At 40.4% G+C, this 141,648-nt stretch overlaps 2 protein-coding genes, 37 non-coding genes and 1 pseudogene across 41 annotated transcripts; 13 read left to right on the top strand and 27 right to left on the bottom strand.

Annotated features, from left to right (window-relative positions):
- Positions 1-26,978: 26,978 nt before the first annotated feature.
- On the bottom strand, positions 26,979-37,452 carry LOC134635547 (G2/M phase-specific E3 ubiquitin-protein ligase-like; annotated as a pseudogene).
- A 17,185-nt stretch (positions 37,453-54,637) lies between these two features.
- On the bottom strand, positions 54,638-54,710 carry trnav-aac (transfer RNA valine (anticodon AAC)). The gene has a single exon. It is a non-coding gene; the product is annotated as a tRNA-Val (tRNA).
- A 571-nt stretch (positions 54,711-55,281) lies between these two features.
- On the bottom strand, positions 55,282-55,353 carry trnad-guc (transfer RNA aspartic acid (anticodon GUC)). The gene has a single exon. It is a non-coding gene; the product is annotated as a tRNA-Asp (tRNA).
- Positions 55,354-55,503: 150 nt separating this feature from the next.
- trnaq-uug (transfer RNA glutamine (anticodon UUG)) lies at positions 55,504-55,575 on the top strand. Its single transcript has one exon. It is a non-coding gene; the product is annotated as a tRNA-Gln (tRNA).
- A 1,637-nt stretch (positions 55,576-57,212) lies between these two features.
- Positions 57,213-57,285, bottom strand: trnav-cac (transfer RNA valine (anticodon CAC)). Its single transcript has one exon. It is a non-coding gene; the product is annotated as a tRNA-Val (tRNA).
- A 1,234-nt stretch (positions 57,286-58,519) lies between these two features.
- Positions 58,520-58,591, bottom strand: trnad-guc (transfer RNA aspartic acid (anticodon GUC)). Its single transcript has one exon. It is a non-coding gene; the product is annotated as a tRNA-Asp (tRNA).
- Positions 58,592-58,741: 150 nt separating this feature from the next.
- On the top strand, positions 58,742-58,813 carry trnaq-uug (transfer RNA glutamine (anticodon UUG)). Its single transcript has one exon. It is a non-coding gene; the product is annotated as a tRNA-Gln (tRNA).
- Positions 58,814-59,287: 474 nt separating this feature from the next.
- Positions 59,288-59,360, bottom strand: trnav-cac (transfer RNA valine (anticodon CAC)). Its single transcript has one exon. It is a non-coding gene; the product is annotated as a tRNA-Val (tRNA).
- Positions 59,361-60,594: 1,234 nt separating this feature from the next.
- trnad-guc (transfer RNA aspartic acid (anticodon GUC)) lies at positions 60,595-60,666 on the bottom strand. The gene has a single exon. It is a non-coding gene; the product is annotated as a tRNA-Asp (tRNA).
- A 150-nt stretch (positions 60,667-60,816) lies between these two features.
- trnaq-uug (transfer RNA glutamine (anticodon UUG)) lies at positions 60,817-60,888 on the top strand. Its single transcript has one exon. It is a non-coding gene; the product is annotated as a tRNA-Gln (tRNA).
- Positions 60,889-61,362: 474 nt separating this feature from the next.
- Positions 61,363-61,435, bottom strand: trnav-cac (transfer RNA valine (anticodon CAC)). Its single transcript has one exon. It is a non-coding gene; the product is annotated as a tRNA-Val (tRNA).
- A 1,234-nt stretch (positions 61,436-62,669) lies between these two features.
- On the bottom strand, positions 62,670-62,741 carry trnad-guc (transfer RNA aspartic acid (anticodon GUC)). Its single transcript has one exon. It is a non-coding gene; the product is annotated as a tRNA-Asp (tRNA).
- A 150-nt stretch (positions 62,742-62,891) lies between these two features.
- trnaq-uug (transfer RNA glutamine (anticodon UUG)) lies at positions 62,892-62,963 on the top strand. The gene has a single exon. It is a non-coding gene; the product is annotated as a tRNA-Gln (tRNA).
- A 474-nt stretch (positions 62,964-63,437) lies between these two features.
- Positions 63,438-63,510, bottom strand: trnav-cac (transfer RNA valine (anticodon CAC)). Its single transcript has one exon. It is a non-coding gene; the product is annotated as a tRNA-Val (tRNA).
- Positions 63,511-64,744: 1,234 nt separating this feature from the next.
- On the bottom strand, positions 64,745-64,816 carry trnad-guc (transfer RNA aspartic acid (anticodon GUC)). The gene has a single exon. It is a non-coding gene; the product is annotated as a tRNA-Asp (tRNA).
- Positions 64,817-64,966: 150 nt separating this feature from the next.
- On the top strand, positions 64,967-65,038 carry trnaq-uug (transfer RNA glutamine (anticodon UUG)). Its single transcript has one exon. It is a non-coding gene; the product is annotated as a tRNA-Gln (tRNA).
- Positions 65,039-65,512: 474 nt separating this feature from the next.
- On the bottom strand, positions 65,513-65,585 carry trnav-cac (transfer RNA valine (anticodon CAC)). The gene has a single exon. It is a non-coding gene; the product is annotated as a tRNA-Val (tRNA).
- A 1,234-nt stretch (positions 65,586-66,819) lies between these two features.
- Positions 66,820-66,891, bottom strand: trnad-guc (transfer RNA aspartic acid (anticodon GUC)). The gene has a single exon. It is a non-coding gene; the product is annotated as a tRNA-Asp (tRNA).
- A 150-nt stretch (positions 66,892-67,041) lies between these two features.
- trnaq-uug (transfer RNA glutamine (anticodon UUG)) lies at positions 67,042-67,113 on the top strand. Its single transcript has one exon. It is a non-coding gene; the product is annotated as a tRNA-Gln (tRNA).
- Positions 67,114-67,587: 474 nt separating this feature from the next.
- On the bottom strand, positions 67,588-67,660 carry trnav-cac (transfer RNA valine (anticodon CAC)). The gene has a single exon. It is a non-coding gene; the product is annotated as a tRNA-Val (tRNA).
- Positions 67,661-68,894: 1,234 nt separating this feature from the next.
- Positions 68,895-68,966, bottom strand: trnad-guc (transfer RNA aspartic acid (anticodon GUC)). The gene has a single exon. It is a non-coding gene; the product is annotated as a tRNA-Asp (tRNA).
- A 150-nt stretch (positions 68,967-69,116) lies between these two features.
- trnaq-uug (transfer RNA glutamine (anticodon UUG)) lies at positions 69,117-69,188 on the top strand. Its single transcript has one exon. It is a non-coding gene; the product is annotated as a tRNA-Gln (tRNA).
- Positions 69,189-71,027: 1,839 nt separating this feature from the next.
- Positions 71,028-71,099, bottom strand: trnad-guc (transfer RNA aspartic acid (anticodon GUC)). Its single transcript has one exon. It is a non-coding gene; the product is annotated as a tRNA-Asp (tRNA).
- Positions 71,100-71,249: 150 nt separating this feature from the next.
- On the top strand, positions 71,250-71,321 carry trnaq-uug (transfer RNA glutamine (anticodon UUG)). The gene has a single exon. It is a non-coding gene; the product is annotated as a tRNA-Gln (tRNA).
- A 474-nt stretch (positions 71,322-71,795) lies between these two features.
- On the bottom strand, positions 71,796-71,868 carry trnav-cac (transfer RNA valine (anticodon CAC)). The gene has a single exon. It is a non-coding gene; the product is annotated as a tRNA-Val (tRNA).
- Positions 71,869-73,102: 1,234 nt separating this feature from the next.
- trnad-guc (transfer RNA aspartic acid (anticodon GUC)) lies at positions 73,103-73,174 on the bottom strand. Its single transcript has one exon. It is a non-coding gene; the product is annotated as a tRNA-Asp (tRNA).
- A 150-nt stretch (positions 73,175-73,324) lies between these two features.
- trnaq-uug (transfer RNA glutamine (anticodon UUG)) lies at positions 73,325-73,396 on the top strand. The gene has a single exon. It is a non-coding gene; the product is annotated as a tRNA-Gln (tRNA).
- A 474-nt stretch (positions 73,397-73,870) lies between these two features.
- trnav-cac (transfer RNA valine (anticodon CAC)) lies at positions 73,871-73,943 on the bottom strand. Its single transcript has one exon. It is a non-coding gene; the product is annotated as a tRNA-Val (tRNA).
- A 1,234-nt stretch (positions 73,944-75,177) lies between these two features.
- On the bottom strand, positions 75,178-75,249 carry trnad-guc (transfer RNA aspartic acid (anticodon GUC)). Its single transcript has one exon. It is a non-coding gene; the product is annotated as a tRNA-Asp (tRNA).
- A 150-nt stretch (positions 75,250-75,399) lies between these two features.
- On the top strand, positions 75,400-75,471 carry trnaq-uug (transfer RNA glutamine (anticodon UUG)). Its single transcript has one exon. It is a non-coding gene; the product is annotated as a tRNA-Gln (tRNA).
- Positions 75,472-75,945: 474 nt separating this feature from the next.
- trnav-cac (transfer RNA valine (anticodon CAC)) lies at positions 75,946-76,018 on the bottom strand. Its single transcript has one exon. It is a non-coding gene; the product is annotated as a tRNA-Val (tRNA).
- A 1,234-nt stretch (positions 76,019-77,252) lies between these two features.
- On the bottom strand, positions 77,253-77,324 carry trnad-guc (transfer RNA aspartic acid (anticodon GUC)). The gene has a single exon. It is a non-coding gene; the product is annotated as a tRNA-Asp (tRNA).
- A 150-nt stretch (positions 77,325-77,474) lies between these two features.
- On the top strand, positions 77,475-77,546 carry trnaq-uug (transfer RNA glutamine (anticodon UUG)). The gene has a single exon. It is a non-coding gene; the product is annotated as a tRNA-Gln (tRNA).
- A 474-nt stretch (positions 77,547-78,020) lies between these two features.
- On the bottom strand, positions 78,021-78,094 carry trnav-cac (transfer RNA valine (anticodon CAC)). The gene has a single exon. It is a non-coding gene; the product is annotated as a tRNA-Val (tRNA).
- A 1,227-nt stretch (positions 78,095-79,321) lies between these two features.
- On the bottom strand, positions 79,322-79,393 carry trnad-guc (transfer RNA aspartic acid (anticodon GUC)). Its single transcript has one exon. It is a non-coding gene; the product is annotated as a tRNA-Asp (tRNA).
- A 150-nt stretch (positions 79,394-79,543) lies between these two features.
- trnaq-uug (transfer RNA glutamine (anticodon UUG)) lies at positions 79,544-79,615 on the top strand. The gene has a single exon. It is a non-coding gene; the product is annotated as a tRNA-Gln (tRNA).
- Positions 79,616-80,089: 474 nt separating this feature from the next.
- On the bottom strand, positions 80,090-80,163 carry trnav-cac (transfer RNA valine (anticodon CAC)). Its single transcript has one exon. It is a non-coding gene; the product is annotated as a tRNA-Val (tRNA).
- A 1,227-nt stretch (positions 80,164-81,390) lies between these two features.
- trnad-guc (transfer RNA aspartic acid (anticodon GUC)) lies at positions 81,391-81,462 on the bottom strand. The gene has a single exon. It is a non-coding gene; the product is annotated as a tRNA-Asp (tRNA).
- Positions 81,463-99,744: 18,282 nt separating this feature from the next.
- On the top strand, positions 99,745-118,411 carry LOC134636604 (retinoic acid receptor beta-like). 3 transcript variants are annotated; one of them, XM_063486664.1, is made up of 8 exons: positions 99,745-100,376; positions 104,369-104,529; positions 105,050-105,191; positions 108,386-108,552; positions 113,621-113,797; positions 114,713-114,881; positions 114,994-115,152; positions 116,371-118,411. In XM_063486664.1, the coding sequence occupies exons 1-8, from the start codon at positions 100,166-100,168 to the stop codon at positions 116,541-116,543; spliced, it is 1,359 nt and encodes a 452-aa protein (XP_063342734.1). In that variant the 5' UTR covers positions 99,745-100,165; the 3' UTR covers positions 116,544-118,411. The 3 variants fall into 3 exon arrangements, with proteins under 3 accessions (XP_063342734.1, XP_063342733.1, XP_063342735.1); XM_063486663.1 differs by having other exon boundaries at positions 99,748-100,376; positions 114,677-114,881; XM_063486665.1 differs by lacking the exon at positions 99,745-100,376 and adding an exon at positions 101,487-101,568 and having other exon boundaries at positions 114,677-114,881.
- Positions 118,412-121,736: 3,325 nt separating this feature from the next.
- Positions 121,737-141,442, bottom strand: nek10 (NIMA-related kinase 10). The gene is made up of 34 exons (XM_063484923.1): positions 141,371-141,442; positions 141,104-141,234; positions 138,556-138,651; positions 138,386-138,470; positions 138,229-138,270; positions 138,047-138,125; positions 137,888-137,955; positions 136,313-136,392; positions 136,153-136,239; positions 135,721-135,945; positions 135,197-135,336; positions 134,140-134,201; positions 133,900-133,971; positions 133,750-133,814; positions 133,480-133,582; positions 133,209-133,337; positions 132,959-133,096; positions 132,824-132,869; positions 132,384-132,505; positions 129,166-129,268; positions 129,012-129,087; positions 128,421-128,550; positions 128,265-128,335; positions 127,669-127,876; positions 127,431-127,518; positions 127,277-127,351; positions 126,921-126,978; positions 126,713-126,750; positions 126,492-126,592; positions 126,176-126,286; positions 123,524-123,629; positions 123,349-123,392; positions 122,887-122,942; positions 121,737-122,015 (listed from the first exon to the last, which is right to left on the bottom strand). Exons 1-34 carry the CDS (start codon positions 141,440-141,442, stop codon positions 121,979-121,981), a joined length of 3,144 nt encoding a protein of 1,047 aa, XP_063340993.1. The 3' UTR covers positions 121,737-121,978.
- Positions 141,443-141,648: the final 206 nt, after the last annotated feature.

The following is a 141,648-nucleotide window of genomic DNA, read 5'->3' as shown; positions in this document are numbered from 1 at the left end:
TTCAGTGTAATTTAATTTAGCCAAAAGATGCTTTAGTGAAGATAATGCCTCTTTTGAAGCAGATGGGGGCCTGTAACACCCAACAATGGTTATCGAAAGAGTATTAGCAATATCTACATTCAAAGCCAAAAACTCCATTTGTTTGCATATCGATTGGGACAGAACAATCGAGGCATTAAATCTTGATTTGACATAAATAGCTACACCGCCTCCTTTTTTTGGCCTATCAGTACGATATACATTGTACCCATATATGTTAATGTCTTCATTAGTAATAGATTTAGTTAACCAAGTTTCAGAAATTATAACAACATCTGCATCTGTAGATTTAACCCAAATTTTGACCATGTCCATCTTCGGTAGTAGGCTGCGCACATTAAGATGAATATATTTGACACCAGACATTATTTTAAAATCAGAAGGAGTCTGGGAATATTGCAGTTCAGGGCCAGGATTTGGTTGCACATTTCCTGACAAAAATAGAAGCAAGACAATCAACAACCTCTGTTTCACCTTTGATTTGGGTTCAGAACTTTGATATGTTGAACCCGAGCTGAAGCCTCCATTAAATGGGCAAATGAAATAAGTATGCAAGACCAGAGTAGACTGAAGTTTAGGGAAGTCTCTGGGCAAAACAGGCATGAAACTAATGTCATGATCCAACTGAGTTGGTAACTGCTCTATTTTTTTCAACAGTATAGAGCATGTGCCTTTTTCAGAATTCTCTTGCAGATAAAGATCATTTTCAGAGGTTCCCCTGCTATGTGTCCATATGCAATTGCTTATCCGAGGGTCCAAAAAGGCCAAGAGGAATATAAAAATAGTAAATACTGCCATCATCCACAATTTTAGTACTTAACAAATTGAACAGTACAGACCTGTGGGTGAAGCAAACCAGTTAGCTCCAGGAAAATGGCACAGGGCCAGACCTAGGCGAATTAACTCCAGAAGGACAGCGCTTGGCCAGGCCTGAGCCGGTTAACTCCTGGAGGACAGTGCAGGGCCAGATCTTGGCCAGTTTGCTCCTGTGGGAAGATGCTGGACCGGGCCTAAGCCAATTAGCTCCTGAAGGACGGTGCAGGGCCAGGCCTAAGCCAGTTAACTCATGGGAGATGGTACAAGGCCGGACCTAAGCCAGTTAGCTCCACAAGGATAATGCGAGGCCAGTCCTAAGCCTGTTAGATCCACAAGGATGGCACAGGGCCAGGCCTAGGCCAATTGGCTCCTGGAGGATGGTGCAGGGCCAGACCTTAGCCAGTTAGCTCCTGGAAGATGGTGTAGAGCCGGGTCTAGGCCAGTTAACTCCAGGAGGACGGTACAGGGCCAGGCTAGGCCTGTTAGCTCCAGGAAGAGGCATCCATCAAATTCCAAAGCATCTACCAACCACACATTTTCCAACAATCCATGCAATATTAACTGTCAGGTTAAGAAATACGTTAAAAAATTGTTAAGAGAGGCCAATGCTTACTGCATCAAGGAGCACACCGGCCTTGCCCAAATAACCCAGAGAACAACACTGCAGTGATCAACACTCCAGCTGGGGGATACACGGGAAAGGCCTGGATAGGACTTTTTATGGTTTATACAAATTGGACCTGGGTGATAGGAGGACCGACCTTCTATTTCAGGTGGAACAAAATTTTCTGTTTGTTTTAATGGTGAGTAAATCTCAACATTATGTGTTGTAAGAATTATGTGAGTCTGTTGAGGAAGTGAATGAAGGCAGATGCATGCTCAGTGGGTTTTGGTCAGTGGTTGTTGATCAAGGTCATGAGAATTTGCATAGTTAAGATTAAGGAACTGACCTCCCAGCCCATTGTTCCTTCGCTGGGTTGGTTTCAGTCATTATGCAAATGTGCTGTTTATAAGATTGGGGAAACCTGCAGTCATCTGAGACTGAAGAATTCACTTGGATGAGTGACGAAACATTTCTCCCACAAAACGCTACGTCCAGATGAACAGAATCAACTTTTGGAGAATGAAGGCAGAGGAAAGTTGAAGAAGGAAGAATAGTAGACCGGGTTCAGGAGGAAGTTGGGATAGACTCTGGGTGACAGGGAAGAGTTACCAGATGACTGGGAAAATGCAGCTGTGGTGCTGAGGGAAACTGAAGTTGTTCTGTGTATCCTATAGACCAGAGTTATAGTTTTTGAAAGCAGACTCATGGTCTCAAAAAACATGTCTTTCAATCAGGCAAGTTTTCTTTCCCCAAACTAAGACATACTAAAATTAAAGATATTTTGTCCATGTTTTTATTTTATTTTAGCTAGTTTTCAAAGTTCAGAAAATCATTTCAGGTAGTTTTATTTTTCAAAACTCTAGGCTATATTTTTATTTTAATTAACAAAAACTTTTTTTAACTTTTAGTTTTTAGTGAATGCTGAGTTAACTATAATAGTCTTGGTCAAAGGAGTTTGCAAAGAAAAGCGTCTGGACTTCTTAAAGTTGCTTGAAGACGTTTCACCTCTCATCCGAGAAGCTTCTTCAGTTCTAAGGTCAAATGGCCGAGAGTCCCAGATTTAAACCCAGTGGGAGTATCCCCCCAAAGAGGGACAAAGGACCCCCTGGTGATCCTCTAATCACATGAGCCAAGGTGTGAAAGCGGGTGTGGGACCTAATCAGCCAGGGTTTCGGGTGTGCTCATTGTGAAACCTGGCCCCACCTTGTCGTGTGAATTCCTGAGGTCAGATGGCCCAGGATGTGAGTGGGCATTAAGGCGTCTGGGAAGGGGACCCAAAACTGGATTATAGATGGCAGACAGTTGGTGTCGTAAACCAACAAAATGTTTGTCATTTGTAAACTATTACAAATGACAAACAGCAATACAGCAAAAGACTTAAGAATATTTAACAGGAGCAAGTTTCATTTTTCCCTGGTTTTACTACCACACTGTTCACCAAACGGCAGCAAACCTTCACCGTCTTATCCAGAAGGGTCACCTCTTCACCCTCACATGGAAGAAGTAATCTGATTGGCATGGTGGTATGTTTGAAGCAGGTCCCTTGTGTAGCGCTGGAACCCAGTCATGATGTGTTTCATCCATTTCATAGGCTGGTTTGCCTGCAATAATGCCAAATAATTAGCAACTCTATAATTAGGTAGTTCTGCAAAATCACTCAGTAGGATGTTTGTTCTAATTTGCTATGACCTCAGAGTGCATCGAAAATAAAACTAATAGGCTATAAAGAGTGATTTGAACATATTTAGAACTTACCGGAATGAAAATGTCTGGAGCACACCAAAAGATATTTGGAGATGGAAGAGAACTGGATATCAGCTCGTCTCACAGGCTAGACGCCTTCGTTTGGTAACATCCGATACACGAGCTGCCTCATGTTGCTTCCAGGTTGGGAAAGAATGAAAAGACAAACCCTTTTTAAGCTTATTCTCTTGCCGATCGTGCGATCGAACATTGCAGCCGACCACACAGCAAGAACGAACCATGGCTGTTGTGTGTGCCTTCGCTCCTTTTTCGCTTGCGCTTTGTTTGGACCCGGAAAATGGCGCATCAGGCCAAAATCCTTTCCACGCCCACCCCCATGACATCACGCTCCAAAGCCCTATAGCTCCTCTGAGCTCCTTCTTGTTTGCAGTGGTGATGGACAGGCTGACAGATGAGATCGGGCAGGAGACAGGTGGAAAGGTGAACACACAAGAGGCAGGGTCAACCATCCAAAGCAATAGACAGTGAAGAGAGATGAAGAAGAGTGCAGGCAGGAAGGAGATGAGTGTCAGGGGTGATTTGTGTCAAAAGGATAACAAGAAGAGGCAAAACATGCTTAGATGTGACATTTATGACATGTTTGAAAGGTACCGAAAAAAAGTGCCAGGACGTGACCCGTTTTCAATATATTTACTGTAGCAATTGTGCCCCCACAGTAGAAAGAAAATAGGTCCTGCAGTTATGATTTCTTCATGTTACGGACCAGAAGAAATAAAGAACAATTTGATTACAGGATGAACTGTCACTATATCAGGCAACTATTAGTTGCTTTTTTTTAAACACCTCAACTAAAATGATGTTTTACTTCTATTACAATACTTAGTCTACATATTCATGGAACATTACAAAGATGTGCATATCGTTTGTTTCTAAACAGGCAGTGAGTATATTGTCGACAGTAATCAGAGGACTTGGAATGATGCCCAAATCAACTGTGAAAGCAAACATTCAACTCTGGTGCAAATCTATGACAACCAAACAAATGGTCATGTCAGAACCCTGCTGACACCTGAGGATAAACAAGTGTGGATCGGCCTCGCTATCTTTCCACTCTGGATTTTGTCAGAAACTAAAAAAAACAGCACATTTACAAACTGGGAAACAGCACAACCTGACAACCAGAACGGAAATGAAAATTGTGCTGCAATAGTGGTGAAAAATGGAACCTGGACCACTGAGCCATGCAGTGCACAATATCCTTTCTACTGCTCTGGAGGTATGAACAACATTTCCCTAGTTTAAATACTCAAGTCGGTTACCAGAGGTAACACACCCACAACTAATTTGTTACACATTTTACAAGACACGATGAACTTTTTTCTCTTAAAGACAGAAAAAAATTGCTGAAATGATCTGCTGAAAGTCGAGTCTCTTAGATTAGTTTAGCAGATTATTCTCTCATGTAGCATTTAAAGCATTTAAACAATATTAGAAGTTGTTCAAAAATATCACATAAGACTGCAAATAGCAGCTAATCACTAGAAATACTGAGAACTGAGGCACATTCGGTATTTTTGAAAGTTAATTAAATGATTACTAGTTAAATAAATCCAGTAATCCACAGCGTTAGCAAACACAAGTTTAAGGAAGTTTAAACATCACCTCGATATCTTTAACATCATATTTATACCTATTATTGATTATTGACCTATTCTCTTATTTATTACCCTTGGCTCATTTGGTGCTTTTTATTTAAAAGCTACTTCAATAAATCCTTATCTACTAACGAGCTAACAAAATTTAAACACCACTTTGATATCTTGAACATTATATTTGGAGGCATTTAATTCACTTTATCAACATTTAATTCTTGCAGAATTTGCAGAAACACTAACATAAAAACTTACAGATTTTTTAGGAAAAGAAAGTCCACCTGCTGCAACACCTACATAAGCTCTTAAAAACATGACATTTCAATGTTTTACATTTGTTCCAGAGCGTTTTTTGAGTTTTGGTTTGTATTTAAAACATTTTAATTAAAATAGCCGTGCTGTACATTTCCCCAAAACGTCCCCTAAACCAAGTATTTGTCAGATTTCATATGATTTATTCTGAAATGTTTTGTTGTTGTGTAGTTTACAAATCAAAGAAAACAGTGGTGCGCATGAATATCCGAATGGATGCAGATCTGGAAAATCCAGACAACAGTGCCACCCTGATGCAGCAGGTATTATTTGTGCATGTGTGTGTGTAGATGTTTTATGTTGAAAGCACATTTCAAAATGCAATACTGATTACAGTTCTGCATTTACTGCGAGGGAAATAACTATTGTAAGTGGACATAGACAAGAGAAAGTCTCAGGTTAATATTGATTATTACTGTCTAGGGCTGAAGCGATTCATCGAGTACTTCAACTAATTAGGTTATTAAAAATTGTCGGTGCAAATTCTTTGCTTCAATGCTTTAAGGCTAGTGGCGAGAATGGAATATGTCAGTAACATTATTCAGAACAGTATACTAGAATACTGTGAGTGTCACACACAGAAAAACTAAAGCCAAAAACTAATAAATATAACGCAACATGTAATGTTCTTATTCCTCTATGAATAAAACATCAAGAATTGTTCCTTTTTTCAAACTTGCCCGTAATGGAGCAGGCACTCTCCTTGGGGCATGCACCACAGGCACGGCATCATCCTTGAGCCGGATTTTGTAGGTGTAAGGCAATGTTCCATGTACTTTGAAGACTGAAGGAAATTTACTGATAATGTCTGAACTTCCTTCATGCCCTTGGTGTTCCATTCTTTTGCCTTGTTTGGCTACTTTCATGGCGTCAGTATTAATCTGATAGATCCTCTTTACTAGTCCTAAGTCCTCAGATGTTTTATCTCCTAAAAGTGACTCGTGTCCATCAGGCACAATGGTGAACAAAATGTTATGCTGTTTGCCTTTTGCTGTCACTTTAAGTCTGCATCCGCCTTTTGTTTGTATTGGCTGGTTATTGTAGGCCTTCAGCGGCGTGACTTTCTCTGTAATTCTTCTAGGCTTCTCAGTCAGTGCCTATAAATCCTTCTGGTTGATCAAGTTAGCTTTGGCCCCTGTGTCAATTTTAAATGTTACCAATGTCCCATTGACGAACAGTGGAGCAGTCCATTTATCATCTGTGACTGAACCAACACTTTGGCCAGTGTTAATTCTTGAAGACTGTGCACTGACATCTTCTTCGCATGACACCATCTTAATGAAAAATGTTTCACTTAGATCATCGCTGTCATCTGTGTCTTCCTGCACAGTGTGTATTTTTTTGTCCCTTCTTCTTGGAGAGACACATTTTTGCATAATGGTTTTGTCCTTTACATTTTGCACATTTTTTTCCGTATGCGGGACAGTGTTTTGGTCTGTGTTTCTCTCCACATCTCTTGCAAGTGAACATTTCATTGTCATATGTTTTGTTTTTGTTGTCGTTGTTTTGAATTTACTCTATGGCTTTCTTTTAATCGACACCACGTTCACTGCCTCATTTTCTTGTTGCGCTGCTCCTTGAACAGGCTCTCTAAAAGTCAGTACATGTTGTCGTGCTAGCTCACTGGCTTGACTTATCTTTATAGCACTTTCCAGTGTTAGTTCTGTTTCCCTCAACATACCTCAACAGTTTCTCTCGGAGCGTCTTCTCATTAGTTCCAAACACTATTTGATCTCTTATCATAGAGTCTCTGAGATCACCAAAATTACAGGACTGAGCTTTGATCTTGAGGTCTGTGAGAAAAGTATCAAATGACTCACCCTGATGCTGTAAGTGTGAGCGAAAGACGTATCTCTCGTACGTTTCATTTTTCTTTGACAGACAGTGCTCGTCAAATTTCTTCATGACTTCATCAAAGTTATCTTTGTCCTCGGGCTGAGCAAACACAAAAGTGTTGAAGACCTCTATTGCTTCTGTTCCGGCAATGGTGAGCAGCATGGCTATTTTTCTTTCATCTGCCCGTTGATCCACTCCGACAGCCGCAATATACAGTTGTTCAAAATATACTGGTGATGGCCAGTGGTACCGCTCGACCTCCTAGTAGATACACTTATAGTATCAATTTCAAAATCTCAGGTTGCCTTGTTCTCAAGTTATCACAAGATTTTTGGAAAACTTGGCCATGAGGTTGGGTTAATTGAGATTTGAACTTGTCTGAGAATAATCTTGTGTGTCCACCAGTCTTTTACAGCTGAGGGGTAAAAAGTACAGACTTTGAAATGTACTCAAAGCAAGAAAGTAAAAAGTAGCTCCTTAAAGGACAATTCTACCAGCTATTTTTACTCAAGGGTAATTGAACCTTGTCCTTGTACAGGCTGTGATCAGCTAACATGCTGCTTTTTGTGGTTTTGCTCAACTGAATTTAACAAGTAGATGTTTCACAAGCTGTGTTGGCCGATTTCCATTTCTTAGTCTAACAGTATACTAAATATTGTTTTTATACTAGACTGTATACAGTTTAACATAAAGGAGGAATTTAGTACATTGAACTAAGTGTAACCAGCTTAAATGCAAATTAATCTACTATACTTTAGCTAGCGCAACATATTTAAAACTACCAGACAAAAATATTACTTCCTTTATACTCAGTCCCCTTCTATTAGCTAGCTAGATGCTTAGTGACACAGGGATGTTAGTCAACTTCTCAGTTTTTTTACTGTAGTGTGTAGCATTACTGTTGTCTACCGTTTCATTAAAACCAGATCCACAGTGGACCTAACCAAGTTGTTTTTAACACCTAAACTTAACCAGTGAGTGAAACTAAAGGCAAATAAATAAATAAAAAAAATTAAAATAAAATGCAAAGAAAAATTGGGTATCAGACAAAATTACATATTTGGAGAATATACTGCAGTAATATAGGAACACAAATATTTAATTCCACTTATATTTTCCAGTTATGCTGAATTTGTTTTTTCACATAATATTGATATTTTTTCTGTATTTTCCAATGTTATTGTACATTCTAATGAAAACATAAATAAATCCTAAAATAAATTGGTTAAAAGTGATTAAACCTTCAGGCTTCATTTGTATTTTTCTTACTGTAAATTAATCTAATAAAACTTTATTCAGATTTTGGTCCATGGTGAAACAATGGCATCACACAATTGCTCCAGATTTGTCAGATTCAGTCCGAGTCCACTGCTGAAAGGTGCTCTATTAGGTGCTCTGGTAACTGTGTTCAACAAACAAGTTTGAGGGGATTTAGGTTTGTGACATGGCCTGTTAACCTACTGGAAGAAGTCACCAGAAGATGGGTACTTTGTTGTTATAAAGGCAAGAACGATAATCAGGTGTTTAAACGATGCTTACTTGGCACAGAGGGACCCAAGAAAATATCCCCACATCATTAGATCACCACCAGCATCATGAACTGCTGATACAAGGCACTTTAATGTTGTTTATGACAAATTATGAGCAAATCTAAATGTCGCAACGCAAATCTCATTATTAACTAGTCTCAGTAGACCAGGTAACATTTTTGACCAATTTTTGCGAGCCTGTGTGCCTCATTTGCCAGTTCTTAAATTACAAGAGCGGCACCCAGTGTAGTCATTTGCTGCTCAAACCCATCTGCTTCAACGTTCAACATGGTATGGACAAAAGTATTGGGCTACACCTCTCAGTCATTGAAGTCAATGTTCAGTCCCATTGCAGTAGGTGTATAAAATTATGCAACTAGCCATGCATTCCCCCTTTACCAAAATTTGTCAGAGAACGAGCCTTTCAAAAGCGCACACTCAATCTGAGTATGGTGCTGTATTAGAATGACATGATTGCAACAAGTCACTTCTTGAACGTTCTTTTCTCTAGGTATCCCACAATCACCTGTAAGTGGAATCACTGGAAAGTGGTGAGTGGCAGTAAGAAGTCAAACTGTGGCTGACAGTGGAGGAGCAGACGCATACAGAAGAGATTGTGCTGGAAAGTACAGGCAGGAGCTGCAGAGGCAGCACATTTTCATTGCTTACTAGTAACATCTACTTTTATTAGTAGCTGTTTATAAAGAGGTTAAATTAATATTGAGGTGAACTGAGTTTAGGTTATGGTGTGGTCCTCCACAGCAGCCTTCTCACATGGTCTCTTGATATACACTATATCTCACTGTTTGTTGCATGGTGAGCTTATTTTTATGGACTGTTGAAAGAATTAATTATAAATTTGTGATCCTCAGGTTAGAAGTGATTAAGTATTAGAAATCTGAAAAACGTTGATCCAAAAGGGACTAATAGGTTGAAAGAAAATATAAAGTCTATTGAATTATATCAGTTATTAAACTTGATTGGTTCTTTATAATAAATAATCAACACCAATAGGTCCAGTATAAAATGTGTTTGGGAACTGTTGTAGAGCCTACAAATGAGATGTAAATAAACAGGACACAAAGAACAAATCACAAGCCCACTTTATCGGCACAAACATACATTATTTACATTTAAAGTTTGTCGTGGAGCTCTTCTTGTGAAACATTGGCAAATGCAGAGGCAGAAGAACCACTTTGGATTATTTAGGGGGAAAAAACAAATGATGTTTTAGTTCACAAAAGTGCCATTTCTTCAAATTTAACAATAAACAAGATTTATATATCCCTTTATATATTCCTTCATGAATGACCTTTTTGACATATGTTAACATACTGGAATCCCCAGGATTTGTCTTATGATTTACTTGTGAAAATTAGGAAATGTTTATCGCCGGCAGTAATCTTCAACCATTCAGATGCCAACCTTAAAACATCATCCAACAAACTTGTGAGCATCATTTGCACAATGTGTTCAAATTCAAAAGTAGGTCTTCGGGCAAAGGTATCATTAAAGATGACGACTACATATTGAATCGGTACGAGTTTTAGGATACATGATTTTATCATTACTGAAAAAAGTTTGCTATGTTGGCAAAGACATCTCTTTTAACAGTCTTAATGACAATTATATAAACTCAGAAAATGTCTGAAAAAGTAAAAAACAAGAGGAGGGAGAAAAAACAGCATATTATTTAGAAGCTGGTTTGATTCTTAATGGCTCTGCAACAATTTTAGCTTTCATAAAAAGTCAATATACATCTGTTGCAACAAAATTAAACTAGGGCATGTAGTACATATTAATGAAAATAGTCATTTAAAAACACCATCTACTACTCTTTGTTGTGTGTTGTATTGCCAACTTTTAGTTTAGGTGTAGGTTAAAAAAAAATCACCTAAATTAATAATCATCATTACATGCTTATTGAAACTTCCAATACATACAGTTTCTAATAACCACAATGACCAGATAAAAACATGTGGCGGTGTTTATATTTAACATACCCAACCTAAAATGTTTCTGATGATTAAGCTGTGAGTATGGAAATTAATTCATTTTTTAGAAGGACAAGCTAAATTACTTTATTTTCAACTATAAAGTCAAACTGGATTTTAAACATTTAACAGGCCACTGATCTGGTTTATGAATGTCTTAAACTTGGCTTTGACTTCCACAAAAAAACTTATATCTGAATACAATTTTTTTTTAAAAGAAATACTATTAGATAGACTACTGTTATTTAATATTTATTTAAACAGAAATGTTGGTTAGTTAAATGTAAAAACAGCTTGCTTATGTTGCTAAAGAATGGATAGATTTGACATGAACAAATGATTAAAATTAAAATATATGCAGAGGTTAAGAATATATCTAAGAGTCACCTGCTTGTAAATTAATGTGCTGGGTTGATTTTGCCACCTAACAGTTCATATTGATTGAAAGTCTTGGTAATTTACATAAACTAAGTGCTAATAACAAGTTGTTAAAAACTAATTTTAGTAAATTCGGCACAATATTAGTTTTTACAGTGTGATACTGGAAAAAGCTAAACTAGAGAGGGTAGCAACACCTATAAATACAGGTATGGTAAAGTGCAAGTTCAAAAAGGTATTAATCAACTGACATGTATGATATGGCTGACATAAAAAAAGATTAATATGAAAATACACAACAGTAAAAATATAAAGATAATACTTCATTTGTCTCTATTGTACCAAGAAGATCTTTGACCTCTCAGGGTGAAAAAATGAGAACTCTTACAGGGGGTTGTGACTGACACCATAACACTACATTAGTCCAATATGTCTGTGTAGGTTCTCAATCATCTAGGTCATGGTATTCTAAGGAGCTTGAAAAGAAAAGTGACTGGACTTGACTTTCTTCAAGACCTTTCACCTTTCATCTCGGACGAGAAAAGCTTCTTCAGTTGAAAAAGTACCAAATTAGTGTTAATCACTTAATTTTTCAGTACTGTAGTTTTAATGTTGTGTTACTGATTATTTGTTTTGACAGTAAAATGACAGAAAATGGTTTAATTCCCAAATAATTTCTGCAAGCCATCAGCACCCCAGATGTATTCACTTTACAATAAAATCTTTCTATGGAGGCCAAACCCGTTCATAGATTATAATTTATTTAATATCGTGATTGGCTGTGTAAAATAATGTGGTTTTAGTTGCCAGTTATCACATATTTTTTAATTTCCATAATTTTTTTTTTAGGTTCTTGGAACTAATTTGGTTTTACAGTGCAGTCAGAGCAAACTGGAAACAAACGCACAGTGATGCAAAGGCCTAAAAGCGAGTTACTTGTTTTATTTGTGTTGACCTATTTCCTTCCTCTTTCCAGTAAAATCAGAAATGGGCTGTTTCCCGACACTGACTCTCCTCTTCTTTGGTAAGATCACAGATTTGCATAATGGAAATGTGTGATTTGGATTGTAAAGTTCACAAAGGAGCAACAATAGCACATTAAATTGCTGCAACAACAGCATGTCAAAAAAAATCTCATGTTTCATTTGGTAAGAACTTTGTATTTGTGTGAAAAAACAAAGTAGATGACCTTCACTTTTTGAAGTAATTCTGATTTTTTGTTTTTTTTACTGATTCACCGATCAAGAAATATACATTAAGACAGACTTAAAAGACTGATATTACAATACTGCATAACATTACTTATTAAAAGCTGAGCTGACAGGGAGTGCAGAGGTGAAACAATAACTTGATAATTAAACTCCTAGTCCAGGCATTTAAGAAATGACAAGGTCTAGGAGAGCTTTTTCTCCTAGACCTTTACCTCCTGTTTTTTTCTTTCAATTTTCAGTTCAATTCAGTTTTATATATATATATATATATATATATGTATATAGCGCCAAATAACAAGTTCGTCGATTTTGTTTTCCTCGGACCACACGTTGGCCAATAAGAGGCTGGGAAGCAGTGGTCAGCTAGCCTGAGCTTTTAGCCAAGCATGGAGCCTCCCCTCTTGCCTCACTTATGTCACTGTCTCCGAAGCGCTCTCCTGGGGTCAGCTGACTCACTAGGGCTCAGTGCTTCGGGGCCTTCCTGGGAGTGGTTTTGGTGGTGGTGGCTACCGGGGCGAACAATGACTTGAAGCTCCGGTGGAAGGGTAAAGTCCAAAAGAATGTGTGATGTCCAGTAGTGCCTGTCTCAGGTATGTTAACAGTGCACAACACTTATCCCGTGCAAAAAGAACAAAAAACACACAACAAGCAAAAGGAAGTCGGCATCTGAGAGTGGAGCAAGCAAACACGTCTGCCTTGAGGGGCGCCATGGTGTAATTAGTAGGTTTTAAAATAAAATATTATTGCCTTCACTAACTCTAATAAAATTATGTAAAATAAAACCTAAAAAAAATAAACACATATTTAGTTAACTTCTTTTTAAATATAATTTTGTCATTGCTTCTGTTGTTACAGGATGGGGTCAAAATCTTCCCCATGGTACTGAAAATGGTACTGAGTATTTTCCCAGGTATCAATATCAGGTTTGAAATCCTAGTATTGTAGTGTAGTATTTGTCTAGTATTTGACTGTGTCTAATATTTGCTACCACACACTCACTGAGGCGCTCCAACATCTTGCTGTGCGTGGTAAATGATCTGAGCTTTGTCAGAAAGTACACAGCATCACTGTTGGTCTTCCAGTCACGTATGTCACAGTGACTTATTGGATGTGTGTTACCACCCCTAGAGGACTTGTCTTATTATTTACATATGAAAATAAGGTCCAAGACTAACCATTTAAAAGGTGGTAAATTCATTGCCTGTATTCATATGTGGAGCATTCAGATCTCAAGCCTAAAACAATATTCAAAAAACTTGTAAGTAAACCTTTATATTTTCACCATTTGAGTGTTACAATACATTTAGATTTTGTTATTGTGTTTTTTAATCTTCTCTTTACATAGAAATTACAGATGGAAAGATATGCACTCATTCTATTGCATACATTACATGTTAATAAATGAACTGTGTTTGTTTTTATTTGCTGTACAGTCTCCTTGGGTGTTTTGAAAGGCGCTTTTAAATTAAATGTATTATTATTATTATTATTATTTGTCGCATTTTAATTTAATACTGGCTAAAAACAAACACAAAAAAAGAAAAAGAATGATAATTTGGTCAAACTCCTAAAAATACAAAGATAACCATTGTAAAGTGATTAAATCTGGGGTGCGGACTGGTTTGTAGACATTATTTGGGAATTCTAACTTCCAAATTTTCACTATTTTACTGTCATTTTATTGAAAAAACAACTCATCAGTACAATACAAACTTACACTGATCAGTGACAACAAAATTATATAGAGAAATCACATTGATTCAATGTGTAGTTAAACTATTCACCTGTTGGTCTTAAGTGATTTCAGGACCACCTAAGATCAAAGTGTCTTTTATTTGTGTTGACTTATTTCCTTCCTCTTTCCAGTGAAATCAGAAATGGGCTGCTTTCCAACACTGACTCTCCTCTTCTTTGGTAAGATCCCAAATTTGCATAATGGAAATGTTTGATTTGAATTGTAAAGTTGACAAATAGAGGCTTTAATAAGACATATTCAAGTACTATGAAATGTTTTATTTTATTAAAACCTTGAAGATGTACAAAGAGGTGAAACAATTATTTGATACTGAAACTCATTTTCCAGGCATTTTTGGAACCCCTAAAATGATCTCTACTCCTCAAAAAAAAATAAAAAAAAAAATAAATTAAAATAAAAATCTAAAGCTATAACTTTGACTTTGTGCATAACATGAGCTACTCCCATGCAGACACTGCCTCAACTCCTACTCCTACTAGTTTTCATGAACAAGAACTTAACTTAACTACCTACAGAGAAAAGCGGCTTGTTGGAGTGCTTTCAATTAAGCCAGTGTGGGGGAAACATTGTCTCTCTTTCTACTCTTTGTCACTCTTGCTTCAGCATTTTAGATCAGCTGAAAGTGATGAAGTGATATTGTGTAAATTCAAGAAAGCATTCCAATATATTTGTTTAATATGCACACTGAAGGACATATATTGGTGAAAAACAACTTCAATATTCCTCACAGTGTTAAAGTGTTGGCCATTGTTATTTGAACTGGAATTCATAAAAGAGACCAAAATCAAGTCTGCAGGAGCAGCAGGAGCAATGCTGAGTTACTAAATTATAAAATTGAATGTAAGCTTTCTGACTAAAAAGGAAAATATGCCATGGTTGAAATAAACCTGAATTATTGTTTCATCTTCAAGTAATCAAGTGGTTATGACCCCAGTAACAAAGTAAAATATGCTGTTGGGATATGTTTAAAGATAAAAGGGTTTTCTATCACAAAAACTAGAGGCAGATACTTAAATCCCAAATTCAATGGCAAATATTGAATTCAATATTGATCTAATAATATTTGGGCATTACTGCAACATTACTGGCCTCCTTTAGCAGTTTTTATATTCGTAGACTGGTACCCCTGTGTAGCCTGTCAATGTAGTTACAAAAATCACAATAAGGGCAATGTTTTTAATGTTTGTTTTAGCCTTTTCTTGTGTGTATTATGCAAATAATTAACTTAATACTATCTATTACCAATGTTAGGGTTTAGTCTCTGCTCCTGCTCAAAGTTCCCTCCTCGTAGGTACTACTATGTTGACAAAAAAATGAACTGGAACGATGCTCAGCAATACTGCAGAGAGAAGTACACTGACCTGGCCACCTTCGAAAGCATGGATGATATAAACATGCTAAATTCAACTTTTTCCTACGACTGGGCATGGATTGGAATGCAGGATGATCCCAAATCCTGGCAGAATACCCTAGGCAATGACACCAATTCCTGGAGATGGGCTGTAACTGGTGATACGAGCAAAACTGTTTACAACAACTGGTACTCTACCGAACCAGATAATTATCATGGAAATGAAACTTGTGTGATAATGGGTCTTGGAGGAAAGTGGTACGATAAAAACTGTGGCGAAAGCACAGGTTTTGTTTGCTACAATGGTAAGAAAATATTTTCATTCATGGGTTTCACCTACTGACCTGACTACTGACTTAACCTGCATTTTTCACTAGTAGATTTCACAGAAAACATCACTGAAGATTTGCTATATAAAATATCTTTCATCTCTTTCAGAAAACCCTTAGCTCAAAAAGTTTGAGTAGTGATTTGAAAACATTAAAATGATTATCCAAAATTTGTACTCTTTCATTTACAATGTTAACCAATTGATATCCATAATAAATTCAGCATCATCTATCATCTGCCATGATTACTTGAATGCTTAAACACTTTCTCTTTATATTTCCGTCCTCACTGGTTTATTTTCTATCTGCTGCAGTTACAGAGCAAAACAAGAAAAACTACATGTACATCTCTACTACAAAAACATGGACCTCTGCTCGAGAATACTGCATAAAACACAGCATGGACTTGGCAGTGATCGAAAACAGTGAAGAGAACGCTGAGGTCAATTCAGTAAAACCAAGCAGTGTTGCCATTTGGATCGGTCTGTACCGAGTGCCATGGACCTGGTCTGACAAGAGTCAGAGCTCCTTTAAAAACTGGCGAAGTTCCAGCCCAGACAACTATCAAGGTAACCAGCGTTGTGTGGTGGAGAATAGCCTCCACGTGTGGAATGACGACATATGTACGACAAATTACGTTTTCATTTGCCATCAAGGTAAATGTTCAATAACAAACACACAAAACAACAAACAAACAAACAACAAAACTTATCCTGACTAACAATAACTCCTTTTTCTCACTTTGTCAAAACTTGTTATTTTTTGGTTACATGTTTCCTGCTAAGTTGCAAAGTTGAGGACGACAGTGAAGATGAAGTTTGTGACTGATGTTGACTTAACTGACTCTGCAACTAATGCCCAGATACTAGAGCAGGTAAAATCCTTGTTTCTGGAAAAATGTAAAAATAAAGAAAACAAACAAAAATGCAATGGCTAAATACACTGACATATAGCTTCAAGAAAATGATGAAACCAGCTACTTATCTTTCTATTGTGACACAGCTCGTCGCCAAACTAACAAGTCAAGGATTGACTGATTTCAAACTGCAGTGGAAGATTCAACCCAAGAAACAAGAGAATGAGGAAAACTGAAACTTAGAGACACTTGGTGTGCTTTGGATTGTTGCTCAGTTTTATAACCCAAATGTGCTTAAGCTTCAGGACAGAAATTAATGGCCAGACATTCTCCTTTAGGATTTTCAATTTTTTTTTTTACAAAAAGTCATCCAGTTACCAAAGCAGGAAAGCAGCCCCAAAGGATTACACTATCACAACTATTTTCATTGATGTGATGTTCTTTTTATGCAAGGCACCCTGCTTCCCTGTTTGATCATTTCCATTAGCACAGACACAGAGATAAGGACATGTGTGGCCAAAGTGTGCTCATACCCTTACCAAAGATAAGAACAAAGTCAGAGTAGGTTAATAACATAGTATAACTGTATAACTGATATGATTTGATTATTATTTTGTGATTATTCTTGTTTGTAATTCTGCTTTTGCTTTGTGTCTGCCAAATTGCTTGAATACTTTTTGTGATTTTCTGATTGACTTTTGAACCCTTTGTGAAACAGTAAAACTAAAAATATGAGCATTATTCTTTATTAGTGCAAACAGCTCTTACACCCAAGATCCCCAACACCACAATAAAAAAAATAAAAAAATGAACCTCCATCATGTTTTAGAGATTGCTGTAGAAACTCACTGTTCTACTTCTATACTCACCTCCTCCGTATACTTCCCTTCCTTAAGAATGGCTTCTTGATACTGACAACCACCCTTCCCTGAAACCATTTCTTATGGCCCTATTGAGCAATGCTAAAAAATATATTTGATTATTTTCAAATTTATTTCCTGGATCATTATTTTTAATTTACTCTTGGATGAAACATCAGGGTGATATTCACAGGGGGGCCGACTTGAGCAGGTGAGATGGCTAAGGATGCAGTCTTTTGTTCACATATGGCCGTTGGTGAGTGTAATACTGAATCAGTTTACTTGAAATAAGAAAAAAATCTGCTAATAAATAAAAAGTTTTTAGAGTCACTTGCAGAGATAAACATGTCTATTGGCTACAAGACAAATATTTTCATGCAGAATAGCCACTGTATATACATCTATCACTTATGAAATTGAAACTTAGTTGAATAAATAAATAAACTATCCTTATTTAATCCAATAAACTTATTGTAGTGTGTTTGTGCTTTTATACGATTGAGGATTGTGACACTAAATGAGGACCCCAGCTGAGACAAGACAAGGATACATTAAATACATTTAAAATTACAATGAGATATTGTACGAATGTATACATATTTTATGTGTTTTTTTTTTTTTTAATTTGTTGTAGGTTTGGAAGAGAGCAGGGTGGGAGGTGAGGGCGGGGGAAAGGGTTCCTATTACTGCAGCATATTACTGGGAAAAGAAACCTTTGTATGCTGTTGCAAAAAGCAATAAAAATATTGTTTAAAAAAAACAAAACAAACAAACAAAAAAAATACAATGAGATTGAAAAGATTTTAAAATATACATGTTTCACTCCTTTGCTGGTAATTTAACCGAGGTATTTTAACTAAAACCATTACTAGGCTATACACATTTTGCAAATATAGTTAAATCTTATACATCCCTGCTAAAATTACTCATAATCATCTCACAGATGTAACATTATCTACAGCTACTTTCAGTACCATTGATATTCATTTAGACTCTTTTTCTCCAATTGATCTTTCTGAGTTAACTTCAGTATTTACTTCCTCCAAACCATCAATGTGTCCTCCTACAAGACTGCTCAGAGAAGTCCTGCCATAAATTAATGCTTCACTCTTAAATATGATCAACCTATCTCTAATAATTGGCTATGTAGGCCTTCAAGCTGGTTGTAGTTAAACCGTTACTTAAAAAGTCATCTCTAGACCCAGTGGTCTTAGCTTTTTATAATTAAAAGCCAATCTCTAACCTTCCTTTCCTCTCAAAAATCCTTGAAAGAGTAGTTTTTAAACAGCTGAATAATCTGCAGAGGAATGGCTTATTTGAAGAGTTTCAGTCAGGTTTCAGAGCTCATCACAGCACAGAAACAGCTTTAGTGAAGGTTACAAATGATCTTCTTATGGCCTCTGACAGTGGACTCATCTCTGTGCTTGTCCTGCTAGACCTCAGTGCAGCGTTCGATACTGTTGACCATAATATCCTATTAGAGCGATTAGAACATGCTGTAGGTATTACAGGTACTGTGCTGCAGTGGTTTGTATCATATCTATCTAATAGACTCCAATTTGTGCATGTAAATGGAGAGTCCTCTTCACGCACTAAGGTCAACTATGGAGTTCCACAGGGTTCAGTGCTAGGACCAGTTCTGTTTACATGATACATGCTTCCCTTAGGCAGTATCATCAGAAGGCATAGAATACATTCAGTGTTATGCAGATGACACCCAGCTCTATCTATCCATGAAGCCAGATAACACACACCAATTAGTTAAACTGCAGGAATGTCTTAAAGACATAAAGACCTGGATGACATCTTGATTTGCTGCCTTTAAATTCAGATGAAACTGAGGTTATATTACTCGGCCCTGAAAATCTTAGAAATATGGTATCTAACCAGATTCTTACTCTGGATAGCATTACCTTGGCCTCCAGTAACACTGTGAGGAACCTTGGAGTCGTTTTTGACCAGGTTATGTTAATCCAGTTAATCCAAAATGCTGCAGCAAGAGTCCTGACAGAGACTAGAAAGAGAGCAGATTTCTCCTGTTTTGGCTTCCCTTCATTGGCTCCCTGTTAAATCCAGAATTGAATTCAAAATCCTGCTCCTCACATACAAGGTCTTAAATAATCAGGGCCCATCTTATCTTAATGACCTTGTAGTACCATATCACCCCGTTAGAGCACTTCGCTCTCACACTGCAGGCTTACTTGTTGTTCCTAGAGTATTAAAAGTAGAATGGGAGGCAGAGCCTTCAGTTCTCAGGCTCCTCTTCTGTGGAACCAGCTTCCAGTTTGGATTCAGGAGACAGACACTATCTCTACTTTTAAGATTCAGCTTAAAATGATCCTTTTTGGTAAAGCATATAGTTAGGCCTGGATCAGGTGACCCTGAATCCTCCCTTAGTTATGGCAACGCCACCCTGGGAATTTCACCCAGAGAATACTGGAAGTAACACTAATCACCAAGAAGGCACTTAGGTTCGCTATACTCAGTACAGAGATTAGGTTCAATGATAAAACAGTTTGACAATTTATTAATAATTATTTAAAACAACATATAAAAGCACAATCATAAATATCAATGTACAAATATGCTAAAAAAAAAAAAAAAAGGTATTCAGAACCGAGGGGCAGGGATGCCACGCACAAACTCAAAAAAAAAAAGAAAAGAAAAAAAAAAGAAAACACACCAATCCACAAGTGCAGCACACTTTCACACTAATAAACTAAAAGAAGACAGGTGTGTAATACTCAAAAGCTCCCACCACCAAGACGCACCCAGTCTCCTCCACGTCAGCCCTCCGCATCTGAATAAAAGAAAAAAGAAAATTATAATATTTTACAACAAAACTAATATGCAGCGCTGGGGGATAACTATGAGGTGCAGTAAGGGACATTATTACTGAAACGCTCTCACACACACTACTGAAACGCTCTCACACACACTACTGAAACGCTCTCACACACACTACTGAAACACTCTCAAACACACTAGTGAAATTTTACCTCTCACACACACTACTGAAACGCTCTCACACACACTACTGAAACGCTCTCACACACACTACTGAAACGCTCTCACACACACTACTGAAACACTCTCACACACACTAGTGAAATTTTACCTCTCATTCACACTACTGAAACGCTCTCACACACACTACTGAAACGCTCTCACACACACTACTGAAACGCTCTCACACACACTACTGAAACGCTCTCACACACACTATTGAAACGCTCTCACACACACTACTGAAACGCTCTCACACACACTATTGAAACGCTCTCACACACACTACTGAAACGCTCTCACACACACTATTGAAACGCTCTCACACACACTACTGAAACGCTCTCACACACACTACTGAAACGCTCTCACACACACTACTGAAACGCTCTCACACACACTACTGAAACGCTCTCACACACACTATTGAAACGCTCTCACACACACTATTGAAACGCTCTCACACACACTACTGAAACGCTCTCACACACACTACTGAAACGCTCTCACACACACTATTGAAACGCTCTCACACACACTATTGAAACGCTCTCACACACACTACTGAAACGCTCTCACACACACTATTGAAACGCTCTCACACACACTACTGAAACGCTCTCACACACACTACTGAAATGCTCTCACACACACTACTGAAAACCAAGAAGATTTCAATTGAACAAGAAGGTATTTTAGCTGCACAGGAAGGTGAGGAAAAACAAATAACACATTAATGCACAGCTAACACCGCGGTGACGTCTACAACAGTCTGTTAGAGGTATAATTGAAAAATCTTTTACCTTCATCAGTGACTATCCAACATTGTTGTAGGATAGCAGCCTATTGAAACAAGTTGGGGCATCCTGGATATGCTAGCTGCCCGTATAATCTGGAAAGACTGTGTCTGACAGTACCTCATCTACAATGAAATTACATCGGATCCTTGTCATTTTTTACATACATTCTTTGTTGTTTGAGGTGAGAACCAATGAAGAAGATGTTGAAAGATTTTTTACTTGTGCTCTGCAATATATTGAGGCGCTCCAAAACGAAAATTCGGACAATATCAGACAAGAGCGGCTTTATAGAGAGCTAGATGATCATACACGAACTCTATCAGAATTTCTTGCTGCTGTATCTCGATATGATCCCAATAATAGGGTTGCCACCAACCTACTAGGATCCTTGTATAGATGCTTTTGCAGCTTGCTACATGAATATGATGCTAGACAGAGATCTGCTTATGTGACCCACAGATTGTTACCCCCAACCACCTTGAGTGGTCATCCAGGTCGGCCACGATACACTATATCTGCTGAACAGATTTCTCACTTTGTTTCCATTGGTATGACATGGCAGAGAATTGCATCATGCTTTGGAATAAGTCGAAGAACCCTGTGACAGACAAACTTTGGGAGTTGAGCCATTAAGCTATGTGGATATTTCAAATCAAGAACTGAATGGCCTTGTGACGGATATCCTACAGAACACTCCAAATGCAGGGGAAGTATACATTCTTGGAAGTCTGAGATCTCGTGGCTTAAGAGTTCAACGTTGGAGGGTCAGACAAAGTCTACAGGAAGTGGATCCTATTGGACGTGCATTTAGACGTCGTCATGCGATAAGGCGAAGGATCTATAGTGTTCAGGCCCCCCAACCACTTATGGTAAGTTCACTGGTTTGAAATAAATGGTCAGGCCTTGTGTTTTAAAGTATTAACACAATACATCAAAATTAAAGGTCCTTCATTCAAAACATTACTGAAGTTAATCTATATGATCAGCATAAGGTAATAATAATAAATTTTTTTTTAAATATTTAGGGGATTCATAGTACATCAATTTAGATGTCGTCTAAAGTATATACTGTTGAGTTGTTTAATCCTTTATTTCACATCACAATTTTAATCTCTAACATCGATTGTGCCAGGTAAACGTAGTGTGGAAAAAGACATTTTATGCCACTGTGTGTATGTGTGTGTGTGTGTGAGAGTTGTGGTGTTGTTGAAGTAAATGTACAAAATGAAACCTCTAGTTTTTGTTTAAGTACAGGGTCAGGAATTCACTACTAAATAATATGAACAAACATGTCGAACTGTAGTAATGCTTTCTGATCTCTCAACAGGCATTTTAAGATAAGATAAGATAAGATAACCTTTATTAGTCCCACACGTGGGAAATTTGTTTTGTCACAGCAGGAAGTGGACAGTGCAAAAGTTATGAAGCAAAAATTAGAATAAAATAAAATAAGAATAAATACAGTACACAACTGTACAGAATAAAATAAAATACTATATACAGTAGAATAAAATAGAATAAAATATACAATAAGATAAAAATAGAATACAAATGTTATATACAACTCAGTAAAAATACAACGATGCCAGAAAAGATTATTGCACATTAGTGTTATTGCATATTTGTGGATGTGTGTGTTTGATCAGTTAAAGTCTTTGTTGTGGAGTCTGACAGCAGTGGGGAGGAAAGACCTGCGAAATCTCTCCGTCCCACACCGTGGGTGCCGCAGCCTGCCACTGAAGGAGCTGCTCAGTGCTGTCAGAGTCTCCTGCATGGGGTGGGAGATGTTGTCCATCAGGGATGACAGCTTAGCCACCATTCTCCTGTCACTCACCACCTCCACTGGGTCCAGAGGGCATCCTAGAACAGAGCTGGCCCTGCGGATCAGCCTGTTCAGTCTCTTCCTGTCCCCAGCAGAGATGCTGCCACCCCAGCAGACCACACCATAAAAGATGGCTGAGGCCACCACAGAGTCATAGAAGGTCTTCAGGAGTGGGCCCTCCACTCCAAACGACCTGAGTCTCCGCAGCAGGTACAGCCTGCTCTGCCCTTTCCTGTAGAGGGCGTCTGAGTTATGAGTCCAGTCCAGTTTGCTGTTCAGATGAACACCAAGGTACCTGTAGCTGTCCACAGCCTCGATGTCCATACCTTGGATGTTCAGTGGTTGCAGTGGAGGATGTTTGTGCCTGCGGAAGTCTACCACCAGCTCCTTTGTTTTACTGGCATTGATCTGGAGGTAGTTCAGCTGGCACCAGTCCACAAAGTCCTGAGTCAGTCCTCTGTACTCCTTGTCGTCCCCATCAGTGATGAGGCCGACTATTGCAGAGTCATCAGAGAACTTCTGCAGGAAGCACTGGGTGGAGTTGTGGGAGAAGTCTGCAGTGTAGATGGTGAAGAGGAACGGAGCCAGAACCGTTCCCTGTGGGGCCCCCGTACTGCAGACGACCCTGTCCGACACACAGCCCTGAGTCCTCACATACTGTGGTCGGTCGGTGAGGTAGTCCAAAATCCAGGTAGTGAGGTGATGGTCCACTCCAGAGTTCTCCAGCTTGTCCTTCAGAACCGAGGGAAGAATAGTGTTGAAGGCACTGGAGAAATCAAAGAACATGATTCTCACAGTGCTTCCAGCGGTCTCCAGGTGAGCGAGGGAACGATGTAGGAGGTGAATGACGGCATCATCCGCTCCAATGCCAGGCTGGTAGGCAAACTGAAGTGGGTCCAGTGATGAGCTCACAAGGCGCCGAAGCTGAGCCAGGACCAGCCGCTCCAGGGTCTTCATCAGGTGGGATGTCAGAGCCACCGGCCTGTAGCTGTTGAGGTCCTTGGGGCGTGAAGTCTTTGGCACTGGAACAACACAGGAGGTTTTCCAGAGCTGTGGGACTCTTCCCAGCCTCAGGCTCAGGTTGAAGAGGTGCTCCATCACACCACACAGTTGGTCCGCGCAGGACCTGACGACCCTTGAGCTGATGCCATCTGGGCCCGCTGCCTTCTTGGCTTTAACCCTCCTCAGTTCCCTCCTAACCTGGGTGGTTGAGAGAGACAGGCTGGAACCTTGTGCTGAGTGTGTATTGGATGCTGTTGTTGGGGGTGGGGAGGAGTGAGCAGGGTGAATAGAGGAGGTGTGAAGTGTCTGAGGTGTCAGAGGTGGAACAGCAGCAGTGGGGGTGGGTGAGTCTGCAGCCGATGTTGGAGACTGCCTCATGGCTGAATCAAATCTGTTAAAAAAATGATTCAGTTCATTTGCCCACCTCACATCCCTCCCAGGCAGAGAGTTCTGATGTTTGTGGCCTGAGATGGTTCTGAGGCCTCTCCAGACTTCACCAACGTTGTTTTGCTGAAGCTGGTTCTCCATCTTCTGCCTGTAGCTATCCTTCCCATTCCTTATCAGTCCCCTCAACTCTCTCTGCACCCTTTTCAACTCCTCTTTGTCTTTGGATTTGAAGGCCCTCCTCTTCTGCTTGAGGACGGCTTTAATTTCTGGGGTAATCCAAGGTTTGTTGTTGGAGAAACACCGTACAGTCCTGGTAGGTACGGTGTTATCCACACAGAAATTAATATAGTCCGTAATGCATGTAGTAAGGCTGTCGATGTCCTCTCCGTGGTCGTCACAGATCACCTCCCACACAGTCGACTCAAAACAATCCTTAAGAGCCTCCTCGCTCTCCTGCGACCATCTCTGCACTGTGCGGGTGGCTGGTGGCTCCCTGCGCACTAAGGGCTCATACACAGGGACAAGGTGCACCAAGTTGTGATCAGATCTGCCCAGGGGAGGGAGAGGTGATGAACTGTATGCCTCTTCAGCATTGGCATACAGTAAGTCCAGTGTTTTATTGTCTCTGGTTGGGCAGGTCACATACTGGGTGAAGGTGGGCAGTGTGGAGTCCAGTGAGGCATGATTAAAGTCCCCTGATATTATGAGGAGGGCTCTCGGAGATTGTGTTTGCAGTCTGCTGACCACTGAGTGGAGAGTGTCACAGGCTGCATCCGCGTTGGCCGAGGGGGGGACATATGCTGTTATCGCGATAACATGCGAGAATTCCCGGGGCAGGTAGTACGGACGCATGCTAACGGCTAACAGCTCAATGTCTCTGCTGCAGAGTTGTTCTTTCACAGTGATGTGCCCAGGGTTACACCATCTGTCATTCACAAACACTGCCAGTCCCCCTCCTTTCCTCTTACCGCTCTCTCTCGTCCTGTCCGCTCGCAGCAGCTGGAATCCCGGTAGTGCCACGCTCGTGTCCGGAGTTAGCGGTGTTAGCCACGACTCCGTTAGCATCATGATGCTACATTGCCGGTACTCCCTCTGTGACCAGGTTAGCGACGTGAGCTCATCCAATTTATTGTGCAAAGATCGTACATTTCCAATAATTACAGAAGGAAGAGATGGTCGATAACGTCTCCTTCTCGGGCGACGGCGCTCCTTCCCAGCACGACACCCCCGTCTTTTCCTCCTGGGAATGTCAGGTCTGTCCGCCGGCAGTACCGCTGCTGGACGCAGCGCTAACAGCTGATCCCTACTGTAAACAAAGGATCCCTGCTCTGGGTCCCCAGACACGGGTGAAAAAAGTAGAAAAAAAACTAAGAAAAACGACCAGAACTAGCACAAAACGGTAGAACATGGTTGCAGAGTCTAATTACTAATACGTTAGTTATAAAAAATTACGAGAAGAAAAAGATAAGAAAGAAATAAACTCAGAATGAGCAGAGCTGCTGTAACAGGCTGCCGCACACGGGGGGGGGGCGCTGGAAGTATACATATATTTGATGGCAACCACAAGTTGATTAGATGGCGCTTGGTCCTGCATGGCTGTGTTGATGGCTTCAGCCGAACTATCATATACTTACGTTGCTTATCCAATAACAGAGCCTCAAGTGTCTTGTCATTATTTTTGGAAGGAATACAAAACTTTGATTTGCCCTTAAGGGTCAGGTGTGATCATGGTATGGAAAATATACAGGTTGCTCGTTTTATGTTACAGAGAAGAGGAGTAGGCAGTGTTATTACAGGTGTTTCAGTACATAACCAAAGAATTGAAAGACTGTGGGCAGAACTCAGAGTTGTATCAAGACACTTTATAAATATCTTTAACTTTATGGAAGAACAGGGTATGTTGGATTCACTGAATGAGCTACATCTTTTTTGTCTGCATTATGTTTATTTGCCAAGGATTGAAAGAGCATTAACAGAATTTGTCAATCAGTGGAACAACCATGGTCTCTCTACACAAGGAAGACAGACCCCTCTTCAGCTGTGGCATACAGGTGTCACAAACAATGTGGGAGTACTGTCGTTTATAAATGACATTTTTCATGTTGATAACTATTATGGCGTTGATGAAGAAGGGCCATTACCAGAACTTCAAACAAAGTCAATATTCCAGATATTGACATCAACATAAATGAGACTGCAATAAACATAATTCAACAAGTGAATCCATTAGAAAATGATGGAAATCATGGAATAGATGTGTTTTCTTCACTTTTACACCTTCTACATTAAATCAAATATTTTGCAAAAAAAAAAAAAAAAAAAACATCTGATCGAAACTAACATATTGAAACCATTTTCTTTAAATTGATAAAATGACAGCTCTGTTGTCAAACAGAAACTGACACAGGCAGAAGAATAAACAGACACAAAGACAACCAAATCAAAAACAGATGCACATACACATGAAATGAGTAAAGTGACACAAATTTTGTATATTCAAACTCAACAATCTAAATAAACTTCTGAAGTGCTGTTAAACAATTGGTATCTACCTGTATGAATCCTGAAGAACAATCACTTCTTGTTAAATTGATGTCTTAAAACATCAATTTGACTGAGGCAGGTAAATTTGGAAATATTAAAACCTTAACAAGTTAATACTCAATACTCCCTTTGAATCAGTAGAGAGACCAATACAAAAGAGAAACACGCAAACTCCTCCAGCATAATGAGTTCATACCCTGCCAAAGCCGTAAGTGTTACCTAATGCAAAATCAAACTTCTCCTTGAACAGCTGGTATGAGACATGCAGTGGCAGCCTAATGCAGTTAACACACGTGTTGGCAAGAGGGAAAATTGGTGTAGAAGAGAAGTCATCGTCTCCTCTATGAATGAACTCAATTGAGGGTGCTGGGGAAAAGCCAATAGGTGGCACCGCAGTTGCTCCAGTTGCAAAGGCCAATATCTTCTGTAATTTGGAAGGTCCTTCTTCTTCTGCAAAACAAAAGGAAAAAAGTGTTAAAAGGTTATTTCATTTGGCCAACATAAATTTACAGTGAGTATTAATCTAAAGCAAGAATCTTAATGACAGTTATTGCAATGACTATAGAGCATGCTTTTCATCTTTCAATAGTCTCAAAGAACTATGTAAAAATGTTACTACAACCAAGAGGGTAATGTGGTGTTATTGTTATATGAGTATGTTATTTAAAATAAAGATTTCAGAAATGCTAACCTATAAATCGTTACATCTATTTATTGTGCACTAAAGTGACAATTACCTTCTGCATCTTGGAGATAGTCTCTCCAGAAGGTAACAACCATCTCCTCAACAGCTCTTGTGTTGCTTCCTTCTGGAGATAGATGAATGTTGAAAAGATCATCCACCTGGTCAGCAGTCAGCATATGTGGCTCATAGCAGAAAAGAGGGCGAAAGTTGTCTGGATGCCTCATTTTCTCGAGATCCCCAAGAGTTTTCAGACCTTCACAAAATCTGGTTAAACAGCACAAAGAAATTTTATTCAATAATTCTGCAATTTCATGCTTCTAAGTTAATTGTATATTATCAATTTGGCGCAATCAATTGTACTAGGTTATTAACTGGCCATGTTGATTAATAGGTAAGATTTTTATCACCATTTTAATTAATCTGAAAAACACAGAATACCCAAATACCTTTGAAATGGACCTTGAACCCTGTGGATGACCTGAAACATGACAATATCATGTACCAGCAGATCCCTGTCTCTTAGTGAACGCATAGGCCTCAGGCATCCTGCATTGGCCAAGTAATCAAGCAGAGGTTCTTTTGACTTTTCAAGGTCCTCAAGGGTTGTACTTTGAGATATCTAGCATCACAAAGAGCAGAGGAAGGGCTTGTTATGGAAGTTACTTAGTAGTCTTATAACCTATTAGAAGGAACCCAGCCACTAGTGGTCTACACAATCACAATATGCCCAAGCGTACATTGGAAGTTAAATGACTACACACATTTTTTTTTAAATATGTTTACAATGTGCTTAAAAAAAAAGAAAAGAAAATATACTCTTTCGTCTACCCTTTTCTGCTGAGTCTTAGTTTAATACAGCAGCAACATATAAAAAACTTGGCATTCAGCAATGGCCAGACTGATCCAGATAAATATTCCCTGCAAAAGAAAACTGGAACACAAACAATTTCAAATTCACTATAAGATTTATAAAATAAACATATAGAGACCTTTTTGACTTTTTAGAAGAGTTCCAGGTCAGCTATGTCTTCCAGGGCTGGATTTGCTGAATTTCCAACCAGAAGAGAAAATACTGTTGGTGACAGAAAGTTAGGTGGTGGACCACCATGTACCAAGCTCACTGCAATGGCTCGGCCAGAGATGTAGTACCAGTCCCCTCTGAGAGCTGCAAAGCAACAGAATAAAAGGAAAAGCAAAATTGTCAGTAATGTTGCCTGTAAAAATCAGTTAAACAGTTCCCACTATTAATCTTAGAAAAATAGGTAATTGCCAGTACTGTCAAGAGCCAAGTTCTTGCAGTTTTCTTTCCCCTCAAACATGGCTGACCTGGCAATGGTGTCCATCAGTAGTCTCAAGAATTCCCTCCTTGGCCCGCCTAAATCAACCCCTTCCTCATTTTCCCCCATATCATCTAAGAATTTCACACAGATCATCAAGTTGGGATCATAAGATAGCCTTTGAAAACCACACAAGGCTCCCTCCCACACAGCAGAGCGATTTATATTAAATTTGCACTGCTGTTTTGTGCCAATTTTGCTTGATAGTTCCAGCAGTATCTCTTGAACAGGGACTTTTTCTGCACTAAAAAAAGAAAAAACAGAAAATAAAATATAGCAGCCATGTAGTCATGTTACAGAATTCGAGAATATGCGTCACACTGATCACAGAGATTTAAAGCTTAAAAGTTTTATATTGATTTGACAATTCTGGAAAGCTATAATTATGTCTCAAACTCAAATTCTGTATGTTTGTTACTCACATCTGATTCTCCAAGCTCGCAATTATAGCTTGATTTAAATCCTCATCATCTGAAGAATCGCCAGAAAGCAATGCCACGAGAGTTAAATATGAAGAATAATCTTTATCATTAACACTCATGGCAGGGATGTCTTCACTTCTTGCATTGAAATCTCTGCTGTGACTGCTTGTGCTAGGTTTGTCATCACTTCTTGCCATGTAGCCTTCATCACAAATGCTGTTCCCATCACTTCCTTGCTTTGCTCGTCGCCTTTTACCAACACTCCTTCCAATACAGTTGGTCCCAGTATCATCTTCTTCATCACTGCTAGTGCCAGGGTTATCACCTTTAACATGACTTCTTAACCTTGTAGTGACTTGGCTGCTCATGTCTTGTTGGATTTTTGAACTATCAACTTCAAAACAATCATTGTCACTGTCCTTATCAGTTGCACAACTGCTTAATGCTGATTTGGAGCTGATGTGGGAAGGATCTTTGTCTTCATCTGATTCACTCTTCAACAGAGAAAGACCAAAAACATATCAAAAGCAAGTAATTATAGCTTATCTTAAAAAGATTAAAATAAGAAATATCCATATTAATTGCTCCCAAACACTTGTTTTAAATAAATATATTCTATTTTGCTAGAAGCCCAATTGTTGACATGTTTTTTCCCAAATCATGATTACTTTTCATTCTTTTAGGAACTTACTAAAAGTGTCCTTGATGGCCTTACATAGAGGGCTTTGGTTTTATTATTTTTTTTTTTTTTATTTATTTATTTATTTTTTTAAACCTGTCCCGTTTGGTTCTTTTGCCATCAGAATTATTGTCTAAAGGCGAAGAAAGATGCCCAACGGATTTACTTTACCAAATGGACCATCCCAGCCTTGCCGTAATGGTCCATTTGATTTACCTTTTATTGTTTATTTTATTTTATTTTATTTTTTTACTTGCTAGATACGGGACAGGGGAAAAGAAAAGGGAGAAAGAAAGAGGGGGGAAAAAACAAAACAAACAAACAAAAAAAAAAAAACAGCGGAGAAGAGGGACGGGGATAAAGGGCAAAAAACAAAAACCAACAAAATAAGCAGACAAAAAATACATATATCGATCACCTGGATCACCTGTTGCGAAAGAAAAAAGAAAACAAGCAGAAGAAAACGAGAGTAATAGAATAAACAACATCACAATGATATATGGGAATATAACACTACATACTTAATATTAAACATTATTGTGCAGCACGTAAGATCGACAGCGCACAGTGTGCTTTAAGGTAGGAGCCAAAAAGGGTGTAGTTTGTGTGTGTGATCACCTGTGTGTACACCTGTGAGCATGAGCGCGCTTGTATTTAAAAGGTTCCTTAATGTAATGATCTGCTAGAGGGTGTGGGGGGCCACAGTCCCATCCTCCAGGGCATGAAGCAGGTATGGAGGAGATCAAAACTCCAGACATCCAGAGGCCCCCAGAACACAAGAGACCAAGGAAGACCAACAGAGGGGCAGCCGCGCCACTGTCCCAGAAAGAGCTGAGGAGAGTCCCAGATGAGGGATCACTCAGCAGCCGCGGAGCAGAAGCCAGGGGGGGTTGCAGTGACGTGCCCGTGAGCTCCGCCGGCAGCCAGCTGTGCCTGAGTGACCGAGCCCCAGGCCGAGAGGCCGAGGGCACCCCACCCCCGAAGTGGCCCGAGCGAGCCCCAGGTTCCAGGCCCCGATAAGCAGCCACCAAGGAGTGAGCCGGTGTGTACCCGGACGCCCACCCCCGGACACAAAGAACCACCAACGCATCGATGTCTGAGGGCGTCCGCCACCGGCAGGGGAAGTGGTGGGGGGAGATAGGCCTCCAAACCTTGGAGGGCCTGAGATGTCCCCAGAGAGGTGGTGTCTGATACCCAACCTGACATATAGACACAGACATACAGGCACACTCAAATACAAACATCCATTCCCACCCTCATGCTCTCATAGGCAATTACTCCACACTCAACCAACGTGGAGACAGACATAAAGATACGCTGTACACACAATCACACTCCCCAAGCGTACTCTAAGAACCGGGTCTAGGTACCCTTGCCCCTGGAGGGGGAAACTGCACCCAGACCCAGTGGTGTTACCCTTTTCCCTGCAGTGGGGAGAAGCAGACTGCCCCGACTCCGCAGCAGCAGGGAGGCCCCACACCCCAGACCCCAGTCGGACGGCCAACTCCTCCTCCTAGCCCCACCGCTCCAGCAGGCCGCAGAGACCGGGGGTGTGAGAAGACTCCAAACCTCCCTCTACCCGCTCATATGTAGTGTTGATGTATATGTGTTCTAAGGTGCAATTAAAACCCAGGAGGGCATGGAGCTACCTGCCAGAGAGCAGCAGGTAAGCGCATAGCCCCTCCTGATAGCCCTCAATGTCTACGTGTATTTAAAATTGAGAGGTGGGCAACGACGCCAGGGGTGAGGTGTACACCCTGATGGTAATTTGGAGTCCGTGTTGTGAGCCCACCCCCAAGATCCTATATGTATGTGTTATGAGAGTGTGAGTAATGTGAATGTCTAAGTTGTGAGATAAAATTGAGGCAGAGGCAGCCAGAAGGGGACAGAGGGGGGGGATGCCTCCTCTGCACCCTGGTGACACAACCCTACCCCAAGGCCCTGCATGTGTGGGTGATTGTGGTGGAGCGGGAAGAGGGAGGCAGCTGGAGATGGGGAGGGAAGAAAGGGAGGGGCAAGTGACCCCTCCCTGGGGCCAGCTCCCCCGCTGACCCCAGTAGGCACCCCCATGCTCTGCAACCCGCCAGGGAAAGGGGGCCCAGGCCCATCCGGATCAGGGCCCAGTGCAGCAGCGCCGCCCGGCCCCACAGAGCCCGGGACAGCCCACCCGACCCCACTACAGAGAAAACTGCACCCACCCCATCATCCACTCATCTTCCAGACTACACAAGACAATAGACGCCCAGGCTGAGATCTTCCTCCACCTCTCCTATATCTCCCCCTCCTGCAGAGAGAATTCCTGAGGAGAGGAAAGCTCCTGCAAGATGTGACAACCTCCCCCACCAGTTGAAGAGTCCCCCAGGTGGCTCGATGCACTGGCGGCGCCCTGCGCCAGGACTGGGCCCCCATATACCCACCCGCCCACAACCCCAGCAACACACCAACCAGGACCCGAGCCCCCGAGGCCCGGCCAGGGCCCCAGCCCAGAGACGGAGCGCCCCCAGAACCTCACGCCCGTCCCGGACCCACCCAGGGGCAGCCAGGCTACCAGGTCAGTAACCCACGTCCGTCAGCACAGACCCTCCCCTAGCCCCGCTGCACGCAGCCATGAGGAAACCGTCACCTAAGAGCCAACAGAGCCCTTAATTGGCCATGACCGCTACCCCGGGTTGAGCCCCCCAAGGAAGATGCTCCTGGGGAACCCCCCGACGCCCTAAGCCTGTCCCTACCCCCACACCAATCACAACAGTAAAGGTGGGACCAAACTATGACCCCCCACCCCCACTAGGTGATGGAGCTGATCAAAGGAGCCCAGAGCAATTGATCTGATGTGGTGGCAGAGGCTGTATCAAGACTAATGTAATCTAATAGATAATTTCTATACTGGTTAGAATTAAGATTATTTTTATTTTTCCAGTTCATGAGGACTGTTTTCTTGGCTATGCATAGGGCAGTGAAAACCATGTGGGCTATATTCTTTTCTGAAGTGACATTATCTAAGCTGCCCAACAAACACACTAAAGGAGAAGTTGGAATGTTACATTTCAGACACTTCGATAAGTCTTCACATATCTCACGCCAAAACTTCTGAACTGGTGGACAGAACCAAAGAGCGTGGATATAATTGTCCAGTGAATTGGTTTGGCAGTGTGAGCAGTTGTTGGTAGACGTAAAGCCCATCTTGAACATCCGATGACCTGTATAGTGCACTCTATGTAGTATTTTGTATTGAATTAATTGAAGACTGGGATTTCTAATTAGATGAAAGGTTTTTAAGCAAATCTGAGACCAGAAGTTTTGGTCTAAGTTAACTGATAAATCCGCTTCCCATTTTGCAATAGGAAGTGATATTGATTCATCTATTTTAGAAAGCATTCTGTATATTTTGGATAGTAATTTGGGGGTTTTAAGAGTAAGAAATTGAACCACACTTGGTGGTGTTTGTAGTTCAACTTGACCCGGTTTAAATTTCTTTTTTACTATGGATTTAATTTGTTGATATTCTAAAAATCTTTTCTTGTTGATCCCATATTGTGTAACTAGTCTGTCAAATGAAATAAATTCTGTTCCTTCTAGTATATGTTCTAAATATTTGATTCCTTTACCACTCCAATCTGAAAAGTTTATCATATTATTGTTTTGTAATATGTCAGGGTTGTTCCAGATAGGTGTACGTTTGCATGGGATTAATGAAGACTCTGTCAACTTCAGAAACTCCCACCATGCTGTCAGAGAAGAGCTAATGTTGACGCTTTTGAAGCATTCATGTCGTTGAATGTTTGAGCTGATAAATGGTAGATCTGAAATCTCTAGATTATTGCAAAGTGCTTGTTCTACATCTAGCCAAGGTTCATCTAAGAGGGTATGTTTTAGCCATCCTGAGATAAATTGGAGCCTGTTGGCTAAGAAGTAGTGCTGAAAGTTAGGTAGTTCTAATCCTCCTTTATCCTTGGTCTTTTGTAGTGTTTTTAAGCTTATACGTGGGGGCTTATTTTTCCAAAGGAATTTGGACATATATGAATCTAGAGATCTGAACCAATCTTGTGGCGGTTTAGTTGGGATCATTGAGAATAAATAATTTATTTTTGGTAAGACCATCATTTTTATAGCGGCAACCCTTCCCATGAGTGATATGGGTAGACATTTCCACCTAGCCAGATCGCCTTCTACTTTCTTTAAAAGTGGGATATAGTTTAATTTAGTTAGATCTGCAAGCTTGGGAGAAACATTAATACCTAAATATTTTATATTTCCCGATTGCAGTGGAGTAGAAGAGGAATTATGGAAGGAGCAATTAATCGGAAGGACTGTAGATTTTGACCAGTTAATTGAGTAATCTGATATTCTTGCAAAAGAGTTTATCAATTCAATCACCCCAGAGATATTGGTTTGTGAATTTTGGAGAAAGAGTAGCACATCATCCGCATAAAGGCTGATTTTATGTTCCACGTTCTTGCATTTTATGCCCTTAATTACTGAATTCTGTCTAATTGCTGCTGCTAGTGGTTCCATAAAAATTGCAAACAGTGAAGGGGAGAGTGGGCATCCCTGCCTGGTGCCCCTCAGGAGACAGAAGCTGGAGGATGTCTGGTCATTTGTTCTGACACAAGCTGTTGGGGAATTATATAATATTTTTAACCAGCTGATGAAAGAAGATCCAAAACCAAATTTGTGTAAAGTTGCAAATAGAAATTTCCAGTTAACTCTGTCAAACGCTTTTTCTGCATCTAAAGAAAATATTGTAGTTTCAAGGTTTTTACTGTATGAGTAGTCTATCAAATTAAGTAATCTACGTGTATTTGTTGATGAGTGCCTACCTTTTATGAAACCAGTTTGGTCAGGATGAATTAAGAGGGGGGTTATTTTCTCTAGTCTCTTCGAGAGAGCTTTGCAGATTATTTTAAGGTCTACATTTATAAGGGATATTGGACGATAGCTTGAGGGATATACAGGGTCTTTGCCTGGTTTTAGCAGGAGATTAATGTTTGCAGAATTCATATTTGATGGGAGTCTGCCATTTTCTTTGATTTCCAACAGCGTTCTGTAAAAAATTGGGGCTAAAATCGTCCAGAATTCTTTGTAGAATTCTGCAGGAAAGCCGTCTGGACCTGGAGCCTTATTATTGGGCATACTTATCAGGGCTTCCTGGAGTTCACCTGGTGTCAGTGGCGAATCCAATGCCATTGCTTGAGAGTCTAATAATTTTGGGAGAGTTATGTTGTCTAAAAACTGATCAATTTCCTTTTTAGATGGGTTTATTTGTGGTGAATACAACGTTTTATAGAAATCCCTGAAGATGTTGTTTATTTGTTTCGGGTCATATACTGTATTCCCAGATGAGTCTTGAACAGCACATAGAGTTGTTTTTTCTTTATTTATTTTTAGCTGGTTTGCTAGAAATTGACCGGATTTATTACCATGTTCATAATTTTGTAAGCGTAGTCTTTGTACTAAGAATTTTGTTTTTTTTATCAATTATCTCATTTAATTCTAGTTTTGTTTTGCGTATTTTGTTCAATGTTTCCTGATCTTGGTCGGACGCATAGGCTTCTTCTAGTGATTTGATGGTTTTTTCTAATTCCTGGATATTTTTTTCTTTTTTCTTTTTATGTGATGAGAAAGAAATTATTTTACCTCTCATCACAGCTTTCCCTGCTTCCCATAGAACAGAAGCTGATGTTCCGGGAGTGTCATTAAAGTCTAAATATGAAGTCCACTCTTTTTTAAAATATTTAATAAAGTCTTCATCTTTAAGCAGTGATGTATTAAATCTCCAGTTTTTACTAGGCGTAGTATTATTCTTGTGCATTAGTGTTAAAGATACAGGAGCATGATCGCTGACAGCTATAGGGTGAATCTCAGTGTCTGAAATGTCCCTCAGCAGTGAGCTGCTGACCAAAAAATAATCCAGACGAGAGTAGGAGTGATGGACATGTGAGAAAAAAGTATATTCCTTACTGGTGGGGTGAAGGGAGCGCCATGCATCGCAAAGACCAAAGTCGCTCATATACTGTTTGATTATATTTATGGACTGCCAATTACGCTGAGTTCCTGCTGTATTGAGCCTATCCATTTCTTCATTTAGTCCAAGGTTGAGGTCGCCTCCAAGAACAAGTGTGCCATCTAAGTGTTCGGAGAGTGCACTGAAAAAACCGTGAAAGAATGAGGGCTTTGGTTTTAAAAACCTTTGGATCAGCATCCCATTCAGCTCCTGACCATCTTGGAGCTTTGGAGACACCAGCTTATTTCCACAAGCCATTAGAAACTCGAGGCTATAAAAAATAAATAGGGACAACAGCAATTGCTAATTAGTTAAATATTTTACATATTAGTTAAATATTTATTATATACTGTTCTGTTTCTGTGTATGCTTTTATGACTTTTAAATTCTACTGGTATAGTCCATATGTTTTTATAATGATGAATAATATTTTAAACTTCTTTACTTTGGTATATTATCTTTAAGTACAAGTCATTACATGAATACACACAGTAACAATAAACAATAGTATTTTACCTGACATCCTCTGGAATGCGTTCACCAAAGCTTTCCTTGATGTGTTTCACGACAGTTTGGTTGTCCCAGGTCTTCTGGAATTCAAAAGCACTGAGGATGTGCCCATGTTTGTGTAACCATAATTTTGAACCTTGTTTGCACACTACTGCCCATGATGGAGCTGGAAGTAGTATAACATCTTTGTTGAAATGGTCATGCTGCTGGGCCATAGTTATATTTATATTTCAGAGCTATTAGATACCATAAACAACAGCAAGTGATAACTAATAATACTGAGATGCAGACAGCAGAACACTATCCAAACCCCTACACAGAATGCTTTCATAGACAAAATTGTTTTAGTTAGGCAAACATAAGGGTTAATTTTATATACTGTATTGTATTCTATATAAGTATAGTATCTGCCTTGGTAGGGTGATAATGAGTGGCAGTCTGTTATTAAATTTAATTAATTTATATTAATTAAATTAAAATACTGGAAACTTTGCCATTATAGGAATATGTTACACTAAGGTATTGCAGTACATAGGAGCCAGACTTACAAACGCTTTGCGACAGCGCGTAAAAAAAAAAAAAAAAAAAAAAAAAAAAAAAAAAAAAAAAAAAAAAGCGAAATAAAATACTGTTGGTATTTTAAAAGACAACGCAGTGACAATATTGCGTGCAAGACACGGTAACTTTTGCGGGAATTTTTTTCAACTGACCCTGTGACATATGCATTTCTGGAAGTTCGTTTCTTAATGTACAAAATATGGAATGGGTAGATGGGGTAAAGCAAGTCTGCAAACCGATTTACTAAGGCTTGATACAAAATGAACTCAGTGGTTTAGAAAATAGCGCACCCGTAAAGCTAACTACACCTATGAGCTGTGCTATTTCTCCCCATTTAGTAAATCTGGCCCTCAGTATATTCTTAAATATCAGACTATTACATATGGCCCCATTTCAGGCAAGTGAATACAAACTCATTAAACTTTGTAACTACCTTTTTCTTCTGGTGCCTGATGTCCAGCTGCCGAAGCATTGCCGAGTTTGATAACGTGGTGCAGGTGCACATTCTCTGACTGTAGATGTCGCTGGCATGGGCAAGCTGCTACGTTGACGTGAGGGAAAGAGGGATGTTAAGTGACTATCCAGTCCGTCCACACTGGTACTTGCAACTAGTGATGGTAAATTCGATTCTTTTTACTGAATCGAGTTTTAATGAGTCACTCACCAAAGTGAATCGGGTTTCTTGAGTCATTTGAGTCACTTGACCAGAGAGTGCAAAAATGTATATTTTCACTCAAACTTAATTTATCTTTTAATGTAAATCCTACTGCTAAGATGAGTGATTGTAAAAGAAAACAACTATTTTCTTTAGAGCAAAAAAGAACAAAAAAAATTCTAAAGGGAACATTTATTAATTTTTATTTTATTTGTATTTTCCTTAAATGTGTCAAATATATATCTTCTCATCTAAATGTCGACTGAGCTGTGAGCCAGGGGGCGATAAAGTGCCTTAACATTGGTTGCCAACCAAGAAGAAGAAGCTGTGAGCCAGGAGGGAGGGGGTGAGTCGTGATTCGTAACAGGAAGGGAGGGGGTGAGTCAGTGAGTCGTTCAACTCGTTTGAGCTGTGAGCCAGAAGGGAGGGGGTGAGTGATTCGCCTTACGCCAGGGGTGTCAAACTCAAATACACAGTGGGCCAAAATTCAAAACTGGAACAAAGTCGCAGGCTAACATTAATATTTATTGAAAAAAAAAAAAAAATCTTCCTCCAGATATAAGAATGAATCTTTTCTTATGGACTCAAACAAGTTTTGCTGAAAAACTGAATATGGAACAAGCAAAGCTTAATACTAAACAATATATATATTAGCTGTATAATACCAGTAGGCCAGCTCTAATAGTAATTTGGTATGGCTTCGCGGGCCAAATGTAATTAGGCCCAGAGTTTGACACCTATGCCTTACGCTATGATTCAGCACAGCGAGGGGGTGAGTGATTCAGTGATTCGTTCAACTCGTTTGAGCTGTGAGCCAGGAGGAAGGGGGTTAATGAGTCCTGAGTGATTCGCTTATGCTATGATTCAGCACAGCAAGGGAGGGGGTGAGTACCTCAAATGTGCTGTTAGCATGCTAGCTGAGCGATGCTACTGTGAACCGAGGAGCTATTGTCTTGATGTGAGCTTCTACTCAGGGTTTTTTCTTCCAGTTCAGAGCAGGAATGTTTTTGTTAATAAACTTGCTGTTGTTTTTTTTTCCCCCCACAATTTTAATTATAAGCTAGATATATTTCTACTAATGGAATTAGTTTGCTAACAGCAACAGGGATGAGTCAGTTGCGCTTGTGAATCATGATTCACGAGTCAGTAAAGTGATTCTCGAGTATTGAACGATTCGTTCACGAATCGAACATCACTACTTGCAACAGGTTGCTGCCCCACGACTGTTGCATTTGACAAAGTTCTGATGGTCTCTGCTGAGGCTAATATACTTTTGAGTAATGCGGCTGCTTCACTTGGGCTACTAGCAGGTTGCTGAGTAGACATCTGTGTAGTGGTTTGAAGTGTACCACTTTTTCCTTCACTTTCCTGGTCTGGACACAACTTCCTGTTCTACTGAAACGCCTTGGTTTTTCAGTAGTGTGTGAGAGCGTTTCAGTAGTGTGTGTGTGAGAGCGATTCAGTAATAATGTCCCTTACGGCACCTCATAGATAACCCAACTGCATGACCACACTGGTGATCTGCAGCTAGAAAAAGGGCCTCTCACCAGTGGCGTAACAAAAATCCAAACTACAAATTAAAACAACAGAAAACATACAATCTAGATAAAACTTTTAAATCTGGAGCAGACGGAATCGGCGTATTGCTCCAACTTGCCGTCTGCCCGACTATAAGTTAATCATCCAGTCAATCAATATGCACGCCAGCCGACTCCCATAGCCGGCATGCATATGGCCGCTGTCCACGCCGACGTCCACTTTAAAAGGCTGGCAGCAGCAGGAAAAGAAACCTCGCAACAGGAACAGACAGTAAAAGCAAAGCAGCCTCACTACAGTTAGTGTAGCGTTGTGTAAAACTAAGGCCCACACTTCCTGCAAAGCATAATAAGTATTTACTATAAAAGAATAAAAAGGCAGAGATCGTAACAAAACTGAATTACGTACCGAGTAAACCGCGTCATGAAACATGAGAAGAGTGGCTCATAGGAGGCTTCTACAGCTATGACCTAAAAACAATATCTGTTTACCACCCAGTAAGGTAATGTACGCACTACACTGAGTAAACACCTACCAGCTGCGATGGAGGCTTCAGAAGGGTGACCCGCAGATGATCTCTGCAACACCAAGGGAAATCAGGTGACCAAAGAGGACATCACAGGTAAGCGATCCAGGAATGCGCAAATGGCCACTATTTATACTAGCGCCCCCTAATGCGCCAGGCCGAAAGTGGGTTGAACCAAGACATAACATTCATCCTGCCACATAAATAAAATTGAATTATTTAATAAGGTGGGTGAAAACAAACAAACGGCAAAGGCGAGAATGAAAACTAAGCAAAACCTAAACTGGGAAAAAACTAACAAAATAAACCTGAAACCAAAAACAGATGCAAGGAGACACGGAGAGAAAAAACAGAATGACAGAGGGAGAATACGCAGATGAACCAGCAACAGGCAGGAGAACACAAAGGGCTAAAATACTCACAGCAGTAATCAAGGGATGGGAGACAGGAGGGAAAAACACCTGGGAGAAATCAGAGCTGACGAGACAGCGGAAATGTAAACTGAACACACTGACATCAGACACGGACCTTCAAAATAAAACAGGAACAGACTCAGAGACCCGGGCTTTACACAGAGACCAGACTACACTGGAACAAAGGCAACACACAGGCAGGGATGATTAGACACAGAACAGAGGGAGCAGAGAATATCATGGGGGCAAAGAGATCAAAACCTAGGACCTAGAATTACCAAAACACAAACAGCAATAACATCAGAGAAATAAATTATAAACTATTCAAATCACTGGGTCACAGACCCAGGACCATAACATTTGACTTGTTTTATTTGTTGTTACGACCCCCTCTGCTAGGCGTCAGGGGAGGAGTAACATACACAAGCCCCGAACACAAAACTGAGTAAAGAAGGGTTTTAATAACAAACTTTAAACAGAAAACCGACAGGGCTGTTCAACAGACCGCTGGGCAAACAATTATTATATAAAGACAAAAGAAAAGACAAGAGTAAAAGCTAAAGGTTAACTAAGGCAAGCTGGCGGCACACAAAATAAACGCTAAGAGTAAACTAAGGCGAGCCAGCATCACAATATTCTACTCACAGCCAGCTAGCAGCTCAAAGCTCTAGTCAGGCTAAGTCCAAGCATACACCAGGGTTTAACAAAGTTCAGAAATATGAACAAGTTCAACAAAGGTTGACGAGAGAGGCACGAAGAGCAAACTGCATGTTCAGTCCTAAGCAGCAGCCACTGAGTGAAGGACCTCCAGCCTTTTGTATTCCCCGGTAAATGCAGGCAGCCGTGTCATTGGTGCGTTGTGTTCAAGGCTCCTGCAGCAGCCAATGGTGTGAGTGGTCTTGCACACTCTAATCTGCATGTAGTTGAGGCGGGCATAGGTCCGGGGCCAGCCAATCCCCCGCGAGTCCTGGAACACTATGATTTGCATGGAGGAAGGCGGGGCCACCTGAGGCCAGAGGCCGTAACATTTGTGTTGACCTATTTCCTTCCTCCTTCCAGTAAAAACAGAAATGGGCTGTTTCCTGACATTGACTCTCCTCATCTTTGGTAAGATCACAAATTTGCATAATGGAAATGTGTGATTTGGATTGTAAAGTTGACAAAGGAGCAACAATAACACATATTAACGTGCTGCAACAACAGTATTTTCAAAAAGCCAATGTTTTATTTAGTGAAGACTTTGAATTTGGTGTTGTGTGGGAATAAAAGAAAAGAAAAGTAAATGACCTACACTTTTGTGGGTAATTCCTGAATTCTTTTTAAAAAACTGAGTCACTGATCAAGAAAAAGTTGTGGGCTTATTATAAGTTTACATCCAATTTATTATGACAGAGTTAAAAGAATATTAAAATACTGCATAACATTACTTATTAAAAGCTGAGCTGACACGGTGTGCAGAGATGAAACAATAACTTGATAATTAAACTCTTACTTCAGACATTTAATAAATCCCTAAAAAATTATCCTTGCTCTTTAAAATTCAAGTTTTGATTTCAGTTTTATTTATTTAGCATTGGAATGACAACAACATTCACCTCAAGTGTCTTTATATTATGGTACAGGAATTTGCAATAATACAAAGAAAATCTCAACAATCAGACATCCTCCTACAAGCAAGCAACAGTGGGAAGGAAAAACTCCCTTTTAACAGGAAGAAACATCAAGAACGAGGCTCAGTGAGGGCCATCTTGTGTGACCAGTTGGGGGAGACGGGAGGAAGACATGACAAAAGACAGACAGTGGAAATGCAGTATAGTGTATAAGCAGTAAATGAAATAAAAGGTGAATGAAGAAGAAGCTGTGTGGTGTGTGGAAATTAGGACCCAAGATGCAGGCACGGCTGAGATGCTGGTGAGCTTTATTTAAATTTGGTGATACAAACAGCAATGGAGATGGTGAGGACACAAAATAAGCAAAAACCTAAAGTGGGAAAACTAACAGCACAGAACTGAAATTGGAATTCACAGGAAGACACGAAGGGAGAAACTCAAGGAGGAGCACAGGGTGACGCAGGGAGGTAACACAGACGGGCCGACAATAAGCATAATTAAAACAAACCAACAAACACGAAAACACCAGACATTATGATACAGACTTATAATTTGCACCGATGTTTTTTCAAAATTCTATACGCTAAACGTGAGCGCGAGAGCCCTCGGTGCGCCTGCTTGGTGCTGAAGTAAACTTTATTGTCATCTCCGCTACATACAGTACAGTATATAGAGACACGAGACGACGTGTATGGGCAGAAATCTGTGCCATCAGAAACTGAATTTGAATAAGTTAAATTTGAATTTGAATTGCTGGGATTGAATCTGAATTGTAACTTGAATAAATGCTTTTAAAAACAGTAAAATCAGAAATGGTCATTTTCTTCTCTTCTTTGGTAAGATCACAAATTTGCAATTGAAATGGAAATGTGTGATTTGGATTGTAAAGTTGACAAAGGTGCAGCAATAACAGAGATTAAATTACTGCAAAACCAGCGTGTCAAAAAGAATCTGTTTCATTGGTGAAGACTTTGAATTTGGTGTTTTGGGCTTAAAAAAAAGACGACTACTTTGGAAGTAATTCCTAAAAAAATTCACTAATTAAGGTACACTTGTTTGTTATTTGCAAACTTAAGTCCAATATCTTAAGACAGACAGACTTATTTACAGTATTGAAGAACATTACTCATTAAAACCTGAGCTGATGCACAGTTAGCTGAGTGAAATGCAACAGCAAACCATTAAACAGCAGAAGCTACACTGTCTCCTAGTTTGCTTTTTTTTTCTCACATTATTGGCATTTATTCTGAATAATAAACCTCTTCCACCTAACATTAGGTATTTAATCTGTGAGTTGGAAAATATCAATAATTGATTTTATATTTATATTTATATATATATATATATATATATATATATATATATATATATATACACATATATAACCAGTTAAACAGTTTAATTGGCATTGAACCCTTCACCTTTTGAAAACCTATGATGTACAACCAAATTTGTGGATAGTAATGGTCTTTTCTAATTTAGTTTTGTTCTGTTTTATTAGTATTAAGCATATAGATGAGTTTGTCCCATTAAGAGGCTCATGAACCTCTCAGATGGCTGAAGTCATGACAGAGAGAATCTTGGTTATCAGCAGCAGAGTACATCATCTCAAAAATAAGAGCTTCAGAGCATGTCCACTGCAAATGTGATTTCATGAACTGAATCATCTGTAAACTGTAAAATTGTTATTTTTTGACTGGAAAATAAAATATTTTAACTTGATTTGAAGCTTTATTTGAACGTATAGACTGAAGCCATTCTTCGTTTTCCAATTTTTTTCTAGTTTTTGTTTAAATACTATTGACATTTTAATTTGTATTCTGATTGTCTTATTGAGTAATGTTAAAAATACATTCCTAAATAGCCCTAAGAACAGTAACGATACTATGCAAGACCCTCAAGCTCCCAGGCCTTTGGTAGCGGCCCTGAGCTTGAAGGACAAAGACTGACTGCAGGGCAAATGGGGAATTTTTTGTATTTACCTTTAAACGATGTTGTTGTAATGGATTTTGATTTCTTCGGTCTTATTCCTGGTCACTGACTAAATATAAAATATAAATGTCTGGTTGTTTATTGTTCCTCAAATTGCAAAAAATCAATTGCATCTGCTCTTGATGTCACTGTTCCATATGTTGATGATAGTTAGTTTTGGTGATTGTTCTTCAGTACCATGTTAAATCTTAACAAACACTCATGTCTCTCAGGATAAACTTGTGACTGTAGTAATATGCTTTACATCTCCATCAGATCAAAATTTAATCTCAAACATTTAATCTACAGAAGTTTCCTATATCATCACTCCACAGGACTTTGCATACCTTTCTCTTACCACTTCTCCCAGTTCCACTATGTCAATTTGAAAATGAGTTGGATTGATGCTCAAAATTACTGCAGAGAGAAATACACAGACCTGGCCACCATCGACAGCATGGAGGACATAAACAGTCTGAACAGGCCTCCTTTAGACATCACTTCAGTGTGGACTGGATTAAGAGATGACCCCAAAGCCTGGAAGGGAACCCTGAAAAATGACACAAACTCCTGGAAATGATCAGCGACTGGTCAGTCAAGTAAAACTGGTTATGAAGTTTGGTATCCTGGCCAACCAGATAATGCTGACTCTAATGAATACTGCGGGCTGATGAATCCTGATGGAGGGTGGTCTGATGCAAATTGTGGACTTCTGTACTACTCTGTTTGTTATAATGGTAAGAAAAGATTTGTACTGAATTTGTCTATTGTCTTATGTTATACATGAAGACACAGATATAGATATACAGGGTGGGCCATTTATATGGATACACCGTAATAACATGGGAATGGTTGGTGATATTAAAGTCCTGTTTGTGCCACATTAGTATATGTGAGGGGGCAAACTCCACAAGATGGGTGGTGACCATGGTGGCCATTTAGAAGTCGGCCATCTTGGATACAACTTTTGTTTTTTTCAGTAGGAAGAGGGCCATGTGACACCTCAAACTTATTGGTAATGTCACAAGAAAAACAATGGTGTGCTTGGTTTCAACGTAACTTTATTCTTTCATGAGTTATTTACAAGTTTCTCTTTGTTCACAGCCATTGACATGTCGAAGAGGTTAACACGTGAGGAGCGGATCGAAATTGTGTTGATATCTGGTGAACGCAGTAACCGGGTCATTGCAGCAGATTTCAATGCAAGACACCCTACGAGACCACCCATCTCCCATGCTACAGTTAGCAAACTGCTTGCTAAGTTTCATGAAACTGGTTCAGTGTTGGATTTGCCAAAATGTGGACGCAAGAAAACTGTCACTAATGAAGAAACATCAGTGGCTGTCCTAGCTTCATTCAGCAATAGCCAACAGCGTAGCACTCGCCGCATGTCACTGGAGAGTGGCATTAGTCGAACATCCCTTCGGCGGATATTAGCTACTCACAAATGGCACCCTTACAAACTCCAGCTACTGCAGCATCTCAACGAGGATGACCCAGATCGGCACACAGAATTTGCAGAATGGGCAAAACAAAAGTTGGAACCGGACCCTCAGTTCACGCAGAAGATTTTGTTCAGTGATGAGGCAAACTTTTATGTGAATGGTGAAGTTAACAAACAAAACCACCGCTATTGGTCTGACACTAACCCACATTGGATGGATCCCTCAAAGACTGTTAGAACAACAAAAGTGATGGTTTGGTGTGGTATATGGGGTACAACGATAGTGGGTCCATTCTTCATCAATGGAAACCTCAAGGCCACTGGATATTTGAAATTGCTACATGATGATGTGTTTCCCTCTTTATGCACTGAAGCTGGCACGTTCCCTGAGTTTTTCCAGCAAGATGGTGCACCACCACATTATGGGTGCCAGGTCCGAGCATTCCTAGATGAACAGTTTCCTGGAAAGTGGATTGGTCGTCGTGGGCCAGTTGAATGGCCCCCAAAGTCTCCTGATCTGACCCCTTAGACTTTAATCTTTGGGGTCATCTGAAGACAATTGTCTATGGTGTGAAGATACGAGATGTGCAGCACCTGAAACTACGGATACTGGATGCCTGTGCTGGCATTTCTCCTGCGGTGTTGCTATCAGTGTGTGAAGAGTGGGAGAACACAATGGGCAGCACATTGAACACATTTTATAAGTGGTCAGAAACTTGTAAATAACTCATGAAAGAATAAAGTTACGTTGAAACCAAGCACACCATTGTTTTTCTTGTGGCATTACCAATGAGTTTGATGTGTCACATGGCCCTCTTCCTATTGAAAAAACAAAAGTTGTATCCAAGATGACCGACTTCTAAATGGCCACCATGGTCACCACCCATCTTGAGGAGTTTGCCCCCTCACATATACTAATGTGGCACAAACAGGACTTTAATATCACCAACCATTCCCATTTTATTACGGTGTATCCATATAAATGGCCCACCCTGTACATCAGTTCCCTACCAAATGTCACAGCATACATCCCTTGTAAATGCACTTTTCCCTGCAATGAGCAGGCCTACTTGAAGATATGGATCTTGTAACTTAAAAATATTTTTACTGTGAAATGCTCTGATAATTCTGTTTTTTATTCAGTCAGTTAATTTAATTTTGAATTTCTGATTTGCTGAAAGGTGGGATAACCCTAAGCCCAAACAAAGCAGGTGCAATGGTGTGGAAAACTAGCTAAGAAATTAGTTACAAAAGAATGCGCATTGTAACTTCCAAAAAAATTCAGACAACTTCATTCTATTCAGTTCAGTTCAATTCAGTTTTATTTTATTTATATAGAGCCAAATCACATCAGCAGTTTAAACAAGTATTTATCAGAATTTGAAATGTTTTTGTTGTCCTCTATAGTTTAAAAATCAGAAAATGTTGGTGAGCATGAATATCCACACCACCGCGAGGCTATGAAAGGAACTCAACAGCACCTCCATAATGCAGCAGTTGTTGTTGGTATTATTGATTTATGGCTCGGTATCATTACTACTAACTACAGGTTTCAGTGTTAAATGCTGATAGTCATTTACAAGCTGTTCTATTTATGTAGTTATTTTATTTATATTTTGCACTCCGCTTGTTGTATATAGGTGTACAATAAGCGCAGGTTATTATTTGCATGTGTGTCTGTGTGTGTTGTAAAGCACCACAACCCAGCTGTGGCCAACACAACGCGAGTCGCTAGCTCGCCACAACCATGGCGTCCTCCATGGCACCATCTTGTAAACAGACAGACACAGGGCAGAAACGTCATTCGTGAAGCCGGCCTGGCTAATCTCCATGCAGAAAACAGCTTTCAGTGCAAATTTTCAGAGAAAGAAGAGGTGAACTTGTTACATTTACTAATATGACTTTTAAGAGTCAATAAATATGTGACAACTTAGTTGGCTCTGTAGCATGTATTAAAGGATCGTAGACCACAACTTCAAACTTGTAATATTGTAGTTAAAGGTCTTTTAATGCAAGTTTGTGTATATGCTCCTCTGTATCAGCCCATCACAGCAGCTACACCACAACATGCAAAGCCAACAAACCGCGTGGGTGACACTTCTTCAGAGTCTAACTGCAGGATATCACCAACAGCAACCCTGGTGCATATCTGCAATTCAGCAAGATGAAACACGAAGCTGCAGATCTCAGCTTTGTTGGGAACTCTGATGTAGACAATTAGGAATATGTTTGACACTCAGTAGGAATATTTCTAGGATTTGTTTTGTGAGTGTCCTGTAACATTTGCCACTATGAATCTATTTATTTTCTCTTTCATTTAGTAAGCACTAGTTTTCCCTCTTAAATTCTATAACCTCTTTTATGAAATGATTATCGAATTAAGTTGTATTCTTTATTTATTTACTTATTTATTTTAGGAAATATGAAAATAAATTCTTCCGTATGTGTGTGTTATGAGCTTAGTCCCTCACACAAGACTAGTAAAGTCACTCTGTAAAAATACCAATTTTTAGTAGTTGTTTAGTTGTTGTTAAAACTAAATACATAGTACAGAATGAACATAACATTATAAACATATGTTCTTGGGTCTGGTCACTGGACTTGGAGTTCGGATAAGGATGCAAAAGGGTGGAGTGCTCACTCTGGGTCAGCGACGAGTTGCTCACTCAATAAAATTACTGATTTTTACTAGTTGTAATTTATTCATTTGCGTTTGTCAAAACTAAAGACGCATACAGCTTATTTATAAAGGTATGTAATTAGTTTTTGAGCCATGCAATCCAAGCAAGACTCATATAGTTATATCTGGTCTTTAAGTGATGACGTGACGAATCCTGCTTCCGGGCCCAAACTACCCTGCGTTTAATAAGGCTTTTGCGTTTTTAACATGTCTTAATGCTTTGTATCTTGTTCTATTTAATCTCAAAAAGCCCCTAAAAACAGTCAGTGATCACTGTCGGCCTCTCTCAGTTTTTCTTACCACTATTCATTTTAAAGCTCAGTTTTTAAAACCTCACCATGTAACTACAGCCCAGCCCATGCATCAGTATATCATTGACTAACCTTGTATTGTGGATCGGTTATCTCAGTTATTCCCCTGACTGAAGTTTGGTCCGTTTACAGCATCCTGCCATGCGATTGCATTTGTCCCTGACCACCGAGAATCCTCACGTTAACTTTTATCGAGTGGAAAAAAGTTAGCGTTCATCCTCCAGCTTCACTGTGTTTATTATGCTAACATAGCTGTGTCGCTAGCGATGACGTAGCACATCATTATATACCAGGTAGCCAAACTTCAGTAACATTACAAATGTCACTGTTGTTTAGTTTTCTGTCTTCATTTATGTCGGAAGTGATAGCAGAGCTGTACGTCTTAATTTGTTTCCAAAATCCCTCAGTCAGGACATGCTATATTGTATTTAGATGGAAGCTAGCTTGTCGATTGTCCAAAGAATATTGCACTCCCATGGGTGCATTTTTGCAAATGCATCATCATGCTAATTTGTCCTTTTAGTGAAATCGGGCTTTCAGTCACAAATATGATACTGTGCTTCTTTGATAAAACCCAGCAGCAGCTTTTTGTTGACAAAAGGGGTTTTATGGGTTCAAGGACATTTAAACAAGGAAATACAAACTCTGGAAAAACATTTTTTTAAATAAAATTTCCAAGGTTTGTTAAAAAAACACAAATTTTTGGAATATATTTTTGTGTCTTTATCATTCATTATATGTTGCAAGTTCAAATTACAGATTTGAATATTTGCACTATAACAAAGTCCAATTTTTGTTGCTTGTCAAGTTTTTCTCCTTTTTCCATATTCTACTTCCTCTCAGTACTGCAGTGTCATTTTATCATTTTCAAACCATTTTATTTTGGCAAATCTAATTGTACAACTAGCCAGACTAACTCAACTAAACAATTTAATACTGAAGTCACTAACACCAGTAGTGACAAATAATGAGCTATACAACACCACCACAACCAACACAAACTTGCCCAGTTCTTAACCACCCAAAACTCCACCTACTTATCTACTAGTGCATGCTGGGTACAACGCAACTAGAAAGGCAAAAGCGCCAGTAGCCAGAGCCCTGGATTGCAAGCTCTCAACAGGTAATTTATCCCCCATCCATAATTACTCAAAAAATAAAAAAGGCAACATAACGAAAGAGTGCCCGAAGGCAGAACTCACAAAGTTTAGATGGAATGAAATAAATAATCCTGTTTACCAGACCTCCTTTCTCAAGAGTAAAAATCCAGAAGATGCAGGGAAGTAACAAAATGTTTCTGGGTTTAAAAAAGAAGACAAGAATGCAAAGTTGTGAAAATAAAGGTTGTTAGTAATATTTAAACAAAATCGAGATAGACACCTATGATCCCGATCAAACAAAAGAACAACTAAAAACAAAAAAACTCCACTGAACAGAAGTATTGAGTCAAACACACAGCACACCACTTGAAAATCAAGGGCTCTCAGCCAACAGGGCACTGAGTACTTTGGTCTGTCGGCTGAGTAGAATCAGCTGCATAGGTTGATGCCCTCGGCTGGAGAGAGACATGCCCACACAGGCAAAATAACAATAAGCCCTGCTGGGTTTTGATCATAAATCATTGTTCTTAAATATGTTAATTTGTACTTAATTTGACTGATTATAGAGAATCACACTATGTACCAAGAACATTTACATTTTTACAAATTTAAACTTGCTTTGCATATGGCAATAGTGAAGAAGAACACTCTGTCGTGTCTTTAAGTAGAACTCAGCATTACTCTGCATTTTTTGTATATATTTCAATATCTTTGGTGTTCCTGGTACCGCACTTCTGGATAGAGATCTTAGATGTCCTTCCTAGGATCTGCTGAAATCAATTGCCTTGTTTTGGGCCTTTGGTGTTGTTTTTCGGGGGTCTACTGTTGTCTTCAACCTCTACATCTTCTCGAACTCCTCTCTCAGCCCGTGGTATTTCTCAAGCTTAACATGTTTCTTTTTCTGGATGTTGCTATCACTCAAAATAGCTACATCCATCACTACGGATGCATATATCGCTATGGCGGTCTTTCTCTGCTTGTCCATTACTACTTTGTACAGTTTGTTAATCTTCAAGAGTTTGTCCATCTGTATCTGGGAGTCTGTAACGCTGGGTTGTGTTCAGTGGTTGAGAGGAGGCAGTAGAAACCTTAGCACGATAGTAGGAAGAATACACAATCACACTGGTACTGGGAATTCCACAGCATATCCTTTAAAACACTTTCTCTTCATCAACCATACAAGGCCCAGTTGAACGGCTGCTGCTTATCAAACAAGACAGACAGTGTTCATACAACCCGTAACGTTGCAAAAGTTTCTGGAGAGGTAAAACATATAAAGTCCGTCTCTCTCCATGTACTCACGTGCAAGCACATTGTTCCCATAATCACAGAGAGTGCAGTGGCACACACTAATGACCTCATAAACCCTTGACTTATGTTGCATTTAAGAGATACCAAACCATTGTGAGTGTTATAAGTCCCACGGGATTTTATCTTGTTTTAGTTGTTTTGAGTATGAGTATGACCTGGTTATGGCATTCCATGTGTCCTGCTTGCTAACATCTTGCACCCTACTGTTATCTGCTGAATTACTTCAAGGGCATTTTTGCACAGCCTGCAACTGGGATCTTGTGTGTGGTTGTGGTAGACCTCAGCACATATCAATCTTTTCCTTAAGGCTTGTTCCTGTGCTGCCATGATTACTGCTTCTGTGTGGTCTTTCAGTCTTTCTCAACATCAGCCACTTCCTATATTTGGTGGTGATACACACCGTCCAGCGGCCTGTCCTTCCATGGTGGTTCCTCTCCTTTCTCAGGGTTCTGCTGCGTGATGTACTCACTAAGTACACAACCAGTTGTCAACATCTTCCTGATGTGCTAATCGGTTTTTATTTCATCATGAATAGTGGCTCTGCACTCACTAGGATGAATAAAAGCTAAGTTGGAATTATAGATTTCAATTACATTTACCAGAGAAATATCAATAACATAGTTAAAAGTAGTTTTTGCAATTTGTCTATGCTTTTAATCCTTGTTCATTGGACTACTAACTACTAACAGGCATACAAAAAGTACTTTTAAACTTCATATCTCAAATGTTATTTTTACTGAACTAATTTCTGCTTCTTCTCTGTACAGAAGGGAATCTGAAGATTTAAATTTTAAAAAACAGTTTTGAAGTTGTATGAGAGCGGTGGTCATTCATTCAAAAAAATTGGATATGAATATTAAAACAAAACAATGCTGCAGATTTAAACTGCACATGCAGTACTATAGAGTCAAATGTAGCATGCAAACCACACATCCACATGTAAATAACCAAAACCATGATACAGGAAACCTAAAATAAACAGCCCAGTAATGCAAAGTGTGAGTGTTTAGGCTGCAGTTTGGTTTTTGACAACTGTTGTATAGAGTTTTTCCGTCATTGTCTGCTATGACTCAACAATGGAGCACCATTGCTGGTTATTAGATTGTAATGTTCAAGTCCATTTAAGAGAGTTACATGTGTATATAATGGTGCCTGATAAGCTGTGCACCAGTAAGTCTAAATGCAGCTCATCTTACCGTTTCTGTTTCGTATTATTTCCAATATAGTTCTGCTTCTTATTACAACTGTGATCTGTTAAACCAAAATTTAAGAAAAAATTAAACAAAAACATGATTGTTTAAGGGCTTGTTCATCAAAACTAAACTAACTGACCAGACTTACTGCAGAATACACTACACAGGTTTGGCTAAAATCAAGAACTCTGAAGAAACTATAAAACAAAATTACTTCTCAGGATTGACTGGTCTCAACTGAGAGACGTTTACTTGGCCTCATAACGACAACAGTTGGTCATAAACTGGGTAAGTGGAGAACCAAGTAATGCTGATTTTCATCAGTTCTCTGTGTGGGGGGATAATCAACACCATCAGAATGATGCAGGTTACCAGGAGGATAATCCTCTCATCTGTCATGAAGATAGAGGATATGGAGGACAGGACTATTTATACACAAATAACTGACAAATGACGGGAAATATGAGTGAGGGGAACAGAGGTGAACACACTTTTTGTTTAAAAAGTGTTTATTAAAAACATTTTTGTAACTTATGCCCTTTGCGTTTGATATGTCTAAATCCCTGGCTGTCTGAATGAGCAATTTATTAAAACAACTGAAAACCTTTGACAGTTGCTTCACTGACAGATATCAGTGAAGTAACTGACCTTGATCAAAGGTTTAAATAATTTTACATTTTGTACTTAGATTTTCAATTATATTTATATTTTAACAATTGCAAACAACACGGCTGCAGTCCACTCAGAAAATAACAACGTCATATCCACCATTAGCGACCTGGAAGAGGGTTTATTATCATGGTGGGACAAGGTCGTCAGCCTCCAAGAGACAGTTGCAGAATTACAGACTGAGCTGGTTATCAGTTCTGCAACTGGACAAAGAAAGCCTGGTGGACCACTCACATAGAGGCCTTGCTCTGCGAAGATCCAGCGGGAAACCCCAAGTTATAAACGCTAAACTCCATTACTACCACGACTGTGTCAATGTGCTAGGGGGGGGCCAGAAGCAGGGCCAATTGCAAAACAAGGGGAACCCAGTGGTTTTCCTGATTACACCACAAGTACTGCCAAAGCTTGCTCCGCTTTTAACGATGTGAGGAACCTACTTAAAGGGTGTCCAGATGACCAATACGGAATAATGTTTAAAGCCAGATGCCATACATCTTTCAGGAGTGAGAGTAAGGAGTTTCTGGATCTGTAGAAGGTAATGTTATACGTGAAAAAGATCTTCTGAAACTGTCAGACGAAGATCCCCTACTGGTTGACATTTGTTTATAGCCGGTCCCAGATGATGGAGCTTTGCAGGACGCAAGGTTTGGTGGACAGTGTAATTACTTTGTTAATAGTGCGTCCTCTTAGGGCAGGAAAAATAACCGATTGCACTACTTAAGATGTTTATTAAAGAACAAGTTAGTGGCCCAGTCAATTCCACTCCTCTTCTGTTGGAGACTAATAGGAGACTTATTTCTCAATAGGGACGCAAATGAAACAGAGAAAATGCTGGACAAGTTCTCTTGGACTAGCATCTCTTCTCATGGGAGCTCTTGCCTAGAAGAGAATTTTGATTTGTGAGCAGGTGGCATTGAAGTTTTTTAAAGTCCATTATAGGACTACATTGTTAGATTGACTGGGATCTAGTGGAGAAATTCCACAGGGTATTTTCAATGATGGACTCCGTGCAAAAAAAATGCACGTAGCGTGCAATCATTTCAGGTAGAAGGCAGAGCAGAGAAGGAGACTGCTCAAGTGAGCAGATCTGAGTTCAAGTCTCAGTGGAGCCTCATTTGGCTTTCTTGCCCTTTGCTCCAAAGGTGCACTAGCATTAGCACACGCTAGCATGAGAGTCTAATGACTTCAAGAACAAGTTAGTTGCCCAGTCAATTCTACTCCTCTTCTGTTGGCTGATCTCATCTGCATGTGGTCTTCATGCCGCACCAAACCTCGCTCATGCTCTTGTGCTGCACTTTCTACTTCAGCGTCCTGCTGTATCTTTCATTGGCCACCGTGACTCAAGTCAACAATTCCCCTTGTACTCTTCTCACTTCTAACTCTGTTGCCACCACTGAAGGCCCCGAGCTTCTGGTTGACAAGCTCTTTGATGTCCTTTGCTTGGCTAGCACACAACCTACAGAAGACAAAACTGGGAGACTTATTTCTCAATAGGGACGCAAGTAAAACAGAAAAAATGCTGGACAAGCAGAGTTGTCTAAACAGTGAACATCAATTCCCTTGTGACCAAAGAAGCAAAAGATCCATGTTTCCGCCCGGGGACCTTTCGCGTGTGAGGCGAACGTGATAACCACTACACTACGGAAACGGTGAGCGATGACTTGCTTGGCTTTGCAATGTGTCTCAATCAGTAATCTGGCCAATCTGACGGCATGTTACTATCATGTCCTTGAACGGAAGGACCCATGGAGAAGAGACAGACACTCGCTAGCAAGGAATCTGAACTATAGTCTGGATGTTAGGCTCACTTAAACTTTTGACATTTAGGAGTTCTCTGAAGCAAGCGCAGCTCAACATATGCGGCCCTAAGAACCCCAGAACCTCGAGGAGCAGAACTGTTGCCTAAAGAGGCGATGCGTTTGATTGCGTTGTGCATTGGCTGAAAATGGGCCCAAGTCCTGTGCAGGCCAGCTAGAGCCACTCATTTCCAAGAGCTTAGTCTGTGCCTGCATCTTCAGTAAATATGGTGACTGGAGACATGTTGATTTGTGTGAAATTTCCTGAAATTTGGGCTATGGACAACTTTTTAGCAACGTGAGCATCCAAAGGTTACAAGCGTCAGAGCCCTGTACAAGATTTGAGTGCTTTCTCTCCTCTGTGTCCCAAACAGCAGTACAACCCCATAACATAAAGCAATGCCTGCAGGCAGACACTTTTGTAACGGGAAACAAAGAAGCATGTTTCCGCCTGGTTTCAGACCAGGGACCTTTCGCATGTTAGGTGAACGTGATAACCACTACACTACAGAAACGGAGCGTGCATGCCCTCTCGTCATTAGAGGGGCATTTCCATGCCTTCTTATATTTGAGGACTTTTATGACAGATCACGTAGGACTAGTGAGAAGCGGGAACTCCCATTTGTGTCATTTTTCAAGCATTCCCCCAGTTATGGTTATATTGACAATCCAAATTGTGATCTCGAGATAGCATCTCTTCAAATGGGAGCTGATCTTCTTGTTGACAAGCTTCTTTGTCTGGCTAGCACACAACCTACAGAAGACAAACCCAAGAGACTTATTTGTTAATAGGGACGCAAGTAAAGCAGAGAAAATGCTGGACAAGCAGAGTTCTCTTGGACTAGCTTGTCTTCTCATGGGAGCTCTTGCCTAGAAGACATTTTTGACTTGTGAGTGCACAGGTGGAATTGATGTTTTTTCAAACCCATTATAGGACTAGATTGTTAGATTGACTAGGATCTGGTGGAGAAATTCCGCAGGGTCTTTTTGAATGATGGACTCCGTGCAAAAAAATGCAGGTAGCGTGCGATGAACGGGTGTGTGGTCATTCCAGGTAAAAGGCAGAGCAGAGAAGGAGACTGCTCACTCCCCGTCGGGGAATCGAACCCCGGTCTTCCGCGTGACAGGCGGAGATACTGTCCACTATACTAACGAGGACCTGCCGGGTGCTGTCAGGGTCACGTCAAGGTGGGATTCGCAGCAGCTAGGACACGCAAACTGTCCTTGGCCATGTAAAAATCCCCATCAGTTTAGCAGGAACTACAGTTTTATGGGTGTTTGACAGAGAACTTTTTCTGCTTTCAGCAGGGTTCCATGGTGTAATGGTTAGCACTCTGGACTTTGAATCCAGTGATCTGAGTTCAAGTCTCAGTGGAACCTCAGTTGGCTTTCTTGCCCTTTGCTCCAAAGGTGCACTAGCATTAGCACACGCTAGCATGAGAGTCTAATGACTTCAAGAACAAGTTAGTTGCCCAGTCAATTCCACTCCTCTTCTGTTGGCTGATCTCATCTGCACGTGGTCTTCATGCCGCACCAAACCTCGCTCATTCTCTTGTGCTGCACTTTCCACTTCAGCATCCTGCTGTATCTTTCATTGGCCACCGTGACTCAAGTCAACAATTCCCCTTGTACTTTGTCTGTGAAGGTTCTCAGTCATCAAGGTCATCGTAGTCAAAGGAGTTTGCAAAGAAAAGCGTCTGGACTTCTTTAAGTTGCTTCACCTCTCATCCGAGAAGCTTCTTCAGTTCTAAGGTCAAATGGCCGAGAGTCCCAGATTTAAACCCAGTGGGAGTGTCCCCCCAAAGAGGGACAAAGGACCCCCTGGTGATCCTCTAATCACATGAGCCAAGGTGTGAAAGCGGGTGTGGGACCTAATCAGCCAGGGTTTCAGGTGTGCTCATTGTGAAACCTGGCCCCACCTTGTCATGCGAATTCCTGAGGTCAGATGGCCCAGGATGTGAGTGGGCATTAAGGCGTCTGGGGAGGGAACTCAAAACTGGATTATAGATGGCAGACAGTTGGTGTCGTAAACCACCGCCTCTGTTCAAAGATGGTCGCTCACAGTGGACATAGATGGCCTCTTTCACTCCTCTTTCAAACCATCTGTCCTCTCTGTCCAAAATGTGAACATTGGCATCCTCGAAAGAGTGACCTTTATCCTTAAGATGCAGATGGACTGCTGAGTCTTGTCCCGTGGAGGTGGCTCTTCTATGTTGTGCCATGCGCTTGTGAAGTGGCTGTTTGGTTTCTCCAATGTAGAGGTCTGGGCATTCCTCGCTGCACTGTACAGCATACACCACGTTGTTAAGTCTGTGTTTTGGAGTTTTGTCTTTCGGGTGAACCAGTTTCTGTCTGAGTGTGTTGCTGGGTCTGAAGTACACTGGGATGTCGTGCTTGGAGAAAACTCTCCTGAGTTTCTCTGATACACCGGCTACATAGGGGATAACAACGTTGTTGCGTCTGTCTTTCTTATCCTCCCTCGCTGGTGTCTGATCTTCTTTTCTGTGCCTCTTTGCTGACTTTATGAACGCCCAGTTAGGATAACCGCATGTTTTGAGTGCTTCCTTTACGTGTGTGTGTTCCTTCTTTTTTCCCTCAGGCTTAGAGGGAACATGTTCTGCCCGGTGGTGTAGGGTCCTCTTTGGGGGGATACTCCCACTGGGTTTAAATCTGGGACTCTTGGCCATTTGACCTTAGAACTGAAGAAGCTTCTCGGATGAGAGGTGAAACGTCTTCAAGCATCTTAAAGAAGTCCAGACGCTTTTCTTTGCAAACTCCTTTGACTCCCCTTGTACTCTTCTCACTTCTAACTCTGTTGCCACCACTGAAGGCCCCGAGCTTCTGGTTGACAAGCTCTTTGATGTCCTTTGCTTGGCTAGCACACAACCTACAGAAGACAAAACTGGGAGACTTATTTCTCAATAGGGACGCAAGTAAAACAGAGAAAATGCTGGACAAGCAGAGTTGTCTAAACAGTGAACATCAATTCCCTTGTGACCAAAGAAGCAAAAGGTCCATGTTTCCGCCCGGTTTCGGACCGGGGACCTTTCGCGTGTGAGGCGAACGTGATAACCACTACACTACGGAAACGGTGAGCGATGACTTGCTTGGCTTTGCAATGTGTCTCAACCAGTAATCTGGCCAATCTGACGGCATGTTACTATCATGTCCTTGAACGGAAGGACCCATGGAGAAGAGACAGACGCTCGCTAGCAAGGAATCTGAACTATAGTCTGGATGTTAGGCTCACTTAAACTTTTGACATTTAGGAGTTCTCTGAAGCAAGCGCAGCTCAACATATGCGGCCCTAAGAACCCCAGAACCTCGAGGAGCAGAACTGTTGCCTAAAGAGGCCATGCGTTTGATCGCGTTGTGCATTGGCTGAAAATGGGCCCAAGTCCTGTGCAGGCCAGCTAGAGCCACTCATTTCCAAGAGCTTAGTCTGTGCCTGCATCTTCAGTAAATATGGTGACTGGAGACATGTTGATTTGTGTGAAATTTCCTGAAATGTGGGCTATGGACAACTTTTTAGCAACGTGAGCATCCAAAGGTTACAAGCGTCAGAGCCCTGTACAAGATTTGAGTGCTTTCTCTCCTCTGTGTCCCAAACAGCAGTACAACCCCATAACATAAAGCAATGCCTGCAGGCAGACACTTTTGTAACGGGAAACAAAGAAGCATGTTTCCGCCTGGTTTCGGACCAGGGACCTGTCGCGTGTTAGGTGAACGTGATAACCACTACACTACGGAAACGGAGCGCGCATGCCCTCTCGTCATTAGAGGGGCATTTCCATGCCTTCTTACATTTGAGGACTTTTATGACAGATCACGTAGGACTAGTGAGAAGCGGGAACTCCCATTTGTGTCATTTTTCAAGCATTCCCCCAGTTATGGTTATATTGACAATCCAAATTGTGATCTCGAGATAGCATCTCTTCAAATGGGAGCTGATCTTCTTGTTGACAAGCTTCTTTGTCTGGCTAGCACACAACCTACAGAAGACAAACCCAAGAGACTTATTTGTTAATAGGGACGCAAGTAAAGCAGAGAAAATGCTGGACAAGCAGAGTTCTCTTGGACTAGCTTGTCTTCTCATGGGAGCTCTTGCCTAGAAGACATTTTTGACTTGTGAGTGCACAGGTGGAATTGATGTTTTTTCAAACCCATTATAGGACTAGATTGTTAGATTGACTAGGATCTGGTGGAGAAATTCCGCAGGGTCTTTTTGAATGATGGACTCCGTGCAAAAAAATGCAGGTAGCGTGCGATGAACGGGTGTGTGGTCATTCCAGGTAAAAGGCAGAGCAGAGAAGAAGACTGCTCACTCCCCGTCGGGGAATCGAACCCCGGTCTTCCGCGTGACAGGCGGAGATACTGTCCACTATACTAACGAGGACCTGCCGGGTGCTGGCAGGGTCACGTCAAGGTGGGATTCGCAGCAGCTAGGACACGCAAACTGTCCTCGGCCATGTAAAAATCCCCATCAGTTTAGCAGGAACTACAGTTTTATGGGTGTTTGACAGAGAACTTTTTCTGCTTTCAGCAGGGTTCCATGGTGTAATGGTTAGCACTCTGGACTTTGAATCCAGTGATCTGAGTTCAAGTCTCAGTGGAACCTCAGTTGGCTTTCTTGCCCTTTGCTCCAAAGGTGCACTAGCATTAGCACACGCTAGCATGAGAGTCTAATGACTTCAAGAACAAGTTAGTTGCCCAGTCAATTCCACTCCTCTTCTGTTGGCTGATCTCATCTGCACGTGGTCTTCATGCCGCACCAAACCTCACTCATGCTCTTGTGCTGCACTTTCCACTTCAGCGTCCTGCTGTATCTTTCATTGGCCACCGTGACTCAAGTCAACAATTCCCCTTGTACTCTTCTCACTTCTAACTCTGTTGCCACCACTGAAGGCCCCGAGCTTCTGGTTGACAAGCTCTTTGATGTCCTTTGCTTGGCTAGCACACAACCTACAGAAGACAAAACTAGGAGACTTATTTCTCAATAGGGACGCAAGTAAAACAGAGAAAATGCTGGACAAGCAGAGTTGTCTAAACAGTGAACATCAATTCCCTTGTGACCAAAGAAGCAAAAGGGCCATGTTTCCGCCCGGTTTCGGACCGGGGACCTTTCGCGTGTGAGGCGAACGTGATAACCACTACACTACGGAAACGGTGAGCGATGACTTGCTTGGCTTTGCAATGTGTCTCAACCAGTAATCTGGCCAATCTGACGGCATGTTACTATCATGTCCTTGAACGGAAGGACCCATGGAGAAGAGACAGACGCTCGCTAGCAAGGAATCTGAACTATAGTCTGGATGTTAGGCTCACTTAAACTTTTGACATTTAGGAGTTCTCTGAAGCAAGCGCAGCTCAACATATGCGGCCCTAAGAACCCCAGAACCTCGAGGAGCAGAACTGTTGCCTAAAGAGGCCATGCGTTTGATCGCGTTGTGCATTGGCTGAAAATGGGCCCAAGTCCTGTGCAGGCCAGCTAGAGCCACTCATTTCCAAGAGCTTAGTCTGTGCCTGCATCTTCAGTAAATATGGTGACTGGAGACATGTTGATTTGTGTGAAATTTCCTGAAATGTGGGCTATGGACAACTTTTTAGCAACGTGAGCATCCAAAGGTTACAAGCGTCAGAGCCCTGTACAAGATTTGAGTGCTTTCTCTCCTCTGTGTCCCAAACAGCAGTACAACCCCATAACATAAAGCAATGCCTGCAGGCAGACACTTTTGTAACGGGAAACAAAGAAGCATGTTTCCGCCTGGTTTCGGACCAGGGACCTGTCGCGTGTTAGGTGAACGTGATAACCACTACACTACGGAAACGGAGCGTGCATGCCCTCTCGTCATTAGAGGGGCATTTCCATGCCTTTTTACATTTGAGGACTTTTATGACAGATCACGTAGGACTAGTGAGAAGCGGGAACTCCCATTTGTGTCATTTTTCAAGCATTCCCCCAGTTATGGTTATATTGACAATCCAAATTGTGATCTCGAGATAGCATCTCTTCAAATGGGAGCTGATCTTCTTGTTGACAAGCTTCTTTGTCTGGCTAGCACACAACCTACAGAAGACAAACCCAAGAGACTTATTTGTTAATAGGGACGCAAGTAAAGCAGAGAAAATGCTGGACAAGCAGAGTTCTCTTGGACTAGCTTGTCTTCTCATGGGAGCTCTTGCCTAGAAGACATTTTTGACTTGTGAGTGCACAGGTGGAATTGATGTTTTTTCAAACCCATTATAGGACTAGATTGTTAGATTGACTAGGATCTGGTGGAGAAATTCCGCAGGGTCTTTTTGAATGATGGACTCCGTGCAAAAAAATGCAGGTAGCGTGCGATGAACGGGTGTGTGGTCATTCCAGGTAAAAGGCAGAGCAGAGAAGGAGACTGCTCACTCCCCGTCGGGGAATCGAACCCCGGTCTTCCGCGTGACAGGCGGAGATACTGTCCACTATACTAACGAGGACCTGCCGGGTGCTGGCAGGGTCACGTCAAGGTGGGATTCGCAGCAGCTAGGACACGCAAACTGTCCTCGGCCATGTAAAAATCCCCATCAGTTTAGCAGGAACTACAGTTTTATGGGTGTTTGACAGAGAACTTTTTCTGCTTTCAGCAGGGTTCCATGGTGTAATGGTTAGCACTCTGGACTTTGAATCCAGTGATCTGAGTTCAAGTCTCAGTGGAACCTCAGTTGGCTTTCTTGCCCTTTGCTCCAAAGGTGCACTAGCATTAGCACACGCTAGCATGAGAGTCTAATGACTTCAAGAACAAGTTAGTTGCCCAGTCAATTCCACTCCTCTTCTGTTGGCTGATCTCATCTGCACGTGGTCTTCATGCCGCACCAAACCTCACTCATGCTCTTGTGCTGCACTTTCCACTTCAGCGTCCTGCTGTATCTTTCATTGGCCACCGTGACTCAAGTCAACAATTCCCCTTGTACTCTTCTCACTTCTAACTCTGTTGCCACCACTGAAGGCCCCGAGCTTCTGGTTGACAAGCTCTTTGATGTCCTTTGCTTGGCTAGCACACAACCTACAGAAGACAAAACTAGGAGACTTATTTCTCAATAGGGACGCAAGTAAAACAGAGAAAATGCTGGACAAGCAGAGTTGTCTAAACAGTGAACATCAATTCCCTTGTGACCAAAGAAGCAAAAGGGCCATGTTTCCGCCCGGTTTCGGACCGGGGACCTTTCGCGTGTGAGGCGAACGTGATAACCACTACACTACGGAAACGGTGAGCGATGACTTGCTTGGCTTTGCAATGTGTCTCAACCAGTAATCTGGCCAATCTGACGGCATGTTACTATCATGTCCTTGAACGGAAGGACCCATGGAGAAGAGACAGACGCTCGCTAGCAAGGAATCTGAACTATAGTCTGGATGTTAGGCTCACTTAAACTTTTGACATTTAGGAGTTCTCTGAAGCAAGCGCAGCTCAACATATGCGGCCCTAAGAACCCCAGAACCTCGAGGAGCAGAACTGTTGCCTAAAGAGGCCATGCGTTTGATCGCGTTGTGCATTGGCTGAAAATGGGCCCAAGTCCTGTGCAGGCCAGCTAGAGCCACTCATTTCCAAGAGCTTAGTCTGTGCCTGCATCTTCAGTAAATATGGTGACTGGAGACATGTTGATTTGTGTGAAATTTCCTGAAATGTGGGCTATGGACAACTTTTTAGCAACGTGAGCATCCAAAGGTTACAAGCGTCAGAGCCCTGTACAAGATTTGAGTGCTTTCTCTCCTCTGTGTCCCAAACAGCAGTACAACCCCATAACATAAAGCAATGCCTGCAGGCAGACACTTTTGTAACGGGAAACAAAGAAGCATGTTTCCGCCTGGTTTCGGACCAGGGACCTGTCGCGTGTTAGGTGAACGTGATAACCACTACACTACGGAAACGGAGCGTGCATGCCCTCTCGTCATTAGAGGGGCATTTCCATGCCTTTTTACATTTGAGGACTTTTATGACAGATCACGTAGGACTAGTGAGAAGCGGGAACTCCCATTTGTGTCATTTTTCAAGCATTCCCCCAGTTATGGTTATATTGACAATCCAAATTGTGATCTCGAGATAGCATCTCTTCAAATGGGAGCTGATCTTCTTGTTGACAAGCTTCTTTGTCTGGCTAGCACACAACCTACAGAAGACAAACCCAAGAGACTTATTTGTTAATAGGGACGCAAGTAAAGCAGAGAAAATGCTGGACAAGCAGAGTTCTCTTGGACTAGCTTGTCTTCTCATGGGAGCTCTTGCCTAGAAGACATTTTTGACTTGTGAGTGCACAGGTGGAATTGATGTTTTTTCAAACCCATTATAGGACTAGATTGTTAGATTGACTAGGATCTGGTGGAGAAATTCCGCAGGGTCTTTTTGAATGATGGACTCCGTGCAAAAAAATGCAGGTAGCGTGCGATGAACGGGTGTGTGGTCATTCCAGGTAAAAGGCAGAGCAGAGAAGGAGACTGCTCACTCCCCGTCGGGGAATCGAACCCCGGTCTTCCGCGTGACAGGCGGAGATACTGTCCACTATACTAACGAGGACCTGCCGGGTGCTGGCAGGGTCACGTCAAGGTGGGATTCGCAGCAGCTAGGACACGCAAACTGTCCTCGGCCATGTAAAAATCCCCATCAGTTTAGCAGGAACTACAGTTTTATGGGTGTTTGACAGAGAACTTTTTCTGCTTTCAGCAGGGTTCCATGGTGTAATGGTTAGCACTCTGGACTTTGAATCCAGTGATCTGAGTTCAAGTCTCAGTGGAACCTCAGTTGGCTTTCTTGCCCTTTGCTCCAAAGGTGCACTAGCATTAGCACACGCTAGCATGAGAGTCTAATGACTTCAAGAACAAGTTAGTTGCCCAGTCAATTCCACTCCTCTTCTGTTGGCTGATCTCATCTGCACGTGGTCTTCATGCCGCACCAAACCTCACTCATGCTCTTGTGCTGCACTTTCCACTTCAGCGTCCTGCTGTATCTTTCATTGGCCACCGTGACTCAAGTCAACAATTCCCCTTGTACTCTTCTCACTTCTAACTCTGTTGCCACCACTGAAGGCCCCGAGCTTCTGGTTGACAAGCTCTTTGATGTCCTTTGCTTGGCTAGCACACAACCTACAGAAGACAAAACTAGGAGACTTATTTCTCAATAGGGACGCAAGTAAAACAGAGAAAATGCTGGACAAGCAGAGTTGTCTAAACAGTGAACATCAATTCCCTTGTGACCAAAGAAGCAAAAGGGCCATGTTTCCGCCCGGTTTCGGACCGGGGACCTTTCGCGTGTGAGGCGAACGTGATAACCACTACACTACGGAAACGGTGAGCGATGACTTGCTTGGCTTTGCAATGTGTCTCAACCAGTAATCTGGCCAATCTGACGGCATGTTACTATCATGTCCTTGAACGGAAGGACCCATGGAGAAGAGACAGACGCTCGCTAGCAAGGAATCTGAACTATAGTCTGGATGTTAGGCTCACTTAAACTTTTGACATTTAGGAGTTCTCTGAAGCAAGCGCAGCTCAACATATGCGGCCCTAAGAACCCCAGAACCTCGAGGAGCAGAACTGTTGCCTAAAGAGGCCATGCGTTTGATCGCGTTGTGCATTGGCTGAAAATGGGCCCAAGTCCTGTGCAGGCCAGCTAGAGCCACTCATTTCCAAGAGCTTAGTCTGTGCCTGCATCTTCAGTAAATATGGTGACTGGAGACATGTTGATTTGTGTGAAATTTCCTGAAATGTGGGCTATGGACAACTTTTTAGCAACGTGAGCATCCAAAGGTTACAAGCGTCAGAGCCCTGTACAAGATTTGAGTGCTTTCTCTCCTCTGTGTCCCAAACAGCAGTACAACCCCATAACATAAAGCAATGCCTGCAGGCAGACACTTTTGTAACGGGAAACAAAGAAGCATGTTTCCGCCTGGTTTCGGACCAGGGACCTGTCGCGTGTTAGGTGAACGTGATAACCACTACACTACGGAAACGGAGCGTGCATGCCCTCTCGTCATTAGAGGGGCATTTCCATGCCTTTTTACATTTGAGGACTTTTATGACAGATCACGTAGGACTAGTGAGAAGCGGGAACTCCCATTTGTGTCATTTTTCAAGCATTCCCCCAGTTATGGTTATATTGACAATCCAAATTGTGATCTCGAGATAGCATCTCTTCAAATGGGAGCTGATCTTCTTGTTGACAAGCTTCTTTGTCTGGCTAGCACACAACCTACAGAAGACAAACCCAAGAGACTTATTTGTTAATAGGGACGCAAGTAAAGCAGAGAAAATGCTGGACAAGCAGAGTTCTCTTGGACTAGCTTGTCTTCTCATGGGAGCTCTTGCCTAGAAGACATTTTTGACTTGTGAGTGCACAGGTGGAATTGATGTTTTTTCAAACCCATTATAGGACTAGATTGTTAGATTGACTAGGATCTGGTGGAGAAATTCCGCAGGGTCTTTTTGAATGATGGACTCCGTGCAAAAAAATGCAGGTAGCGTGCGATGAACGGGTGTGTGGTCATTCCAGGTAAAAGGCAGAGCAGAGAAGGAGACTGCTCACTCCCCGTCGGGGAATCGAACCCCGGTCTTCCGCGTGACAGGCGGAGATACTGTCCACTATACTAACGAGGACCTGCCGGGTGCTGGCAGGGTCACGTCAAGGTGGGATTCGCAGCAGCTAGGACACGCAAACTGTCCTCGGCCATGTAAAAATCCCCATCAGTTTAGCAGGAACTACAGTTTTATGGGTGTTTGACAGAGAACTTTTTCTGCTTTCAGCAGGGTTCCATGGTGTAATGGTTAGCACTCTGGACTTTGAATCCAGTGATCTGAGTTCAAGTCTCAGTGGAACCTCAGTTGGCTTTCTTGCCCTTTGCTCCAAAGGTGCACTAGCATTAGCACACGCTAGCATGAGAGTCTAATGACTTCAAGAACAAGTTAGTTGCCCAGTCAATTCCACTCCTCTTCTGTTGGCTGATCTCATCTGCACGTGGTCTTCATGCCGCACCAAACCTCACTCATGCTCTTGTGCTGCACTTTCCACTTCAGCGTCCTGCTGTATCTTTCATTGGCCACCGTGACTCAAGTCAACAATTCCCCTTGTATTCTTCTCACTTCTAACTCTGTTGCCACCACTGAAGGCCCCGAGCTTCTGGTTGACAAGCTCTTTGATGTCCTTTGCTTGGCTAGCACACAACCTACAGAAGACAAAACTGGGAGACTTATTTCTCAATAGGGACGCAAGTAAAACAGAGAAAATGCTGGACAAGCAGAGTTGTCTAAACAGTGAACATCAATTCCCTTGTGACCAAAGAAGCAAAAGGGCCATGTTTCCGCCCGGTTTCGGACCGGGGACCTTTCGCGTGTGAGGCGAACGTGATAACCACTACACTACGGAAACGGTGAGCGATGACTTGCTTGGCTTTGCAATGTGTCTCAACCAGTAATCTGGCCAATCTGACGGCATGTTACTATCATGTCCTTGAACGGAAGGACCCATGGAGAAGAGACAGACGCTCGCTAGCAAGGAATCTGAACTATAGTCTGGATGTTAGGCTCACTTAAACTTTTGACATTTAGGAGTTCTCTGAAGCAAGCGCAGCTCAACATATGCGGCCCTAAGAACCCCAGAACCTCGAGGAGCAGAACTGTTGCCTAAAGAGGCCATGCGTTTGATCGCGTTGTGCATTGGCTGAAAATGGGCCCAAGTCCTGTGCAGGCCAGCTAGAGCCACTCATTTCCAAGAGCTTAGTCTGTGCCTGCATCTTCAGTAAATATGGTGACTGGAGACATGTTGATTTGTGTGAAATTTCCTGAAATGTGGGCTATGGACAACTTTTTAGCAACGTGAGCATCCAAAGGTTACAAGCGTCAGAGCCCTGTACAAGATTTGAGTGCTTTCTCTCCTCTGTGTCCCAAACAGCAGTACAACCCCATAACATAAAGCAATGCCTGCAGGCAGACACTTTTGTAACGGGAAACAAAGAAGCATGTTTCCGCCTGGTTTCGGACCAGGGACCTGTCGCGTGTTAGGTGAACGTGATAACCACTACACTACGGAAACGGAGCGTGCATGCCCTCTCGTCATTAGAGGGGCATTTCCATGCCTTCTTACATTTGAGGACTTTTATGACAGATCACGTAGGACTAGTGAGAAGCGGGAACTCCCATTTGTGTCATTTTTCAAGCATTCCCCCAGTTATGGTTATATTGACAATCCAAATTGTGATCTCGAGATAGCATCTCTTCAAATGGGAGCTGATCTTCTTGTTGACAAGCTTCTTTGTCTGGCTAGCACACAACCTACAGAAGACAAACCCAAGAGACTTATTTGTTAATAGGGACGCAAGTAAAGCAGAGAAAATGCTGGACAAGCAGAGTTCTCTTGGACTAGCTTGTCTTCTCATGGGAGCTCTTGCCTAGAAGACATTTTTGACTTGTGAGTGCACAGGTGGAATTGATGTTTTTTCAAACCCATTATAGGACTAGATTGTTAGATTGACTAGGATCTGGTGGAGAAATTCCGCAGGGTCTTTTTGAATGATGGACTCCGTGCAAAAAAATGCAGGTAGCGTGCGATGAACGGGTGTGTGGTCATTCCAGGTAAAAGGCAGAGCAGAGAAGGAGACTGCTCACTCCCCGTCGGGGAATCGAACCCCGGTCTTCCGCGTGACAGGCGGAGATACTGTCCACTATACTAACGAGGACCTGCCGGGTGCTGGCAGGGTCACGTCAAGGTGGGATTCGCAGCAGCTAGGACACGCAAACTGTCCTCGGCCATGTAAAAATCCCCATCAGTTTAGCAGGAACTACAGTTTTATGGGTGTTTGACAGAGAACTTTTTCTGCTTTCAGCAGGGTTCCATGGTGTAATGGTTAGCACTCTGGACTTTGAATCCAGTGATCTGAGTTCAAGTCTCAGTGGAACCTCAGTTGGCTTTCTTGCCCTTTGCTCCAAAGGTGCACTAGCATTAGCACACGCTAGCATGAGAGTCTAATGACTTCAAGAACAAGTTAGTTGCCCAGTCAATTCCACTCCTCTTCTGTTGGCTGATCTCATCTGCACGTGGTCTTCATGCCGCACCAAACCTCACTCATGCTCTTGTGCTGCACTTTCCACTTCAGCGTCCTGCTGTATCTTTCATTGGCCACCGTGACTCAAGTCAACAATTCCCCTTGTACTCTTCTCACTTCTAACTCTGTTGCCACCACTGAAGGCCCCGAGCTTCTGGTTGACAAGCTCTTTGATGTCCTTTGCTTGGCTAGCACACAACCTACAGAAGACAAAACTGGGAGACTTATTTCTCAATAGGGACGCAAGTAAAACAGAGAAAATGCTGGACAAGCAGAGTTGTCTAAACAGTGAACATCAATTCCCTTGTGACCAAAGAAGCAAAAGGGCCATGTTTCCGCCCGGTTTCGGACCGGGGACCTTTCGCGTGTGAGGCGAACGTGATAACCACTACACTACGGAAACGGTGAGCGATGACTTGCTTGGCTTTGCAATGTGTCTCAACCAGTAATCTGGCCAATCTGACGGCATGTTACTATCATGTCCTTGAACGGAAGGACCCATGGAGAAGAGACAGACGCTCGCTAGCAAGGAATCTGAACTATAGTCTGGATGTTAGGCTCACTTAAACTTTTGACATTTAGGAGTTCTCTGAAGCAAGCGCAGCTCAACATATGCGGCCCTAAGAACCCCAGAACCTCGAGGAGCAGAACTGTTGCCTAAAGAGGCCATGCGTTTGATCGCGTTGTGCATTGGCTGAAAATGGGCCCAAGTCCTGTGCAGGCCAGCTAGAGCCACTCATTTCCAAGAGCTTAGTCTGTGCCTGCATCTTCAGTAAATATGGTGACTGGAGACATGTTGATTTGTGTGAAATTTCCTGAAATGTGGGCTATGGACAACTTTTTAGCAACGTGAGCATCCAAAGGTTACAAGCGTCAGAGCCCTGTACAAGATTTGAGTGCTTTCTCTCCTCTGTGTCCCAAACAGCAGTACAACCCCATAACATAAAGCAATGCCTGCAGGCAGACACTTTTGTAACGGGAAACAAAGAAGCATGTTTCCGCCTGGTTTCGGACCAGGGACCTGTCGCGTGTTAGGTGAACGTGATAACCACTACACTACGGAAACGGAGCGTGCATGCCCTCTCGTCATTAGAGGGGCATTTCCATGCCTTCTTACATTTGAGGACTTTTATGACAGATCACGTAGGACTAGTGAGAAGCGGGAACTCCCATTTGTGTCATTTTTCAAGCATTCCCCCAGTTATGGTTATATTGACAATCCAAATTGTGATCTCGAGATAGCATCTCTTCAAATGGGAGCTGATCTTCTTGTTGACAAGCTTCTTTGTCTGGCTAGCACACAACCTACAGAAGACAAACCCAAGAGACTTATTTGTTAATAGGGACGCAAGTAAAGCAGAGAAAATGCTGGACAAGCAGAGTTCTCTTGGACTAGCTTGTCTTCTCATGGGAGCTCTTGCCTAGAAGACATTTTTGACTTGTGAGTGCACAGGTGGAATTGATGTTTTTTCAAACCCATTATAGGACTAGATTGTTAGATTGACTAGGATCTGGTGGAGAAATTCCGCAGGGTCTTTTTGAATGATGGACTCCGTGCAAAAAAATGCAGGTAGCGTGCGATGAACGGGTGTGTGGTCATTCCAGGTAAAAGGCAGAGCAGAGAAGGAGACTGCTCACTCCCCGTCGGGGAATCGAACCCCGGTCTTCCGCGTGACAGGCGGAGATACTGTCCACTATACTAACGAGGACCTGCCGGGTGCTGGCAGGGTCACGTCAAGGTGGGATTCGCAGCAGCTAGGACACGCAAACTGTCCTTGGCCATGTAAAAATCCCCATCAGTTTAGCAGGAACTACAGTTTTATGGGTGTTTGACAGAGAACTTTTTCTGCTTTCAGCAGGGTTCCATGGTGTAATGGTTAGCACTCTGGACTTTGAATCCAGTGATCTGAGTTCAAGTCTCAGTGGAACCTCAGTTGGCTTTCTTGCCCTTTGCTCCAAAGGTGCACTAGCATTAGCACACGCTAGCATGAGAGTCTAATGACTTCAAGAACAAGTTAGTTGCCCAGTCAATTCCACTCCTCTTCTGTTGGCTGATCTCATCTGCACGTGGTCTTCATGCCGCACCAAACCTCGCTCATTCTCTTGTGCTGCACTTTCCACTTCAGCATCCTGCTGTATCTTTCATTGGCCACCGTGACTCAAGTCAACAATTCCCCTTGTACTTTGTCTGTGAAGGTTCTCAGTCATCAAGGTCATCGTAGTCAAAGGAGTTTGCAAAGAAAAGCGTCTGGACTTCTTTAAGTTGCTTCACCTCTCATCCGAGAAGCTTCTTCAGTTCTAAGGTCAAATGGCCGAGAGTCCCAGATTTAAACCCAGTGGGAGTGTCCCCCCAAAGAGGGACAAAGGACCCCCTGGTGATCCTCTAATCACATGAGCCAAGGTGTGAAAGCGGGTGTGGGACCTAATCAGCCAGGGTTTCAGGTGTGCTCATTGTGAAACCTGGCCCCACCTTGTCATGCGAATTCCTGAGGTCAGATGGCCCAGGATGTGAGTGGGCATTAAGGCGTCTGGGGAGGGAACTCAAAACTGGATTATAGATGGCAGACAGTTGGTGTCGTAAACCACCGCCTCTGTTCAAAGATGGTCGCTCACAGTGGACATAGATGGCCTCTTTCACTCCTCTTTCAAACCATCTGTCCTCTCTGTCCAAAATGTGAACATTGGCATCCTCGAAAGAGTGACCTTTATCCTTAAGATGCAGATGGACTGCTGAGTCTTGTCCCGTGGAGGTGGCTCTTCTATGTTGTGCCATGCGCTTGTGAAGTGGCTGTTTGGTTTCTCCAATGTAGAGGTCTGGGCATTCCTCGCTGCACTGTACAGCATACACCACGTTGTTAAGTCTGTGTTTTGGAGTTTTGTCTTTCAGGTGAACCAGTTTCTGTCTGAGTGTGTTGCTGGGTCTGAAGTACACTGGGATGTCGTGCTTGGAGAAAACTCTCCTGAGTTTCTCTGATACACCGGCTACATAGGGGATAACAACGTTGTTGCGTCTGTCTTTCTTATCCTCCCTCGCTGGTGTCTGATCTTCTTTTCTGTGCCTCTTTGCTGACTTTATGAACGCCCAGTTAGGATAACCGCATGTTTTGAGTGCTTCCTTTACGTGTGTGTGTTCCTTCTTTTTTCCCTCAGGCTTAGAGGGAACATGTTCTGCCCGGTGGTGTAGGGTCCTCTTTGGGGGGATACTCCCACTGGGTTTAAATCTGGGACTCTTGGCCATTTGACCTTAGAACTGAAGAAGCTTCTCGGATGAGAGGTGAAACGTCTTCAAGCATCTTAAAGAAGTCCAGACGCTTTTCTTTGCAAACTCCTTTGACTCCCCTTGTACTCTTCCCACTTCTAACTCTGTTGCCACCACTGAAGGCCCCGAGCTTCTGGTTGACAAGCTCTTTGATGTCCTTTGCTTGGCTAGCACACAACCTACAGAAGACAAACCCAAGAGACTTATTTGTTAATAGGGACGCAAGTAAAGCAGAGAAAATGCTGGACAAGCAGAGTTCTCTTGGACTAGCTTGTCTTCTCATGGGAGCTCTTGCCTAGAAGACATTTTTGACTTGTGAGTGCACAGGTGGAATTGATGTTTTTTCAAACCCATTATAGGACTAGATTGTTAGATTGACTAGGATCTGGTGGAGAAATTCCGCAGGGTCTTTTTGAATGATGGACTCCGTGCAAAAAAATGCAGGTAGCGTGCGATGAACGGGTGTGTGGTCATTCCAGGTAAAAGGCAGAGCAGAGAAGGAGACTGCTCACTCCCCGTCGGGGAATCGAACCCCGGTCTTCCGCGTGACAGGCGGAGATACTGTCCACTATACTAACGAGGACCTGCCGGGTGCTGGCAGGGTCACGTCAAGGTGGGATTCGCAGCAGCTAGGACACGCAAACTGTCCTCGGCCATGTAAAAATCCCCATCAGTTTAGCAGGAACTACAGTTTTATGGGTGTTTGACAGAGAACTTTTTCTGCTTTCAGCAGGGTTCCATGGTGTAATGGTTAGCACTCTGGACTTTGAATCCAGTGATCTGAGTTCAAGTCTCAGTGGAACCTCAGTTGGCTTTCTTGCCCTTTGCTCCAAAGGTGCACTAGCATTAGCACACGCTAGCATGAGAGTCTAATGACTTCAAGAACAAGTTAGTTGCCCAGTCAATTCCACTCCTCTTCTGTTGGCTGATCTCATCTGCACGTGGTCTTCATGCCGCACCAAACCTCACTCATGCTCTTGTGCTGCACTTTCCACTTCAGCGTCCTGCTGTATCTTTCATTGGCCACCGTGACTCAAGTCAACAATTCCCCTTGTACTCTTCTCACTTCTAACTCTGTTGCCACCACTGAAGGCCCCGAGCTTCTGGTTGACAAGCTCTTTGATGTCCTTTGCTTGGCTAGCACACAACCTACAGAAGACAAAACTAGGAGACTTATTTCTCAATAGGGACGCAAGTAAAACAGAGAAAATGCTGGACAAGCAGAGTTGTCTAAACAGTGAACATCAATTCCCTTGTGACCAAAGAAGCAAAAGGGCCATGTTTCCGCCCGGTTTCGGACCGGGGACCTTTCGCGTGTGAGGCGAACGTGATAACCACTACACTACGGAAACGGTGAGCGATGACTTGCTTGGCTTTGCAATGTGTCTCAACCAGTAATCTGGCCAATCTGACGGCATGTTACTATCATGTCCTTGAACGGAAGGACCCATGGAGAAGAGACAGACGCTCGCTAGCAAGGAATCTGAACTATAGTCTGGATGTTAGGCTCACTTAAACTTTTGACATTTAGGAGTTCTCTGAAGCAAGCGCAGCTCAACATATGCGGCCCTAAGAACCCCAGAACCTCGAGGAGCAGAACTGTTGCCTAAAGAGGCCATGCGTTTGATCGCGTTGTGCATTGGCTGAAAATGGGCCCAAGTCCTGTGCAGGCCAGCTAGAGCCACTCATTTCCAAGAGCTTAGTCTGTGCCTGCATCTTCAGTAAATATGGTGACTGGAGACATGTTGATTTGTGTGAAATTTCCTGAAATGTGGGCTATGGACAACTTTTTAGCAACGTGAGCATCCAAAGGTTACAAGCGTCAGAGCCCTGTACAAGATTTGAGTGCTTTCTCTCCTCTGTGTCCCAAACAGCAGTACAACCCCATAACATAAAGCAATGCCTGCAGGCAGACACTTTTGTAACGGGAAACAAAGAAGCATGTTTCCGCCTGGTTTCGGACCAGGGACCTGTCGCGTGTTAGGTGAACGTGATAACCACTACACTACGGAAACGGAGCGTGCATGCCCTCTCGTCATTAGAGGGGCATTTCCATGCCTTCTTACATTTGAGGACTTTTATGACAGATCACGTAGGACTAGTGAGAAGCGGGAACTCCCATTTGTGTCATTTTTCAAGCATTCCCCCAGTTATGGTTATATTGACAATCCAAATTGTGATCTCGAGATAGCATCTCTTCAAATGGGAGCTGATCTTCTTGTTGACAAGCTTCTTTGTCTGGCTAGCACACAACCTACAGAAGACAAACCCAAGAGACTTATTTGTTAATAGGGACGCAAGTAAAGCAGAGAAAATGCTGGACAAGCAGAGTTCTCTTGGACTAGCTTGTCTTCTCATGGGAGCTCTTGCCTAGAAGACATTTTTGACTTGTGAGTGCACAGGTGGAATTGATGTTTTTTCAAACCCATTATAGGACTAGATTGTTAGATTGACTAGGATCTGGTGGAGAAATTCCGCAGGGTCTTTTTGAATGATGGACTCCGTGCAAAAAAATGCAGGTAGCGTGCGATGAACGGGTGTGTGGTCATTCCAGGTAAAAGGCAGAGCAGAGAAGGAGACTGCTCACTCCCCGTCGGGGAATCGAACCCCGGTCTTCCGCGTGACAGGCGGAGATACTGTCCACTATACTAACGAGGACCTGCCAGGTGCTGGCAGGGTCACGTCAAGGTGGGATTCGCAGCAGCTAGGACACGCAAACTGTCCTCGGCCATGTAAAAATCCCCATCAGTTTAGCAGGAACTACAGTTTTATGGGTGTTTGACAGAGAACTTTTTCTGCTTTCAGCAGGGTTCCATGGTGTAATGGTTAGCACTCTGGACTTTGAATCCAGTGATCTGAGTTCAAGTCTCAGTGGAACCTCAGTTGGCTTTCTTGCCCTTTGCTCCAAAGGTGCACTAGCATTAGCACACGCTAGCATGAGAGTCTAATGACTTCAAGAACAAGTTAGTTGCCCAGTCAATTCCACTCCTCTTCTGTTGGCTGATCTCATCTGCACGTGGTCTTCATGCCGCACCAAACCTCACTCATGCTCTTGTGCTGCACTTTCCACTTCAGCGTCCTGCTGTATCTTTCATTGGCCACCGTGACTCAAGTCAACAATTCCCCTTGTACTCTTCTCACTTCTAACTCTGTTGCCACCACTGAAGGCCCCGAGCTTCTGGTTGACAAGCTCTTTGATGTCCTTTGCTTGGCTAGCACACAACCTACAGAAGACAAAACTAGGAGACTTATTTCTCAATAGGGACGCAAGTAAAACAGAGAAAATGCTGGACAAGCAGAGTTGTCTAAACAGTGAACATCAATTCCCTTGTGACCAAAGAAGCAAAAGGGCCATGTTTCCGCCCGGTTTCGGACCGGGGACCTTTCGCGTGTGAGGCGAACGTGATAACCACTACACTACGGAAACGGTGAGCGATGACTTGCTTGGCTTTGCAATGTGTCTCAACCAGTAATCTGGCCAATCTGACGGCATGTTACTATCATGTCCTTGAACGGAAGGACCCATGGAGAAGAGACAGACGCTCGCTAGCAAGGAATCTGAACTATAGTCTGGATGTTAGGCTCACTTAAACTTTTGACATTTAGGAGTTCTCTGAAGCAAGCGCAGCTCAACATATGCGGCCCTAAGAACCCCAGAACCTCGAGGAGCAGAACTGTTGCCTAAAGAGGCCATGCGTTTGATCGCGTTGTGCATTGGCTGAAAATGGGCCCAAGTCCTGTGCAGGCCAGCTAGAGCCACTCATTTCCAAGAGCTTAGTCTGTGCCTGCATCTTCAGTAAATATGGTGACTGGAGACATGTTGATTTGTGTGAAATTTCCTGAAATGTGGGCTATGGACAACTTTTTAGCAACGTGAGCATCCAAAGGTTACAAGCGTCAGAGCCCTGTACAAGATTTGAGTGCTTTCTCTCCTCTGTGTCCCAAACAGCAGTACAACCCCATAACATAAAGCAATGCCTGCAGGCAGACACTTTTGTAACGGGAAACAAAGAAGCATGTTTCCGCCTGGTTTCGGACCAGGGACCTGTCGCGTGTTAGGTGAACGTGATAACCACTACACTACGGAAACGGAGCGTGCATGCCCTCTCGTCATTAGAGGGGCATTTCCATGCCTTCTTACATTTGAGGACTTTTATGACAGATCACGTAGGACTAGTGAGAAGCGGGAACTCCCATTTGTGTCATTTTTCAAGCATTCCCCCAGTTATGGTTATATTGACAATCCAAATTGTGATCTCGAGATAGCATCTCTTCAAATGGGAGCTGATCTTCTTGTTGACAAGCTTCTTTGTCTGGCTAGCACACAACCTACAGAAGACAAACCCAAGAGACTTATTTGTTAATAGGGACGCAAGTAAAGCAGAGAAAATGCTGGACAAGCAGAGTTCTCTTGGACTAGCTTGTCTTCTCATGGGAGCTCTTGCCTAGAAGACATTTTTGACTTGTGAGTGCACAGGTGGAATTGATGTTTTTTCAAACCCATTATAGGACTAGATTGTTAGATTGACTAGGATCTGGTGGAGAAATTCCGCAGGGTCTTTTTGAATGATGGACTCCGTGCAAAAAAATGCAGGTAGCGTGCGATGAACGGGTGTGTGGTCATTCCAGGTAAAAGGCAGAGCAGAGAAGGAGACTGCTCACTCCCCGTCGGGGAATCGAACCCCGGTCTTCCGCGTGACAGGCGGAGATACTGTCCACTATACTAACGAGGACCTGCCGGGTGCTGGCAGGGTCACGTCAAGGTGGGATTCGCAGCAGCTAGGACACGCAAACTGTCCTCGGCCATGTAAAAATCCCCATCAGTTTAGCAGGAACTACAGTTTTATGGGTGTTTGACAGAGAACTTTTTCTGCTTTCAGCAGGGTTCCATGGTGTAATGGTTAGCACTCTGGACTTTGAATCCAGTGATCTGAGTTCAAGTCTCAGTGGAACCTCAGTTGGCTTTCTTGCCCTTTGCTCCAAAGGTGCACTAGCATTAGCACACGCTAGCATGAGAGTCTAATGACTTCAAGAACAAGTTAGTTGCCCAGTCAATTCCACTCCTCTTCTGTTGGCTGATCTCATCTGCACGTGGTCTTCATGCCGCACCAAACCTCACTCATGCTCTTGTGCTGCACTTTCCACTTCAGCGTCCTGCTGTATCTTTCATTGGCCACCGTGACTCAAGTCAACAATTCCCCTTGTACTCTTCTCACTTCTAACTCTGTTGCCACCACTGAAGGCCCCGAGCTTCTGGTTGACAAGCTCTTTGATGTCCTTTGCTTGGCTAGCACACAACCTACAGAAGACAAAACTAGGAGACTTATTTCTCAATAGGGACGCAAGTAAAACAGAGAAAATGCTGGACAAGCAGAGTTGTCTAAACAGTGAACATCAATTCCCTTGTGACCAAAGAAGCAAAAGGGCCATGTTTCCGCCCGGTTTCGGACCGGGGACCTTTCGCGTGTGAGGCGAACGTGATAACCACTACACTACGGAAACGGTGAACGATGACTTGCTTGGCTTTGCAATGTGTCTCAACCAGTAATCTGGCCAATCTGACGGCATGTTACTATCATGTCCTTGAACGGAAGGACCCATGGAGAAGAGACAGACGCTCGCTAGCAAGGAATCTGAACTATAGTCTGGATGTTAGGCTCACTTAAACTTTTGACATTTAGGAGTTCTCTGAAGCAAGCGCAGCTCAACATATGCGGCCCTAAGAACCCCAGAACCTCGAGGAGCAGAACTGTTGCCTAAAGAGGCCATGCGTTTGATCGCGTTGTGCATTGGCTGAAAATGGGCCCAAGTCCTGTGCAGGCCAGCTAGAGCCACTCATTTCCAAGAGCTTAGTCTGTGCCTGCATCTTCAGTAAATATGGTGACTGGAGACATGTTGATTTGTGTGAAATTTCCTGAAATGTGGGCTATGGACAACTTTTTAGCAACGTGAGCATCCAAAGGTTACAAGCGTCAGAGCCCTGTACAAGATTTGAGTGCTTTCTCTCCTCTGTGTCCCAAACAGCAGTACAACCCCATAACATAAAGCAATGCCTGCAGGCAGACACTTTTGTAACGGGAAACAAAGAAGCATGTTTCCGCCTGGTTTCGGACCAGGGACCTGTCGCGTGTTAGGTGAACGTGATAACCACTACACTACGGAAACGGAGCGTGCATGCCCTCTCGTCATTAGAGGGGCATTTCCATGCCTTTTTACATTTGAGGACTTTTATGACAGATCACGTAGGACTAGTGAGAAGCGGGAACTCCCATTTGTGTCATTTTTCAAGCATTCCCCCAGTTATGGTTATATTGACAATCCAAATTGTGATCTCGAGATAGCATCTCTTCAAATGGGAGCTGATCTTCTTGTTGACAAGCTTCTTTGTCTGGCTAGCACACAACCTACAGAAGACAAACCCAAGAGACTTATTTGTTAATAGGGACGCAAGTAAAGCAGAGAAAATGCTGGACAAGCAGAGTTCTCTTGGACTAGCTTGTCTTCTCATGGGAGCTCTTGCCTAGAAGACATTTTTGACTTGTGAGTGCACAGGTGGAATTGATGTTTTTTCAAACCCATTATAGGACTAGATTGTTAGATTGACTAGGATCTGGTGGAGAAATTCCGCAGGGTCTTTTTGAATGATGGACTCCGTGCAAAAAAATGCAGGTAGCGTGCGATGAACGGGTGTGTGGTCATTCCAGGTAAAAGGCAGAGCAGAGAAGGAGACTGCTCACTCCCCGTCGGGGAATCGAACCCCGGTCTTCCGCGTGACAGGCGGAGATACTGTCCACTATACTAACGAGGACCTGCCGGGTGCTGGCAGGGTCACGTCAAGGTGGGATTCGCAGCAGCTAGGACACGCAAACTGTCCTCGGCCATGTAAAAATCCCCATCAGTTTAGCAGGAACTACAGTTTTATGGGTGTTTGACAGAGAACTTTTTCTGCTTTCAGCAGGGTTCCATGGTGTAATGGTTAGCACTCTGGACTTTGAATCCAGTGATCTGAGTTCAAGTCTCAGTGGAACCTCAGTTGGCTTTCTTGCCCTTTGCTCCAAAGGTGCACTAGCATTAGCACACGCTAGCATGAGAGTCTAATGACTTCAAGAACAAGTTAGTTGCCCAGTCAATTCCACTCCTCTTCTGTTGGCTGATCTCATCTGCACGTGGTCTTCATGCCGCACCAAACCTCACTCATGCTCTTGTGCTGCACTTTCCACTTCAGCGTCCTGCTGTATCTTTCATTGGCCACCGTGACTCAAGTCAACAATTCCCCTTGTACTCTTCTCACTTCTAACTCTGTTGCCACCACTGAAGGCCCCGAGCTTCTGGTTGACAAGCTCTTTGATGTCCTTTGCTTGGCTAGCACACAACCTACAGAAGACAAAACTGGGAGACTTATTTCTCAATAGGGACGCAAGTAAAACAGAGAAAATGCTGGACAAGCAGAGTTGTCTAAACAGTGAACATCAATTCCCTTGTGACCAAAGAAGCAAAAGGGCCATGTTTCCGCCCGGTTTCGGACCGGGGACCGTTCGCGTGTGAGGCGAACGTGATAACCACTACACTACGGTGAGCGATGACTTGCTTGGCTTTGCAATGTGTCTCAACCAGTAATCTGGCCAATCTGACGGCATGTTACTATCATGTCCTTGAACGGAAGGACCCATGGAGAAGAGACAGACGCTCGCTAGCAAGGAATCTGAACTATAGTCTGGATGTTAGGCTCACTTAAACTTTTGACATTTAGGAGTTCTCTGAAGCAAGCGCAGCTCAACATATGCGGCCCTAAGAACCCCAGAACCTCGAGGAGCAGAACTGTTGCCTAAAGAGGCCATGCGTTTGATCGCGTTGTGCATTGGCTGAAAATGGGCCCAAGTCCTGTGCAGGCCAGCTAGAGCCACTCATTTCCAAGAGCTTAGTCTGTGCCTGCATCTTCAGTAAATATGGTGACTGGAGACATGTTGATTTGTGTGAAATTTCCTGAAATTTGGGCTATGGACAACTTTTTAGCAACGTGAGCATCCAAAGGTTACAAGCGTCAGAGCCCTGTACAAGATTTGAGTGCTTTCTCTCCTCTGTGTCCCAAACAGCAGTACAACCCCATAACATAAAGCAATGCCTGCAGGCAGACACTTTTGTAACGGGAAACAAAGAAGCATGTTTCCGCCTGGTTTCGGACCAGGGACCTGTCGCGTGTTAGGTGAACGTGATAACCACTACACTACGGAAACGGAGCGTGCATGCCCTCTCGTCATTAGAGGGGCATTTCCATGCCTTCTTACATTTGAGGACTTTTATGACAGATCACGTAGGACTAGTGAGAAGCGGGAACTCCCATTTGTGTCATTTTTCAAGCATTCCCCCAGTTATGGTTATATTGACAATCCAAATTGTGATCTCGAGATAGCATCTCTTCAAATGGGAGCTGATCTTCTTGTTGACAAGCTTCTTTGTCTGGCTAGCACACAACCTACAGAAGACAAACCCAAGAGACTTATTTGTTAATAGGGACGCAAGTAAAGCAGAGAAAATGCTGGACAAGCAGAGTTCTCTTGGACTAGCTTGTCTTCTCATGGGAGCTCTTGCCTAGAAGACATTTTTGACTTGTGAGTGCACAGGTGGAATTGATGTTTTTTCAAACCCATTATAGGACTAGATTGTTAGATTGACTAGGATCTGGTGGAGAAATTCCGCAGGGTCTTTTTGAATGATGGACTCCGTGCAAAAAAATGCAGGTAGCGTGCGATGAACGGGTGTGTGGTCATTCCAGGTAAAAGGCAGAGCAGAGAAGGAGACTGCTCACTCCCCGTCGGGGAATCGAACCCCGGTCTTCCGCGTGACAGGCGGAGATACTGTCCACTATACTAACGAGGACCTGCCGGGTGCTGGCAGGGTCACGTCAAGGTGGGATTCGCAGCAGCTAGGACACGCAAACTGTCCTCGGCCATGTAAAAATCCCCATCAGTTTAGCAGGAACTACAGTTTTATGGGTGTTTGACAGAGAACTTTTTCTGCTTTCAGCAGGGTTCCATGGTGTAATGGTTAGCACTCTGGACTTTGAATCCAGTGATCTGAGTTCAAGTCTCAGTGGAACCTCAGTTGGCTTTCTTGCCCTTTGCTCCAAAGGTGCACTAGCATTAGCACACGCTAGCATGAGAGTCTAATGACTTCAAGAACAAGTTAGTTGCCCAGTCAATTCCACTCCTCTTCTGTTGGCTGATCTCATCTGCACGTGGTCTTCATGCCGCACCAAACCTCACTCATGCTCTTGTGCTGCACTTTCCACTTCAGCGTCCTGCTGTATCTTTCATTGGCCACCGTGACTCAAGTCAACAATTCCCCTTGTACTCTTCTCACTTCTAACTCTGTTGCCACCACTGAAGGCCCCGAGCTTCTGGTTGACAAGCTCTTTGATGTCCTTTGCTTGGCTAGCACACAACCTACAGAAGACAAAACTAGGAGACTTATTTCTCAATAGGGACGCAAGTAAAACAGAGAAAATGCTGGACAAGCAGAGTTGTCTAAACAGTGAACATCAATTCCCTTGTGACCAAAGAAGCAAAAGGGCCATGTTTCCGCCCGGTTTCGGACCGGGGACCGTTCGCGTGTGAGGCGAACGTGATAACCACTACACTACGGTGAGCGATGACTTGCTTGGCTTTGCAATGTGTCTCAACCAGTAATCTGGCCAATCTGACGGCATGTTACTATCATGTCCTTGAACGGAAGGACCCATGGAGAAGAGACAGACGCTCGCTAGCAAGGAATCTGAACTATAGTCTGGATGTTAGGCTCACTTAAACTTTTGACATTTAGGAGTTCTCTGAAGCAAGCGCAGCTCAACATATGCGGCCCTAAGAACCCCAGAACCTCGAGGAGCAGAACTGTTGCCTAAAGAGGCCATGCGTTTGATCGCGTTGTGCATTGGCTGAAAATGGGCCCAAGTCCTGTGCAGGCCAGCTAGAGCCACTCATTTCCAAGAGCTTAGTCTGTGCCTGCATCTTCAGTAAATATGGTGACTGGAGACATGTTGATTTGTGTGAAATTTCCTGAAATGTGGGCTATGGACAACTTTTTAGCAACGTGAGCATCCAAAGGTTACAAGCGTCAGAGCCCTGTACAAGATTTGAGTGCTTTCTCTCCTCTGTGTCCCAAACAGCAGTACAACCCCATAACATAAAGCAATGCCTGCAGGCAGACACTTTTGTAACGGGAAACAAAGAAGCATGTTTCCGCCTGGTTTCGGACCAGGGACCTGTCGCGTGTTAGGTGAACGTGATAACCACTACACTACGGAAACGGAGCGTGCATGCCCTCTCGTCATTAGAGGGGCATTTCCATGCCTTCTTACATTTGAGGACTTTTATGACAGATCACGTAGGACTAGTGAGAAGCGGGAACTCCCATTTGTGTCATTTTTCAAGCATTCCCCCAGTTATGGTTATATTGACAATCCAAATTGTGATCTCGAGATAGCATCTCTTCAAATGGGAGCTGATCTTCTTGTTGACAAGCTTCTTTGTCTGGCTAGCACACAACCTACAGAAGACAAACCCAAGAGACTTATTTGTTAATAGGGACGCAAGTAAAGCAGAGAAAATGCTGGACAAGCAGAGTTCTCTTGGACTAGCTTGTCTTCTCATGGGAGCTCTTGCCTAGAAGACATTTTTGACTTGTGAGTGCACAGGTGGAATTGATGTTTTTTCAAACCCATTATAGGACTAGATTGTTAGATTGACTAGGATCTGGTGGAGAAATTCCGCAGGGTCTTTTTGAATGATGGACTCCGTGCAAAAAAATGCAGGTAGCGTGCGATGAACGGGTGTGTGGTCATTCCAGATAAAAGGCAGAGCAGAGAAGGAGACTGCTCACTCCCCGTCGGGGAATCGAACCCCGGTCTTCCGCGTGACAGGCGGAGATACTGTCCACTATACTAACGAGGACCTGCCGGGTGCTGGCAGGGTCACGTCAAGGTGGGATTCGCAGCAGCTAGGACACGCAAACTGTCCTCGGCCATGTAAAAATCCCCATCAGTTTAGCAGGAACTACAGTTTTATGGGTGTTTGACAGAGAACTTTTTCTGCTTTCAGCAGGGTTCCATGGTGTAATGGTTAGCACTCTGGACTTTGAATCCAGTGATCTGAGTTCAAGTCTCAGTGTCACTTCATTTGTCTTTCTACCACTTTGCCCCACAGGTAGATTAGCACACGCTAACTTGGTAGTCTACACAGTTAAGGTGCTATGTTATTCCATTCTGAGTTACAGCCAGGCAGTTGCCAGTTTTGTTGCTGTTTTTTTTTTGACTGAAGACTGGTTGGGTTGGCCAAATATTCCATTCCAACTTTAACTCTAAGACAAGAGGGGTGGCCATCTTTATTTGTAAAAATGTCCCTTTTGCTGTATCAAGCATTTTATCTGATTCTATGGGTCGATATATTATTCTCGTTGGCCACCTTTATGGACTCTGACTGATTTTAGCCAACATTTATGCCCCCAACTAGGATGATGGAAATGTCTTTGTATTCTCACAAATTCCAGATATGACAACATGCAATCTCATTTTAGCTGGAGACACAAACTGTGTGTTCTCCAACCTAGACCGAAGCTCTAATAAGGATACTCCTAAAAGACAGAAATTATTAAAACATTTCTCCGGTCCTATGGCGTTGTTGATATTTGGTGTTTTCATAACCCTCCATCAAGGGCATACTATTACTATTCTCCTGTTAACAAAACGTTCTCTCGGATAGATTACTCTTTTATTGATAAACAAGCTCTTCCACTGGTTGAAACTTGCGATTATCAATCGATTGTTATTTTAGATCATGCTCCCTTAGTGATGAGAATGCACATCCGTGGTGCTAATCACATATACCCCCCTTGGAGGTTTAATCCTCTTTTACTCTCTTACGAATCATTCGTGAATTTCACAAAAATCTGAGATTGGAGACTTTCTTTTATGAAACCATTAGATGATATTTTGCAGCTAGTTATAAACTACAGTCACTCACCAGTGAAAAACATCCTTAAAAAACATCAGGCCCTCAAAATAAAATTTGATCTTATTTCGATACAGCAAGCAGAGTGACTTATCCTAATGTCTAGATGTACTTTTTATGAGGAGGGAGAGAAAATCGGCCGTGTCTTAGCACATCAAATATGTAAAAAGTCATCCAAACAGTTCATCTGTGAAATTGCTAATGAACAGATTGCCCCCTATCTCCACTTTTGTTTGTCATCGCCCTTAGCATCAGCGATATGGCAAGATACGAGTATCACGGGAGTTGTCAGAGGAGGCTAGAAATACAAAGTTTCACTTTACGCAGACAATCTGTTGCTTTTTATAATTGACCCCACCCTAAACACCTCAAAACTACTAAGCACTCTGCAAAGGTTTGGTTCAATGTCTGGCTACAGAATAAATCCTTAGAAAAGTGAATTCACCCCAATCAACTCAGCTGCAAAAAATATCCCATCTAATCTAATACCATTCAAAATCAATAATAAGAAGTTTAATTCCCTCGGAATCTGGATCTCCAGCTGTTACAAAGATACTCTGAAAAAGGACATCCATTGCTTGAACTTATTATCCCTTTCCCTCTGCGGGAGGATTAACATAATTAAAATGAACCTGTTGCCAAGGCTTCTTTACCTATTTCAAACCTAATATTGGTCAGCTCATATTAGGCTACTGCTCCACTGGATGCATGGCATTGATCATTTAGTTGTTCCAAGCTGGCTCCTCCTAGAGAGCTTATCCTGTGGACAGGTGTCTCTGCGAGCATTGCTGTGTGGCGACCTTCAGTTAGGTCAGTCTCTCACTATACTTCTAATCCAGTTGTGATAAACTCAATTCGCTTTTGGAATCAGTTCAGAAAAACTTTCAGGGTAGATAATCTTTCTCTTTTTACACCAATTACTAGAAACCATATGCTTGCTCCCTCCTTCTCAGGTGGAGGCTTTCAGGTTTGGTGTAAAAATGGTATTATGTTAATACAAGACCTTTATATAAGCAACAAATTTGCCTCTTTCGAGCAGCTGGTAAACAGGTTTTCAATACCCAAATCAATTTTTTTAAAGATATGTACAATTACGAAACTTTGTATCCTCACATACGGATTGCTTCCCCTCTCGTCCACCTGTCTCAATGCTAGATGATATTTTTAAAGTCGCATTATTGGTAACATTTATTATAAACTAATCAAGTGTGAAAAGGATTTAAATGTTGAAATCTCAGGGGATGACTGGCTGAAAATTGTAAGAAGGATTTATTCATCTTCAATTTGCCAAAGTCATACTGTTCAGTTTAAAATTGTACATCGACTACACTGGTCAAAGACTAAATTGTCCAGACTTAGAACCAGATCTGGATCCTACCTGTGATAAATGTAAGTAGGCTCCAGCCACCCTTCTACATATAGTCTGGACATGTTCAATGCTTCATCAGTTTTGGCAATTCGTTTTCTCTACTCTTTCAAAACATTTTAGGAAAGCCATTTGATCCATGTCCCTTTATTGGTCTATTTGGTACCATCCCACAGGGGAACAAATATAAGTTGAAAATGATAGCTTTTGTAATCTGTTAGCTAGTAGACTTGTTCTGTTACATTGGAAAGACTCCTCGCTTCCTTCATGTTCAAAATGGATCACAGACGGTATGCAGTATCTTAAACTGGAAAAGATGAGCTGCTCCGTCAAACGTCCAGCTTCTACACTACCTGGCAACCATTTCTGACATTTATTGACAAATGGAAAGATGGACAATAGCTGCCTCTGTACAATTGTGCGCATCTATAAATGTCACATTTTTTGTCACCCTGCCTACCCCCTCCGCTTTCTTTTTCCCCTTTAATTCTGGCAGTTTATAAGCAGTATGCCCCTCTGCTTGTATGTTGAATTTGTTGTTGTGATTGTATAAAAATCTCTTTCAATAAAAAGACCTTGATTAAAATAATTAACAATAATAATGATGATAATTCATATCTGATATATTTTTCAACAAACACACAGAAATTAACTCTTTCAAACGTCAATAATAAAATTACAACATTTAACAGTGACTGATAAATCATGTTACATCATGAACCAGAAAATTAAAATTTTAGCTAGGACATACTTTGAATATGAAAATAATGGGAAGAGCAGTGTATATTAGCCAGAACAGGCAGGAGTCTGTGTCTTGGGAGACTTCTGCATTAACAATTCACTACTGCATTTGTGAGTATATCTTTATTTCCAGGGTGCTTAACATGAGCAGATTTTATAATGAAAGATACTATAATATAATGTCAGACACCACAAGCAACTATATATATATTTGTTAATTAAGGTTGCGGCAGTTATTGGTAAAGAATGAGATGTATGACATGATTTCACTGATTTTTGTCATCCCCAGTTTTTTAAAGAATTGTAAAAAAAAAAAAAAAAGATTGATTGAGATATTTTTTAAGAGAAAACAATCTTTTCTGTCTTAAAAATAATGTACTTACTTGTTTATCAACACCCCCCCCCCCCCCCAAAAAATAAATAAATAAATAAATTATGGCCCTTGTTGAAATTGTTACAGATAATTTGATTGTAGATTGCATGATTATTACTTATTAGATCATTGTCTGCTCCACAAATTTAACAAGACCTTACTTCAAAGGGTTACAATCTCAAGAGTAATCAACTGGAGGTGTGAATATAGTTTTATAAATTCAAAGAATATATGAGATGGTTTAAATACCATTTGCAATTTTAACCCTCTCAGGCTCAAATTAAGTTTTAGTTGCTAATGCACAACCAAGTCCTGCAGTGGTACTTCTGAGTAAAAAAAACCTCATAAAATATGTATGTGGGGTAATCAGGCTGTTAGTGTTTTAACTGTTGCTAATCTGCAACGCCTGCCTTGAGAGGGTTAATAACATCTCAGAAAAAAATAAATATTTACTGATATGTGTTTTTATTACTATTTTCAACCATTTTTACTTAAAAAATATCAAAAACTTGTAATATTTACATTGTTCATTGCATTCTCACAATTCATCACATAATTATGTTAAAATGTCATCATCTGCATCATAAACCAACAGCCCATACACAGATGACACATGCTGAAACGTGGTAACAATGTTTGGTGATTTACAAGTTAAAAGACCTATATATTCAAAAATAAAAATGTTGATTCATTAAAAGACAATCAGTTTTAATGTTTTCTTTTTCCAAATTACAAAAACATTTAGTGTATGTAGCATCCAGATGTCATTTGACATACAAATGACCAACTTGAATCAAAACTTGTGTGTAGCATATCAAATATCTCACATACCCACAGGTGTATTAACAATATCAACTACAAAACACATCTGTCATCAATGAAATCTGGTGTGTTTCTGCAAACACGTTCAAGCTGTTTAAACATAAATAATTTAAAGGCAACACTGTGCAGTGATTGATATTGTTACATAATATTAGACACACCACAAAATATAAATTGTAGTAAGGTCAGGTTTTGCATATGCAAATAGTGGCAAGTACAGTGTGTGCTCTCAGCAGGAGTTTGTATTTTGGAAGACTTTTGCATAAAGCTGTAAAGAGCTAAAGTTAAACATTTTTAATTTTTTTTTTCTTTTTGCGATTTAGTGTGACAAAATATTTAAAGACAATTGAAGCTGCTCAAAAGTAATTTGTCTGTTTGGGTTTTTTTCTTTTAAACCAAAAAAGTAACATCTTAAATAAACTTCAGAAATGTAAGATTTGCATATTAAAATAGTTTGACCCTGCAGCCAAAGTGAGTGAAAGTTAGCAGACGTCAGTATTTACTGCAAAGAGTTTGGTAGATTTTAAAGTTGTGAGTTAATATGCGTGAATATTTCAAGGGAATTAATGAGATGTTAAAATACCCTGTGCCATTTTCACAAGGCGGTGATAGATGCTACAGATGTATTGTTTTTTATCTTTTTAAATGATACATTAAAAGCCAATTGAAATTAAAGATATTTTCTGTATTTTTAAGTTTTAAGAACTGAAGATGTTAAGATTTTCATCATTAGAACTGAGTGTAGAGGAACAGAGGCACAGCTCAGGTTGAGTGGTTTCGAGATGTAATTAGAGTGGCATGGCTACATTTGGAAGTGTGTAGTGATAGTGCATATACTAGACAAAGGATGTTGAACATGGACCTGGGAGGAGGAAAAGAGGAAGATCACAGAAGATATTACTGAAGAAGGAGGACATTCAGAGGCTTGGGTTCACTGGGTAAACTACTAAATCATAAATTGTCACTAGGGGATGCATTGGTAAGTCAGTATGTGATGGATGAAGTGCTGAATAGATAAATATGGCTTTTCTTGTAAAGTTTACCAAGTGGTACATAAAACTGAATATATGGCACAAGATTTTTATTATTATGTCAATTTTTCTTGTGGTTTCCAGGCAATTCCCTAAATGGATCAAAAACTAACTCAGATTCTCCTCTTCTTTGGTAAGAACCAAAACTTTTATTTACACCAGTTTAACAGATAAACTGTGAATTCTGTTAATTTTTGATTTATGTGTTGTTGATTATAGAATGCACAAAATACTGAGACAAAAAAAACATTATTTTACCAGATTAAATGGCACGGATAGCTGTCTGCTACTATTAAATGCAACAACAGATGCACCTGTTCCAAATCACAGTTTACAATACAAGACATTTGAATTTTTTTGTCTTTCATTTACTGAAACTGTCATGTTCGATTTCGCGTACATATCTAAATGACCTCTCTAAAGCATTTTGATTTTCAAGCAAAAAACAAACAAGACGAAAAAACTGACTCCCTTCATGGTGCACGATGGGTTTTGATTGTTTACATCTTATCCCTGATACTGACTCAAATGAAAAATATCTCAATGCAAATATTTTTTCCTTTGCATATTACAGAAGGCCTGTTACTGCACCCCCACTGGCTGCCGCTTTTCCAATTGTTAATATTATTCAGTATCATGTGATATTCATGTCTCTCAGGATGAGTGTCTCTTATTTCTGTCAGAACATGTTTAATCTAATTATGTTACTGTGTCATCACTCCCCAGGACTTTGCATACCTTCCTCTTACCACATAAGGTACTTCCACTATGTCAATTTGATAATGAATTGGACTGATGCTCAAAATTACTGCAGAGAGAAATACACAGACCTGGCCACCATCGACAGCATGGACACCATAAACAGACTGAACAGACCTCCTTTATCAACCACTACAGCATGGATCGGATTAAGAGATGACCCCGAAGCCTGGAAGGGAACACTGAAAAATTATACCAACTCCTGGAGATGGTCAGCAACTGGTCAAATAAGTAAAACTGGTTATGAAGTTTGGCGTACTGGTGAGCCAGATAATTCTTTCAGTTCTGAATACTGCGGGTTTATGAACTCTGATGGAACATGGTCTGATAAAGACTGTTTTCTTCTTAGCCCTTTTGTTTGTTACACAGGTAAGGAATTATTTTTATTGATTATACCTGCTGGGTTACCCATTAAACAACAAGATACAAACTTGTCCATTAATCCATATCCAACACACTGTGAGTCACAACATACAAGCGCACATGTATCTCTCCTCTTCTGTGCAGTTATTATGTTTGTATTTGTGTAATTGAAAAGCCCATCTTTTAAATGATCAGCATTTGATTCAGTTTCTTCACTAAGTTAGGACTGGTTTTACTTTTGTCCTTTGCAGAGACAACAAACTCCTATGTGTATGTCACAATTGCGCTCATATGGTTGGATGCACAAGCTCACTGCAGAGCATATTACACTGACTTGGTTACAATCGAGAGCTCTGTTGAAAATACAAAGGTCTTTCAAAAATCGCCTTTGAGTGGAGTGTGGATTGGTCTTTATAGAGAACCGTGGACTTGGTCTGATAACAGCAACAGCTTATTTAGAAACTGGCTATCTGGAAAACCAAATAACGCTGACTTTAATGACTTTTGTGTGTGTGAATATTCTCAACATCAATGGACCGATAATGATTGTGCTCTTAAGAAAGCTTTCATCTGCGAGGAAGGTGACTGTTCCCTTCTCTAAATAAAATTTTCTTCTGTTTTTGTTTTAATTGCTGTGTATCTGACTTGTTTGTGATTTTATATTTTATATTTTTCAGATAGCGTGGTGCATAAAACTGTGGTGAAAATAAGGATTCAAACTGACACTAACTTGACAGATCACACTATTAACACCCAGGTCCTCCAACAGGTAATTCTTTTCTCTTCTCCATTGTTTTTTAGAAGTAGGAACGATAGGAAAAAATCTGATTTGAGGTTATATTGAATTTAACATAGAAGAAAATGTTGCCAAAAAATGCCAATTATTTTATTCTTTCTTAGCTAAGTGCAAAACTAGCAAGTGAGGAACCGGCTGACATCAAGCTGCAATGGAAGATTCAGCCCAGAAAACAGGAGACAGTCAACTTGACACAAACGACCTGTACAACATTCCCTTGACAAAGACAACTATGAATAAATGAGTCAATCAATATAACTTATTTTTCAAATGAGGAACCTGTCACATTATCTCTAAGGTGATCAGAGCCAAAGAAATCTGGTCGCCCTATTTTGGTAAGAATAAGTATGTTTGACAAAATGTTACACATGGTTTGTGTTAAGAGGTAGTTTGAAATTTTGTTGTAATATATATTTAGTAGATAAAGGTCAAGTAAATGACATATGGATACTTTATTAATACAATGATTTACTAAGTAAAAAACTTGATTGTAGTAACTGTATATGCTTTTAGCCTGTCTTTAAAACTGCACCTTGTGACTGATAAACAAATTCTCGTAGATTTTGTTTTTTCAAAGGTTTTATTTATTTATAAATGAAACCACATGACATCTCTTGGTTTATTACTAAGCAGCAATAAGCCATGTGGAATTATTTTTTCTTGTTTTGACTCTTTTTATGGCTAAATGATTGGAAAGTTAAATAACTTATTAATATACCTATTAATAGCCATTAGTTTGAGTTTGTTTGAATTGGATTTAAATCTTTTTAAATATATGAAATCATTTTCTAAAAGTAGTCTGTTCCTAGATTTAACCTGGAGTGCCACTGTTGCAGTTTAATAGTTGAATGAACCTGGAATTTAAATCTGAACACAAAACAAAAATAATTAGTCAAAAGTAACCTTTTGACATTTTGACGTAACATTTTATCATATTTCCATTCATTATTCATACATTTACACTACACTGCACAGACAACACATTTGATTTTAATAATTGTAGTAAAATGTCTCTTTTGTCTTTATCTACCTTATATTTTATAGAAGAAATCATTTAGGTCTTATAAGTCACTTTGTATAATCTTATTTCTGAAAACTGCTCTACAAATATGCTACACAATGTGTTGGCTTGTTTTATTATTAGAAATGTTTGATGTATCTATTAAACTTAACTTTCCTAATCATGATGTAATCACATTGTAAGGTTGCTTTTATGGGATTTAGTGTGTTTATTTCCAGCATTGAAGAATAAATAAATCAAACATGGCTGGCCACCGTCAAATCAGAGAAAAGTGTCTTAATCTTTTAAACGTCCCTAAATGTCTCCCTAATGTCTAATTTGATCATCTGTTTAGAGCTAAAGTCCAGTGATCAGCTATTTTCCATTTAGCAGCACTCAATACGACTGTGACATGAATGAGTACCCACACACACGGCGTTGCAAACTGCTTTGCGTTCTATTGTTTATAGATTTTTACACTCTCTGTCTGAGCAACTTTCCAGCTGCCACACTGTTGTCCCCTCTGGTCCCGGCAACATCCTTTAAAGGGAAGACATGATTCAAGGATGGAGGTCAGGTGTGTGAGTCAGCCTCTTCTGACACCACAACCTGCTGCTCCATTTCTCCCCTGCAGCTGAGCTATAAACCACACCCCGCCAAACCACCAACAAATGTCATCAGTAAAATGTGTTGTGTGTCATTAAATATTTTAAAGGTTTTACTGCCTAATCATCTGCCACTACTTGCTACTGTTCAGTTATAAGCTTGTAAGGCTTCAGCATCACATCCTAAATGGCACCTGCGGGCCATGACAGAATTTGCCATGCCCTCTTTGATGTGGCAACTTAAGCAGCTGTTGTTTGTTAGCTGGCTCGTTGTCAGCTGTCCGTAGATGGGAGAGTCTCATATGTAATCTGCTAACGTTAAGCATTTGCCACAATATTGGAAATAAATAAGGGAAGCAAAAGAAAATGGTGGAGGAGAAGAAAGACATATTAAGATGATGATAATATACATGTACAAATGCTAAATGGTTATATGTGGTTTGAAAGATCTATTTGTGACCTTTAAATTAATAGTAAATTATAAGGCGTAATGTTTTTAGCAGCTCTCCAGCAACATACATAAAATGTGATTAGGCAGAACAGAGATGCCCAACAACAGCATTGTATTTAATGGATTAATGCTAAGCTTCTGAAAAGTTACTGAATTTGCCGGAGGAACCAAACCGAGGGATTAATGAAGTTTTGTCTATCCATCTATTTGTCAAATCATTGGAATACATAACTATACAGCAGTCTATGTATATTTCTGAGTACAGCAGTCTTCCTTCTATTACATAACTTTTAAAAATTACTTTAAACAGCTTTCAAAATGCTTGCTTTTAACGACTGAATTCGGTTTACTACGGTTAATAACATGTACAAAACAGACAGTAATGTTTTTCATCTCTCCTTTAACTGCAGCATTACATTTTCTTTGTTCAAAAGAAAAGAAAAAAGATATGAATGCAAATTAAATTGGGCCATGTACTCCAGGGCTGAGCGTCACTCTTCAAAGCCTGCTGGAGATTTCTTCCTTTTAAAAGTGAGTTTTTCCTTCCCACTGGAAGTGGTTGCTATTAGGAGGTCATGTGATTGTTGTGGTTTTCTCTTCAATATTGTCTTTACCTTACAATACAACGTTCCTTGAGGTTGTGATTTGAACTGAAAAATGTAATTGAATTATGGGTGCCCGATGTGACATTTCCTCCTCTTCCTTTTTACTTGCACTCAGTGGTTAGGTTTAGTCAATAAACACAACTTGGTTATGGCTGAGAAAGGTTTGCAGTTTGGGTTAAAGCATGCTCTTTCATGTCGTGTCAGTTTAGCTCACTGGCTGAGCAGGTGACCTTATGCCACATGGCTGCCTTCAAGTCTGACCTGTAGGGCTTTTCTGTGTGTCTCTCCTGCTCTCTCTTCTTCTTCTATTTCCTCCTTCTTCTTGTATACTGCACTGTCCAGTGAAGGTGAAAAATACTCCATATACAAGAAGAGACATTGCACAGATGTTTCATATTATAAAAAATCACAAAAATCACAGATCAAGCAGTGAGAATAGTTTTGTATTTACCAAGTAAAACCTTGTAGAAAGTCAAATATAACTTCAAAGAGGACTTTGCCTCTGTCATCTAGTGCGACAGTAAAAATAAAGAGATATATTGCACTAATAAATTACCCCTCCGTGGTGTTAAGTTTTAAAGTGAGGGTTTACAACTGGTTGTAAAGATGCAAAAAGGAATGCTGAGGATCTGTTTGACTGTTGGTCATTTAGGGCCCACTTGCCATTTGGTGCAATATCCTGAACTAAATGCTGGAGACTCATAAATGCACAAAATGGGTTTTATTAACTTTGTGGGAAAGCATTCCAAGCTGCAAAAAGGCACAATACTGAATACAACACCTCCTTGAATTGCTACATGTGCTGTCAGAGTTTTTGAGTACATTCACTCAAGTGGTGCACTGTACAATAACTTGGAGATACATTTATGTACCACTCCTACCGATCCAGTATGCTGACTGCAATTGTCATTCATGGCTAAGATTCAAATAAAAAGACCTGCCAATTTATGGGGATCTAGAATAAAAAAACTTTCATGACTTTTGTGACAATGTTCTTTGGAAAGAAATATAACGGCCTGGGCGCTGGTGGAGCAATATATTTCGCAAAACGACAGTGAAGGAAAAATATGTTTTAAAGGTATAAAAGTTGTTTAATTCTTGCAGATGTAAAACAAAACTGTTGTTTAGTGGTAAAAAAAATAATGTGTTAAAGTTTTGTGCATTTTTATGTATAAATTGTAATGTAAATTAATTCTGTTCACCAATTTGGAAATCTCACCATCAATTTCTGTTTTGAACATTTTACCCATCAGTCTGGAATGGGGTAAATCTGGACTCATTAGAACACATTAACATTTTCTATTGCTCATGAGTCTAACATGTATGCTTACTAGTAAACCGAAGCCTGTTTTTCCCCAGATTGGCCTCACTGCTACTGGTATCTTCGGACTATATAGCTATTAAGTCCGAATTACTTCAGATCCCTTCATATTGTCCATATGGAAAGGCTCTTTTGTCTTTTCTATTTAACATATGCATGAGTTGCACTTCTCATTTTGCACAAAATTTCACCAGACCTTAAAGTGAGCTCTATTCACAATCATTAAAAAAACAAATAAAAAAGATGGATTCACTACTATCCTTAAATGCTTTAATAATGCACTGGATAGAATTTCCTTAGTTGTCCTCCTTCCTTGATGCAAGTCAATAATTTGACTCTTTTGAAACAGAATAATATCTTTTCCATGACTACAGGATCTGTCTTCAGGTGTGGTTGTTTAAGAGAAGTTGGTTAAATAACCTGTTGCCAGCCACTACAGTAATTATCCAATCTAAAGCTGTTTACTGTTTGCCCAGTTAAAACCCTGGTGGTGACTTTTTGGGAGGGCAGTATTTATAGTTTCACTGTGAGCTAAAATTTGACACCACTGGTTTAGGTATTTGGCACATTTGGAGCAGATAGTATTCTATGAGTAGTGCTATCCACACATTAAGATACAGTGTGTAGTATTAAGATATATGTGGTCAATACCCAGCTTGTCTTAGAGCACCATCATCTGGCAAAAATGTATCAAGTGCCCTGATTTATGGCTAAATATCTGTATTGCTATCAGATTCAGCTCTACTGTGTGTTTATTGATGTGTAGCAAATCTTACCGTGCTTACATCTTAAACTAAAATGGTAAACAGGTTAACATTAAACTTGCCTTACATCAGATGCTAATATTCTCAACACAGTTGTTACATGGCATAATTATAAATGCCTATAGAGTCACAGCTTGCTAACTTAATGTGAATAGATCATTCTATCTTGGTCCTATGCCACAATAATCAATGATGGATGGCTTAATACATGCACTCCATCCCAAAATGAAAACAAATGAATATTGGGAAGATGGAGAGTAAGAAAAAATGTAAGTGATGCTAAGTGGGACATAGGAAAGAGAGGAGAAGTAGCGCGGGGGAGGATGGATAAAGAAAGGAGGACAGGGGAAGACTGAGGTGGGAGGGAGGTCTAGCAGCAGCAGGCTGTAGGAATGTTTCACATGCCTGTCCTCTGCATGACCTCGCCTCCCTGGAGTGTGGGAGATACTGGGAGTAATTAGCCTCTTTTAACATTGGAGCTGTGCTGCCTCTCTGCCTCAATGGGGTTAGCAGTGGCATTGAAGGAGATCAAGTGTATTTATATTTTAAAAAATAGCTTTGGCTTCCTGCTTTGGCACCACACGCTGTAGCACTCTGTGCCTTTCCAGTGGATAGACACAGACAACTACATGTGCAGATTCTTTTGTGTCTTTTTTTTAGGTTATTCCAGTCATTTCCAGTTAAAAAATGCTGTAAATTACTTCCATTATCTTGAAGTGGAACAGATTTCCTTCCCCCACCCACTAACCCATCTTACAGCTGACCTACTTTATCTTCTGGTAGATTTAATTATGAATTCTTCTAACTGGAAATACTTCTCACTTAGAGTCAAGGATCAAGAATTAAACCGGACATGAATTAAGAGAAACTGAGCCTGGGAAGTATTGATTTTGTAAAAGGCCACATGGTTTTAATCATGGAATGCCAATACCAGTGTTATCACATTTACTTTGATGCCCTTTATTTAAAACAGATGGGTCTCTCTTTTTAACTCTTTACCCCTTGAAAACCTACGAGGAGTAACTGCTAAAGCGCTTTTCTCAACTGAGCACTTCCTGTCATATAGTTCCTGCCTGCTTATAGAACAAAATGACTGGCTGTGCATCAGACTTTAGTGAGCGTGGTCTCTGCCTATTTTAATGGTTGTCAAACCATGTCTTTATTGAGGGGTCAAAACTTGTAACTAAGGGTACAAGGAGGTTGTCAAATGTCATCTTTATTCAGGAAAGAGTTAAAAGCATAAAGCTGAAAAGAGTGTGCACAATTCTGAAAAAACAAGTAGAAGGCCACTGCCATTTAAATAACAAACATTTATTGTCTCCATAAAGGTGAGTCGGCAGTCTGAAGTTTAACCTTCAAACCAAGTCAGCGGCTATGTTGACTCTGGCACAAAATCTGATGTATTCAAGGCTAATCAGCTACATTGTTGGTTTGAAAACACATTTGCCTACCTGTCCTCTGTACCGTGCATGTTCTCCCCATGTTTGCTTGGGTTCTTTTCAGATACTCTGGCTTCCTCCCAGAGTCCAAAGACATGCAGTTAGTGGGGTTAGGTTAATTGGTGATTCTAAATTTCCTATAGGTGTGAATGTGAGTGTGAATAGTTGTCTGTCTCTGTGTGTTAGGCCTGCGTCAGATTGACATCTTGTCCAGGGTGTACCCCCCTCTCACTCTATGGTAGCTGGGATAGGCTCCAGCACCCCGTTACCCTGATAAGGATAAGCAGAAGAGAATGGATGGATGGCTGAAATTGCTAGTTGGTTGGTACAGTGTAGTGGTGATGTCTTCTGGCTCTAAACCTTTACGTTTAAATAACACTACTCATAATTTCAGTAATACTTATAGTTCTGACATCCTATCCTCACTGATGCTCATGAGCATCTTGGGAAGTGCCTAAAAGAATGAGCTCCTGGAAATTAACTTACTCTGAAGAGTGGCTGGGCTCTCCCTTAAGGGGAAGAGCTCAGTCATTTGGGTGGGACTCCAAGCAGAGTCTCTACTCCTTCATAACAAAAGGAACTATTTACCAGATTAATTAGTATACCTCCCAGGTCAGGTGTTTTAGGCCTATTCTACAAGCAGGAGGCCTGTGCAAACTCAGGACATCCTGGAGCGGTGGTTTGGCAGAGGGAGTTCTCTCTAGGCATCTCTGCTTTGACTGTTACCCTCACGATCCAGATAAGCGATGGATGGATGGAAATATAAAAACGTAAAACTACAGCGCCATTGTAGTAACAATATTGTTACTGCCTTACATTTCCTTTCAAAAACATTACATTTGATAACATTGTAAGAAAATTACCCCAGCTTTAGCATAAAGTCGCAGTTATGGCTGTTTAATACACTATATTTATGTTGTTCTAAGATGGTAGGGTGGTTAGCACATTTGCTTGGCAAGAGAAAGGTTGCTTTTTTGATTCAGGTCAGACACAAAAAGCCTCTTTGGGGTTGTAAGAGTAAAACTGTCAAATCAAACATTAGTATCAAACAAGTAGCTTTTCTTTGGTATTGATTCAATGGGGCAGAAAAGTCTCTGAATGGTCCGGTGATCATACAGCTGTCACTATGTAAGCAGTTGCAAATTATGACAAACGCAACATTAGCATAACATAATGTGTGTAAGGAACACAGTAACTTTTTTTCTGTCTAAAGTCTCAGTTATTCAAACATACATATAAATAAAAGAAATAAGACAGAAAGAAAGTACACTGTCAGTGGTTCCACACTGTAGTAATTATTATATATTAGCCTCATTTACAAGCAAAAGCTCCCTGGTTTGAGACAGGGAGAAGATACAAATCTAGTTTCACGAGGTCCCAAGCTGGAAAAATGGGAGGGTTGCATCAGAAAGGGCATCCGGTGTAAATCTGTGACAAAATCTACGCAGCCAAAGGTATCACAGTTTATCACAGTATCCTGTGAGCAAATTTTAAGAACATTTTTAGACTCTGTTGATTTACATTTTTTGAAAACTCTGTGTACCAAATATTTCATCAGCAGTTTCTTTTTCCTCGTTGTATGAAAAATAACTACCATTGCATTATTTCGATTATCAATAAAAACATGAGGATTTAGGCTCAAGTTCTTGTTATTGGAGTCAAAATTTTCCCTATGTGGTCCTCTGAAACATATTTGCAAAGTAATAATTCTTTGTAATAAAAATAAATTAAAGGCAGTAACAGCTAAGTTTAAGTTACTAGAGGAGTCTGTTAGAACAAGTAACTGCTAAGTTTATTCTGACCTGAAATCAAGATGAAGGAATAAGTTCTCCCTTCAAGTAAACGTGCACTGGATTTTTAACATGAGAAAAGCTGATATAGTTTTTCATGAGTAGAAAGAAGAAATAGTTGCAAAACCACAGGTATTCTCCCTCCAAAAGTTGGCTACAGCTGGCATCCAGCTCTTACTATATTAAATACTCTTACAGTATATAAAAAACTATTATTTATCATCAACAAGCCATCATAAACATCAAATCCATGTTGCAAAACCATCTTAACGTAATAAAACCTATTTTAACTGTAGTAAATATTAAGAACTAACCATGAATTTTCCTCTACAAGATTTCTCAGTTAGTCCATTTTTTCCTCATCAGCTCTTCCTTTCTTATTTTCTTATTCTTATTTTTCAAGCATAAAACTTAAAGTCAAATCTTCTGTGTGAACATAACAAAGAGCTACTTTTGCCATTGAAGTCTAGACTTTCTTACAGGGTAAATCAAACTTGGCACCCACATGTGTTGGGACAGGACAATTTTACACATTTTACCATCTTTTTCAGAAATAGATATTATTTTTTATAAAATAGTAACATCTCTCAGTGTTCTCATGTTTTCTATTGCTTTGAGGGGTTTGTAAAGTACTGCATTCTGTTTTTATTTACATTTTACACAATACCCAACTCTTTAAGAACTGGGGATGAAAAAGATTTTTCAAAAACAGGAACGGTCTAATTTATAAGGTTGACAAAATTTCTAGGGTTAAAAAGCAAAGCCAACACTGCCTTAAACTTCTATTCTTTTTAATGAGCAGGAGTTGAGTAACTCCTTTGGCTGCAAATTGACTTCCTGTTGTGTGGAAAAATGGTCCTTGACTCCATTTCTTTTTGAGCTCAGTAAACACTTTCGGGTGAACTCTGTGGGCTCAGTTACTAGTTTCCAGTTGGCTGGGGCCAGCAGTCTTGTTTCACTGCAGGCTAATGTCAATGCACATGTAGAAAACATGGTCATATTGCTTTAATTGAGTGGTTACAGGTTACTCTGACACAGCCTTCATGCAATATCACATAGATATTAAAAAATGCTGTTGTCTGTGGCTAGTTGCAGGTGGTGTTGTAACATCTTGGGGGAAAAAAACAGCAAATAACTGGTTTTGTAGATTCAAATTATGAATTATCAGTCCAACCTACTACTACTTCTGCTACCCAATATTGGGCTTTGGACTAGTCAGCTAGTTACCCACAAGTTCCTCCATCATTGTGTTTTTAAACCACACATCACAAGCACGAGTTGGATATAACCAAGGAACACTGCACACTTGTTGGCTATTGATTTGTCAATTACATGGTAAAGCAAACTCTGCTTTAACCTCTTCTTTAGCTCTAATAGTGACCATATTTGCAAAATGAGCTTTATGTTGTATGAATTTATTGAAACTAACAGAGGAGACCATAAATTCAAGGGGCTACTTCCCTGTAAACTTCAATCAGACCAAAAGAAGTCACTCCCCTGCTGGCAATTGGAAAAATGCAGGTTTAAGGTAAGAGTGAACAAGACCTGTGAAACAAGCATAGCAAGAAATCAAGTGAAGTAATGCAGTTGTTTTTAATGAGAAAGAAAGATATGTAATTAATATGGAACAAGGGATGAAATGTAATGACTTAATTACTGTACATCCGCTAGATCAAAAACAAGTAAAAGGTGGCGCTGTAGCATTTACTACTACTACAACTAATAATAGTAATAATAATAATAATTATTATTATTATTATTATTTTTATTACTATTATAATAATGAACTTTTCAACATTCTATAAATGCCACTTGCTAGGTAAGATATTAGCACCAAAAATAAATAAGGATATAAGAATTTTAAAAAATGTCTGTGTGATTTAACACAGAATACTTCAATACTTCAGCCAACTTCAACAGGATCGTTCCTGCTGATGCTGTTGAATTTATTGTGTTTTATGTGAAATTCTCTCTGTAAATTAATTATATACTATGTGTAGTTGTCATCATTAAGGGTGCTGATTGGTTGATTTTTTTGTAACTTTCTCACTTGCTGTCTCCTTCTGAATCCAGTCTCTATGATAAGCTATAACCTAACTATCGTAAGTGAACCTAATTTCAGATCCATATAGCAGGGACATGAATACATATTGTCAGCTATCTCAAGCACTATCAAGGCAAACCTTAATTCTTACAGGTCTCCAAAATCTTCAAACTTATGATGAATTTCCAAGTTTTCCCACAATAATAAAGGGATTCTTTTTTGTATTCAATGATTAAAAAAAAACATGTAGTAAACGTGTCTTTTTTTCCCTTTTTTTCTGCTGCTTATTTCACAGTAAGAAATTACAATGTGTGACTCAACAACTTTCTGTAGTAAATTATCCTAAAAAGGCTGTTAAGATGTTAAAATAGCACATGCATCACAGGCTTAGAGTCACCACAGGGTTTATCACAGCTTCTTTTATGTGGTGCTGCATCATATGAATTCTTTGTAAGGGTTTGTTTTTTGTTTTGTTTTTTGCTGCTGATACAACCAAATTTCCCCTTGTGGGACAATTAAAGGATTATTCTATTCTATTCTCTTCTATTCTATTCTGTTACAGATGAGTATATGTAAAAAAAAAAAAAAAAAATCCACTTCAGAATACAATAGTAAATATTTCATACATCTGTGCCTTGTGTTGGCACTCAGCTGATTCTAATTAAATTTTAAAGACAGAAACTCTGATGTGAGGTGGGTCCTCGTATTGCATCGTTAGTAATGTAGGTAAATGTTTCATGGCTCTTCTGTGTGATGGATCATTGTTGATACTTTTACTGTCCGTTCTGAGTCAGTTATAAGAGGTGAAGTCCTTTATCAATGGTGGCAAACTTTTAATTTTAACTCTCTGAAGTTAGCTCCTGAAAGGTATCTCGACTGAGGCCGACTGCTTTTATCTTTTCCACCCAGTACGGATACTTTTACTCCAGTAAAGGACCTCAGTGCTCGTTTCCACCTCTGCTGGTGATGTCAGACAGCGGCTGGGTCATGTGAAGGGCAGCAGCGGAGGAGGAGGTTCACGGAGAGTTCACTCGCATACATTAGGTAACACCATCGGTCGCTGTGACATAACTAGTATGAAGCAGGTTGAATTGAGACATTTGTCAATAAAGAAGAGATAAGTGGAAGAAGTTCTGCAACAAACTTTGTTATGCAAAGCAGCCTGAATGCGCTTTACCGATGCTCTCTGATGGAGGACTACAGCCCGCTGGCTGCGCATCAACATGCAGTTTGTGACCATCTGTGGGAAATATAGGTTTGTTCCTGCTCCCCTCTGAACATAACGCAGACATGCTTCACTGTTAACACAGTTTGCATCAAGTGGGTTTTAAACTACTTCGGTGCAGAGAGAAATCACCCTCTCTGAAGGATTTTCCTATGCCGACGACATTCCCATACGGACTTCACGGAGACTCACGACAGATCATGTTCGACTATATGGAGTTTCAAGTTTTCGGACCCGGGGAAATCGTGGACTTCTACAGCACTTCCAGTCCTTCTTGCATGTTGCAGGAGCAAGACCAGGATTTGGCAGCGTTCTTCCCCGAGCTGATCGAGTCCGACTGGCAGGAGCACCGGTACTCGCAATGTAGGTGAAACTGAGGATGAGTGATGTTGTGGTGCGCAGAAAGATCCTAATTTGTTTTGGTGTCCAGTGGAAAAAATATATAAATTCAATTCAGATCAATTAACTTTTATTTGTATAGCGCCAAATGCCTCGAGGCGCTTAATCCTCTGAAGAGAAATCAGAGTAAGGCCATGTGATTTTACTGACATTATTTCACCCAGAATGAGAAACACCCACGTTTGCCTCCATCTGTGCAGGATATCTTCCAACCTGAAACCTCAAAAGGTTCTCAAAACGAATTTATATTAAGTGAATTTCTTACCAGTTTAACCAGAATTTATAAAGCATCAAATCTGTAAACTGTAAAAGATTACATTAAATATTTAAACAAACTGGGGGGAAATAAAGGTAGAGTTTAAAAACAAACATGTATTATATGATAAAAGAGTGTTTCTTATTACATTGACATGGAATGTAATTGTTTAAAAAGCCGGTTATAATGTAATTTAATACCTTAACAAACTGGTGCAAGACTGTGAATACATGCAAATTTAAATTCAGTACAGACACTGGAAGCAAACCAGTGCAAGGATAGTTTTCTCTTAGTTTATGACTTCAGTATTGTATTTAATCAAATGTGCATTTAGCTTTTTATTTAAATCTTTCTACTTTCGAATCATGAAATTGTGATTTGATTGTGTTTGCAAAGGGATGCATTTATATAACACTTTACTAAATTCGTACTTTAAACTAACATCCACATTAACATACCTGTACAAACATAATGGACTTTAAGCCCCTTATCCCTCTAGGATCAACACACACACCTTCAAAGTAAAGCCCAAGGACGATTTGAACCCAGAACCTTCTTGCTGGTATTAACCACTGCACTGACCATGATGAAACTGGACTTCATCATATTGTGTATCAACTGCTATTAAATGGTCACGAGCTGCCTTTTAATATTTAAAGGCTGAGATAAAATGAAGCGTTATCTATTCTACATTCTTGTGCTCTGTATCTAAATGCTTTGATGCTTTCCGGGAGCCTCTTTTCTCTTAATAGATAAAGGATGTGAGAAGAAAGTGAAAACAGACTACTGAGCACATGGCAGCTCATGTCTGTGTGGTCGTCTTGGTCTGTGTTTGGGTCTGTCCAGGGACGGTCACTTTGGTGTCACCCCGGGTTCACCGGACGGTCACCGGCTCAAGAGGTCAGAGGAGAGTCAGACTGTTGCCAAAAGTGAAAGTAGCATTTTTAGTGGAATAAAGCATCAGTACAGCAATTAAAAAAAATAAAATGTCAATAGTTAAAGTACTCATCCTGGAGTACAACCTGGAATTTGGGAAAACCTGGAAACTAGGCAAGAAAAACTATTAGACTTTAGATATTTTGGTCCTACTAATCAGGTTTGGGTTTTTATTCTCCCTCCCACAAATAATAATAATAATAAAATTATTATTTTAGCAATAGAACATACAATAGCATGTTAGAAATGGGGACAAAACATACATAAATGGACTTTACAAAAACAAAATAAAACTATATAACATTTTATTTTTTAGTGTAATCACTGAATTGCTATTTACTCATATGATGGTAAATATCTGTTGTTTTAGTCAATGCAAGCAAAACTGCCACAATGTGGCTGTTTCCAACTTCTTTCTATATGACAGAAAATAAAATATTGTTGTGTAATAAACTGAACTCTGACAAGTTATGATGACCACATTTCATCTGTTTCTGACATTTAATTGGATAATCAAGAAAAAAATTATTGTAGGTCAGAAATAACTTTGAATTAACCTGATAATTATTATCATTACTGATAAATCTGCATACCGTTTTCCCTTGAAAAAATCTTCAAATGTGAATTTAACTGACAATAATTTCACAATAAGAAAAGAAAAAATCAGTAAATATATTACAGTTGAAAATCTGTAAATGTAGTTTTTGTTTGCCATGATTTAAACAGCTTAGCTGATTGTAGCAAGCTAAAAAACATTAGAAAAATAGGAAGTTCCTTTACCGAAGGTTGCAGGTTGCATAATAGGCAACTGAGGTTATTCACAAAAATAAGGGGTGAATCCCTGCTTTCAGTATCACTAATAAATAACCCAGCAGGCCTCAAGCAGCATGCGGCCTTAATAATTAAGCTTTACTAGTCTTTAATACCAAGTCAAGCATTTGTTATTTTATCCAGCTACATGTTGCAGCTCCTGTCTTACTGTAAACCACAATCAAAGGCTTTTAAACTTATCTCTGCCTCCAAAATCTTTTAATGTTTTTCTAGATTTATTGTTTGACTCAAACAGTGCATTGTGGTATACATCAAACAGCACCATCTAAAACAGCACCATCTAAATTGGGATGGGGGCAACCCTCTTTCCCCTACCAAATCACTTACACTGCCCTGCCACACACACTTTCTGTTTCTCCGTCCTCCCTCTCATCAGTCAGTTGGGCTTGTGGCATGCTCCTGCATTGTTTTGGATCTGGGGAGCAATCGGCCTGATGGGGGTGTCCTAGTTTGACCCGCCGATTCCAGGTTCAACCAGAGGCCACGGATTCAAGGGGATGGATATGAACAATTTTTCTCGTTTTGTCCCCTTTTCAAAACAGCTTTCTTGGTTTTGTGTCAGGGCTGGAGCAGCGGAGGTGATCAGAGAGCCAGCAGGGAGGCCGAACGAGCCCCCCAGGCCGGACAAAGTATCTTCTTGGAAATGGCTTTAAAGTGGGAGTGTTAAGTGCTGTGGTGGATGTGAAGTGAAACATTCAGTGGAAAAAATGCTGTGCTACAGTAGGTCACCACATGTGGAAAGCTGTAGATATATTACTGAGTCTGTTTGTGACTCATTTTCAAATTTATGAAGCAGAGACGTGATACATGCCTGTTTAATTTTATTTGTGTAAACTGAGCGTTGTGTTTGAAGTAGTGGGGCTGTACAGGATCATGCTATAATCTGCCACAGAAAAAAAGCAAGATTAGTGTACGCTTGGCTCAGTGAAGGAATCACAAGGTGATTTCATCAAAAAGTTGGTTGCTCAGGTCTGATTGACCACGATCGGTGCCTGAATATATGTGTAACCACTCTCAGGGGCCAGTGTAGGGTCAATCTATCCTATTGTCACGACTAAAAATTAACAGAAGGTGCTTTGTATATTTGGACACAATAAAGCTTTTTTCGTTCCTTTATTGTTTTGGGTAAACAGGCCCGAGACTTGAAGTGTTTTATCAAAATAATTAAACCTTCAGAGTTTTCTAGGATTTGAAATCACTAACTTAACAGGATAACATTGTCAGATGGGCCACAATAAATAAAAATGCATTGGCATGAACTGCAGGTCACAAGTGCCATAATTTGCCATATCTCTCTCACAGCAGTTTGTTCTTCTATGTGTCCTGTTAGTAAATGTGGAATGAAAACCAAAAATTCTTGAAACCTTATTGTTATAAAAACTCGTCTGAAGCATGCAAGCAGTCCATTAAATAACCTCTACATTTTAATACAATCTGCCTTTTGCATTTCTGAGCTCTGTTTGCTTCATCGTGTCAGAAATGGTTCATCAGTAATTTTCAACTCATCACTAAATGTTGGTATTTCTACTTGTTAGGTCTGCTTTGAGGAAAACTTTAGAATGCTTTGCAGATAAAAGGTCTAAAGTACATTTCATGTGTGATGATAAGTAATTATTTTTGTTACTGCTTATTTTGTTGACAGGTTTCTCGCTGTATATATTAGACAAATATAAAGCTTAACAAGTAAATAATTTCATTTTAAAAACTGCGCAACGCAACAACTTATGTTACAAACTGAATAAAAGCTTCATCTATGATGAGTAATTTTTCATGTTCTGACTTCTTGTTGCAGCTGTTATTTCCCAGCAATATTCCAGCTTCAGTATTTAAATGATGCGCTGAGTTTGATATCCGTTTTAAGAAATTTAATTGTTGCAGTTTTATTCTCCCTGAGATGCTCGTTTGATTTGATATAATGTTGTGTGTTTTTCAGCGGTGGAAAGTCAGAGTTCCAGCTCCAGCTTCAGCTCGGACGACCTGTTTACCCGTCCTGCCTCACCACCTCCACCTCCACGCACTTACAAGCCCTGCTTTGTGTGTCAGGACAAGTCCTCGGGCTACCACTATGGAGTCAGCGCCTGCGAGGGCTGCAAGGTAACACGTCAGGCCGGTGGTCTACTTTACAACGCCCCCTCTGTTAAGCTTAGATAAAATCCCAGACTAAGTAAGTAAGTCCCTGTGTCATGCTTGTATTTACAAGATGGTCTTAGTTTTTCCTACTAATCTCCTAAACAGATAAATGAACAAATACCTTCTTAATATGCAAAATATATCATATGTTTTAGTTTTTTCCTGTATAAATTCACAAAGTTTTTTTTACCTAAATCAGTTCAAATTAAATGAACCACTGGATAGACAGACACAGTATTTGTTTTTGTTTTTTCTTAATCCATTTTCCTTTTCTTTTTTTTTTCTTTTTTCTTTTGGAAGACCAAACAAATCAATTTAACTCCTTGTTTGAGATAAATATCTGAAATACATTTAAACAGGCTAAATATTTACTCTTTTTTTGTCTAGCTTTAAAGTCCACACAGGCCTTTTTCACATTGTAGCAACTTAATAACTTAATTAATTAATTTCTTATCATTCATTCATTGTCCCGGTGTCTCTGCAGGGCTTCTTCCGCCGCAGCGTGCAGAAAAACATGGTGTATACCTGTCACCGCGACAGGAACTGTATCATTAACAAGATCACCAGGAATCGCTGTCAGTACTGTCGGCTGCAGAGGTGTTTCGCTGTAGGAATGTCTAAGGAGTGTAAGTGTCACATCCTCTCTGATTCACAGCAGGCCTCGTGGGATTTAGAGTCAAAATTAAATCTTTCTTTTAAAATGATTCATCTGCTATTACAAACATGACTAAAAGTGCAGTCAGTGCAGTCGTGTTGTCAATTTGAATGACCAACTCAAGTTTATCAGCATGTAAAGAGCTGGTCAGTTCGTGAGTGTGGTTTACTCAAAGTTATTTGTGTCAAGTTTTACATAATACTGGGTTTGTGGTTTCGTTGGGATGACCGAGTGTTCAGAAATTTGATATAAGGAAACTGCGTATTTGAGAATTGGATATAACTGTGTAACCTTAGACAAATAGTGCAGTACAAAATAAACTCTCTCCATCCAACAACCTATTTTCTCACCAGCTTATCTAACTCTGGGTCATGGAGGGGGAGCCTTTAGCCTATCACAGCTGACTTTAAGAGAGAAATCATCCCTCTCAAGTTTAAATGGTTTCATCTTACTGAGATACTCTGATAAAAACTGCCACATAAGCGGCCTATTTATTACTGCACAATCAGAGCAACAAGCTATGTATTGAAGTTTTAATGCAATTTGTTGTTACATATATGGTGGTAAACATGCGCAAAGAAGGGACAGATTGTTTCCCATAAAAGGTGCCTGCCATTAAAACTACATGTATGTTAAAAATGTCTTATTTCTGTCAATATTAAAGAAATAATAATATAACAAAACAAAATGAGCAGGAAAATGCTCCTCTTATTGATCTGTGGTAATCTATATTCTAGTAAGTCTTTGTTCAGAAAGATTTTAAGCTAAAGTGGAAGAAAAAGAAATTAAACTTCCTTTGTCAATTCAAAATGCATAATATTGTAATATATTGTCTGTCAACATATTTAGATTCTTTATTGTTTAATGGTAACTGGATAGCACTTTAAGACTGAAAATTCATAGTTTTGTTTGTCAGAGAGAAAATATATAAAATCTAGAATAACAAAAGCATATGTACGACCGAGGTAATGCAAATTAAAGCAAACTAAATTATAGCTACATAATAAAGGTGTAGCTTAAGAACCGCTGATACACTCTTGAGCTCTCAAAGGGAGTTTTAATGCTTTGCCATCTTAACAACCCAAGATTTTCATTTTGTTAGTGGGTTAGCAAATATTTTTTTGTGTGTGGTAACTACAAACGTCTTTATTTTAGAATATATAATTAGTTGTAAGTGAGAAAAATGTGCAAATAACACTTTAACATATGATTTTCTCTTTTTTTATAAGTTCTCTGTGAAGTACAGCAGTTCTCGGGCACAGGGACTGTACAATAGAAACAAAGGCTCTAATACCCAGCAGTGCAGTGACCTAAATAACTGAGAATGTGTTATGTGGAATGAGCAAAGGGCGGCGACAGGCCGACACTGAAGGATCCACCCATCCACATGTTTTCATTATTGTTTTTCTATGCTACGTTACATAAACATATCACATGTAGTGGACAGATGGATGCTATGTAACTGCTCTCAGGCAGCGTGTAACATGATCTCTATTGGAGTGTTTACACAATGACGGCTGGATGTAGGGCATACACAGGGAGGAGGAAGAAGAGGAGGAGTGGTTGGAGTTAAGTGTTGCGTAATCCTGAGCTTTCCTGACATGTGTGTAGCCGTCTGAGGCAGTGGGACACAGAGAAACGTGTTGACACTGTTCCCGAAGTGATTATGAAAAGCTAACCTGGTTACGCTGCTTTCACGTGCTGCCTGGAATAACACATAAGCTCAGTGACACATGCTTTCATTCCAGAGTGATTTATACCAGGAAATAGTTTAAATTATTAAGAACCAAAACTGAAATTCCAGTGAGCTCTATTTAAATCACACCTGATTTCTAAACATCGTTAAGGTAAAATGGGTTAAAACCGCAATGCAGTCTCCTGGGTCCTGATTAAAGGAACAGTTGTGTTTGTCTGATGGTAAGATCAGGGATCTGCCAGGGAACACTATCTGTTGCAGGACTTCCTGTTTTTTGTTTGTTTGTTTTATACAGAGATGTGTCCGATTACAAGAAAAACTAACATAGAGGTCAATGTTTCTTCGCTGAAACTCTGCTTAAAGGATGAAGACAATTTTTCATAAGACATCCCCTTGTTTCATACAACTTATTGATATGCATGTGTCTTCACAGTACTTACATGGGTTGTTTATTGTCTATCTTGGAGCACTGAGAGTTTTTGCTCTCAGCTCTTATCCACCAGTGTACTTTACATCCTTGGATCACATCGTGTGCTTTTGTCGTTTCCTTGACTAAAACACTGATGCAGCCTTATTTATCAGGCGATTCTTGCTTTGCCTCCAGCTTGCTTACTGACTTACATTAATCAAAGTCAAAAAAAGTGTGGGACGTTATTGACTTTGGTCCCGAGACTCCTAACTTCTGTCTGTGCAGAAAGTCAACACTGAATTTGAAAAAAATAGTACGGCTCCTGCTTCTGGAGTCAACTGCAAAATCAGCTAATCTTTAGGATCTGGTCTCAAAAAAGGAGTCTGACATGATTTTAAGTGATCAGGATATACATACAGACAATTACCTACACTTGTGTTGTTGGTCAGTTTAGTTTAAAGATGAACATTGTATAGCACATTAAGTTTAAACTTCCGTAGGAGTTTAAGTGGGTTGAGTTATGTTCATCCTAAAGTGTTGAAACCTTTAAATGAGGATGGTTGTCATCCTGGTAGAGCGTGCTCCAATTGTGATATAAATCTTTAATTAAAGGATAAATTTAATCACTAAGAACAGCTGTTTTCATTTTCAGTGATTCATTGCTCTAGGGGCACTAATGAAACCAAACCATGCTACCAAAATGCCTCCCGTAGCATATCAGAGCCACTAGATCACCTCACTGTAGGGACCTGTTTTCAGGTTGTTTCTTCGTTTGTATCGTTGTACGATTCTCCCTGTGTATTTGGCCTCAGACAGAAAACAAAAAAACAACTTTTTTTCATATTACACACTTTTTTGTTCTTTTAAAAGGTTAGTTTATTAACTTGAGCATTTTTAATATAAATACTCAAAATTAAAGCTTCAGGAAGGTGTTTTGTAACATTAACATTTATTTAAACAGAGAATGATACCAGTTTAACCATTTTTAAACCGCCTCTGGAACTGCTCGAATACCTTATTTGCTAATCATCTTATGCTCTGCGTCATCCGTTTTCCCCAGCGGTGAGAAACGACAGAAACAAGAGGAAGGGGAAGAAGGAAGCAGTGAAGATGACCATCATGGAGACGTACGAGCTGACAGCAGAGCTCGGCCTGATCGTGGAGAAAATATGCAGAGCTCATAGAGAGACCTTCCCCTCCCTTTGCCAGCTGGGAAAATACACCACAGTAAGTCCGGACATGAAGCTAACGTTTCAAAACAATAATCTTTACAGAAGGAAGACAACCTGCAAAGAGGAAAAGATCAATGCTGTGAGGTCTGTCCAGCACTTTATTATGATTTTAATTGACTTGGGTAAACATTGTATGGATGTGTAGATGCAGGAGAATTTGAACTTATATGGCAGAAACTGAAAAATAAGATTATATATCCCAAAATGTTGATACGTTTTACTTATTTTAAACGAAATATGAAAAAAATGTCTATTTTTTGAATGTGATTGTGATTGATGATTTTGGGCTTTTAATCACTATTTTCAAGTTTTAAAACAAAAACAATATTTATTTTTTAAATTATGCTGCTGGTAATTATGATAAAGCAGGGTACATTAGACGGCAAAGCTGCCTTGTGACTGATGAAAATGACGGTATGTTTGTGCAGCTTCCTTCGTCTGGTTGTATTACATGGAAAAGACTTGAAACCAAATGGTGGCTCCATGGTTGTTATGTCCTCGCTTTATAGTCTGTGACTGAAAGAAGAAAGATGTTGACTGTCAGGGCAGTGACATTTAAATACTAGATGTATGATTATTATTCCCAGACAAAAATGGACAGCATTGAATACTCACTGCTGCTGAATGCCTGGCTCATGGTCAGTCACTGTTGGATATTGTTAACACTGTCTGTAAAAATACATTCACCAAGGAGAGATCAGCAGAGCTGAGATGACAGACACTTATATTTGTTCAAAACTGATACTTTTCTATACTCTATACTTGATACATTTCTATACCTTTTTATTATTGATATGCACAAACTTTATTTAAAATACAACAGTCTTATTGACAACTCAAGCTTTCATCTCTTTCATTATCTTAAGCACATTACGCCAATTTAGCATTCAGCACTCAGAGAAAAGCCACCATGCACAACAGACTGCACATCCAGAACCTTCTTACTGTGAGGCAACAAGCTAACCTCTGTTCCTCTTTGCTCATACAGAATAAAATTTGTTAGATTGTTTGGTAACATTTTAGTCTGTTTGGTAACAAAACCAAGGAACACGTATATACCGCTTGGCCCTCAAAACAGGAGCAAAACATTGTCAACTTATAGTTCATGTCTAACTACTTCTAACATACAGTGGCTTGCAAAAGTATTACGCCCCCCTTGAACTTTCCCACATTTTGTCACATTACAACCACAAACATGAATCAATTTTATTGGAAGTCCACGTGAAAGACTAATACAAAGTGGTCTACACGTGAGAAGTGGAACGAAAATCATACATGATTCCAAACATGTTTTACAAATAAATAACTGCAAAGTGGGGTGTGCGTAATTATTCAGCCCCCTTTGGTCTGAGTGCAGTCAGTTGCCCATAGACATTGCCTGATGAGTGTTAATGACTAAATAGAGTGCAGCTGTGTGTAATCTAATGTCAGTACAAATACAGCTGCTCTGTGACGGCCTCAGAGGTTGTCTAAGAGAATATTGGGAGCAACAACACCATGAAGTCCAAAGAACACACCAGACAGGTCAGGGATAAAGTTATTGAGCAATTTAAGCAGGCTTGGGCTACAAAAAGATTTCCCAAGCCTTGAACATCCCACGGAGCACTGTTCAAGCCATCATTCAGAAATGGAAGGAGTATGGCACAACTGTAAACCTACCAAGACAAGGCCGTCCACCTAAACTCACAGGCCGAACAAGGAGAGCCAAGAGGCCCATGGTGACTCTGGACGAGCTGCAGAGATCTACAGCTCAGGTGGGGGAATCTGTCCATAGGACAACTATTAGTCATGCACTGCACAAAGTTGGCCTTTATGGAAGAGTGGCAAGAAGAAAGTCATTGTTAACAGAAAACCATAAGAAGTCCCGTTTCCAGTTTGCCACAAGCCATGTGGGGGACACAGCAAACATGTGGAAGAAGGTGCTCTGGTCAGATGAAACCAAAATGGAACTTTTTGTGTGGTGGGAAACTAACACTGCACATCACTCTGAACACACCATCCCCACTGTCAAATATGGTGGTGGCAGCATCATGCTCTGGGGGTGCCTCTCTTCAGCAGAGACAGGGAAGCTGGTCAGAGTTGATGGGAAGATGGATGGAGCCAAATACAGGGCAATCTTGGAAGAAAACCTCTTGGAGTCTGCAAAAGACTTGAGACTGGGGCGGAGGTTCACCTTCCAGCAGGACAACGACCCTAAACATAAAGCCAGGGCAACAATGGAATGGTTTAAAACAAAACATATCCATGTGTTAGAATGGCCCAGTCAAAGTCCAGATCTAAATCCAAACGAGAATCTGTGGCAAGATCTGAAAACTGCTGTTCACAAACGCTGTCCATCTAATCTGACTGAGCTGGAGCTGTTTTGCAAAGAAGAATGGGCAAGGATTTCAGTCTGTAGATGTGCAAAGCTGGTAGAGACATACCCTAAAAGACTGGCAGCTGTAATTGCAGCAAAAGGTGGTTCTACAAAGTATTGACTCAGGGGGCTGAATAACTACGCACACCCCACTTTGCAGTTATTTATTTGTAAAAAATGTTTGGAATCATGTATGATATTCGTTCCTCTTCTCACGTGTAGACCACTTTGTATTGGTCTTTCACGTGGAATTCCAATAAAATTGATTCATGTTTGTGGTTGTAATGTGACAAAATGTGGAAAAGTTCAAGGGGGCCGAATAGTTTTACAAGCCACTGTAACTGAGACTAGGAAAGCAGCACAGAGGTTAACTAACATTGCCTCAAAAATCATTAGCTGCCCTCTGCCGCCTCTGGAGCTGCCAGCTCCTCATGTCTCAGAAAAACCAGGGCCATCACAGGTGACGCCTTGCACCCCCCCACCACCACCTGTTTGACCCGCTGCCCTCCGGACGGCACCTCTGGACAGTCAGGTCCCACACCTTCAGCCTCACAAACAGCTTCTACCACTGGGCCATTCGAACTGTAAACAAACAGTATTACTCCGTTCACACACACACATATACAAACAAACCCCACCCCTGCACTCCCACCCACCAATCTGAGCAGAGCACCCACAACTAAAGGCCACTCTATTCTATTCTAACATATAGCTACTAGAGGTGGGAATCGCCATACATCCCACGATACGATATTATCACAATACTTAACGCACGATACGATATTATTGCAATTTTTTAAAATATTTTGCGATATTCAGATTCTGTACATAAAGGTAAACTTTATCAATATTCATTTTATCTAATAACAAAGTCTCACACTCAGTCTTTCTCTCATTTCAGTCAGTTTTATTGTTGACAAACTGAACGGTTTGTATTACAGTCTAGTCCAACTTAACTGAATGCAACCATATGGTACAATTATAGCTATTCTGAACTATGAAATTTGTGAAAACTATGCAGCCCCTTCAGCAACTGAAGAATTTGAAAGTAAATTAAAACAAAATATAATTTTACATTAAATAAAAAAGTTTTAAACTTAATTAAAATAAAACATGTCTTAAATTAAAATAAGTAAACTGTCATGTTTATTGCTGCCATAAAAAAAGTTAAACACATTTGGACAGTGAAGGAATGTCAGGATTCTTGTTCAGAAAAAGGAGCTGATCAACATGCTCTGAAGTCAGAGCATGTTCCAGTCCTCATTTTGTAACAAAATATCAATTTCTGCTGTCCCTGTATCAATACATTATTAGCAAACAAAATATCACGATACTACACAGTATCGATTTTTTCCCCCACCCCTAATAGCTACTGCCAATACTTACAGCACACAAAATTTGCTGTGTTTTCCAGTATGTCATGTGAGCATTTTTCTTTAGAACAGAAGAAAACTGAATATAGGTCCACACTTAAAAGAAAAAAAACTCTTTTTAAAGATATGCTGAAGAAGCTCTTCAGCATATCTTTAAAGACTATAAAACAAGATTATATTGATTGAAATAGTACACTAACGCTAAGATGTACGACCTACATCCTAACAGTGCAGCAGATAATAGAAAAAAAAAATCTTTCAAAAGTGGATACTAAATATGGACGTTTGTCCCTCTGGAGCCATTGACTTAAAAATCAATTAGCCTCTTGAATCTAATCATTTTTTAAATGTCATTTCCATCTTAGAAAACAGCTCTTTATCAAAAATTATAACTGTCAGATTAAGAGGTTTTACTCTGCTTTTGACTATAAGTTAGTCGCTTTTAATAGTGAATTTATTTAGGGCCTCTTCTTTTAGGCCAAATAAAAGAACTGAGACAACTTATATGTCACATGTTTTTCCAATGGTCCAATGACAGCTGTAGCTCCACAGTGCTGTGCGGATTGAGGGATTATCCTTTTGCCCTTTTGATAACTCTTGTGATGAATACAAACAGGTTCAGACATCTTCTTTTAACCACTTATCCAGTTAAGAGATCCCAAACATTAGGTGAGAGGGTACAGGGTTACACCAACCTTCAAGCATGTCTTTGGATAGCTTCAACCCTATAACCTTGGTGCTGCAAAGTGACTGATGCACTACTGTTGTGTGCTACTCCTCATCTGTTTGTTTAGACTGAAGGAGCTGGGTAAGGAGTGTAAGGGTTTCTATCCAAGAGATGTGGCTGAAACAAAGAAAAGTATTACTTGTACACCACACACTGCAGTTTTTTTTAAACCTCTGTGTAATTTCAGATTTTTAATGCTGACGTCTAGCGTTCATCATTAAAAACATCCAAAAAAGGCGGAACGAGTTTACTCTCCTTCCAGCCTAGCAACAAACAGATAAGGTTAGCAAATAAACCGTGTATACACAGTGAAGCAATTAGCTGACTCAGCGAACTCACATACAGAGATATTAAAAAAAACAGCTGAACGCTGAACTATTTGAGGTCACCGTAAAGGTTTTTTATTGATTCTGATTGTGTAAATAGGTTTGTAAATGTATGTCAGTATTGTATTTACTGCTCTTTGCTGATCTCAAGTTTTCAAAATATTTCAAATTCAAATAATTCAGCTATGTGCACAGATTTTAAAAAGCCGTTATCACAACGCTGAAACATGTTTCGTTTTAGCCAAACACCTGATCTTCTATTTGTTTTGTCCACTCTCTAGAACTCCAGTTCAGACCACAGGATCCAGTTGGATCTTGGCCTGTGGGACAAGTTCAGCGAGCTGGCCACCAAGTGCATCATCAAGGTGGTCGAGTTTGCCAAGCAAGTGCCGGGTTTCACTGGCCTGACCATCGCGGACCAGATCACTCTGCTCAAAGCCGCCTGCCTTGACATCTTGGTAGGTGTTTTTACCTTTAGATTTGTGGTTTAGCCCTCAAAAAGCCTGACATATACTATAGTTTTCATTAAACACCTACAGTTTGTATTTTATTTCAGGTAAATGACCTGAACAACTTATGTAAAGTTGCAGCTCTTCCTGCATTTCACACCTTTAGTAGATCTTGACTCACGTTGCCTGTCGACATTCATGCCAAAGACAAACTGACAGGCAGACAGACAGTAGCCCTCAGGCAGAGTGTTGCGTGTCATCTAGTTTATCCTCCATCATTCACTGCCAAGTCTGTCATAACTGCTTTCTCAGTCTGATAATTTAGCTGCACTCTCACAATCTCTGCAGGAAGTCCATCAAAAGCTCTGTGACAACATTTCCCTGATCAATCACTCTGGGAATTTTTTTTATCCTCATTTGGTTTTCATGTTTTTCCAATAGAAATAGGATGCACAGTATTGAACACCAATTATATATTAATTAATATTTGTATTCAAGCAATTCTCCAGAAACAGGGCACAGCATGTAATATTATTTAAAGTTTAAATGACAATGAGTTGGAGTGATGTCTAGATTGGTCTGCTGTTACTCATACAGATGAGATATCATTACAAAGAAATGATAAAAAACAACTGGAAAAGCTTGAGTATTAAAAGCAGGAAGGTTTCTTTCTAAACTATTATGCAATATAAGTATTGAACCATATGATAAAGGCCTTCTGCCTGCAATACAGACAAATTTTGAATGATAAGGATTGACACATTTTAATGAATATAAACAGATTGTTGTTTGTTTGCTTTTGAGTCTTTTTATTTAACATTTTTTAAAGACAAATACAATATTATTGAAAAAAATGACTTGGTACACATACATGTTTCCTACTTTTAGATCTTGAGGATTTGCACTCGCTATACTCCTGACCAGGACACCATGACCTTCTCCGATGGTTTGACACTGACGCGTACTCAGATCCACAACGCAGGATTTGGGCCGCTGACGGATCAGGTTTTCACTTTTGCTGGGCAGCTGCTGCCGCTAGAGATGGATGACACGGAAAGTGGGCTCCTCAGTGCCATCTGTCTTGTTTCTGGAGGTACTAAGTCTTCACAATCCCAATTACATTTGTAGTAATATGACAACAACAATCAACAATTAACAACTCCAAATTTGAAATTGTTGAAATGTTCGATATCTGTCTTGGACAGACCGGGAGGACCTGGAGGAGCCGTCCAAGGTAGAAGTCCTGCAGGAGCCTCTGCTGGAGGCGCTGAAGATCTACTCCCGTAAGCGGCGACCCAGCATGCCCCTGATGTTCCCCAAGGCCCTCATGAAGATTACCGACCTACGTAGCATCAGCGCTAAAGGTCAGGGGAACCCCACCTTGTCACAAAGTATTTCAATTCATAGATTACAGTTTGTTACAGTTTGTACAATCCTGCTCTTCTATTTTGAATGACTGCCAATGTTACTGCATTACTTTTGTCCGAAATGTAAAACCTTTCTGATCAGAACGTTGCTATTTTTTGGTTTCTTTGCGCTATTAAGTCTAAAGTCATGTTTACTCAGAATTAGTAAAAAGTATTATGTATTAGATGAATGTCACATGATTAAGCATTCGTAAAGTATTAGCAAGCGTTTAATTTATCATTTATATAGCATCACTCCTTCTTAGTATGTAATTTATAAATATAGCTATATTATTATGAAAATGATTATTACTAGAAATGATTATGCATTGGAAGGCCCCTGTAGCTGTACATGGTGTAACAGAAACAGATGAATAAACATATCTGTATTTATAAATGACATACTAAGGAGGAGTATTGCGTTATAAATCATGAATTAAACACTTGCTAATGCCTTACTAATACTGTACTATTTTTTATAAAGTATTACCTGCATTTTTAATGACTATACTTCTTTAATATTTAAAAGTTTTTGTAAGACAAACAAAAAGAAAACAAATTACTTCTCCTATCATTTTTTTGTCTTTTGAAATGTTTTTATTTATTTATTTATTTATTTATTTATTTATTGTTTGATTCCTCTGGATAAAAACCGGGTGGAAATAACTTTGGGTTTAGTGGAATTTTCTTTGACTGTTTTCAAATCTTCCTTTTCCCAAAGTGCTTTCATCTGCACAGTGTTTGTTGAGTGTTTCACAGTGAATTTGCTGTCATCAGTGGCTGCCTGCTACAGAACTAGTGTTACTATTAATAGGCTACCACATAATAGTTGAGCAAAGTGTTCTTTGCCTCATGCTGCAAGGCATGTTATGCATTTCATCCTCCTCTTAGTGTAACCGGTGGGTTCCTACATTGTGTATCTGACACACTCCAGCTCCTCTCCCACAGGGGAATTGTAGCTGTGCATTTATTTTCACATTTAACATAAACTACAAACTTATGTGCAGAATATTTGACACAAGATAAAAACCAACACAAAATTTGAGATGCCTGACAATCAAAGGTGAAAGCTGGTGTCAGTAAATACAGGTAAAACACAGACTTTGTTTATCTATATCACATAAAGTCTCCCTGCCAATAAAGCTTTACACGTGCATTGTTAAACCATGTCTACAGGAGCTGAGCGAGTGGTGACACTGAAGATGGAGATCCCGGGCTCCATGCCTCCACTGATCGAGGAGATGCTGGAGGATCTGCAGAACCTGGAGAAACACCAGAAGTCGGTCACCACTCAGCACACTCACGCCGTCTCCTCACAGCACATGAACTCTGCTGATTTCCCACTCTGAAGCTGCTCAAAGAACTTTTCTTTCCTCCGAGGGAAATCACTCAAACATGCAGCTGCGGATCAGAGAGTGACTTACCTCAGTTATTGTCCAGAGGTCAGAGCTCGATCTGCGGATATGACTCCATGTTTAAAGAAGAGATTTAAATCACACATTAACAAGTATTTCTGTAAACAAAAATCCTGCTTCAAAGGAAGATGCAGTAATGCTTTAATCTCCATTTTTATAACCTCTGAGAATCACTCTCAGTCTTTTCTTTACTGTTTCTGGTTTTTACTGTATTTATATTTGCATGAAATATCACATGACTTAATTTTACCTCATTTAATAACACATTTAGCATTAGTTATAGCAAGATTGTAAATATAAGGAATCAATCTTTAGGTTTTATATACAAATTTCTCAAACTCAGTTTGTACAAAATTAAAGGGAAATGTAATGTTTTTTCCTCCATAAGGGTAAGTGTTCATAATCGGAGTTAACAAACTAATGTGTCTGAACTGACACGGTGTAGAAAATGAGGGATTAGAGGTAATGCATAAGGACAATAAACATAGCAGTGTTTGTATCAGCTTGTCAATGTCAGAATCTCTTTGTGAAGCTGCTGTGGTAAAATTTGTTGGAAATCTGCTGGACTCGTTTACACCTTGACAGATTTATTACAAGAGTAAGCTAATGATAATATACAACTTTATTCTCTCTTTCACTTTCTAAATGGAAAGAGGTTTTCCCACTATTATCATAAAGCATATCATTAGTACTGGATATTATTGTTATTATTATTTTGATACTGAGAAAACATGTTGGCTGCTGTATGAAGATAAACAAAATGTACAAGATGTACAAAAACATTTCCTAGATTTTCAGCCATGATTGTGCTGTGGCACCACTCTCCTTAACTTTCTCTGTAGTGCCAATATCAGGTGAAAAATATTTTTGACCGCTATTTAAGGAGGACCTATTGTGCTCGTCCTTATTTCCTGTCATATCTGTACTCTTACAGTGATAGCTGCTTATATTAAAGATGGCTAAAATTTTTAAATATTGAGGTCTGATCCAAAAGTTCAGGCTTCCTACAAATGATTGTTTGTTTGTTTGTTTTTTGGTTATGGTTTTTTATACTTTTGGCACAGCTTTGGCCTTGAGCACTGTAACTTTGTCTTGAGAGGGGCAGCCAATCCGAAGAAAGAGGGAAGGGAGCTAAAATGTCCTGTTTAAGATGGTCAGTGAACTGAGGGGCCAGTATAAGATAAATGTGTGAATCATACAAACCTACTCTAATAGAGTCCAATAATAAAAGTATTTAACTGGGAATGAGCATAATCACTTAATGATAAAATACCTGCAAAGCTGACAACATTTCCATCAGCATGTGAATAATGATTTTCTTCTGTGAGTGTGTTAGCGTTCAGATGTTCGCGTTTATCTTAAGGTGCTTAGCTGCTAGCATGGCTAAATGCCAGTTTCTGTAAGTCGTAATGAACTTGCTTTGCGCACAGAGTGGACCGTGGGCATTACAGTGACAGTATCACAGCATCTGAAATATTGAGTGACCATAAATCCACACAAATTCTAACAAATTGCAACAAATGATGAGAAAATGTAATAAACTATAACCAATTAGAAACTGAACTGATGATTTTACATTAAAGATACACGGACCTTAACCTGCTTTTTGTAAGCATCTGAGCGAGCATCCCGCGTTCTGTAAGAACTCAAATGTGCCTATTTTAATTGTGCCCAAACTTTTCTATGTCTTGACATTTCTAAAAGTGATTTTACTTATTTTCATGTCCACATCCCAAATGTTGCAGTAAGACTGTATGCATTTTATCATTTTACATGCTGCATTAATTTGTTATATCACTAAACAGATCACATTTCATATGCTTTTCTTTGTTCTATTAAAGTCTTGTGAATTAAATTTTGTGCTGGTCTGTCATGTTTCCACTGACAATTTAAGTATTTCTTTTTCTGGTTCAAGTTTAATTTCATGGGGCTGTGAGGTTGTTTGAGGTCAGCCATATTTACTCTAAAGGCTCATACTGCCCCCTGTTGATCTATCGAAGAACTGTGTACAGCAGTAAATAATTGTATCTGATGACGTGTCCTAAGTGGGTGCAAGATTTAAAGTAAGGAACTGCTGAGACTGCTGTCTAACATATTTTATCACTTTGCTAAAATGGAAAAAGTCCTGAGTATAAACAAATAATTACAAACCAAATGAGAATAAAACCACCAATGTATTTATTTCCCTTTCTCTGTGTATTGATTGTTGTGTGTCCTTTAAATTTCTTTAATGTTTCTTGTTTGTCTTTGTCTTTCCTATTACTTTATAGTCTGTTTTTCATTTCTGTTGCATTTTTAAACCCTCGAAAACAAGACGATCATCATCTCAGTGTGTTGTTATAGTGATGAATAAACTTTCATCAGTCTGAAGTTTCAGCAAATCTGATTTATGTGTGTGGGAAAATTAAATGAAACTGAAATTGTGCAATTAACAGTTAAACCCTGACTATGCTGCAAGCAAAACTATTGTGCATGACAGTGACTCCTTTCTGTTATGAAGAATGGATTCTTTCCAAATGAACCTCCATCAGTATCAGTGGTGGAAAGGGCTCTTCTTAATATTTCCCATTTAATTCTATTCTCTACTTACAATTATCAACTAAAGATGAAGGAGATATATTGTGATTTTTACTCTCTATATTAACCTGACTTGTTACTTGTTACTTTAAGTTAATATTGTATGATAATAGATGATAATAATCAGCCTAAATACAACACAGTTTTAAATTTCCTTTATTTTCAAAAAGATTAAAAGCTTAGATAACACACACACGTTAAAAAATATATACATGTAGTTAAAACGGTTGGTTTTAATTTTTCTTTTATTTGCTTTTATTCATTTACTTTTATTTTTGTTCAAATATATATTGCTGACAATAACTATTTATTTGCAATGCAGATCTTTATTTAGCTCTGACTTTGTATATTTTTGTACTTTTACTTCATATGCCCACATAGCAAAATTGGTATGGATCGGATCTGCCCCACACGATGTGCTTACACATGGCCCACATACCGCAAAGAATGACGGTCCTGTGGTGGGCCAGATCTGGTTTGCCAGAGGTGGCCACACATGGGCCAGCACAAGACCAGTTGCAGACACACTGCTGGCCCTGTGCTGGCCCAGAACAGTTTCAGCTCTGGCCCCACATGTCAGCCTAATGTGTACCTTAATCAAGCCATGTAATAACAACATGTGCCGGAACATAATAGTGCAAAAGTAACATGACAAAACTCTGTTCAGACAGTGAATGAACTGATTCTTGTGTAGCGCTTTTCACTATCCCAGATTATTGAAAGTGCTCTATTATTAAACCACTATGATTAAACCACTAACCTTCCGATCAGCAGCTGATCTGCTCTACCTCCTGAGCTACAGCCACCCAGTGATAAACATGAGTAAACCGTCACTAGGTTTTGGATAAAGTGTACACTCACAAACCTATCAAACCTGCATTTGAAACGTTGGCTACCATAGCAGTATAGTATTGCAACATGGCATTTGGGTCTTCTAACTAAAATAGGAAAATAGGAACATAAATAGACCTGACCCACATCTGGTTGACATACACCCTGCCATGACACCGGTCAGTCAGTGGTGCCAGCTTGATGCCAGATCCGGGCCAGACCTGTTTTCTATGAGCCTGGGCCACATAAACCAAACTACAATTGGGCCAGATATGGCATGACATCACATAAACAGTGGAGTCATTGCCAGACCTGGCCCATATCTGGATGACATACGTCTTATCATGCCAGAAGTCAGCCAGCAGTGCCGGCTTGATACCAGATCCGGGCCAGACCTGCTTGCTATGTCACGGTCTGGCTGGCAGACCGTGGGGATGTGGGGAAGGAGGACCCAGTCGCGGTACTCTGCGATGCAAACAGTGCTCTTTATTTACAGTGAAAACTGTACACACAATAATACATCCCCGTGTGCTCCCGACTTCCACTCCGTGTCTTCTCCCAGTGTTTGTGCTCCGTGTGTCCGCTCCCTCGTGCCCGTGTATACTGTGCCTGCTGCCCTCTCGTCCAGCAATCCTCCTGGGAAAATAGAGGCAGTAGTTAGCACCCTCAGTACACTTGGTAAGCTCACACTCACAAACAGACCAGCTGGAGAACTGACGGGAAGTCTCACGAAATGATCCCGCGTCGGAGAGAGCTCCACCACACTCTCAAGTAGCTCCTCCGACGAGGCCTGATCAGCTGCAGGTGTGTCACGGCCTCCAGGCGTGGCCAATCACCTGCCAGGGCCACACCCACACCTACATACACACATATATCTACACGCAGGGAGAACGAGGAACAGCAACATCAAAAATACATATAACATAACAAGTCCACAACTGCTCAGAGATCCTGGGTCGCTCAGACCCAGGACCCTGACATGCTATGTGGGTGACTGCTTCTGCCATCACCATTCATTTGAGTCAATCAATATCAAACCTGCACATTTTATGCACTAAATATCGGTCAATTTTAATTCACCTTCAACATGAATAGCCCTCACAGCACATCAAAAGAATACACAATATTTAAAGTAATATTGAAACATTACAGGCAGACATTTGCTGAATTAAATAATGTTTATTAATACAAACATTTTAAAATAGTTTTATACAGATAATAGTGAGTCAAAGTGCAAAAGAAAGCTTTTCCTCAGCTGTCAGTCATATTTTAGATCTTCTTTATAGTGAAAATGCTGATTGAGTGCATTTTATTACAGTGCAAAACATTTGACCTGGTTTTCTTCATTTCAAATCCAGTCAAAAATTGCGATATGTTGAATTAAGGTCAATGTGCTCCATCTTATCAGTTCTTAGAAACCAAACAAGGTCACTGTGGCTTGCAGCCATTTGAAAAACACATGTTGTGACATGCAGTGTCTGGGCCTGAGAGTATAAAGTGCTTCAAAAAAAACCCATTTTAAGCAAGTTTTAAATTTTGATCTTGAACTCAGAACAGAATAACTGTCAGTCTCAAACTTAATTACATCGGTATCAATCTATAGCTATGTATATACATTTATATATATATATATACATTAATATATCTTTGGAGAGTCATACAGTCACATCACATTTATGGGAAAAAGAGACAACAATAATGCCTGAGAACAAAAGAAGAGGTGACATTATGACTATGAGCACTGTGGTAAAATATCACTGTAATCATGTTTATGTGCAAACAAATTAACGTATGTATTTATCACTTTTATGTTCTTTTTATGTTAAATGAGAATATGTTTTGTAATGAGGGTTGGGATAAATGTTCATTAGATTTCAAGCAGTGTTGAAGTATCATTGTGAACTCATTCTTCTCCAAATAAATTTAAAGTTTGAGTTTTTAGGGATGAGTGACGATAACTGTTACTTCTTTTCTTGGTCATTTCTTTTCTTTTTGAGCCTAAAAAAAAAAAGAAAAATGAAAGAAATCTTTATTTTCATTTTTCATTTTCATTAAGGAAACATTTTTGTGTGCCTATTAAATTGCTTTTAAAACTCAAACAACTGTCCCGCTAACCTCAGTTTGGAATAACAAAAGGAAAAGAGACTAACATACGGTAAAAGTTTCAAATAATGGCCCCATCATATATATAAGTAATCTCTGAACCAAATGCTCAGGCTTCAGATTGCCTTAAACACTCAGTTTGAAGTTTTCTACTCCTTTCTACTTTTCTACTTCTGATGTAAAATAGACTGGATATTCCTAATATCCATACACAGTATCCATAATCACATGCTGTGTATGCTACCATTGTATATAGTGTATTATCTTACTTATTTCATATTTGTTTGTAATTTATTTGTATTTTTTGTATTTTCCTTCTGATATCTGTACCTGAGCTGAGGTAAAGCAGTCTTATCTTATCTTATCTTATCTTATCTTAATATGGTCATCTCAGTCATTCAGCTGCAGTTGTAAATACACCCACCTGCTGTTTCAACTTTTTGCTTGAGAGGGGCAACCAATCAAAAGAAAATTTGTTTAAAGGAGGCAATGTTAACATAGCTATTTTTTTTAACTGTAAATCATGCAATTCTGATGCAAAAATAAAAATAAAGAGTTGAAAATCAGCATAATAGTTCATTTACATTTTGTAACCACAGAAACAAAGCAATTACTGCTATTAAAATGAAATACATTACAGGTTTGTGGGCACTGAACAGGACAAGTCATGATAATAATGAATTGTCTTGAACTAGTTTTTAGAAAAGCTCAAGCGCTAGATTTTGTGAATCGAATGTTTCAGTTAAATACATCATTTCCAGTTTACCTGCTGTTTGTTGGTTCATAGTAGCTGTTCTCATTCAGCAGTTCCTCAATGATCCCCTGAAAACATTTGAACAGAACATTATGTCAGAGGCTGCAGACAGAAGTTCAGTATCATGATGAAGTTGAAATTAAAATACTGTTCCAAAATGAGACCCATCTGTAGGAGAGTCGACACCTGCAGTTGTAAAGTAATACAGATCCATAAAATTGAATTTTAATGAAATAATAGTTGCCACTGTCCCATCAGTAAACTATTTATTCTCTGAATAAATTTGTTGTTCACCAACCGGCCTACAGTGACACTATGCCTCTGCAGGAGGACCTACACGACATTTAAACAAACAATAGTTTAATAGTTTTTCATGGCAGTTTTACAGAGACTTGTATGCCAAATATACCTTTTGATTTTAGCTAGCTAAAAATTGTTCCTATTAGAAAGATTCCTGAGTTTCTCAACACCAACCTGCATCTGGTGATATGTAACTCCATCTCTGAGATTCACATCAACTGTCAACACAAAGAAGAGAAAATGAATTTTTTTTTACATCAGAATTAATTTGCAATTCTACTTCTGCATAAGATGCTCTGCTTGTCTTTTACTGGAAATTTATGGTGAAGTTGGGCATTGATGGCACTACCTGTGCTGTCAGCGATATGGATGTCTCCCGTGAAGTGGTGGATCCAAGGCCACCAATCTGAACTGATTAAACCAAATGGCATCAGCTCTGGAGACGCCTGGAGGAGCTGAGAGCCAAGAAGAGGAGAGACAAACACCGTTAAGTTCTACCTGATTTTATGAAGTGATTCTAACAAGACATTTGTAAAGTACACCAGCACAGAGCAAGACTTCTGATAAAATGACTACTGGAACAAAGTAGACTCAACTGTATGCAATAAAAAAAAGATTTTTAAGAAAGATTTTATTTTGATTGTGCAGAGAGCTCCTCAGTTTCTGACTCTTGAGTTATTTTGCACGGTGATTTCAGTGATTTCACAAAGCTTTTAAGGTTGGTGTTAATGCCCTCTTTTATGAGATATGTTTAAATGTCTCTGAAATTAGTTTAAAAAAATGTCCAGTCCAAAAATGTCTCACATCATCAGATCATTAAAGAAAGAAGTTTTACAGTAGAAGTTGTGCCAAGCAAATAAAAATGTTCTATGCTTTAATGTTCCTTGTAATTAGAGGGAGAGATGCTTACTATTTAATATCATCTATGAATAAACTGAGAGCAGATTTATCATGAGACATTGTTTATCAGGTAACCTAGCCAATGCTGGTCTCATGTTTTTATTTTTCATTAATCATGGCAGCAGAAGAGACGCAGACAGGTGAGCTCTGATCTCATAATGAAAATATTTTGCCATTGGTTCAGGAGCTGAATTAAAATTCATGCAGGAACATGTTTTTGATGGTAGACTTAAACATCACTCTGTTATCAAACTCCTTCCCTGTGGTTTATCATATCATGAAAGTGAAAGGACAGAGCTACAGGACCTCAGGTGTGGCTTTAAAATAGCTGACAGCAGCTTCTATGGTGGGTATATTAAATGTGTTCTGGCGGCCTAGCACACATGGAATGAAGTCATAAACTGCATCCATCGAGGAGCACGGGGTGCACTGCAGAGTGAAACAATGCTGGCTTTGTGTGATGTTTTGATTTTGATTTTTTTTTACATCAAGATGGTGAAACTGCAAAATGAAAGCATTCCTTCACAGAGCTGTGTTTAAGAAGCTTTTACTGCAAGTAGTTACAGTAAATGCAGTTATTAGGCTTAGGGGCCATTTCACACAGGGCCAGGTGGGTTTGGATAACTTTTGTTCCCTTAATAAATGGAATCATCATTTACAAACAAAATGTTATATTTACTCAGGCTGTCTTTGTCTAATATTAAAATTTGTTTTATGAGTTAAAACAGGCAGCATGGTGGCATGGTGGTTAGCATTGTTGCCGCACAGCAAGAAGGTAGTGAGTTCAATTCCACTCAGTGAGTGTGCGTGGTTGTCTGTCTCTGTGTGTTAGCCCTGCGACAGACTGCCTCTTGCCCTATGACAGCTGGGGTAGGCTCCAGCAACCCTGAAAAGGATAAGTGGATGGATGGAGTTAAATCCTGTAATATGTGTCACACAAGTGTGACAAATACAGACACACAATCAAAGAAATCAGGAAGGGAGCAAAAATAATTTCTTTTTTTTTTTTTTTCTCTACTGAGTTCAAATCAAGCTTATTATCCCTCTCCCTGGTTTGTGTGCAGGCTCAGCTCCTGGAAGGTGACCTTCAGGAAGGTGATGCACCAAAAACCTCCTAGTGATTGCTGGAGTTGCTGGCAGATTTCTACATTTACCTGTAGATTTTCATGTTTGTCATATTTGCCTGTAGTTTTTCATACTCACTAACGTCTAGTAGTACCACTGGATTAAACGTATGGCAAATTGGAAATGGGGAAGGGACTGCCTTGGAACCTCAACCTACATGTTTCAAAAGGGGAAACATTTCCTTTGAAGGTGAATGTTCTCAACTTCTGTTTTGCATCATACAGACAACTCTCTCATACAGACAACTCTCTGACTTCCATTCAAACTATTAGCAATAGGCGACTGACCAAAGCAATCACAAGGAGGTTTTTGCCAACCAGTTGGGGAATACAGATTTTTCCCTAGTGACATGTGGTTGCCAGAGGGTTATTGACTGGTCTCTAGGCCTGCGAGACTGGGGCCTTATTCATTTGATCTAACATTGTCACCAAGATCACACCACATGTTCAAAATGACAGCCAAGTTAGCATCACATGTTTTGTGGTCACAAGTCTGCAAAACCTCTGTAAATGAAGTTAAGAGGAAACACTTAAACTGTAACAGGTAAGACTTCTGGGCTTGGCTAATAAGTACAGTTTTATTTTCACAGTTTCACAGTTATGAAAACAAGATATCTGTTACAAAGCCATTATTGTGCCACATTATGTTTCACAATGACTTATTGTTTTGCTACGTGTTATTAATGCAGCATGCCCCTCTCCCTCATAGGGCTGCATTTTGCCTTTTCCCTAAAAACTCAGGCTGTGCATCAGACTGTGGTCTGCTTACGATGCTTTGCTTTATTTTGAACTAGCTTTCAATCTGAAGCCTGCAGTTTTTCTTTAGTCCAATAAATATCTGATGTTTCCAAAGTTAGTGAATTGTGCTTATTCACATTCTGATCACAGAAATGTCAATATGATCATGATATATGTGATCAAGTTCCCTGCATTTTAACTTCAAGTGCAGTTCTGAATTGTGAGTTGACAGTTCAAACCTTGCTGAGCTCCACTTTCAGGTTGTACGGATCGCTGCCAAATTGGAAGAGAGACTTTTTAAATCTTTCAACAAGGCGCCGTTTAATGTTGTGGTGTGGAGCTGGTGGAAGCTGGAAATTAAATAAATGCAGGTTATTACCAACAAATACAAATCTAACCACTGCTGTCAGACAAAATATACCTCATGGGTTGATCTCAAAGTATGAAAAAAAAAAAACCAGCTGGACCAAATAGTCCAACTGATAGCGTGTTTCTGTGACTGCATCCATAATTTTTGACTCATGAGATTCAGCAAACATTTCTTTATGCCTTTACTTGAGTGATGAAGATGATTTTGTGCAGCTGCACCAGAAGCCTCTGAATGGGATCATCAATCTGGCGAAGCTTCTTCTGGGAGACGCAGATTCCTGCTGACACTGAGGTTAGAGCAAAACCAACAAACTGACTGATGAGTGCTAAAGAAAGCCATGTAGGCTCATTTTAAGAGGTTTCTGTAGTCTGAGAGGTCGAGCAGTGCCATAAAGTCAAAAAATTACCTGGTCTTGGTTTCACCTTTGCGGCTGCAAAATCCCCACTGGGAAAAACAGCAAATCACAAAAGTGATTCAGTTTGCTTGTGTTTACCAACAAACATTTACACGTTCTTCAAGTTCAAAGGATGAGCTCAAGACTACTACCACATACATTAAGCCCAGAGCTTACATAAATCACACAGCTGGAAATGTGTTCAATGTGTTAAACTTACCTGACTAAAATATGATCAGGGGTAGCACAGGCAGCTGACTTTGAGCCTTTGATTAAAGCTAAATGGTAAAACAAATGGAGTTTGGGGTATAATTAATGAGCAAATTCCACGAAAACCAACATAAAAATCTAAAGCAGTGAGAAGAAATGAGAAAATAAATGTTTATAAATTAAAAAGGCTTCGAAGCCCTAAATGGCACCACAACAACTAACAGTAGTGAGGCATCATCAGGTAAAGTAAACATGCCTGTGAATGTTTGGATGTATGACAACCAGAGAAAAACACAAAAAAAGTCTCTTAGGAGTAAGTAATAAAAATGTGATCATGTGCTTTATCACAGCTTTGACACCACTAACCGTAGTGTTTTCCTGTAGAGTTGGTGGTAGTGTCTGTGCCTTGGGATGTTTCAATATCTTCATCAGGGTCGTCATCTAAGCACACATGCACAACATGTTAGCATTGTGTCTTCATACCTTTCACAGTCTGAGCAGTATAAAGATACCCAGATACCCTGAGTGAGTCTCTGCTCTCTGTGGTTTGAGCTGCAGGCTGTAGAGGAGCATGAAGGTGCATATTCAGTCTTCATCATGGGTGTTTCCTGTAAAATATGAAGCACCATGTTAAATCTCTGCAGGCTAATAATATATTTATTTATAAGCACTACAGCACAGTACAGACGTTCATGAGTCTGTATTTAACATTTATAAAGTGAAGAGTCTTTTTCTGATTTTCAAAGATCTGAATTCACCTGTGACATGTTTGAGTAAGAGCAGGTCACCCTAATTTTATCTCTTTCTAGGAAAAACTTCTGTGCTCGTTTCCTGTCTCGCTCTGCTTTTCTTTCCAGTGAATTCTGGGAAGTGTAGAGTCCATCCATCAGCTTCATCATGAGGTCAGAGATCCTGGAACTCACAGCTATAATGTCCGGTCTCAGATCTGGATCTGGATTTAAACACCTGACAGGACATCACATCACAAAGTAAAGTGCTGAATAAATTTATTAAATAATTGATTGTTCTGTTATTTCTTATTTTATTTCTTATTTTCCCACATGGATAATACATGTAAACACTAATACATTTAAATAAATTGCAACTGTTGCGGTGCTGGACTTCCTACCAGGGCTAATCCTGAGACCTCGTCCTTAGTGAATGCTTTTAAGTTAAACATGCATCAGTTAAGAATATCTAGTGGAAACAGTAGAGGAACCAGAAAGCCAAAAATTGAGATGCTGTGTAAAATCTAAATAAAAAGAAAATCCTCAAACACAGATTCCAAAATCCAATGACTGAATCAATGAAGCCAGATTGATTGATTGATCTTCTGTATACAGTCTATGCTCACCATTTGATCATGTCGATGACTCTCTCTGAAAAAGTACCTTCTTCAATTGGCTCATAATCGGCCTCCACAATCTGCCAGCAGAGAATTAGAGTGATCAGTGACTGACAGTAGAAAGTAAACATATGAAGTTAGGAGTCTTGTGTGTCTCCATGCTACCTTGCTGGCCAGTGACAGCATGTTACTGCTGTAGAATGGAGGCTGTAAAGTGGCCATCTGGTAGAGGATGCAACCTAAAGCCCAGATGTCAGCTTTCTCTCCATACGGCTCGTTTTTCACTATCTCTGGACTAAAAACACATCACCACACTGAAAATCTTGAGTCATGAGGACCATTCATGCAATAAATCTCTGAATGAAGCCACAAAATCTGACGTTGATCACAGAAGATTAGAAGGACCCCACAATTTGACAAGGAAAAAGAAAGTGTATGTGAATCTGACATCATTATAGGAATATAATCACACAGTAATGGATTCTAAACTCTAAAACTCAAATTTAGGCCTCAACTTTTTACCTGAACCCAAATTGAGGCTTATTTCTAATGACAACCATCGTATTTAAAACCTCTAATTGGAGGAGAGTTCCCACAGTTGTTTATGTGAGCAGATTTTTGTTCCCTCAGCTCGATTAACACAAAACAAGTGTACACAGCCAGGACCAAAATAACTTTCCAGCTGTTAAACATGTGTCTTTAATAGGCTGTAATAAAAGTCAAAAACAGCTGAACGTTAGGACTTAACTTCCTCACCAGGAGTAAAGGATGGTGCCAACCACTGATGTGAGCTTGCTGTTCTCCTCCTTCTGCTTAGCTAGGCCAAAGTCCGCTTCAGGTAGAGGAAAGACAAGAGTTAAACTTTTCATATGACGAGATGTTCTGTGGGGAAACCTAACTGCACACTCACTGATGGTGACTTTATCTTTCTCCCCTAGCATGATGTTGTTTGGCGTCAGGTCGCGATGGACTATCCTCTTCTCCTTATGCAGGTACCTCAATGCCAGAGACATCTGAAGGAACATGGAGAAATTATGTTCACTTCAATGCTAGAAGTGCTTTAGGAGAGAGTAAGAGTTGTGGCTCATCCATGTGTGTCTCATTTGCCAAGTGAAAATTATTGGCATTCATTTTGGCTATTATCAAAAACAATCAAAAACCAGTTTGGCAGCCAGGGTTTCTGTTCCTTTGAGTTTTGAATGAATATCTGAGTTTGGGTTTTTGCTTTGGTGTTTAAAGTTATGATTTTTATGTTTTGCGGGGTTGTTTTTATTTTACGCTCTAGTATTTTGTTGTACCTAGGCTCTAGTTGCTGTTTCTTGCATTTTAGTCCCCTTGGGTGTTTCTTTTCATCCTTCTGTGTTCCCTAGGAGTTAGTTCATCTATGTTGAGATTTTTTTTTTTCTTTATTCATGTTTTCCCCTTTCAGTAATGGTCCATTATTCACTTCCTGTTTAATCCCATGTCCTCTTCTGTCTTCACTGGAGTTTTACTTCATCCCTTGTGACTGTGTTGATTGTGTATGGCTGAGTCTAATTTTCATTAGCTCTCAGTGTCTAGGTTTCAGTTTAATTGTGTTTTCTATTAAGTTTGTTCTTAACCACAAAAAGGTAATGGTAAATGGCAAATGGCCTGTATTTGTATAGCGCTTTACTCTGTGGACCCTGTGGGAAGTGTCAAATTAGTCAGGTGGTAGACAATCAGACTTCATGCAGTACAAGCATTTTACAATGGTCCCACACACACCAAAGGACACACACTGGACCTTGTTTTTACTTTAGGTTTAAACATTGATTTTATTTGTACTGAGGACATTTTTATTTCGGATCATCATTGTATTCTTTTTAATCTGTCTTTTCATTTGTCCCTCTCTCCTATTCGACATGTGGTTAGCTCTCGCATCTTAACTTCCTCTACTGCTGTTAAATTTTCCGATGCTTTTAATTTAGTTTCATCTCCTTATAAAGATGTTCATTTTTTAACAGATCTTTTGAATAATCATTGTCTTTCTATTTTAGACAATGTTTGTCCTGTCAAAACTAGACTAGCTCCGGTTTCAAAGTCGTCTCCCTGGATAAATGACAGCATTCGCTTCTTAAAGCGTTGCTGCCGTAAGGTTGAGCGTTTATGGAGGAAAACACGTTTGCATGTCCATCTCCTTCATTTAAAGGACCTTTTAGTCTCTTTTAACACTTCAGTTCGAGATGCGAGGGCTGCCTATTTCTCAGACTTAGTGTCTAAGAGCAGAGGTAACCCCAAGGTACTATTCGACACCATTAGTGATATTGTTGCTCCTGCTCCACCTGCTGTCCCAATTTCATCAAATGAAGATTGTGAAAAATTTCTTTCTTTCTTCGTTGAAAAAGTCAGTAACGTGAGGAACAATATCTCTCCTTCTGTGTCTCTCTTGTCTGCTCCAACTCAAGCTAGGCCTGTAATTTTAGAAAGATTTTTACCTGTGTCCTTACCTGAGCTGGTCAAGTTAGTTAATTCAATGAAAGCATCCTCCTGCTCTCTTGATATTTTACCTGGATCTTTGTTTAAAAATGTCTTTCAGTCTATTGGTCCCTGTGTGCTCACAATTATCAATACCTCATTGGTTTCTGGTCAGGTCCCTGTTTATTGTAAGAATGCTGTTATTCACCCACTGTTAAAAAAACCCAAGCTTGATGCTTCTCTTCTCAGTAGCTACAGACCGATTTCAAAATTACCGTTCATTGCTAAGATTTTAGAAAAGGTGGTGGCTAAGCAGCTTATAGCTGTCCTAGATGAATACAGCATTCTGGATAAATTCCAATCTGGCTTTCGTAGAGCTCACTCTACTGAAACTGCACTTCTTAGAGTCTCCAACGACATTTTGATGAGATGTGATGCAGGAGAATGCTCCGTTCTGTTGTTGTTGGACCTGACCTCCGCCTTTGATACTGTGGACCATTATATTCTGCTAGATAGGCTGAGACACTGGGTGGGTATATCAGGGGCTGCTTTGGACTGGTTTGAATCCTATTTGCATGAACGATCCTTTTCTGTGGCTACCTCTAAGTACAGTTCCTCTTCTACTTTTCTTGCCTATGGTGTGCCACAAGGTTCAGTTCTGGGGCCTTTATTGTTCTTACTGTATTTACTTCCTCTTCAACACTTATTGAGCACTTTTAAGGACATTTCGTATCACTGCTATGCAGATGATATTCAGTTATATATCTCCTTTAAGCCCCATGATGTTTCCAAGCTACAGATTTTGCATAAGTGCATAGACTCCATTAGATGTTGGATGGCTGGAAACTTTCTTCAACTAAATGAGGAGAAGACTGAAGTTCTTGTTTGTGCTCCTAAAAATTTTGTACCTAGTGTTATGGAAAACTTGGGTCCACTTGCTACATTTGCAAAACCGTCTATTAGGAGCCTTGGTGTTAGTATTGACTCAGCTCTGACTTTGGATGCCCATGTAAAATCTCTGGTTCGCTCCTGTTTTTATCACTTGAGAAACATTGCTAAGCTGAGTCCCATTGTATCGCGCTCCGAATTAGAAATTGTCATTCATGCATTTGTTTCATCTCGTCTGGACTATTGTAATTCTTTGTTTACTTGTTTATGTAAAGCCTCTTTGGAGCATCTGCAAGTTGTTCAGAACGCTGCTGCAAAGCTTCTGACCAAGTCCTCCAAGTACTCCCATGTCACACCCCTGCTGATTCAGCTGCACTGGCTCCCCGTTAAATTCAGAATCCAGTTTAAGGTTTTGACCTTGACTTTCAGGGCTCTGCATGGACAAGCACCAACATATATAAGTGAACTTTTACATCCATACATTCCCAGCAGGTCCCTGAGGTCATGTGACCAGGGCTTGCTGGCTGTCCAGCACACGAGGCTGAAAACAAAAGGCGACAAAGCTTTTGTAACTGTGGCCCCCAGATTGTGGAACTCTCTCCCTTTGAGCCTGAGATCTGTGGACTCAGTGGTCGCTTTTAAAAAACAGCTAAAAACTCATCTTTTTAAACTTGCTTTTGGTTGATTTTTATTTTTAGGTTTTAGCTTCTGTGAAGCACTTTGTGATTTTTATCTTGAAAGGTGCTATATAAATAAAGTTTTACTTACTTACTTACTTACAAAGCACTTACTAGCATTTGTTACCTGTATGAATATATTCCAAAGTCTGTCTTCGGTGAACTGCTGCTGTTTTTCCTTCAGAGAGTTAAAATGTTCAGCCAGTGGCACTCCCTCAATCAGTTCCATCACAATGTACAGCTTGTCACCTAAAATGGACAATACAATAAGTGTGTTTGGCCTTTTGCTGTTTTTTTCTTCTTTAAAGGGGACTTATTATATGCTCTTCCTTAATTTCCTTCAGATTCTTGCCATTATACCTGTGGATGTTCATGTCAAACATGACTACAGTTACAGATAATGAACCCAGTAAGTAAGTAATCCCTGTGAGTTTTTGGCTCACAGGGATTACAGGGATTATAAATCAGGAAAATATCCTTTAGTAGAGCCTGAGAATAACAATATGGACCTCAAGACAATCAAATAGACTCCCTGTAATTTTTAGTTTCAGCGTTCATTATGCTCACCTTCCAGAAAACTCCTGTAATATTTAACAATGTTCGGGTGTGTCATCTAGAGATAAATAAGCAACACATTAACTTCCAACATGTAATCATACTGTCCAAATACAGTTCACTTATGATTTGTATTGAGCCGCATGCCTGTTCTTTGATGATTGTGAGCTCTGAGATGATTTTCTCCACATTACTGTCTCTGGACTTCTTGTCTTTGCCAAATGCAGGGTTGTGTAGATTCACCTCCTTCAACGCCAGGATGTTCTGGCCGCTCTGTTTTTGGACCTGTCATCAAACCAATAAATTTGAAGTAAATTTAAAAAGAAAGGATGCAAAACACCACAACCAACTCCAAATTTGGTCACTCTTGATTATGTTTCCTGTTACTGATGTTTACCTTAAAGACACTTCCAAAGGCCCCGGTGCCCAGATGGTCCAATACAGAGTAGCCACTGATCACTCTGAGAGGAGGTCGGTTCTGGTCCACTGTCTCAATGCCTCCTCTCAGATTGTCCAGTTCCTCTTTCTGCATTGAAAACACAAAAACTTTGTTTGTTTGTCAGTTTACCTCATCTATTTTACCCCACAGCAGTCAATGTTTTTCCTTTTTTTCCCAACCCCAAAACAGCTGAATAAACAAATAAACTCATTTAGAAGCTATTTCTTACAGTGTAGAGTGAAACTTTGGTTTGCAGGCCCTCATAGGCAGCGAGGTCTCGCACATAATGTCCAACATCAATAAACAGCTCAAAGAGGTCTGTGGGAAAGAGTCTGTAATGGATAAAAGATCACAAAACGGCAGTGGAAAGCATTAATGAGACTTCTTTCCCTGGCAGTGTTCCAACAGTAGCTCATTTTAAAACAATTTATCCACTTCATGAACTTAATGTTAGACAGTTTCTATTATATTTTAAAACTTTTTAATGCCATTTCATCACCTCTTAAACAGATGTCTATTTCTTTCCACACTAAAGAGAAATCGGAGCGCCCGGAATGCATAGCACTGCCAATAGACAAACAGATATGTTATTTCCTATAATTAGAACATTTCGATTATAATGCAATTTGTTACATATAATAGCATATACCTGTAAAGAAGCGATTGTTTGTCCAGAGTCACATGGTATAATCAACTTTGCAATTATATAGATGCCATTTTCCTAAGAAAAGAAGGCCAAATGTAACTAACACAAAAACATATACATGTGTTTTTATTTCTATTTATTATAGCTCATGCTTTTACATATTTCTCTCTGTTAATAGGATCAAGAGTAAAAGCACTCTCATTTTGATTAATATGTGCTCTTCCACTAAGAACCCTTCTTTACCTGAACAATGTGGTGAGCAGATGTGTCATCTAGACTCATCTCAGTCAGAGCTGTACAGCAGGCTGAAAGGGGGATTAACGGGATAGAATTTAATTTAAGAACTCATATACACAATCACAGAGTCCTAAATAGTCTGGATTACAGCTGTAAATATTTATATGACTCTCTAAAAAACCAAAAGGCCAGAAGGAAACACTGTGTTTGAAATGTAAATCTTAAGCTTTCCCTATTGATACTTCTCGGGGCATGCATGTTTGGAGTGAGCAAGAACGAGTTCTGCTTTATGTTAGAGTCATCAGACGTTTGAAAACAGGAAATTTACAACCACTTCCTATGCAATTACAGACAGGGTTAGTCAACTCTCTGCAGTCATCATTGTCTCATGTCAGGAAAAAACTGTTTACATTCTCAGTTACTGATAAGACTGGGGTAGCATTTTCTTTTTGTGCAGTAGGGACAAGAAAATGCATTTTCACAAACTCTCTGAGACAGAGGTGGAGTAAATGTCTGCTTCTGTCCCTACGCAGACCTAGGGACAGGGATTTTTGGAACGTATTGTAACTATATGTAAATTCCTAACCATCACAAAGGTACAAATATGTCCCCAAGCAGTAAAAGTTTCATATTTCCACTGTTTCTTCTAGATTTTAAGATGTATTATTAGTAGATAACCTGTGTTAAACCTAATGCAAAAAGAAATTAGGTAACATATTACTCTTAAGTTTTTACCCCAAGCGTGTTCTTGGGTTGAACTTTCCCACAGGCTTTGTTCTCCATGTGACTGATTTTATAAGAGAAGTCTTTCACTTATAAAACCTGTTTTTCTCCAGGTGATCCAGTTTCCACTAATGAGTACTTTATAAGTTTATAAATTAATATCATTAAAAATATATAATACTAATAGTCCCTGGAAAGTACCCACACAGAAAAGCTGGTGGGTACGTTGGTGGATTCAAACCCAGGACTTTCGTACTGTGATGCTGTGGTACTAACCACTGCTCCACTATGCGACACAATACTTGAAATAAATTGTGTGATATGCAGCGTATACTCTGACCTGACTGGAGCGCGATCATGTTGTCCACCACCTCCTGAGGGCTGAGCTCCTCCCTCATGTGCTCTCTCTGGATGCGACCGGCTGCGTTGGCACTGGAGAGCGCCTCAATGGACGAGCGGTCAGTGATGTACTGCCTGTCACTGTGTGAATGATTTTGTGCCTTATTTTTTGGCACTGTGACTGTTTTAAACCTGAGAACAAAGCTGTTTAATGCTGTTCAATCAGCTAAAGTTACAACTTCCATCATTAGCTATGAAATATTGGAGGAGATTATGTTGCAGACAAACGGAAAGCATTTCTTTCTAACCAGCAAAGATGTGAAAGGATAGAAAAAGGATAGAAAAATATATGAGGTAATAAACTCCAGACAGATTCATCAACAATATCTGCTGATCTGTCCCTTCAAAGACAAGGATCACACTGCAAACCAGTGAAAACAACTTACAGACTATAAATGTTCAAACTGAGAGCTAACTGTTATAATCTAAACTTTAAATACATTGTACTAGCTCATTTTCACGAACCTGTGGAGCAGTCGGAGGAGCTGCTGCACGCCACCCCAGCTTCTGATCTCCACCCTGATATCGGGGTCCTCGCAGAGCTGGACCAGCACCCAGGTGACACTCCATAGCAGTTTCAGGTGCTGGCCATGCAACAGGCTCAGCAGTACTGGCAGACCGTCCAGCTCCCTCACCTGAGCCCTCACGAGCTGAACCGGGCAGAGCAGCCTCAACAGCTCAGCACTCATTCTGGACGAAGTTTAACCCCAATATTATTTATGTTAAGTGACTATAACTTGATACTTGCGGAGATAATATACACTTTATTATTCTTTACAGCTCTATTTTATGTGTCTGTCTATGTTTCCGTCCAGATTTTATGACTGTATATCAGCACTAATGGGTGAAAAAACCTTTTCCATAAATTAGAATAACAACTTAGTAGTGCTTTCTTACCTCTTTGACAGGAGGTCGTATTCCTGAAGTATTACAAGGAGGCTCTCCACTATCAGTAGCTTCCCAATCTCCTCTTTAAATTCTATGCTACAGAGAAGAAAATCTTGTAACAGATGAAATCGTCCTTGTATGTATAGTCTTCGGTGCAACATTTACTTACCTCTCAGCCAAAGTGGTGAGTCCTAGCAGGGCTCCCAGTAGCACACTGCTATCGGTTGTGGAGAGGAGTTTTGCCATAGTCTACCACAGTCAGAGTTGGTATTCGTTTACACAAGGAAATAGAAATGAAGACATGGCAAAGTGTCATCAATCCTCATTAGTACTTTCCCAAGTGTCAAAGCATTGGGCAAAACAATTAAGAAAAACCACACTGGTCAATCTACGCTTCTTTCCTCACCTATAGCCCTGATCTGTGGGTAGTGACTAAAAAAACTGGATCACAGATACAAGCAATAGGAATTAGCTTCCTGTGAAGGATGTCTGGACTCAGCAAAAGAGATATATTTAAGAGCTCAGCCATTCAGGAGGGACTCAGAATGCAGCCTCTACTCCTCCACATTGAAAGGAACCAGTTGAGGTGGTTCATGTATCTGACCAGGTTGCCTACTGGACGCCTCTTAGGTCAGGTCTTTTCTGCATGTCTAACTGGGAGGAAACTCCGGGGTACACCCAGGATATACTGGAGAGATCGTGATGCTTGGCGGGCTAGGGAATGCATTGGTGTGCACTCAGAAGAGCTGGACAAGGTGTCAGAAGAGACTACTGCACCCCATGAACCAGACTCATATAAAGGGCAGAAAAACACTGGATGGATGGAAATACAAAACCTTACTCTTTAGGTATTTGAATAATGGCCAGGACAAAGCCCTGGAATGCAAAGTTTAAGTAGGAAAAAGGAAATATTAAAGGAAGCAGAATTTTTGCCTCAGTATAGTTCTTGATGGGATAACCAGTTTTAAACCAAAACTGTGATGTGAAGGTGTTCTCTGAAAGACTGAAGAATGAATTTCATCTGAATAGAAAAAGCTTCTTTGAGTTTTCTAAAAGTTTGCTTTGCAAAACAAACATGATGGGGAAATTCTACTATTAACTGTGAAAACATTACTCTAAGCCAAGGTCTTATGAACAGATGAATGTTATGATGGACAATGTTTTTTAAATAATGTTATCAAATGTAAAGCAAAAAGGAAGTAGTAACAGTAAAATTAATAGTAAAATAAATATATATATATATATATATATATATATATATATATAACTATATACATCTAATAATTGTGAAATTATTGTCAGCAGGAAAAAACTGAACTCATTATTGTCACTGTTAGCGTATTTTTCCATTGTTTAAACACAAATCATTTCCTGTTTTGTTACAGAGTTAAACTTATCTAGAAGCACCTATTAGCTTGAAATGCCTCAAGGCACTCACTTTAACATCACTTTCAAACCATTATCCAAATTAACTTTAATTACAATGATCTCTGGGGTATAAAAACTGTGTTCATAGAAAATGCTAGTCTATTTTTTTGTTTTTTAAATGTGTAAAAAATGAATTGATTTTCCTCTAAATAACATTTTAAAAAGATTTTATACTTTTGCCACCACTGCCTGCAGATTTCCATCCAGAATTCTTTGAGTGTCTTATGCTGACTCTGTCTGGTTTAACCCAGACATGCCAAAACAGTGACAACAAACAGCACAGTCACAGATAACCTCGTCACAACTTATCACTTACCCTGTGAGCGCCACTCTCGATGACCCAGACTCTTTGATCCTGAGTGGCAGACAGTTTCTGAAAGATGTCTGGAATACAATCAGTTAATCCGCCATTGATAAGGACAATGCAACTTATATTATCAGTGTTTCTCTGTGAGACTGCCTTCAGATTACTCACAGGTCATTGTGACCAGCTTCTGCGTGGCAAACGCCTGCTCCCCACACAACATATACAGAGCAGTAACAGACTCCATATACTGAGAGACAAAGGAGAGAAGGGTTCAGGGTGGCATCATATCACTGTGGGCAAAAGAAGCAGGGTTGGTTTTTTTTTTGTTGTTTTTTACATTAGGCATTTACCCTGGCAAGTAAACTGATGCCTTGGAGATCATGGAGGATTTTCTAAATCAAAGCAAATAAAAGAAGCATTTGTTGTTTTTATTTTGCAGAAATGTTTTTTCATTAAATTAAAAGCATAAAAAATTAAAGTTTGCTGTTTTGTTTTTTAAACGTGGACCTGATAGTGGGGATCTCTGATCAATAATCGCAGGCAGATGAGAACTCTAAGGACTGACTCAGGAGGTGCATGCTCAATCCATTCACTGTTGAAAGAGTAAATATTATCACAGAAGTTATCCGTATCTATTACAGCAGAAGAAATGTTTAAGTATTTCAAAAATATTTTACCTGCACAGTCGGTTCTTGATCAAAGACACAAGGATGTCAGTGAACAGTTCATGCAACGGGTGGCTGCTGAAGCATCTTTGGTCTCTGTATGTTATGCTGGTAAATGACAGGAAAATGATGTACAATTAACTTTAAAGAACTACATATTGCATTTAATCCCTTAAAGAAATATTTCACTGTATAATTAATGTACAGACACCAACATCAGAAATGTTTGAAAGCATTTTAGTTACATTTAGGATTAGAATTTAACCTCAATACAGTTTTTGTTTTCCCTTCCCTTTTTTGTTTTCTAACAACCTTTCAAAAAGGAAAGGTTGTTAGATAGTTAGATAGCAACACTATTTAAACTGAATGCAATGCTACAGGAAGGGTAATGCAATTATTTAGCTGGAACTTGCCTGGAGAAATCAATATCCAGTCAAGTTCCAAGTCAAGTTTATCACCCAATGAACCAGACTTAACATAAACAAGAAATCACATAGAAAAAGCAGAAAGAGACAATATACACTGCTCAAAAATTAAAGGAGCATTTGAAAACACATCAGATATCAATGGAAAAAATATTATGCTGGATATCTATACAGATAGGGGCTGGTTCCTGTGTTAGGAATGAAAGAATGCAATCGTTTTTAATGGGAATTTAAAATTATTAACCTCCAGAGGGCTAAATTCAAAGATACTCTGAAAATTAAAGTGGAAAAAAATAATAGGGCCAATTAGTCTATTTTGACAAAATTTCATTGTAGGACTTAAAATGGTGCTTAGTAGCACCCACATGTCTGTATGCATGAACAAGAACATTGGAGTGTGCTTCTAATGAGATGATGAATTGTGTCCTTGAGGATCTCCTCCTACACCTATACCAGGCTGTCACCGAGCTCTTGGACAGTCTGAGGAACAACCTGGTGGTGTTGGATGAACATAATATCCCAAAGATGTTCCTTTGGATTTAGATCAGCCAAGTGTCAATGGTATCAATTCCTTTATCTGCCATTACCCACTGCACCAGTGAAGGGTCTGAAAATGAGTCCAAGGGTTTCATCCTAATACCTAATGGTAGTCAACGTGATGTTGCCTAGCTTGTAGAGGTCTGTGTGTCCCGTGTCAAGAGTTGGCGGTTCGTCTTTTAATCGGAAGGTTGCCGGTTTGAGCCCCAGCTCGGACAGTCTCGGTTGTTGTGTCATTGGGCAAGACACTTCACCTATTGCCTACTGGTGATAGCCAGAGGGGCCGATGGCGCGATATGGCAGCCTCGCTTCTGTCAGTCTGCCCCAGGGCAGCTGTGGCTACAACTATAGTTTGCCTCCACCAGTGTGTGAATGTGAGAGTGAATGAATAGTGGAACTGTAAAGCGCTTTGAGGGTCTTGAAAAGCGCTATATAAATGCAACCCATTATTATTAATATTACATAGATATGCCTCCCTGGACGATCACTGACCCACCACCAAACAGGTCATGCTGAATGATGTTACAGGCAACATAATTTGCTCCACAACCTTTTCCTGTTTGTCAAATGTGCTCAGGGTGAACCTGCTGTGATCTGTAGTACACCAGTCATGCACCTGCCAATTCTGGTATTCTATGGCAAATACGAGTTGGGCTCCACAGTGCTGGGACTGAACACAGGGTCCACTAAAGGACATTGGGCCCTCAGGCCACCCACATTAAATCTGTTTCTGATTCTTTGGTCAGAGACTTTCACATCAGTTGCCTGCTGAAAGTCATTTTGTAGCTCTGGCAGTGTTCATCTTGTTTCTCCTTGCACAAATGAGCAGACAGCAGTCCTGCTGATGGGCTAAGGATAAGTGACCTCTGGCCCTGTCTAGCTCTTCTAAAGTAACTGCCTGTCTCCTGGAATCTCCATGCACATGAGATTGTACTGGTGGACAAAGCACACCTTCTGGCAATGGCATGTAGTGGGGATCTCTGATCAATAATCCTGAAGGAGTTGGAACACCTGTGCAGCCTCTGTAGGGTCCATGTATCACCTTATGCTACCAGTAGTGACACTAGCCAAATGCAAACGAGTGAAAAAAACAGCAAGAAAAGATGAGGAGGGAAAAAATGTCAGCGGGATCCACCTGTGAAACCATTCCTATTTTGGGATTGTCTCATTGTTACTCCTCTAGGACACCGGTTGTTAATTTCATCAACAAAGCAGTACCAAAGCAGCTGAAACTGATTAACAACCCCCTCTGCCATTTTAACTGACCAGATCAGATCAATATCCCAGACGTTTAGCTGACTAAATGCTATACTTTGATCATTTTTTGAGCAGTGCAGATCACTGTCTTACAGAAAACAGCTCTACCAGTATATCCACAGCTGAGATTAGTAGCACATGTTACTGAATCTTAGACAAAGTCAACCTACGATTCTTTCATTTTCAGAGTCAACATAATAAAGGTCAACTGGGCCTCTAATGTATTAATTTTATGCATCTGACTTGTATTAGTATTAGAAAAGACTTGGAGTCATAACTGTGTGCTTTGAGATTTTAGTTAATATTATTTCAGAGATTATGCAGTCCTTAGGAAATGTAACCTGAATTTGTCCAGTTCTGAGGCCTCATTGCTGATGTCACTCTCAGGCCTGTGTCTACTTGTGTTTTTTTGAGGAGGGATGGATCTGCTGGTTCCACTGCTGCATCCTTTACTGTGACTCAACACTGCCACCTGCAAACACAAGGAGTCTCACACCACAATAATACACACATATAGGTAGCAATGTGAGCTGGTTTGTGGGGTCTGTTATTAAAATGTCTAGACATTCAGCCTTGGTGTGGTGTCATTTGTTGTTGTTGCTGTCCACCTCTTGTCTGGGACTGTTTTTGGCAAGCAGGGACTGGAGCCTCCTTAGATCACGAAATGCCCTATAAAACATGCTTATCAGGTGATTTGTGTTTTTCATATCACGGAGATGAATTCTGAACTGGGTCAAGAACAATTAAATAACTGTAAGGGGAAGATAACCAAGCATACTTGCTGTGTGTTCCTATGGATTTTGGGGTCAGTTTTTCTTCTTGTTTCAGTTTTTTAACAGACATTTTCAGCGTTCCCCTCTGCTTCCATTAGGAACCTGCGAAGCAT

The sequence above is a fragment of the Pelmatolapia mariae genome, linkage group LG10_11 (genome assembly GCF_036321145.2).
Source record: "Pelmatolapia mariae isolate MD_Pm_ZW linkage group LG10_11, Pm_UMD_F_2, whole genome shotgun sequence".
Taxonomy (NCBI): Eukaryota; Metazoa; Chordata; class Actinopteri; order Cichliformes; family Cichlidae; genus Pelmatolapia; species Pelmatolapia mariae.
Note: the sequence above shows the minus strand (reverse complement) of the source record. Positions and strands in the feature narration are given on the sequence as shown.

What these genes read in the sequence shown, in the direction of transcription:
- nek10 (XM_063484923.1), bottom strand. Translation starts at nt 141,442, where the DNA reads ATGTTTTATAGGGCATTTCGTGATCTAAGGAGGCTCCAGTCCCTGCTT. An exon ending in TCAGAACTGGACAAATTCAG is followed by an intron (nt 138,652 to 141,103) that starts GTTACATTTCCT and finishes GTCATTTACCAG; the next exon opens with CATAACATACAGAGACCAAA. An exon ending in CTCACCACTTTGGCTGAGAG is followed by an intron (nt 136,240 to 136,312) that starts GTAAGTAAATGT and finishes TCTTCTCTGTAG; the next exon opens with CATAGAATTTAAAGAGGAGA.
- LOC134636604 (XM_063486663.1), top strand. Translation starts at nt 100,166, where the DNA reads ATGCCGACGACATTCCCATACGGACTTCACGGAGACTCACGACAGATC. An exon ending in TGTAGGAATGTCTAAGGAGT is followed by an intron (nt 105,192 to 108,385) that starts GTAAGTGTCACA and finishes CGTTTTCCCCAG; the next exon opens with CGGTGAGAAACGACAGAAAC. An exon ending in AGCTGGGAAAATACACCACA is followed by an intron (nt 108,553 to 113,620) that starts GTAAGTCCGGAC and finishes TCCACTCTCTAG; the next exon opens with AACTCCAGTTCAGACCACAG.